Raw genomic sequence first — 127396 nt, 5'->3', positions numbered from 1 at the left:
AATGATTTGGTTTAATGAATTACCTGTTATAAGCATTTAAAATAAAATCATTTTCGTGCTTGGCATCTTCACTTTTACTGTACGCGCATTTTCACACTTTCGAATTTATTTGTACGCTAATAGATTTGATATCTGATATCTGAAGAGACCAAATCAAGATTATCGATTATCATAGTGTGATAAGATTATCCTTAATTAAAAACAAATGTCATATTCTATAAATATTATGCTGTAATGTCCTTAAGTTTTCTCTCACACCCATTTTAAAAAAAGTTATTTCAATCTCATGTATACATTTATTTAAACAACATCAAACAAAATTCTATTCGGGAATTCAAGTCAATTTGCTAAAACTAGGTGAATTGTCTTACTTTTGGTTTAATTTTACATAACAAGGATTTTTCTGATATCATTAAGTTTTTTTCATTGAGCTATTTATTCTTTATTCTTCTCATGATCTTATGCGCTGTTGTAGTCAGCAGAAAAGCAAAACAATCTGACTGATGAAAAAAGCAAATCCCTTCAATTTCTGTTTTTATACTTATTCTTAATAGTATATAGAATGATATCATAATGATGAGGTATGGAATTAAGTATCCAAATTAACTTTAACACCTGATTTTTGTTGCCACCTTTGAAATTGTTTTGATATATCCGCAGCGTCATAACCGACAACGTTTCTCGTATTTTATATATTTCCTTGGTCAAAAAAACAAAACATTTTTCACAATGAGTTGTACTAAATAGAAGTTAACTTTAGTGGTAGTGTGTTAGAGTTGGTGGTGAGGGAAAACGTTGTTTCTTTCACAATATTTTTCCTATTTTTTTTAATTATTATTTGTAGTATTTCCCCGTTTAGTTATAATTTAAGAAAGTTTTGTCCTCCACTGTTTTGAAATTTTGAGTTCAATTTGCACTTTAAATGGAAACGACGATGTCGGAAGACAATTCTAGCCTGCCTCAGGTTCGTTTTGTTTTGTCTTGTCTAATCAAACATATGTTTTTTTTTTCATTCCATTGAATCTATTTGATATAAAATTAGATTGTAATTATTGATTGATACTTGTAAGAATACAAAATGTATGAATTGGTAAAACGTGTTTTGACAATATGAACAATGACAACTAAAGTTGTATGCCTTTCTTATTGTAAACATAAACCTGTGTTGAATTATATCGTCGTATGTCTTTGTAAATGCTGTAAAAACTTGCTATTATATCATTTAGAGACACTATATATATTGTTATGCATTCTTATAATTTTTCAGACAAGAATTTGGTTAGTGCTTCAGTAGTAGTTCTTTGAAACAAGTGAGGCAAATATGTCTTATTGAGTTTTCTAGTAACCATTTGAAGTTCTAATTTTGGATGAATCTTTTACCTTTAAATAAAATCGGTTTGTTCCCTTCAGAAATATATTTATATAGGCTACCATATGTCATATATTTAATAAAGGTAATCAATTAAATGATACCAATAAGAATTGCAAGTAGATGACAGATATTTTCGATCAGAAATAGTTGTTCTGACAAATTTTCAGTGAGAGATTTCGTCCTGTAATTATATTTTGCAGATTTTAAAATGTGTAATTTTTATCACTCCTGCAATTTCGATTAATGAATTTCCTTTTGCAATATTTTAGAGTTGTAAAAATTTGATTTTTTTTCTTTTTTCTTTTTAACACCTTGTATTAGAAATATAATAAAAAAATGAATTGTTTTAATTTAAAATGACTCTATTAAAAACAATTTCTTCTTTATTTTTTTAATTAATAGCTCATTTGTTGTTTATTATTGTACATATGTATATATGAACTATATGGGAGAATCGAGTACATTGCAATGAATGGCACCAAGTTGTAACTTTTTTAAGATAAGTTGCTAAATGAGTTAATCTTTTTTTATTTTTAATTTATTAGTTTTGTGAATTTTGATAGGTTTGGCCTGATTTTTTTCCTCCTTGGCAAGAAACCTAGTACCTGATTCTCCGATTTTACACGTATATGCACCAAAAGCTGCCAAAAGTTTTGTTATGAATTTTTTTTTTTTTTTTTTACAAAAATGGTTTAAGAATTCATTGCCTTAAATGTCACAAAATAATGATTCAGCATAATTTGCACTAATCTTGCTTTATACTATTGAAATTGGTAGAAAAATATGCTTATTTGGCACCTATGTTGTAATGTATTTTTATATTTGAAATGAAATGTTTACAACCTTTTAAATCTGAATATATGTATACTAATTGCTTTTGACGATTAGTTTGTTTGCTGAAGATATTGGCTTTATTTAATCTTGTTTAAATCGTTTAGATATAACCTCATGTCCATAATTGTGTTAAATAATAAAACTGTTATTTTAATTATCTTGCAATTGTTCTGTACATTGTGTACATGAAAATTTCCAATGGAGACCATTCCCTTGAATAGTAGGACCATTTAACATGTAAATATACTGTTCATCTATCTTCTAAATTTCATGGTATTGAATTTCACTGTATTTGTTTTGTAAATTATACAGATATTAAATAGTCATTCTTCTTTAGCTTTCACTGATGAAAGAAAATTATTCAATTAAATATTTGATAAAACAATAAAAGGAGTTTAAATTTCAGGGGCTATAATGTGATCTATTGTTTGAAATTAAACAAAATATTTTTTAATAAATTGCCAAATTCAAGAAAGTTTATGCAACTACTGTATTTGTGGCATTAAAAAATTTTCTAAAAGCTATTTTTTTTTTAAACTTAAAATGGTATAAAATTCATTTTTGTTTTTTAATATTGTGGAAAATTTTTGTAAAATAATGCAAAAATTCAATTTTATTTTTAGTTAAAATTTCAAAAAATCACTCTAGGCACACATTCCTATCTTCCAAGATATTTATGTTCCAAATTTAGTAACTGTAGATCAAACTATCTGGCTTGTAGAATGCTGATTTAGATGCACACATGTTTATCTTTATTACCAGTAGAGATATATAGAGTGAAATTGATTTAATCTACCAAATGAAAAGGGTTGATAGAGAGATCTGTGTGGATCATAAATTATTATAATAAACTTGTCCTATCTCTTATTATTTACAAGTTGTTGAAACAAATGAATATGTTATTAATCAGGGAAAAAACCTAATATTAAACATTTCTGACATTCCAACACGTGAGATAAGCACATATTTTGAAAGAGTGTGGGTAGTTCCATAAGATAATGCCATTTTCATTAGATACTTGGATGTGAAGCCAAGCTACGAGCAGAAAATCTGAGTAATATGCAAAATCTTTAATATTGAATACTATTCTAGCTATAATTTATTAAATTTATCAAAAACTTGTTCATCTTCATTTGAATGACCCAACTTCAACAATAATATTTGAAATTATATTGTTCTGTTTCAGCAGAAATTTAACCTTTCATTAGTCATACATCACTGAAATTGACATTCTTTAAAACATGCATTTGTTAAAAAGTTAGCAAATGAGAGAATGATGGATAAATTGAATGTATGCAAATCTGCTAAAATGAACTCCTTCCAATAAGAAAATGTCTGTTAGTTTGTTTCTATTATATCTATAACTTAATTAAAAAATGATTTTTCTTATTTGGCCTTAAAATTTTCCTTCTTGAACCTAACTAAAACAGCTGGCTTAAAGTAGATGGGAAATTAAAATCGTACGCGACAATGGTCCCACTTTAAGGATATGCGATCTCCCGTTTCTTCAGCTTAGGTTATCTGGTTAACGTAATGTTATTAACACGAATTTTTCATTCTTATAACAGGTTTTGAAAATTAAAACGGAACCAAGCTGTAATGGCTGCTCAACTGAACTTTTTGTGTTTATAATATGGTTATTTCACTAACTTTAGCAGAAATTGCTGGTTGGTTTACTTTGTTTCTCACTGCATAATATTGTCACTGCAAAATCAGAATATCGGATACCATTTCATACCCCCACCCCAACAGCTACATAATTAACCTATTTACAGAAATTGGGTGAAATTAACACTTTGACTGTATATTCTGCAGTTTTTCATTATATGTTTGTAACAGAGTTATGGCTACATAATAAACTTCCGAACGCTACAAAAAACGAATATATATATATATGTAATATTTTAAAATCTAATTTAAACTTAATTTCCTAATTCTTAGCTCGGTTCATCATATATTAACTTAATTCTAAAATATTCTCTTATTGCTTGATCCCATTCCACTTTTTCTATTTAATTCAACACAAGTTCTAAAATTGAGGAATCAGCTAAAAGCCGACTAGTTCCCGCACTCCGAGTGATGAATATTGCTGACTTTAACAAATTCTTCTAAAAGATCCTATGATTCCTTTGTCTGTGGTCGACCCATGTAGGAAATCCTTATTAAAATCTCGAACTATATATTCACAGGGATAAAATTTTCATTAGCTTTTCCTCATTTCGTGTTATGTCATTTTGTGTTGTGCTCATCGCTTTTGCTTGTTCATAAATCATACCTCCTGGGATGGAAATAAAACAAAGTTAAAAATTCAAAGTCTTCTTCTCTGTCTTCAACCACAACTGATTCAAAACTTATGTTTATATATATAGACTGAAAATTGCAAAAAAACGCTAAAAAGAAACCTTCTTCCAGATATTACGCTTATAGCACTGCTGATAGCGAAAGAATTTTTAGCATTGTTATAAAATACAAAATGGAATTTTTTTCCAGCACTGGAACATTAAAATAGCAATATAAAAACACTAGAATCGCTCATCATTACAAAAATGTATATAGGAGTTTATTATGATATTAAATTGAGTAATGATGACTTTTGAAAGCAAAAGTTCTTGCTGTTAGATGGGAAGAAAAAAATTGCAAGTGTCCAACAAGTAATTTGTTTGATCAACAAAATTGTGTTCTATGATTATTTTTTTTTAAAAAAATATCTACCTTATATATTTAGTCAATAAAAAGTGTCTGTTAAATAATTTTAATAATGTTTAAAAGTATTTAATTAAAATTCTTTGGAAATATTTATTCTTCAATAATTTGTTGGTGCTATATTAAATATATCTATAAGAAGTGCTACTAATAATTGGGAAACCAATGTTGAAGGGTATGCCAAAATACTGATGCAAAACACTCGTGTAGGTTAGCTATATCTGTTCTCATATTATTATATTTTATCATCAAATGCCTGTTCTAGTTGTTAGATTAAAATTTCATATCTTTAGCTTATAGTTTTCAACATTCATAATAATGATAAACATTTGTTTTATGGAATTAAGTTATGTGAGTTATTGTGACAACTTATCTTATTAACTGAAAGTGCTCAGAATTTAATCATATATTTTGTAATTCATGAATTTTTTTCTTATTTGGCAGTAAAGTCTCTTTTAAAAAACTTTTTTATATTAGAAATGCTAGATATTAAAGTGAAATTTTAAAAACGAATCGTTTGTCTATTGGCTTAAAGAATGAGCATGCTGATTTTACATACTGTACACAGATGAATTTCATTTCTAGTTAATCTAGAGAACTATTAAAAAGTATTGAATTATCATATCTTTCTGTTAAAAATTTTATTACAGAAAAATTAAAGAATGTTTTTAAAATCTCGTGTTAGTATGAATTTTTCAAAATTCCTTTTGGTAACTATACTAGTAAATAAGGTGTCTATAATTTTCAAGAGTACTGTTCATTTGTCGCAGATATTTAATGTCACCAATTTTCTATGTTTTAAAATAGCTTTACATTTTCAATTTATTAGGGAATAGTTAAATCTACTGTGAATTTCATGAAACTTAATATTTTTGATTACAAGATCTGAAACTAAATAACAATTAGTTATCTTCTATTTAAAATATGCTCTTTATTAACTTTTAAAAATGATCTCGGGATAATGAAATGAGGCAGATGACTTATTTTCTTCACAAGATTAACGAAAATCCCCTGCATTTTCAACTTTTAACATAAATAACTTCTTGTGAGATTATTTCATCTTGAAACATTGATTTCATATTTTTGGGAATTTGATAGTTTTTAACAAAATTTGTTTGCATTTAAACATTTATTCCATCTCTATTCCCTCTATCCCATCATAGACATTTTGTTTTGTTGTTCATCATATATATATATTGACCATAATCAATTTCCTTCTAAATATAAACTATAATTTTTTTTTGTGATAGTAATTAGATTAAGCAGTAATTTTTTTATTGTTGTTGTTAACTTGTATAGCAATTTAAAAAAGAATAATATGTTGTAAAGTTTATTTATTTTTTTGTAATCCTAAATAAAGTAAACTGCTGCTATATCAAAATATAAATATATATATAAAAGAAGTAATACCTTCACATTATTGCAGGGAATGGGAGTGAAGTGCAAAAATTCTGAAAACATTCAAAAGTTTTATATTAGTCAATTAGATAACTTTTGCCACTAATTGCTATTTGATAAGATAATTTTTAATTTTCTTCAATCCACTATAGTATACATGCCATAAGTTGGGAAATTCTAGATTAAATTAAGTAGTTCTAAGTGGGCCAATTGAAAGTACATAAAAGCATTATTGATAATAGAAGAAAAGCTGTACGTAAGTGTTTAAAATGGAAAGAAAAAATCTGAATCGGATTATTTCAAGTTTTTTTAAAACATTAAAAATCTTGTAGTTTTTCATGAACATAAAACTTGTGAAAAGAGCATTCTTGTTTTATGTATGTGAACAGGATGCAACTACAGACACAAGGTATTAACTAATAATCTTTACTTTTGAACTTCATTCTTATGAACTTCCAAGTCCCTGAAGCAAACTCAAAAATCACATTGAAAGTATATACCACTTGAATAGTTTAATGCAATGAATAATCATTTCCTTTCATCATAAGATAATATAAATTATCACAATGTTATTTCCATTTGTTTGAAACATTTGATATTATAAAAAAAGAATAAAATGCAAAATCAAAAATATATCCATCAAAGGTCAAAAATTAAAATCCTTTAGCTTAAATACACCTAAACCCTTAACATTAGTAAAAATTTGTGCTGGAGGTGGTCAGTGATGAGAGAGACAATAGATGGTACTCAAAAAAATAATTCAAAGAGTGTGGAGAGAGAGAATTGTTTCGACCCTTGAGATGCAATATTATCTGGAAATTACTTAAAAGAATTTATAAATTAATTGTTAGATGCATTTGCAATTTATTAAAATTTATTTCATCATTATGTATGTTTTGTTTACCAGTGTTTATTAAGATAGTTTTATTCATGATTTTCTACAATTTTGAAATTTTATCCTATGTATTAAAAAGTTTTCCATTCATTTTATATTTTCTATTTATTTGTAGGAACCATCAGAATATCAATCACCAATGACATATTTGTATGAAAATTGCCACAAAGCACGTGAGAAAAACCCAGATTTTATTAATGAATGTAATATATGTACAAAGTACTTCGAAAAATGGTCCGAACAAGATCAAATAGAGTTTGTAGAACAATTGTTATCCAAAATGACGCATTGTCAGCACAGTCATGTTAGTTCTTTTCTAAGGCCCATGCTACAAAGAGATTTTATATCTCTTCTTCCTAGTAAGCTTCATTTTTTTTTCATTTTATAAGTTTATTTCATAAATTTGGAAGTTGCAAATTTGTATTACAGCCCTTACTCTAATTTTATTACATGTTGAATCTTATTGTTCCATTTTGTATTTTTTATTGAGGCAATCTTTTTATATATTATTTATTTTAAAAATATTTTTACCTTTTTTTTATTATTAATCAAAGTTTGAACCAATATATGATACCCCTTTCTAATTAAATTTTTAATTATTCACTGCCCTGTCAATTATTGTGAATTATAGGATATGGTAAAGATTGTAAAGGGATGAGCCCTAAAATATTTTAATTGCTTAGCTTAATACTGCAATATTATTAATATTTTGATAATGAAAATAATGCTAATAGATCGATGGAACAAGATAACGAAAAATTGAATGTTGATTATTCTACTATGAAGGGAAACAAACATAAAGCATTGAATCACAATGTGAATATGTCATTCTACATATATTGATTTTTAAAATGTTGAACATTTTCTTGTGCAGAAATTAGAGTAGTTTTATAACTGCTTTGTGATTACCTTAGAGTTAGAGCTTTTAGTGCTAGAATTTTAATACAGGCAATAACATTTCTAAAGGCTACTATTACATTACATTCTAAATATTATGTTTTGTATTACATTATGATATTTTGAAAATTTACAATCTGAATGGTATACAAATTAAAGAAAATAACATGAATTTATTTTGAATTTCAAATAAAGCAAATTATTTAATTTTTAACTGTGTATTTAAAATATTTTATAATAGAGCTGTGGTCATTGCTTGATTAATTTGCTTTAATTTGATAACTTGTAATATTTCAGGAGATAAAAATTTAATTAAACCTCACATTTTCAAAAGGGAAAAATGCATTCCAACTATCGTTTAAAAAAAGTTAAAAACAAATCTGTATTTTAGGAATGTAGCAATTTTCATTAAATATCTTATAGTTTTGATACTTTTGGCATATTCTCAGTTTCATTGGTTGCAGTGAAGTGATGAGAATATTTGTGTGATTCACCGCATCACAAACAGCAATGTAAATTGATATGTGAAACGATGAATACATATTAATATAAATCTTGGTCTTTGGTAAAATTCTGATATAACAAATAAAAATCTTAATGCCTAGATTTCAGCTGTAATTTTGAGGTATGTTTTCTGTATATTTATGTTTTTTCTCTTAGAAATAAAGAAAATGGGAAATAAACTAGAGGTAGCATTAATACCTGGGAATATTAAGCAGCTAAATAGTGATTTTAATTGCTTAGCCTACATAATAAGAAGGCATAAGCTTGATTTTTTTTTAAGAAGTCACTCTTTGCTTTTTTATGTTTTAATTTATTTATTAAGTATTCAGGTCATATTTATTAAGTGATTGAAATTATTATATTGGTTTAACTATTAAGTTTTAAAGCATTAATTTAATTTTAAAAAAGCTAAATTGCAGTTTAATTTGGGAATTTTTATTCATCTGCTTCCTCCAAATCAAAATGTGAAAATATTTTCTTTGTGAAAAGTTCAAATTGAAAAGTATTTATTATAAGCCTTCATAACTGAGATTTTTCCTTTCATGGACTGAAAAATCAATTTTAAAAGTTTTTGGGGATTGTAAATTAATGTTTTATGAGAGTTATACCATATATTATATTACACATTCAACAATTTTGTATTTTCTTGGAGCATAGAATAAATACAGTGATCAAGCTTGAAAAAAAAATGTTGTTGTTAATTCATTTATTTAAAAAAAATTAAGATGTAACTTGCTAAAACACTATATCTAGGATAAATACATTATTAGGATTTTTTTTATGCCATTGCATATAATAAAATTCATATATTGTTGTATATATTTCGGATTTTATTATGAAATGTTGTATTATAAGAAAAGTTAAAATTCTGCTTCTCTGTTTAAAATTCTGTTTTGAAATGAATGTTTTTAAATCAAATAATTTTTTATGTTGAAGAGTGTGCAGGCTTTGTATATTTTACAAACCATTTAAAGATTGTATTATTTATTAGTAAATCAATGCAAATTTAATCTATAAATTCTTTTCATTGTTGGAAAATATATAGTAGTTTTTCTATGTCTTTATCTTCATTACTCTTCTATGGTTTATTTATTTATTTATTTTTATAGAAAAAGGCCTAGATCATGTTGCTGAAAGCATTTTGTCTTATCTTGATGCCAAGTCCCTAAGTGGATCAGAGCTTGTTTGTAAAGAATGGTACCGAGTGATTTCAGAAGGGATGTTGTGGAAAAAACTAATTGAGAGACGTGTCCTCACTGATTCTCTGTGGAAAGGTTTGGCTGACAGAAGAGGATGGTTAGCATTTCATCATTTGCAATCGTTTTGCTTCTAAAAATGAATCCCTCCCCCATTTTAATATAGAATTAATTATTCTATATTAAAATGGTAGAGGGATTGCCTTGATAAATTATTTGTTTGTTAATTAAAGAAAATATTACAATTAATATTTAGAAAGAAATGCCCCTCTCTCTCCCTCCCTCCCCCTCTCACATACAAGAAATGAATTCAGTTTAAGAATTAACGAACTTTATTTCTAATCTTCAGCTTTTTGACTTCCAAAGTTGTTTTTAATAAAATTATTGTTATATTTGCTGTATTCCTTTACTATTGTGCTAGGTTTACATTCATTTTTAAATGTGAGGTTAAAATTGGCATTATCACTATAGTTTTCTTTGTCTATAAAGATTAGAATAATGTTCCTTTGTATTAATTTGAGAGAACTGTATCCATAACATCCCAAGCAAGAAATCTACTAGGATTTTTTTTTTCTGTTCTGTATTTTTACTACATATTTCCATTGCAGACACAACAATTTCAGTTAAATTCATAATAAAATGCATTTTACTAATAGTCTTGTGTCAAATTAACAGAAATGTTATTTATATAGCTTGTTTCATAAATGTCAATTTTGAGAAAATTAGTACAGATATTTTTGAATATTTAGATATGGAGTATTCTGTTCTAAATCTGCAGTTTGATATTCTAGCATTGCCATGTTGTAGGATAGACCCTTATGCATGCCAAAAGTGGTCCCCCAATGTCTTGTGCTTGGGACAGAAAATAAATCCTTGCCAAATTTATTTTCAGTTTTACTGCATGCCTTTGAACAGTGATGATAAATTCCTGATGAGTGCAAGCGAGCCTGTTTCTGGGAGAACAAAATCAATTTCTCACTAGACAAAAGTTGTGCACACAGAAAGTATTAAGTTGGCTTTGAGCTAGGCCATTGTAAGATTTTATGTGCCTTATTAAAACTTGGGATTCATTTTTGTAATTACCTTGAAATTAAACAGAGGAATCCCACTAAGGGTGACAATGGAAAAAACATTAATTTAAGTTTGATATTTATATGGGAGAATCTTTCTTTACCACCATATGGTTTGCTGATAATGTCCTATAAAATCATCAGCTGCAGACTTTAGAGAGATTAGTTAAAATAAACTCCTGCACAAGTGAAACTGCAATCTCATCATAGTTAATTATGTTTACAGATATTCAAGAAGTATCCGCAAAAAATTTGTCGATAAAAAATTTTCATAATATAAAAGGTTAGCATTAATGAATGCTTGGATATTAAGCATTTATATTTTCAAAATTATTATGCAAAATATATTCAGTAGAGCATGAAAATAAACTGAAACTTCTTTCATCAGTTACAAATGTTAGATGTGTAAACTTTTAGTAACATGACAAACATCTAATCTGTTGACAAATTCGTTCCTTGCATCTTGGAAGTTTTACACTGTCAGTGGTATTGATGCATTCTCTTAGTTCCTTGACTGCTTTCAAGTGCAAGTACCTAATGCAAGATTTTTGATGTAGCATCATAAAAAGAAAATGCATTAGGTAAGATCCTGGAATTTTAATGATCATGTGACGAATGACAAATCAGTTTTATCTGCTTGTCCAATCTGAATTTTCTGAAAGCTGCAAACATGCCGACCCTGATGGGTTGAAGCCCCAACTTTGTTGAAAGATAAAATTCATACTAACCTTATGTAATTATCAAAATGCTCGTACTCTCAATTTGTCCAAATAATTGCCAGTTATTCAGTAATGCTAATAAAAAAATGTTGTTTTTCTTTATTTTTAAGTGTCACTAGTTACTAGTTTTGCTATGTGTAATAGTTGTGCAAATATGATTTTTTAAAATGTAGTCATTAATTTATGCTGACCCTGTATTTCATTATAACTTTTACTTAATTTTCATAATCACAAAATAAATTTTTTTGAAATATTATTTTAGCTGGCACTTGGAAAAATTTCCTCAGACATTTGACCAAACACAAATAAAATTGCTGCTCAACCTTCTTTTATGATGAATACAATAATGGTTATAATGAACTTAATGCTGATTTATTTAATCAGAATTGTCAAATAATGAAGACAATTGAATAATTTTATTTAATGCATGTATGTAAGCTTAATTTTGTTGTATAACTTTCAGTGAATGTTGCTTTATATTTCGTTTGTTTACCTTTCTTTTAATAAAGTTAATGCATTTGTCAAAAATAGGATAAAATACCTGTTCAAACCAGCTCCTGGAGAACAACATCCTGATCATACGTTTTATCGGCGATTGTTTCCTAAAATTATCCAAGATATTGAAGTAAGTTTCCTCATTTTTCTTGATTTTATTTATAACTTTTTTATTTAATTATATTCCTCCATGTTTCGAATCTCTCTTTCATATAAAAATTGTTATTAGTGATGTATAATGTATGAAAACAGTACCCTTTAAGCTAAATAAAATGAAATTAAATGCAAGCGTCAATAATATTAATTTATAAGTAAGACTTAAGTACTTTTACAATTGATTTGTACCATCTAATATGGTGTAAAATGAATAGAATTCGACATACGTAGTTATTCGAATATATAATTATGATATAGTATAATTAGTTTTTTTATTTGGCAGATGAGTCTTAAAGCTTTTTATATACTTTCAAGTTTTTATTCTAATCCTCATCGTTTTATTTCCATGCATCTTGAAAATTTTATATTTTTTATATCAGAAAAATTATTTTTGTATTAATGTATTTAATATAGCATTTCTAACTGTAAATTATAATTTTTATAAAATGAAGCATACTACTGTTATAATATTAAAATATTAATATATGTTGCATAAAATTTTTTGTTTGCCTTGAAATACCAATAAAATTTTAATCTAATCTATATTGTCTGTTTCAGAGCATAGAAACTAATTGGAGATGTGGACGGCATAACCTACAAAGAATTAATTGCCGCAGTGAGAATAGCAAAGGTGTATATTGTTTGCAATTTGACGATCAGAAAATTGTCAGTGGTCTTCGTGATAACACCATTAAAGTTTGGGATCGCAATTCTTTGCAATGTGTGCAGGTAAATACATTAATAAATCGTCATGCTAAAATAGGATTTTCTAGTTTTGACAAAAAAAGTTTTCTAATTATTAGAAAGTAAGATTCTGTATTATTACCACAAATGTTAGAACAGCAAATGAAACTAGGGAGGAGGGGAGTATGCATATATAATAATTTCAAATATGAATACCTGTTTTCAAAACATCTCTAATACAAATAGCTACCGATTTCAGTATTTATTTTATGTAAATTGAGAACAATTTCCAAGATATTTTCATTTTAAATATTATCTATGATTATAAGTTCATTTAATTCGTTTTTTCATTGGTAAACCTATGAACCTCAGGTTTGCAATTGATTTATGTGCTTCGTAATAACTCTTGGAAAAAATGTAGATTTTTGTTCGTTCTGTGATATATTTTAAACTTAACGAAGGAATGAAGAGACTTCTTTTGCTGGTAGAAGGCAAAGATCACTTTTGATCATGGATAGTTTTCTGTTTTATGATCGATTTTTCTTGAAGTTTTAAGAACTAAAATGAAGTCTGCAGACTTCCAATGCATTTTTAAAATTAATTTAGTGATTTTGATTGATCCAGATCACACAACCCCTAAGTTTTAAAGTGACCGGTGCAACAGAAGATATTTTAAGATTTGAGATGCATACTTCAAACTTTTTTTTTTTTAATATTAATTTCTTGTATTCTGTGTTTAGATATTAGAGTTGCCTCGACACCAGAAAAATTCAGAGTATTTAAAAATCATTATAAATTGGGAAATTACAGAAAATTATTTTTTTTTTCCCATCTAAATAATGCCAATCTCTTTCGAAATTGCTAGAATAAAAGATCTTCGCCATAGATTTAAAATCTAAACTACATCATTCACAGATTCTCATCCCTTTGCTTTTCACTTCATTTTTTCTTACACATAGATCAGTCCAATTTCTAAGACAGAGAGAAAATACCGATATTGGAATTGTGAATACAAACTATTTAAAATGCTAGTGGAGCTATTGAAACTGAACAAAGACACTTTTTAGCAGTGTTTTATATTTTTGAAGAATACTACAATAAAATACTTTAATGCATGTTCAGAATTTTGTTATTTTAAAAGCTGCATCTTGTTTAAATCCATGTTAATTGAAAGCAATGCAGCATTATGTGAACAGCAAATGGACAGCCTAAAAAAATATTTTTCTAAATTTTTCTTTCAAAATAATGATTATCTGAATTTTTTGCAAGAGATTGATAACAATATGTTAGAATAACAAAAACAAAATAACATATTAAAGTTCATGAAATGATATCTTCAAGCAGGGTAATGAAAAATAAGTAAATCAAGAATGATGATTTAATAATCGGATGCTAATCTGAAAGAGTGAAATAATGTTTAAACTATAAAATTTTATGCAACTGTATCTGATTTCCTTTCTTCTAGGTGTTGACTGGTCACACTGGCTCGGTATTGTGCCTTCAATATGATGATAAAGTCATTATTAGCGGTTCTAGCGACTCAACTGTCCGGTATATATTTCATTTTTGTTTGATGCATTTCTTCCCATTCCTTTAAAAATTGGTCTTTGTTATTTTCTTATTGATGATGTTTACTTCTTGCTTATTTTATAGTGTCTGGGATGTATCAACAGGACTGATTTTAAATACATTAATTCATCATTGTGAAGCTGTGCTCCATTTAAGGTTCAATAATGGTTTAATGGTAACCTGTTCAAAAGTAGGTGAACCTTACTTATTTTGACTACAAATGCAGTTTAATGCTGATTAATTTGAGTGTTTTATTCCTTTAAATGTAATAGTGAGTGAATGAGTATGTGTTTCTTTCATGTGTAAAAAGGAGTCATAAGTATTTCTTGGATGCTATTGTTAGTTATAACGAAAAAATAAATTTTAAATATGCTTCATCGGTTATTTGTCATTTATTAAAATTATCAGAGGTACGAAATTATGAGTCAGTGTAGTGAGTGATTTAAAAATTTCATCCAAATAAGAAAGGAAACTGGGCTGTTCATCTTCGTGAATACCCCATATTTATTCGTAACATATGCCAACCAAATGCCCTAGTTTCTAGTTATTTTTTTTATATTCATTGTGGCTGAAAAAAGACATAAAATTCCTATCTGGAAATCGAGCCGACACTGCAGCATTATTCGAAAATTACTATACCAAATTGTCGGTCGTCATATCTACATAATATGTAAACAGTCATAAGATGAAAGATGATGAAATGTACTTCCTAATGATATTCTAAACTTCCAAGAATAAATATTCTGATTCGCACATAATCTAAATGGTTACTATTCTACATTAGCATTAATAATTTTCATTTTCCAGGGATCAAAATTTTAATTCTTATTTTCTCATGATTTTCTTAATTTTTTATCAAAATTATGGATGTTAAAATAAAACCATTAAATCCTATGATTCTGTTAGAAACATTTTAAGTAAACTGGAATTTAATCACATTTATTGTATATATTAACTTTTAATGAATATCCAGAATTTCTTGCTTGTGTTTTCATTGTATGTTAATTTATCTGTAATATTGTGAGATTTTCAATAAAAAATTTTATTTCCTACTTTTTACTACAGTAATAAAAATGTGGTTAAGAAATTTTTATAATTTCAAGTTTTTAGGCTAACTTATTTCATCATTCATAATTATAAATATTATCGGATTTTTTAAAAAAATTATATTGTATTGTGATTGTAGATAAGACCACCTCGGTGAAATCAATTTTTAGTTAAATGTTAACTGATATTTAAGAGCTGTGATTTTATTAAAATATTCCATTGTTCCAAGGAAACAGAAACTACCCAATTTCAAACTACAGTACATGAAGAAGTAAATTTAAGCTCCATGCAAAATTCCGGCTTTACAAACATGAAACATACGAGGTTATATGAAAGTATTTAAAAATGAAACTTATACATTTATAATCAATCATTTGCTTGTCTTAATGATGAGGGGCTCTCTGCATGGGTTCCAATTTGGGAGTCAAAATTTGAAAACGATTTTGAATATTTAGTACCCTTTTTCTCTTTTGACATTTTAGTTCATTTATATGCTTTAAAATGTAAATTATATATGTTACGGCCAAAGCTCGAAGTTCGGCCAATTCGCGTTTTGGCCAAGAGGTTTGGCCGAAGTCCGAAGTACTTATAATTAATACTGTATATTCTACTTTGGCTGGCCATTTCGCGAAGTGGCTGAGAAGCCTTGGCCAAAGCCCAAAGTCATGATGGTAGATGGACCATATTTGTTTTAATTAGTCCTTATATTTGCTATTTGCCTTTCAAACAATTTCATATATTTTGAAGCGATATTTCGGGAGACAATGGGATCTTTAACATTAGGTCTTTGGAGCAGAAAAAGACTATGGATCACCCTTAAAGGTAGTTGACAAATTGAATACTCAATTTGCCTTTGTATTCATTCACTATACGCAACGCATTTGCTCAAGATATAATTCGTCTTTTTGAAGGGCGTAAATCTAATCTTCACGCTAATACATTGTTACAGTATATACGTTCACTGAATAATTTCTATTATGGCTTTAATATGAGAATAGAATAATACATTTGAACTCGTTTCTGAAACAATTGTACTTATAAAAAAAATAGTACACAGAAGTACTCATTTTTAAATACTTCATTTTTAACAGTGTGTAAAACAATCTGCTCTTGATTTCTTTTTTTCTACTTTGGCGGCTCGTGCCTAGCTACTTCGCGAATTGGCCGGCCAAAGCCCGAAATCAAGAAAAGATCTGACATTGGCCGGTAAGTTTACAGCAACGTTGACCAAAACTCGAACTGGCCGATTTCGGGCTTTGGTCGTAACATATATATTCTAAATATTGTTTTATTAAAAGAATTCATTTCTAGTGTTTTCGGTGTATCTGCAAAATTTCAAATACTTTTATGAGTATTTCACGATGCATAAAATTCCCTTAATGTTTAGCCTTTGTTCAAGTGCAATTAAGGTTGTTCAGTAAATGAAATTTCAACATATGACTATAGCCATTAATTAATCAATATGCATTCCACTGTGCTATTGATGTATTCATGCATGGCAGCTGATTGTTTGAAAAAATGTTCTCTTTCAAGTTTTACACACTGTCCTAGTAACTCTATTTTTAAAAATGACTAACAGCATATTATGCTTCACCGCAATAAAGTTTTGATTTGTGATTTTTATATCGCTCTTTAATTTTTTTAGTATACTATTTTTAATTCTGTATAATATTACTTTTAGGATAGATCAATTGCAGTGTGGGATATGGTATCTCCATCTGAAATAAATCTTAGACGTGTTTTAGTGGGTCACCGAGCAGCTGTTAATGTTGTAGATTTTGATGAAAAATACATTGTGTCTGCATCAGGAGATCGTACTATTAAAGTATGGAGTACATGTACTTGCGAGTTTGTTCGGACATTAAATGGACATAAACGTGGAATAGCTTGTTTGCAATACAGAGATCGCTTGGTTGTGAGTGGTAGCTCAGACAACACTATCAGGTAAAAAAATTTTATGTTCTTGACACATTTACTTTATTTAAGTCCATAAAAATTTTCTTATTCATGTTTAATTGATGTTATGTGTTATATAATTTTTCATTTCTGGTTTTCAGCATTTGGTTATTTTATAAAAATCTGTGTTTTTAAAATCTAAACTTAATTTTGAGGTAATACTCAAAATCCAGGGTAAAATTTTGTGGAAGTGTTTTTCTTTTTTCACTATTTTTATGGTTTTTCTGTTCCTTAGTATTTTTATTATTTATCCTAAATTTTTAAACTAATGTGTCCAAGGTGTTTAGAAATAGTTTTTGGAAGGCTTTCTGAATTCAGTGAAAAAAAAAATTAGTTTCACTTTCATTCATGAATCCTTACTTCATATTTTTCTGCCTCTAAGCAAAGTAGATCCCTTCGTCAGAAGTATCTTAATGATAATATATATGATTTTCGATTTTGAAAAAGATGCTGAAATTTGAATATGAAGTAGAATAAAAATACTATTTCTTAGAGAAAAAGTTTGAACTTTTTAATAAATTACTAAAATTTAACTTTTAAAAAAGTTGTTCAAAACTATTCATTGCTGATTATGTTTTGAAGCATTTTATTTGAGTATGCTCAATTCCTTTTGTCTCCCCCCCCCCTTTTTTTTTTCAATTTTAAAGTTTTTGTGAAAATGATTCGATTATTTTGGAAAACTGTTGTTACCCGTTTTATTTGAATTTTTCTGCTTTTTAATTTTTAAATAATTTGTGAAAGAAAATTGTCTGTCTAAACATTTATATCAGTCAGACATTTTTACCTAATTCTAACCTTTATTTAATATAATAGTAAATCTTATTATATAACATAAAAACTAAGTTGAGTCATTAATTCATCTGTTCATATGGACCGTGGTGGCCTGGTGGTAAGGTCTCGGCTTTGGAACCGGAGGGTTTCAGGCTCGAGATCCGATTCCACCGAAGAACCGTCGTGCACGCGGGGCTGGTGGACGCTCTATCCGTTGGGGTCAAACGTCCACCCGAAGTTTAGAGAGGGGGTGCCAGCTCAGGTGTCGTCCTCGTTATCTGACTGCGTTTCAAAATCACGTGGTCCGTTCCAAAATAGGCCTAATGTTGCTTTAAAACCGAACGTCAATATAACTAAACCAAATTAAACTCATCTGTTCATATAATAATGTATTTGGTGGAAGTTACTGAAGTAATAAAGTTAAAACAAATTGTCAAAATGAAATGTCATTGCATGAAATGAAATTCCATTGAATGAAACTGCATATAATTAAATGCAAAAAATGAAAATTATACTGTTGTTCATATTGAAGTGTATGTATTGTGTTGAATAAAATTTTTGAATGACATTCATACAGGAATTATCAGATCATTAAATACTTCTCACTTTCAAGTATTTTTGTAAAAAATAGAGATATTAGAGCATTTTTTATAAAAGTTTTAACCCTTCAATAAAATTATACTTTCAATTATCCAAATTGAATTCAATTTTGAATATATGTTTGTAACTCATTATCCTCTTAAAGCATTATCCTCTTTGTGCTTAAAGCATTATCCTCTTTGTACTCATTATCCTCTTAAGAAAGGGGGGTTTGAAATCATTTCCATATTATCCTTTAGAAACAATTGAAATGAAAAAATAGTTGAAATACGAAAGTTTCTTTTCCATATGTAGGAAAAGTTGATATATAAACTGAATACAGTAATTTTTATTCATTCAGTGTTTGGGGAAAACTTCTTGATACAATTTTATATTATTGGCTGTTAAAATATTTTATTTTTTAAATATACTTTATAATTGTTTTATTTCTAATTCAATGTCATTACAAAAATATCAAATTTTGATTAGTCACAGTATTTTTAGCAACATTTTAATAATTAAAAATATTATTTTTAAATTTTAGATTATGGGATATAGAATGTGGAGCATGTTTGCGGACCCTTGAAGGTCACGAGGAATTAGTCAGATGTATACGTTTTGACAATAAGCGGATTGTGAGCGGTGCTTATGATGGGTAAGAGATTGTTGCAGAATTTTGTAATTTGATGAATTCGTAGCGTTCCTGGGTCAGATTTCTATTGCTTTTCATGAAATTTACCTTTTAATGTCTTCCATTAAGTTAAATCAGTATTTTTACATTTGCAGGAAGATAAAGGTTTGGGATTTAGCTGCTGCTTTAGATCCAAGGGCACCAGCAGGAACTTTATGTTTGCGAACTTTAGTGGTAAGCCCATATTATGTCATTCGTTTTCTTATTAATATTTATTTAAAAATTAAATTTATTTGCAATTAATCTAGGCTAGAAAAAATTAGTGAGAAATTGAATGTATATTTATTAAAAGAAAAGAAAAAGATGGAAATGAGGTTTTTAAAAGTCATCAAAGCTCTAATGATCCTGCTTATATTGATAAATTCATTTGTTTTATCTTATGTGTTGTATCATATTGACTTATTTTAAAAATTGTCTTATTTCAAAAAGACAACTTTCGCTTAACCTTAAACTAAATTTATATATAAATATCTCTTTCATTGCCATAAAGGATAGCACTAATGAATTCGTAAGTAATTATTACAGTATTTATTATTTAGTCTGAAAGCTCATTATTGATTTTGTATTTTTATTCAACTCTTCAAACTTTGTACAAGTTGCATTCATAATGTTTTAAATGCATTTTGTGTTATTTACTTTTGGTTGAATTCATTCTTAAACGTTTTCTTATTTTATAGGAACATTCGGGTCGTGTCTTTAGACTTCAGTTTGATGAATTCCAAATTGTAAGCAGTTCTCATGATGATACTATACTAATTTGGGATTTTTTGAACTACAGTTCCTCTGACACACCAGCAACTTCTGTCAGATCTCCATCTCGTACTTACACATATGTCTCAAAGTGATTGGAATGTAGAAAATTAATTTATATTTACATTGAATTCAGAAAGTGTCAGGATTATCTGATTCAAAACCTGCCTTTTTATGCTGCTGGCGGTGTTAATGGAAAAGCCTTCTTGCTGAACATTTTACACTAGACATAGTGTTCAGAACTCACAATCATTTTGAAGTTGGACTGCTCATCTCATCAGTTGTGATTTATGTCATTCCTGTGACAATGTCCATTTTCATCTCATTGGCGCTTTGCAGTTGTATATAATTATCCACTGTCAAGGATCAGCTTGTTAGACTTACATTTTTATCTCATTCATTGATTGTGATTTTGCTCTCATGGGAAATTTTTCATTGTTCACTCCAGAAAACGAAATACTTTTAGCATTCCTGAATTTCAACTTTATGTAATTGTTGGCGTCATAGTTATTTTCTTGTTTGAATCTTATTTTTTCCATATATATATTGACTATTTAAAAAAGTTATTTGAAAAGTTAGAAACCTGTCTACTAAAAAATACATTTTCCATAAATTATCTGTTTTCTTGCAACGAATTAAAACGAACTTAGAAAAGACTAATTGCTCTTTTTCTGTCAAATATCTTCGACATTATTGTAATTGCCTTTAAGAAATTGCCTTATCTGTAGTATTGTGTTCATAAGGAACTGGCATATTTCAATAGAATTCACAAGTTTTGGCTTCGTGACTTCTTTTGGTCATGCTCCTGCGATAGCAATCATTTATGCTCAAATGCAGAGTTCTCTATTGCTCTCCAATTTTATTTTGCTTTAAAAGTATGATTGTGCAATTTCAAAAGATATATTCCATTTATAAAGCTGAAATCATTGTTATTTTATAAAAAATACCCCCCCCCCCCCTAATATATATTAAAATTTTCTTCTGAAACCTAAAAGTTTTAATGCCTGATGTCATTGACATCATTACCATTTTTCTCGGTTACTGTAGTTTTTATGATTCAGCGTTTTCTATTCTTGCATATATTTTTATTTTCTTATTTTCAGAATAAATTTACTTTAAATATTTTTGAATAGTAAATCTGTGGTTCTACTAACAATTGATAATTTTTAATGCAAATTTCAAGTTAGTGCAATTTACTTTTTCTCAGTCTCTTCATATTAAAATTCATCTTGTAAGTTTTTGTATGGTCTAATTGGCCCTGTATTATTTGTTACAGTATTTAAATATCCCTTGTTTCTTTCTGTATTCGTTAAATAAAAATCTTTTATTGCACCTGTCATGTGTGATGTTTTGGTTTTAAATGCTTTTAGGATTTTAAATTATGTAAAATTTTATTAATATCTGCAATGGAAATCTTTTACTGACTACTTGCAGTTGCTATATACTATAGAATTGCTTTGCTGATAAGATTACCATTTCGAATATCATCGAATAGTAATTTTTGTCTACATCAAATTTTAAGATTCTGATAAATTAGTTACAGATAGATAAATTTAAAATATTTTGTATTTTTACTAGCCACATATTGTTTATTTGCTACTATATATATATATATACACATACAGGGTGTTTCATAAATGATGGGAGTAACTTTAAGGGGTGATAGTACACATCAAGACGAGTAATAGTAAATAGGAAACCAAGTGTCCCAAACGTCTTCCGAAGGAGATAGGCGCCATCAAAGTTTAGGGCCCTAAATTTCAAATGATGATAAAACACGAAAAAATCGATCGATTCATTTGCGGTTTTCGCTAAAATCATTCTTTAAATTAGTATTTTCTTAAAAAAAAATTTTAAAGACAAAGTTTAAAAAATGCCGATAGAGGGCGCTCTAGTCTTTGGAGTACCGAACAACTAATTACCAGTATTTTTTTTAATTATTATTTTGTTAAATGTTTACTAAAGCTTAGACTTTAACTTAAATTTTGAGCGCAAAATTGAAACCATCGGGAGCGGTTAAGTGGCGCAAATTTAACCGCGTTCAGGGGGTTAAATTTTAAACGCTTGTATCTAATGAGCAAAATAATAAATGATGAAGCAAACTTTAATAGGTGATAGTAAGATACCAAAAACAAACAACATTCATCAAAGAAATCATAATCGTAATTTTAACCCGAAGATGATAGAGGGCGCTGAAAGAGATTGCGTTTTAAGAGACAAAAAAAGAAATCAAAAAACATTTACATTATAAAAAAAGTTTAATTATAAATGATTACAATAGCTCTTCGAAACACTGACCATTAGAGGCGATGCATGCGGTACAACGGCGAAGAAGGGATTCACGAACCCTCTTGAAACACGCCAGGAGTATCGCGCACCTCCCCTGCAGCGGCCGAAAGTCTGGCGACGAGTTCTTCTGCAGATTCGATAGGAGTCTCAGACACAAGACTCTTCAGGTGCCCCCACAAAAAGAAATCCAGGCATGAAAGATCGCGCTGGCCAAGGGACAGGACCACCTCGCCCAATCCATTGATTTGGAAAGGTTGCGTTTAGATAATTTTGCACCTCTGGCGCATAATGAGCTGGTGCTCCATCCTGCTGTAACCACATTACTCGCCGGATACGAGGGGGAACATCTGTCATCATTTCTGGCAGCAACTGTTGCAGAAAGGTAAGATTTTTTTCCATCCAGGCGTTCTGGCAGAAGATAAGGTCCAAGTAGATGGTCACCAATTATTCCTGCCCAAACATTTATGGAAAATCGTCGCTGATATGCATGTGGATTTACATCTGCCCATTGGTGGGAATTGTGGGGGTTAAATGTACCCTCACTTGTAAATGTACATTCATCTGTAAAAAGCACAGTTGCACCAAAATCGGGATTTAAGGTGTTCTGCAGATACCAGCGAGCAAAATCCATTCGACGAGGAAAATCCTTTTGAGTCAGTTCCTGGACTTGTTGGACATGAAAAGGATGCATACTTTCATCCTTTAGTACTCGCCATGTCGTGGAGGGTGATACTTCAATTTGACTAGCCACTGCTCGCGTGCTTGTATTTGGATGATCAGCCACCATATCCAGAATTTTTTCTTCCACAGCAACCGTTCTGTTAGACTTCGCACAGCTTGCATTTGAACGTGCACCAAAAAAGGATCTTGTCTCACTCAACTGTCTGTGCAAGTGCACAAATGTTTTATCATTGGGCAACCGCCTGTTGGGAAACTTTTCTCCGTACAATCGTCGCGCCTCTGCACTATTCCCATTTGCAGTTCCGTAGATGAAGTGCATATCAGCCTTTTCTTGATTAGTGAAGGGCAACATCTTTCGTTACGTTTCTACCGTGATTTATACTTGCACACTCGGGTCAGTGACTTTTATCTTAATAACAATTTGCATATGCGTTCTTCTTCTTCCCCATATCACAATTTCATGTTCTTCTTCCAGAAACTTGCAGCTATAACGCTTGCATGGATAAAATTTGAAGATGTTCTAACACGTTTGCGTTTGAATTCAAATCATGCATTTTCTAATAAAAGTTGATTGTTTTGGTGTTTTACTATCACCTATTAAAGTTTGCTTCATCATTTATTATTTTGCTCATTAGATACAAGCGTTTAAAATTTAACCCCCTGAGCGCGGTTAAATTTGCGCCACTTAACCGCTCCCGATGGTTTCAATTTTGCGCTCAAAATTTAAGTTAAAGTCTAAGCTTTAGTAAACATTTAACAAAATTTTAAAAAATACTGGTAAAAAGTAGTTCGGTACTCCAAAGTCTAGAGCGCCCTCTATCTGCATTTTTTAAACTTTGTCTTAAAAAAATTTTTTTTTTAAGAAAATACTAATTTAAAGAATGGTTTTAGAGAAAACCGCAAATGAATCGATCGATTTTTCCGGTTTTTATCATCATTTGAAATTTAGGGCCCTAAACTTTGATGGCACCTATCTCCTTCGGAAGACGTTTGGGACACTTGGTTTCCTATTTACTATTACTCGTCTTGATGTGTACTATCACCCCTTAAAGTTACTCCCATCATTTATGAAACACCCTGTATATATATATAGAGAGAGATATATAAGTAAGAAATATTTTGAAAACGAAACGAAATAGTTTCGGAATCGCAACTAGAAATTATTTCTTATTCACACTAAAACCAAAAATGGAACAGGAAAAACATCATAGTATTTAGAGAGCGCAAATGCAGCTACATCTAAAACACAGATGAATTGAGACAAAAGTAATAAAAGATCAAGTTAATAGGAAATTCAAATTAAACCAAATAAAAAAAGAATCAGGCCTGAAGACTTTTTCAAGGGTCACCCTCAGGCAGGGATTCAAAAAAAGGGATTTTTTCTGTGAAGGAATGCAGACTAAAAAGTCAAATAATGATTCCTCTTGACCCGAAAATCCCCTGAAATTAGGCCCAAGAGATATACCATTTTAACAGAAAGGAAAATACAAAACAATAAGAAGAATACATCCACTAATAAGCAAAAATATAATAACAATAAAACAAAAATGCAATATAATTACACGTAAACGAGTAATGGAAACAAAAGGGAAAGAACATACCAGCTGCAGACAAAGAAAATTTAAGCTATCGATTGTGATTCCCGCTTTTTTAACACCTCCAAGCATTAAAGGTAAAAAATAATTGCAGTGTCCCAGCGCCATCTATTGAGTGATCTAATATGCAAGGAAAGTTCTATTTTTATTTTAGGTAAAGGATTAATCCCAAATCATATTTTGGTTAACCAAAAAGTTGATATTACAGTAGTTTCTTGGAAATTATTAATTAAATTTTTAATGAGGTTATTTGATGCTTCAATATAGGAATTTTTATTATTGTAAATCCTTTTGATCCTGTTAAATTGTGAGAAAATTAGATTTTTGAAAATTTTAGAGTTTAGATTGGAATGGTAATTACAAAGTTTTGTTATTTTAAAGTTGAATTCATCCCTTTTATCGTAGATACCAACTATTGTTTTATCATTATCAATTTCGATTTTTAAATCCAGAAAGGTAGCCTCAAGTTGATTTTTATTTGTTTCTGTTAGAATTAAATCTTTTGGATAGCAATTAATAACAATATTAGTATTGTCTAAGTTTATCAAAAGTAGGTCATCAATATACCTCCACCCGTTTATTAAATTATACTTAATTATTTTTTTCTCATAGTAATGTAGGAAAATATTAGCTAAAGCACTTGAGAAAGCTGTTCCCATTGGAATGCCCTTTACTTCTTTATAAAAATTAATTCCATTAAAAACGTAATTTTCAGTAATATTAAAATTACATAACTCTAGCCAGTTATTTTTAGGAATAACATCTTCATTTAAATATTCTTCATATAAAAAAGTACAGACCTTTATTAATTTTTCATGAGGTAGATTGGTGTATAAATTTTCGAAATCATAAGTATTAATTTTATTAAGTTGTTATCTTTAAGAAAATTCAGTACTTCTTTGTTACTAAAAATTATAAAGTTGTCTTCATCTTTGATTTTGTCCAGGATAATTTTTAAGTATTTAAAGAAATGTTTTCCCGCATAGTAATTATAACTGCCAGTGCTACAAGTCACGAATCTGAATTTTAATGATTTTTATGAAATTTAACTGTTGGGAATAAATAAGGATAGTTTGGAGAGCAAGTCTTAATTTTGGCTTTTTTTTTTTTTTTTTTTTTTTGCCAAATCTAGCATTTTTTTATCGAATTCCTTTTTCCCGGTGTTCTTTAAAATATAAGTTGCGTTAGAATTATATTCATTAATTAAAAGTTCTTTATAATAATATTTACAAATTAAACAGAAATTATTTGCTGATTTGTCTATTACTGTAATAACAAATTTTTCTTTAAAATTTTTTATTTCGTTTTTTAATGTTTTGCTAAAATAAATCCCACGTTCTTTAGATCTGTCAATATCAGTATTCATTTTTATTTTAATTTCCTCTTAAATTCTCATTTTCCATTTCCTGAAATCTTCCGCAGGCCAATGGTATTTTCTAGATAATTTAGCAATAAAAATATCCAAATCTTTAAAAATAGAAATTAAAATTTTACTATGGTTTATTTTTTCTCTTAATCTAAATTTAGTTCCTCTTTCCATTAATTCTCTTAAAGAGTTGGATTCAATAATTTTTAATATATAAAGTTGTTAAAAATATTAGAAGAGATGAAATTCTATATTTATGGGTGAGTGGACCAGAGTAATGCATTTCCAAATTTCCATCTGTCTTCTATTATTGGTTTTTGTTTTATTGTTTTTGTTCTACTGGGTTTATTGTGGAAAGTAACTATTTTTTTACTATGCTAAATTGAAAGTAGACACCAATCTTTTCACCTGCCAGTATTTTGAAGAAATTGCATATATAACATATATTTTTGCATATATAACATATATATTTGAAATTTCTCGAACATTGTATTTGTAAGAAAAAATTGTTGTAGGTGATGACCTTTTTCTATAAAAGTTTTCTTGTCACTAACAAAAGAATTAGCATTTGTTTAAATAAAATCAAAATGTCTAGAAATGTTTAACTTCGTATAATATCTAGAAGATTTATACTTGGTGAATATGTGGTTTTATGGCGCAAAAACCATTTTTGATTATGCTGCGCCAAGCACATTGTCTAGATCAGACATATGATATGGTATACATAAATGTCAAATTAAAACATGTAAAAGCAAACGTAAAGGCATTTATAAGAAATTTTTCAATGTGATATGATTCTAAAACTGTAACTGTAAAATAGATTTAAAACTTCAAGTATCTAAAATGCATGGTATAATTATTTTAAACAACAGCGTAAAAATTTTGAAAAGATAGAAATAAACTTCTTTTACAATATAAACATTACTAAGCAAGAGTTCATCTTAAAATTGAACTAAATGTCAGTACTTTATTATTATTATTATTTATTTTTTGTCCTTGCATTCTGGTTTCATAGACTTCAATTTAAGAGCGGAATAAAATGCTAAATTAATGATTGTGCGACTTCTTCATGTCTGCAGATTAAAGTCATTAATTACGTTTTAGTTTAATGAATATATGGGATCATAAAAAAATTGATTTTGCCGTACCTGTAAAGTCAGGAAATAAATTATTTGTCAAGATGGATTCTGACAATGGGTTAATTGTTGCCGGCAATTGTACCATTTTTCAAAAAAATACGATTTGAAACTTTAAAATATGTATGACAGTTTGTATTCTGGGGTTTGTTATATTTCAATGAAAATAAATACTGGTATTCTGTCCGACTTTTTACTGTTTAGGAGGTCTTGTTACTTTGTAAATTTATTATCATTTAGAGTTTAAACAGATATTTTAGATGATATGTAGAACTAATCAGTAATATTTGTATCACTTTTGTACATTTTTTAAAAATTGTATTAGAAGGTTTGCTTCAATGAATTATGTTTGCAAAAGATAGAAGAGATACTGTCAGGCAGAATTTACGTGCTTTAGAGTAGGAAATGATTTTAGTGCTTTCAGTTTCTGCATTTCTTGTTGCCAGTCGAACAGGGTTTTAAATTAAATTCATGCGGCAGAGCGATAACTTTTGAACCATTGGCGCGATTCTGATAAAGCAGTGCATTTAAATCCAGAGAATGTTGGGATTTTTTGTTAAAGAAAATGTGAGCAATTATTTTTCATTTTTCATTGAAAATGTCGAAATACAGCATTTCTGAGTGTATACCGATCGTCAAAGCCTGCTATTCGAGCAATTACAACCCAACTGCGTTTCAACGGAAATTTGCGACCTAGCACAAGCTGAAGACAAAAGGTCCGTAATAAAAATAAAAAATGTGATTGAAAAGTTCGAGGAAAGGGTAGTGTCTGTGATGACAATGTTGGCAATGTCAGTTGTGGAGGAGGTATGAAACCCCCTGAGAATATCGCGAAAACTCGAATTGTGTTTCAAAATAGTCTAAAGGCATCGATCAAGCGAGCTGCACAACAGGTCGGAATCGACCGGAGGATTGTAATAAATTATTGCTCAAGGTCTGCACTTTCAGAAGCTGAAATATATTTAGTTATATTAACAACACATTTTTAAAGGAACACAAAAGGCCATTGTGGGACGAAACTCATAGATTTGAATTCTGGTCTGAATAGGGTTTAAGTACATGTCAAGTTTTCATTGGTTGCAAGGGTGTAAGTACATGTCAAGTTTCCATTGGTTGCATTTACAAATATACTATACAAATTTATATTATACCTACTGAGGTGACAAAAGTCATTGGATATCTCCTAATAACGCGCAGGACTACCTTTTGCCCGGTGAAGAGCAACAACTCGACATGGCATGTGCTCGACAAGTCGTTGGAAATCCCTTTCAGAAATATTGAGTCAAGCTGCAAGACTATAGACGTCCATAATTGCAAAAGTGTTGCCATTGAAGGATTTTGTGCTTGAACTGACCTCTCGATTATGTTCCATAAATGTTCAATAGGGTTCATGTCGGGCGATCTAGGTGGCCAAATCATTCGCTGGAATTGTCCAGAATGTTCTTCAAACCAATCGCGATCAGTTGTGACCCTATGATATATAGCATATTGTCATCCATAAAAATTCCATTGTTGTTTGGGTACATAAAGTCCATGAATGGTTGCAAGTGGACTCCAAGTGCTTGAACATAACCATTACCAATCAATGATCGATTCAGTTGGACCAGAGGACCCAGCTCATTCCTTGCAAAACCAGTTCATACCATTATGGAGCCATCACCAGCTACAACAGCGCCTTTTTCACAGCTTGGGTCCATTGTTTCGTAGGTCTGCGCCAACCCTGCCGTCAGCTCTTACCAAGTGAAATCGTGACTCATCTGACCAAGCCACGGTTTTCCAGTTGTCTTAAGATCCAACCTATATGGTCACGAGCCCAGGAGAGGTACTTCAGGTGATGTCACACTGTTAATAAAGGCACTCGAGTCGGTTTTCTTCTGCCATAGTCCATTAAAACCGAATTTCTTCGCACTGTCCTGACACGTTCGTCGTACGTCCCATATTGATTCCTGCGGTTATTTCACGCAGTATTGCTTGTCTGTTAACACTGACAATCCTATAACCCGTCACTGGTCTCGGTCATTAGGTGTAGGTGGTCGGCCACTACGTTGTCCATGGTGGGAAATTATGCCTGAAATTAGGCATTCTCGGCACACTTTTGCCACTGTGGATTTCGGAATATTTAATTCCCTAACGAGTTTCGAAATTGAATGTCCCATGCATCTAGCTCTAACTACCCTTCCGTGTTTAAAGTCTGTTAATTTCCCTCATGCGGCCGTAATAACGTCAGAAACCTTTTCACATGAATCACTTGGAACACAAATGAAAACAGTGCATAGCACTACGAATCTGTATAGTTGCATGCTGCAATCTCATGACTTTTGTCACTGCAGTGTATGTGAACAAATGTACTATACGTATTTCTTTCAATGTAATTGTATACAGCAGTAAATGTAAAGCAGTGAAGGTATTCTCGATTTGCCTTTATTGTATACTCCCACAATATGATGTGTTTTGTGATAAGATTCGTAACTTTGTGAAGAAAATCGAGTACGCATTTTAAATGTCATTCCGATGACCGAATGTCCAAAATTTGATATAGCTCTACCATTTTGGTACCAAAACTACATAACAAATTTCAGCTTCTTATGCTTTAGTTATATAAAATTAAAAAGCACACGAATTGTCAGACCGACAAGTAGTAAAACTGTTCATTGGTGAACCTACTATGAGTATATCCATACATCCATTTATAGAATTTTTAATTTTGAAAGCTGTGTCTCATTTGTTTTGCAGATATTAACATAGAAAGATGTCTAACTTTAAATATCTCGGGTACCAACGGTTAAGGTTTTACATCCACAAAATAAAAGTTTGGAACCACAAAAAATAGAAGAAATAATGTATCCTCAAAAAATAGTATTAATGGAAATTTGATCGCTAAGTAGTTCAAATCACAACGCTTTTATGTTTTATAATTTCATTCATTTATGTATGTTTATCGAAGTGCTGGGATCATTTCACTGCCGATTATTTAATAAACAATAATATAATTAGTAAATTGAATATCCATAAAAATGAAAAAGCCGTTTTTTATAAATTCACTTCGTTACTAACGATTGAAATCATCACTTTTCTGTGTGAACAATGTCGGTGGTTATAGTAGATAGGTTCCCATTTATTTGTATTTTTGAAATATGTACATTTTGTTGAATTTACATTTATTTGTAAATTTTCTTAGGTTTCTGTCAAAGTGTAGGCAATAATAGTGGTTAGGTCTACATTTATTGTTACTGATTTTCAATAGCTATTATAAATGATGCTACTTTGAATACAAGCTAACAATAAGTGTATCTTCGTAAATACTTTAAGCAGTATACCATTATGTATGCGTAAGTTCCTGCAGTTAAAAATTATTTAAAATTTTCTTTTCCCCATTATAGTGTGCTCTTTAAAAATCTGCTTTAAAAAACAAAATTTTCGTTTTTGCTTTCATTTTACATCAGTAAATGATCCTAAAAAATCAGATTGAAATAATGTAATTATGCTCGTTTTGCTCACTTTCTTTGAATAAAACGAAGTAACGTTTACTTGCTCACGTCAGTAAGTCATAAAATCAAATTACTTCCACACGTGCACGTGTTGAACGGATTTCACTCAACTACCCTTTTAAGATTCATAGCATCTAAAGACATTGAGTTTTAATTTTACTGCGGCTTTTTAAATTTATTATGTGCAAGAAAGTAGTCATTTGAAGTTCCTAAAATAAAAAAGTAATGGTGTAGTGACGGAGGATGGAAAGGGTATAAGAACTTTTGGAAGGAGAGGCACGTAAATAAAATATTAGAGAGCATTTTTCTCTTTTTAATGCAAAATAGATTGAGGAGAGAAAAAATACAGTACCCTGGGCACTATTTACCTTTGCTTTATGATTAATGATTATTAAGGTTCATGAATGAATGAAAGGATGAAAAAAATGATATTATGCCCCGGGTAGCAGCACTTCATTCTCACACCGCCATTATAAAAATGTCAGAATTTTCAAGTAAATTTTTATTCTGGATTGAATCGTTCCTTCCTCATTTTGCAATATGTCAGATGACTCGCAAGCAGGAGCATCAGTTATAGTGTTGAAAACTTTGAACGATATTAAAGGGGTTTAATGCTCTTTGATATATCCCCGAAAGAAATAATCCAGTTGAAAGAGATTCGATGAGAGCCATTTTAAGCAGTCGCCATAGCCAATAATTTGTGACTTGAATTTTTCAAATTAGGTACCTTTTCATGTTTACTGGATGGTGTGGAGAGACGCTGTTATTTTAAAAGCAAACCTTTTGTATTTGAAGCAATGACAGATTTTTAAAAAACCAAGTAATGTTGAAGATATATAGTTATCAATCTCCAGCTACCGTAGCCTATAACTAAAACATAAAAAAATGTTATCCTAATCACTGTGCTAAGTACTTACCGAAAGCAAAAGTTAATAGGAAATCTTTTCTGGTTCGCTTTTTGATATAATAGTATTGAAAACTGGGGCCAAACAAATATTGTATATTCTTAGCATTTATTCGCATAATTTTTTTTTTTTCCATATCTAATGTACAACTTCAAACAACCTTTTTTTTTTTTTTTTTTTTTCCATTACTGTACAACTTCAAACTTGACTATATTCTAGTATCTTGAATAGTTTCCGAAATTTACGCAGTAATACCTGAGTTTTGAACTAAAAGTCACTGTAAGCGGTTTCATGGAATAAGCCGTTTGCCATCTTGGCATATTTGTAATATTATAGTTGCTATTTTTATGGCTAACTATCGGCATTCAAAAGTCAAAATTGTGAAAGGACTTCACTAGACAAGGTGCGTAGTGAGAAATTACTGCAAAAATTAAGTACTTTTAAGCACCTTAGCCAAAAAAAAAAAAAAAAAAAAAAAAAAAAAAAAAAAAAGCACCTTTGTACATGTATGCATGCATAAACCTGCGTATTTTCTAAGCATGGGATATTTTCAGTTTCACAACAATGCAGTTTTTATTTTTTTTTAAATTTAATTGGTTATAAATGTACATTCATTAAATTTTAATATTTATTTCTGTATTTGCACAACGTTTTCTATTGCAAAATAAATAATACCTTTTTAGTTTTGATAAAAACAAAAAAAGGTCATAAAAATGATTAAAATTTTAATACTAAAAAATTAAGACAATTTTTATAAAATTAACAATGAAGAAATATGATCTTTTTTCGTTATTTCTTAAAATAACAATCAGTTTATTTAGATAGATACACCATTTCTGAAAATGTCATTGATGTAGAAGCATAGCGTGACCAACAGTTTATATTTGATTTTTATACATGCAACAAATGCATTTGATTTTTATACATGGATCTGCACACAGTAGCTTCTATTATGAGCGCTCCATGCACAGACCACTTTTTAAAAACGTACGCACCGTCATCAGCGATGGCATCGTTAAACAACCAAAATTACCACTATCTTTCCTCTAGGACATGAGAACCTGCATATTGAATCAGACAGCTTCTCATCCATGTACTCTTGATGCTTTCTCGTAGAGTATCCCAACGAAAATTGCATCGAAAAGGCAAAGTCTAGTAAATCGGGGAAGAAATTCTATATTCATATTCTGTATTCATATAGAATGCGGGAATGAAAATAAAATTGACATCTTAATTCTGATGATGCATTGAACCGAGTTTTTCGTTTTAATATAAATCATAACCCGTACTGATCGGATGAATCCATATTCATCCGAATTTAAACAACTGTCATATCCATTTGGCTATTTCTTTGGGTCCCAAATTTAAATTAATTCATCTCTTGTAGACAAAATATCGGATTCTTTTATCATTTTATTGCCGATTATGTCTGTTTATTAATTTCTTTAAGTGAATGATTTAAAAATCAAAAGCATCTGACTCGGATTTAAACTGAAAACCAGTGGGATTGGTCTAACCAAAACTTTTTGGCTTGATCTCTAATAAAGGTGTTATCCCCCCCCCCACCCGATTTAAAATTTTGTACCATGAGTAAGGCCGCGAATACCTTAAAATGTATTTGCGAACAATAGTTGTAAAATTTCGATCTTTGGCTTGAATTCAGCATTTTTACTGAATCCGTCATGTGATCTTTGGCAAATAATCTCTAGCATACAGTTGATACGCAAATATTCGAAAATCGAAGATATATTTCGGTAGCTTCTTTACTCTGGCTGATTGAAAACCAAAATTTGAAATGGAACTACAACTGCAGTCACATTATCAATTACCAAATTTAATTTTTTTTTAAGTAAGTGCTTTACCTGCATGCGAAAGACGATCGACAAACGACCAAATTTTTGACAATTTTTTTTCAAAATTGAATAAAAATTTACATTTTAAATACCAAACTTATGTACCAAATTTTATCTAACTCTTTAGGTTATGTAGTTATCGTGTTGACATATATTCGAACAGCCGGACAGACAGAATTTTGTTTAAAATTTGATAGAAATCTACAAATGTGGTGTAAAATCAATATAACAAATTTTATTCGTCAAACCCAAAGAATTTTTAAGTTATCGTGTTCAAAGGCAGACATAGTTCTAAAAATGTGCTTTTCGATTCAGGGAGGTCTGAATCGAAGAGGTTCGTCAAAATCTCGAGGTTAAGTTCGATTTTTTTTTCTTTTATATATATATAATTACGATTATGCTTGTATATTTCGTATATGAGAAAGTATAAAGTTCAAAGCTTAAGTTTATACATCACCAGAAAGAAGAAACGAAAGCGATTTTTGAGCCATTCTGTAAAAAGAAGTACAATGTTAATTTCAGATAACATTCAAAAATACAGAAATTAAAAAATATATATTCAGGTTAAAGTTTTCAAAGAAATTGCAAGCGAAAACAGTAAAAACTGCTTTAAATATTCATCAAAGTCTTCAAATACAATACTGAAATTTTGAAAATTTGAGTTGATAGAGCATAAAAGGGTTATAGATGCCCACAGCGCCAATTTTAGGGATAACGTTAGGGACAAAACTTTAATACGTTTTGCCAATTTTTAAAACTAGATACGACAAAGGGGCGGAAATATATCATGCTAAGGACGTCGTTTACCCTTGGTGGTAGAAGTTAAAAAAATGATATTATGGCCTGGGCGTAGATCTTTCCCTACACTGATATACGGCGAAACTTATCGCAATAATTCCATAATCAGCTACAAAATGAATTAACGCAACATTTCGCAATCTAATTTTATTTTTTTTTAAACGTACATACCAGGATTTTCGCAACGATGAAGTCAAGAGTAAAAACAAAGAAAATTTTGTCTCAGTTTATCTTTAGACTCAAGAACATTTTATCAAACGGATTAATTCGATTGTCGCGTGTGTGTAACCTGTGTGAAAGTTAATGACATTGTTTGATTTATTTGATAATAATTGTAAAAAAATAAATGAAGACAAATTAAAAGAAAAGAATGTCTTTCCATGGGATAGTATTAAAATCGAATGATTAAAGAAATAATAAGACAAAGAAATATATACCAGAAACGAGGGGGGAGAAAGAGAAAGATTTTCAGTTGGCTGAATAGTCGCGTGCATCGAGAGACGTAAACACAATTAAAACTTTTTTTATTTAACTTGTCTTGTTTTATAACGTATTATGCGTACATGCTGAATTTGCGTGCCGTCCACGATAATTACTTTTGTGGTCCATGAATCAAATAATGTAAAAGTAATAAAACCAAAATAGTGTTTAAAAAAATCTTTCTAAAAATTCCAGTTTTTAATTGTGGCATAATTATGAAATATTCTTCATAAAATAGTAATGTATTAAATATTCGCAGAAGGAATGTTATACTTTGAAACTGAAATGCAGAAATTAATATTAAATCTTAAATTTTCATAGATTTTTCTGGATGAATACCCAATAGGTACTTTATTATAAATAAAGGCAAATCGAAGGCCATAATTTCCATATAAGGATTAAATTCAGTGGAATTGCTGGGTCCAAATTTTATAATTTTTTCTATATTACATTTAAAAGGACGAAAAAATCTTGCTTAGAAAATTATTTCCAGAGATGGAAGATAAAATCATTAAAAAAACTGTTTGTTATGAAACCATGTTATGAAATTAAATAAATCTATAAGCAAGATTTAAAAAATTTCAACATTCAAAATGAGTCAGTTTTAAAAATAATCACTTCGAACAAGATTTCCTCTAAAGAAAGATTATGGTAAACATTAATTAACTGTCAGGTTTCAGGCTGAAAACATTAATTTTTTTATAGAAGAGTGAATAAAAAATTTCTTGCGTTCTTGTTTACAAATTGTTACTTAGAATTAGTGGCGTTGATTTGCACTGGTGTCTAAAAGCTAAGCATAATCGGTAATTATGTGAATAAAAGCGGAAGTCAAAATGGTGGGAAATGCGATGTGTGAATGTCGCTTTTTTTATCCAAAGAAATGGTTTGAAAGAAAACTGAGCTTAAGACTTGTTCACACTTTAATGAAAAACAAAAGAAATAAAAAAATGACACTGCAGTTTAATAAAGTCTGCGATCACCTCTGACAGCCAGGCACACTGCATAATGATTCTCCAAGCTTGCTATGACGTTCTAGATAATCTGTTGGCTTACAGAGTTCCAAACCTCTTTTCAGTTCTAAAACAAACTTGGAGGCTCCGGAATCGATTGGATTCAGATCAGACGAACGAGCAGACCACGGTATGCGTAAGATATTTTTCGTTTCAAAAAGACGTTGATCAGGCTCGACTCTGGCGCGTGGAGCCTGATCGATGATAACATCCTCGGTGACAAGGCGCGTTATCATCCATAAATATGAAGTCAAGATCAAACCTTGAAATAGGCGAATTTAATACTCAAGAACATCTCTACAGTTTTTAGCAGTCATTGATCCCGTTTCAAAGATATGAAGATCTGTTTGGCTGTCCAGCATGATGCCTACCTACACCATGATTCCTCTTAACAGAAAACGACGGCTTTTCGAGATGTTTCCCAGGTAAAGACGAGTTTAATGTTCTTGCCATTTCGTTAGACGATAAAACTCAGCATTCGGATTAAAGCGAAATTCTTCACTGAATATCACATTAGCCCAAACTCCAGTATTCAAGTTCCAAACTTCAGTTTAAGTTAGCGCGTTTATGCATAAATGTAAAGAGAATACAAACTGCGAGTTCGTCAACATGACTAAGTCTCTTGTAAATAGTTGGGCAGGAAACTCATACTTATGTGACGACAGTCAGTGCTGAATACGGTTCTCTGACATTAAGCAATTATTACCAGACATCGATCTTGCCGAACGATTGTGACTCTTAACCTGGTACTGGACAGTTAATATTTCCAGCACTTTGAAATCTTTGCCGGTCTTGAGATCACACACTGAGAAACATTCAGAATTCGAGCGATTTCGGTTTGTGATTCGTCCGGATTCAAGCATTCGAAAGAATCTTCCTTTCCCAAACATGTTCAGTTGTCGTCCTTGTGTCATCATTCGTTCTGTTCAATCATTAACAACCTTCCTCCAAACATGAATTGTAGAAGACGTGTCTGAACTTCTTATTCCGTGTAAATCGGTTTATCCGCGTTCCGACATACCCAGATGTTTTGCTCATGAAGACGTCCTCTGAAATATTTTCACCTTCAACAGATGATTCTCAGCAAGTTATTTAAAAAAATTCACCAATATTTACTCACATTTTTTGGCATATTTACAAATTATGTTTAACTTTTGAACACAAACGTAATTGAAGGTCAGGGCTTCTCATCCGATGGACTAGCTGGGCTGCAGCCCAAAGATGCAATTGATTAAAGGACGTCATAAAATATACTATACTGATTTTATTTTAATTCTGAATCAAAAAAAATTATTTGATTATAATAATAAATTATTTAACAATAAAAATGTGATTAGGGCTTGTAACTAGATAGCCATCTATTTTGTAATGTTGCATAAATATATATATCAGTTCAAAAGTGGACTTGCAAAACTCCGTTTTGTAAAAGAACCAATTTAAAAAATTGTAAGGCATCAATCAGCGAATACGTGAGTTTTCATTTTTCCTCTATTATTTTATTAGGTAGGTATTTTCTTTAGATCACAAGCCGTGCATTTTCTAATTACAATTTTGGTGGGGTAACAAATTACGCTAGCTCAGGACGTTAAATTTGTAGAGATCCTTATTAAAAAAACAGTTCATTCAAAATGGACCTTCATTTCAAAAGTCATCAATCAAAAGCCATGGATCAAAGTCAAATTTTGATTAAATCCAAGGATATTTTATTGATTTCGGAATCGTAATTTAAAATTAAAAATTCCTTCCAATGTAGACATGGCAAATATAGCTTGCTATAACGGAATGTAGCAAATGAAACACTCTATAATGGAAATGCTAAATTTTCTTCACATATATTTTACAAACTACAGAGCTATGTAATAACAGTTCAAGAAATGCGACTGGCAAAATTATTCTTCTAAAAAAGAACGAAGAGTACTTCGGGAAAATAAAATGTCAATCCACTATTCCTTTTATAACTTCGGGAAATACATAACCAGAAGAAAAAAATATTTACAGCAAGCAACTAAGTTAATATTCCAGATTAAAAACAAAATAAAGAATTAAATTTTCCTGCTGCAACTACATTTCATTTTCTGTTTATAATAAATTTTCAATGATACAATGACGGGGGGGGGGGGAGTTCAGGAATTTCAAAAAAAATTACTTTAGATTTTTAATATTTAGACGCTTTCCTTTCAGAAACCGTTTTTATTTGGGTTTTTTCAATATGTTTTAGGGAAATGCAGCCTTTTCTTTCTTTTTCCTTTTATGTTTGTATGATTAGCGATTTAAACGGGAAATCATGTCTCAGCGGCCGGAACTTGGATCAAGTTTCGTTTTCACGTGTTTTATTTGACGTATTCAACCACAAACGTAGCGTAGCGCCTTTTTTCATTTTATGAGTTGGTTAATATTTTCGTTTCCTCTTGAAATTTTATTTCGTACCGGAATAGAAACATAGCGGTTTCTTTTCGAATCACGTTCGCTTTCATACAAGAGTAAAGTGCATTTGCTAATTCGTTTTATTTTGAAATATTTTGCGTTTAAATTAATAGGTTTGCTTATTAATCAATTTTTACATCCCTAATTTGTATTGCGACAGCAAATTCAAAAAAAGGCAGATCTAAAAAAACGTTTCATAGAAATAGATATAATAAATCTGTATTCATGTCCAGTGGTATGAAAACGAAAGGCATTAAAATTATTTTTAAAAAAATACCTTTGTGAAAGCCAAATCAGTATTAGCCTTCCAAAAGATTTTAAATCTGCTAGAAATAGAAACAGAAATCGCACTGTTGTAATAATGCATACATGGGGAAAACGCTTTGGAATTTCATAACTCAGAAAGAGACATTTAAAATGTTCGGTCATGTCATTCGGTTCAAAAGAGAATTAAATTAATTTTGGATGACTTAAATATAAGATCAATACATTAAATGTACAATAATTTCGACTAAAGAAGAATTGTCGCATGAAAGAGGGTGCCATTGCAAAGAAAAATAATAGTAAATAAAATTTATAAGGAGAAAAATTAGTCTTGAAGGATATAGACGAACGCACGGAAACGAACCAGTATTTTTAGAACGATGGAATTAAGAAAAATGATAATATAAAAAATGCTAAGCCTTTAAATTTTTAAATGCATTTTTCCAGCTCTCATTTCCGTTAATATTTTACCATGAAACTTTTAAGAATGAAAATGTAATGCATAATTTTTTTAATGAAATTCGGTATCAAGATTTTTAAAATCGCGTTTTGAATGGCTTAGACTCCCAAATTTGCTTTCAGTCTAATGAAATAAAATTTATAGGGATTTCGATGCTGCAAAATTAAAAAATAAATTCATTTTATTTATAAATAAATCCAATATTTGAAAACTAAATACGGTTAAGTATTATTTATTAGTTAAAATCCAAGTTAATAAGTTATTAGTTTTATTTATGAACTCTTAAGCGCTTATATCAATCTGGAAATGATTTGCTTTATACGATTTTCTAGACATAAATAAACTATTTTGTCCGATATTTTTTTAATGTCTTTCTACAAATATATTTACAAAAATAAATAACACTTGACCTCACACTATAAAAAGCATTTTGTCTTTTTAGTGTGTGTGTGTAATATAATTTTGGCAGATGCGTGGCATCTGATTCTCGAAAAAGTAGAAAAAAAATGAAGAACTGCAAATGATTAAAAAATTAAACTAATTATTCACATGTATGAGATCCAACCCAAATGCTATACACCTGAATTTTAAAAAGGGAATATAATCTTCAAAATGAAGTTAAATAATTTCAAACCTCTAAGGAATTTTTTGAACACCTAAGAATTAAATTTTGAAGGGAAAGAAAAAATAATAATAATAAAAAATCTTAACCGAGTTTTGTTAAGCTGGAAAATCCCCATAAATAAACACTATTTATTTATGAGAATGGAAATGAAAGGTATCTATTTTGAAGATAATTTTATGCCCAAAATAAAATTGCAGAACATTATAAACAATTATACAAGATAAAATAACGGGGTTTTTCTCCCCTTGCTAAAAACCATATATAGTGGAGGTGTTTCCTTAAAGTTGCCATCTCAGGTTCGTTCTTATCATCTGATCACAACATAAGATCAGACCAAAAATAGTATTTGTGTAATTTCAAAACGGGACGCCAACTTACCATCGAACATGACAACTTTTCTTTCTTCCTGAGGATATTAATATCATTCTGCATGTTTTTGTGTATATGAAAGAGGAAATTGCTTTTTAAAAAAATTATTATGAGGTTTGTGTGATGCCTTTCTGCTTTTGGTGCTCATTCCCACCCCAGGCAGGATTATTAAATATCCAAAGTAGGGAATTGCATATTGACCCCGAGAATTTTTTGTGTTGTTTTCAGGGAAACCTAATTTTGTGCTTTCATTTCATTTATAAGATTTATGTACTTCAACTTATTTTGAATAAGTTGCATCGTTTAAATTTTAGACCATTATTCTTAGAATTTCTTTCTTCATGTTTTCACAAGTCGAAACAGCTCTGACAAACATTATATTATAGTGTTTATATCCTGTTAAAAAGTCTTGCAATTGTTTTAATGTTACGTTTAAAATACCTTTTAAATTGAATTTCTTTTTAGTTACGAAACATTGAACCTAACTCTCTTGAAGCTAGTCTGCAATTAAATGTTTTATTATTTAAGTTTGTCATAATATCCGATATTTAAGAACTACTTATATAGAGAGATCAAGTTTAAATCTATAAAGATAATGAAATAATAGAAGTTCTGAAGGAGAAAGAGAATCCCCAAATCTTGCACCACTGCGTAAAGACAATTCCAAACTTTTTCAGCCACTCAGTTTGGCAAATTCTTTTTTTTTTTCTTCTTTTTTTTTTTTTTTTATTAGAGATTTGCATTTTGAAATCGTTCTCCGTAATTCTCTTTCGGCTTTTGCATAAAAAAAAGTTACAAAATATACATGTAAATGCGTTTTTTCTACTCATGCCGGTTATTTGAATTAACAGAATAGAATAATGAGAATAGAATAATGAATTAAATAATGAGATTTCCAAGTGAAACGCTAATAAATTTTTTCATGGTTTGAAAGAAAATAGGATACATTTCTGTTGTCTAAAGAATGCACTAATGAAGTAAACTGTGCCACAGTTCTGTTTCACCTACAAAAGATACCATGGATTTTATGGCTTGACCAGTAAAGTACCCAATTGTTAGAAGCCTCATTTCCTTTATTTAAGAGACAAGAATGATGCAGCATTCATTCCATACAGTTTGGAGTTCTGTGATACTTTTACAGCTTTCCTTCTGAGGAAAAACTTCAAAAGGAAAGGACATTAAATGGAAATTATCTGGAATTTATTAACACCACTCATTTCCGAATTGAAGCGCACGTTGAAGATTAAAATGAATGATTTAGTTTAATCATGTGCCTTAATTTAATTTATTGTATTGATTTAAATTCATGTTGCAAAAATGTTAATTTAACATGCTAGTTATCTTGAGTTTTATGGCACAAGAGCCAGATCTGGCTATGCTGCGCAAACAAACGTATTAAAAAGTTATCTAAATACAAAAATTTATATCATTCATTAAGTCCTTCAGGCACGATTTAGTCATGAAATATTGTTTATGAAATAACCATTTAATTTTTATTTAAAAACTATATTTCATTTTGTAATTCATAACCCCTGATAATTAAAAATATATTATTGACTTGAACAGAATTGAAATTCATTGTGAAATATAAAAAACAGCACTTTTTAATTTTCTTCTGTTCTGAAATGCAAGATTCTGGTTCTTCATAATCGTTCTTGAATTCATCTTGAATTTCAGAATTCATTCGGTTAAGTTTTGTTTATGCAATTTGTGTTTTAATTACATTACTAATAAAAACATTAAAAAAAGTAATAATAGTTATTTTAAATAGAAGAGGTAAGAAGAGCAATAACAAATATTGTTATATACTTTTTAGCATTATATAACAGAGCATTACAATATATCTAAAGCAAATTTTAGCCCGTGTTTAAAATATAGAAATTGATTTAACTGTATATGAATTATTTTAAAACACTCCCTTCAATTATTTCCCAGTTATCCCTTTATTTAAAAAAAAAATCCCAGAAAGAATACATCATGCAGAATGATTCATTGTTTCAATTTTCCTAACTACAAAAAAAAAACTTAATATTCATAAATAACTTATATTAATTAAAAAATTTCATGAATTTGCTTGCTACTAATTATATGTGCAATTTTATAAAAATTAGCATGTATTCTACGAAAGCTTCTAGTTTATTAAACCGTTAATTTGAAAATATTTTATACGGAAACCATTCAAATTGAAAAATGTTAAAGCTGCCACAATTCCCGAACTTTTTTTAAATTATTGTTGTTATTATTATTGCAATTTTGGCTACAAAACAAAGTTTAACGGAGAAGAGATGCCTTCTTCCTTTTCGGAAAATTCAAAAACAGGAAAGAGATAAAAACTACTGTTTTATGATAACCAATTTCGAAGAGCTTTCAGCATTTTTTGATTAATGACTCTTCGATTAATAACTTTTCGTAGATCCTTTCTTCAGATATATCTGTGAATGAAACGATAAAATCAATGCAATATTAGTAGAAATTGTAGTTAAAGACAGTATAGTGATAATTGTCGATTTATTTTTGATTATATAAATTTAATGGGTGCAAGATGTTGGCTTAAAAATTTTGATTGTGCATACGAGATTAGGCTCCTTGTACACCAATAGCGCCAAATTAAGGCTTAACAGCAGTACAATATGAGAATCCAAGTGTCAGATTGTTTTCTGCAAATGAGATATTAGTTTGATTTTTCATGTACTGGACTTCTTTGTTATCTTGGGTAAAACTTCGAAAATGCGGAAAAGGGACGATCTTCTTTGTCACAGACAAATGAATACTTGACATAAGTATTCATGTGCCGGTGAAAAAGTATGTATTCTGAGTGCCTTTTAAGTCCGCACTCAGAATACTTGACATAATTTGGGAAGACAGTAAGATTCTTTAGAAGGACCAAATTGAGCCATTTAGATTAAATTTCAATTAGAAAGATCCAATGAGAAAGACAATAATATCAATTAGAAAGACCAGATCATATATTTTAACTTAGTTTTATGACCATATGCATTTTTGAGCGTTCTGAAGGAAAATGAAATAATTCACAAATAAAATCGATAAAATTTTCGTGAGAGAACAAGAAAAATGGAGCTTCTCACAACAGTCTCTTTCCCTAGGAATTAAAAGCCTGTTAAAAGCACCGACGAGTGTAATAAATATTTCCTCAGTCTTTTTAACAATGAAATGAGTGGTATAGTCAAGATAGGAATCGAGTGATGTAAATGTTCCATTGTGTAAAAAAGAAAATATTAAATGAATGGCAAATGTCGATGTAACAAATATCCTAGGAATTCAAACAAAAACCCAATTTCCTCTTGCGAACTATGTAACAAATATTTATATAAAACAGATTCACTAATTATATAGCATATTTGGAATAAAAGCTTCACTTTGAAAGGGGGCTATTATTGGTATTGAAATCCCTACAGATAAAAAAAAATAATGGATATAATGTTTTATGTGCTATTTACCATTTTCTGCAAACAGGTGAAAGAATATCAATCAAAATATCATATATGTGTGTTAATCATGTATGCTGTACCCAGGATTAGAGAATTAGGGTTTATGAGTCTCCAAAATACATAACTGCAAAATATACGGGGAAAAAAATCCTAATGTAGTGTATTCACTCAAAGTCAATGGTCAAAGTCAATCAAGTTTCATATCCGAGCCACTTCAAAAGTAGTTTGAGGTAAAGCTCATAGTATGAACCATAATTACTACCCATGTTAAGAAGATTCATTTTATGCAATCTCCAATAACATGGCATTTTAAGCAACTTTTATGAGCAATAAGATTTCATCTGATATTGGTACATATATGAAATTATTACTTAAGGAACATTTTACAGATCATAAAATTATTATTGGACACTTTTGCATTTTGTTGCCATCAAACCTATCGCAAAAGCACCATTTATCAGTGACGGACTGGCCAGGTTCTTCGGCCGCAATTTCCCCCTTACAATATAAGACAATATGGGCCCTCAGTATGGTGTGAGAAAGAAAGAATGTGAAAGGGAAGAACATACTTTAGCAGAAAACTGCGAGATTTTCCTTTTCCTTTAGAAAATAAGCAAGCAAACTAGCAAGAAATTACCTTTTGCCACAAAACACATAACCTCTTCTGTGCAAGGCTTGGTCACAATGAACTCTTAGATTTTTTATGATTGTCGGTGTCTTGCAGCGAGACGGAAGAGATGCTACTTCTCTTTGCTTTAAAGGTATGAAACTAAACGATATGCTTTTTTTTTTTTTTAAATTTTAAGCCGCATTTTATTATCATAAAACTGATACTCAATCTAACTAGCATTCCTAAAGTTAAAAAAAAAAAAAAAAAGGCTTCCTTGGATCACTAAAATTCTAACAAAAGAGCAGAAGAAATATAATTTGATAGTCAAAGTAACATTTGGGGAAACGAACTACACACATCTTTCTTAGATTTATGTATTTGCTCTTGGTTATTGTGTTTTCTAGTGAAAAAGGGCCTTAATTTTATTGAGCAGATTTCTAAATATTCTTGCTTGGCAAACACAGTTGGAGGAAAATGTGGTATTCCTCTTTTTAATGAGCAGAGAACAAGATACTTATCTTGCAAGAAAATTTTTTTTTGAAGAGATGAGCTAAATTTCTGTTCCTCTACTTTTACTTTGTTTCTGTTGTATTAAACACTAGCCATCTTCAGCAGTCAGCTGAGTCGCACATCTTATTATTTGTATTAATTTAATCATATCAATTAACTTTAAATCGATAACTTAGTGTAACTAAGTTCAAAGAATTATTACAAAAGACCAAGAAATAAATTAGCTAAACACATGCAATGAAAAAAGCTTACAAAAAGGCATTGGTGTGGTATTTGAACTAAATTTTTTACGCAGAAAAAAACGTGTTAAAAATAATGATATTCAAAGACGATTTTTTTTTCTTTTGATGATATATAAAGAGAATTTAAATTTCCATTATATAACTTATTCAAAAAAGTTAATATTATCTCAAATACCAATAAAGATTAACCGTTTTACATGACATACCTTTATACCACAGATTCTCAATCACGTCCCCTTTGGTCGAAGGAACTTTCCATAGGGGCAGCAGTGGGTTCAGAGGCAAAAATATTTTAATATTTTGTATATGATTAAACATTATGGACGAGAAGGCATTTAAATGCTTTTCTTGGAAAGGGAAATTGTTTCAGAAAAGAATAGGAACATCTGCGTTCCACCTAGAACTACCAAATTTGGTAGAAACGGAAAGTGAAAATGTGCACCTTAGAATTATTTTTGAAATTTTAATTAAATAATAAATTAAATGAAATTTACATTTTCCCCTCATAACTGTCTAATATATTGCACAAAAATAAATTTTACATCATCTTAAGATTTGAAAAAATATTTTTTTTTCAATCAAATCATTTTAATCGATGTACAATTTTTTTTTGTCATTTTTAATCAATTTAAAAAACATTTTTAATTTATTTTACAACAATATAAATTCCATCCGGGATTTTTTTTTACCATTTCTATGATGATGGTGTGAAAATTTGTCTCATTTTCCTATAATGAGTAAGGTTTCAGTTTAAGAAAGTTTTTAAAAACTTTATTGAAACTTTCTTATACTAACAATTAAGTTAAACTTTAAAAGTATGCAATGACGGAAAATTTTTACAGTGCACCCATTTTTAAATAGTTTCTACAAAGAAGTTTTTGTATTACAGTTTAATCATTTTCTTTTGAAATTAAAGCTGAAATTTTAGGGAAGGAAGATAGAAAATTAGGATAACATATAGCACAATAAACAAAACTATGTAAATCTTCTGAAACAGTACACGTTACATGTCTATGAAAATTTGTAGTTTTAAAATAATTTGCTGAGGAAATCATTATGAGAAAGTACATAAGAAAATTTAAGCAATCATCAATCCCGGCCAACAGCTGGCAGTCAAATGAAGCTAGTAATAAACGAATAACTAAAAAAGATTATCTTGATGCTAGGGGAAAGGCAAATTAAAAGCATGATTATAAACTTGATCTATCGAAATAACATAACTAACCTACGTAAAAAAGTCAATTTATTTCAAAAAACGGAGGGAAAAAAAATCGGATTAAAAAATTCTAGAGAATCGATGAAAATGAACTGCATTTTATTACAACAAAAGGTTTTATATCATAAGAATATATCATAAAAAATTAATTTGATTTTCATCACGATATTGCATTGCATTCTTATAAATTAAACTTAAATATTTTTTAAAGATTGTCAAAATTAAAAACAAAACAGTATCGCAACAAAGCTGGTACCATTTGCAATATGAGAACTTAATAAATCCTAGTTACGTTAGCGGTAAAAGTTTAGTTTAGTGTACCCCTTGCTCCAATATGCAAGGATGCCAAGTCGCCAATAAAGATGGCAGACAAAATAAACACTTCTGCGAAATAGTTACGGTTACCACTTTCTGCATTAAAATTATGATCTTTACTGCTAAGTACTAAAATTTTTATTTGAGATTTATTTAATCTGTATCTGAGATTTTTATTTTAATTTTTTGATAACCTTTGGGATCAGTATCGCTGCTTATCTTAACAATTTTGAAATAAAGAAGTTTTTCAAACCGGCTGCGCCTGTCTGTTGTGTAAAGAGCAAAATTTAGAGCATGCGATGCCTTTCGGCATCTCAAGAAGGAACCAGGCAGAATTTTTTAACTTGGGGAAAAAAAAAAAAAAAAAAAAAAAAAAACATCCTACGGCTTAGCTAGCAGCGAGAACTTAGTAGCTTCGCTAGCTCTTTGAACATAAGGATTGTGTGGATAAGAGAAAAAGTACATACAAACATCCTTTCCTAACTTCATCAACTCTTTATATATTCCACAAACCCTTCATCCATTCTGCAGGTTCAAAGTACTTCCTGCCCTCCCATTCATCAGACATCCATTCTTGTACAATTACTGATATAACAAATTATCAAGGGAACCATCAGAGCACAAAAAGTATTACGAGAACTGCAAGGAATTCCATTGCAGACGTTTTCTTAAAAGTAAGAATTCAGACGATTTTTTAAAGCGCATACCGACAGTTATAAATTGCAAAAGAATAAATATTTTTTGTTCGTATTCACCTTAAAAATAAAATTGCAGAGTCTTATTAGTAGTAAAGAATCTTAATTATAATACAGAAGAGAATTAAAAAATTTTTATTATTATTTTTAATTTAACATTTTTCATAAAACAGTTGCAGTTCATGTACAACTCAACCATTGCAAAAAGTAATAAACAAAAGAGCATTAAGGTTGCTAGCAGATCGCTTCGTTGGGTTGCCACATTGCCGACAAACTCGGGGGGCAAACTAAACTACACTTCAATCACATTAGCTGTAAACATCATAGCGCTTGCACAGAGTATTAAAGATTTTAGCATCAAACAGGCTTCATAATAAAGCATATGACAACCTTTATGAATTTCATAAAGTCATCTGTACACTAATAGTCACTCACGTACACAATAAAAGACGAAAGATCATTATTTGATGAAAATTTGTAATCGTATATGGTGTTTTCAACTGAAAAAAAAATTAAATGATTTGGATGCAGAAATTATTAATTTAATTGTACTATTATCAAAAATAGCACATAATATATTTCTGAATTTTTGGATTATTAGTCTTAGATAGCAAGAAGTATTCTTTAAAAACATCGAAACTGGTAGATAGTCAGCACTTTAACAATTTGAATCTGTGTTACGCACATTAGCATGACAGCAAAAGTTCTCAGTCAAGTAGAATTTGATGCGAGTAAAACAAACTTGTGTTTAGTTTATATCTCCTTGTTTTAACATATTGCTCAGCACATGAATCACCTGCGATTCATACATACTATCTAATTAGATATTTTCTTTTCTTATACAATTAGAAGAGGACAAATAAGTAAGCATCTTATTAGATAGTGGTCTGCATCACAAGCATCAATCATGACAGCAAACTTGTTAAGTTTGGTTAAAAAAAAAAATCTCAAAATAATACAATTCAAAAATATTAGCATGCTATATACCCACCAAAAATTTTTGAATTCAATCAAATTTGTAATGATATTAGATATTTCTTACTTTAATAAATATGTTTACTGTTATCTATACTTATAATAAAGCTCAATGTGTGTGTGTGTGTTGGCGCTCTACAGGCCAGACCGTTTGACATACAGCTACCAAATTTGGTACATGTATACCTTGGAGGTTGGGAATGTGCACCTGGGGTTCCTTTTTTCGAATTTTTAATTAGAATTTTAATTAATTAAAAACTAACTTTCCCGCCAAAAAAATCTTCCATTTTCCCCACCGCCAACTTTTCCGCCAAAAAAATCTTCCATTTTCCCCACCGCCAATTTTCCCCACCGCCAAACGAGAAATGCTTCAGCATTTTTTTTGTCCCAACAGTCATGAGGCTAGGGTTAAAAATTTTCGGCGGATTATTTCAATCGATTCTGTTTATTTTCTTAATGTTTGATGCATTTAAAATGAAACATTGTTAATGAATCGATCTTTCAGATTCATTCTGAAGTACTTTTGAATTAAAATAAAACAGAATAAAGGAAATTAAAAATTTCTAATCCGCATAGCGTTACCCCAACTGGCGTAGAAAAAATCACGTATTTGCGTTACGTAACCGGCGAAGAAAATTCACGCATGCGCATTCTGTTCTGATTGTTGCCATGACAACCGTTATCAATGGATGATTTAAATTACTTTTGGGTTAGTTGCATGCTTTTGTAAGTAAATTGTATTTATGTTAGTTATATATATTTTTGTATATGCTTATAGTTTTAAGTACATCGTTTTTTAAGTAGTTTTTTTAAAACCTGTTTTCAACCGTTTATTTTAAACGATTCGTTTTATTTTCTTAGTGTTTGATGCATTTAAATTTAAACATTGTTAATTAATCTAAGAAAATTTTGTTGACCAACTCTTGAGATATTACATAAATTAAAAAAGATATTCTTTAGTGCCCATAAAGTTTAAACGCTGAGTGACTCTATTTTCAGTAATCAGATTATAAAAAAAATGCTTTGTTTCCGTAAAAAATATTATTATATTAATTGAAGATTAATTCTTTCCACTTTAATTTAAAGCATAAATTCTACGGGTGCTAACAGAAAATGAGAGAGATACATATTACGTTATGACTGAAGGCCTTTATAATATTATGAATGAATTATATGATAATCAAAATTTAAAGTTTTAAAATATTTTGATAAAGAAGCTATTAAAGTAAAAATTGCATAAAATATTTAATTATTAAAATTTTAACGAACATTAAGATTGGCGAACCGGCTGGTCGCCAAAGGCGGCTAGTTAATAATATATCTAATGTAATTTTTAATTTCAGAATAAATTATACTACTTCATCATTTTTTAATTATATATGTCATTTTACATTAATGCCTGGCAACACAATTTTCAGACCCAATGCATCACAGCTATTTATCATAAGAAATTTATCAAGAGTTGATTGGCTTCCTTCTATCTATATTAGTAACAGTCCTGGAGGCATGATTTGAGCATTTGTACAGAGTGCAATATTGTGGATTTACCTTGTTGCAGAGAGCACTGATAATATATATAATAATTAGTAAAATCCCATATCTCATAAAATATTTAGAAGTTAGGCCATTATTTATCCATTAAGAAAATTACTATTTTTCTTCATGGCATTTTGGGAATGATAATGACTATTTCAAAATTTTGGATAACTATGAGGAAAGTAACAATTTTAAGCAGCTAAGGATATAAATATAACATATGCATGTATATAAATATTTTCAAATAATTAAATTAGTAAATAAAAAAACATTAAAAATTAACCAAATCTATTTATGCAGGATATAATTCATATTGTTATCAGTTGGAAATTGAGTATTAACACCAAGACACTCTGATACAGACAATTTATTTTTGCTTTACCCTTTAAATATCAAAGGTGAAAATGTAGATTAGCAAGAGAGATGAATGGCTTTAAAGCTACTGAAATTATATCTAATAGTACTTTATGAAATTTTTTTTCCCAAATAATAGCTTCACAAATATTTACTTGCTTAAAGAAAATGTATTTCATAAGCTGCAAATCATAGTTAACACTGAAATATATTTTATATTTCCTCTGAAATTAATTTCGATTAAAATAAATATAATACACAAATCTAGATTTAAAAAACAAAAATTTACACTCCCAGATCACAAACACTAGTATTCACTCAAATAGTCATTTTATACAAGTTTCAGAGCATGGTTTTAATTATGATCATGAATGTAATCCAAATACTTTGAAAAAGAAACTAATGAATTTATAAAATAAATCAAAAGTAACAAACTAATTGTGCATATATTGAGTAAATAGAGATATTTCCAACCCATAAAAAAAATACTCCATGCAATTTTCATCCAGGTAACAATTAAAAAAAATCAGTATCAAAAATCTATAATTCTTTACACAAGTCAGATAAGTCAAAGAATAAAACTTGTTGAATCCAATGTAAATAAGACTAGCATTAAATGAGATTTATTAATCTGGAAAAGATTTAGATAACAGCTATCAAATGATTGAAAAGAATCTGAATTTTATTTTCAGTATCAATAAGCTTATAAAAAAATTCCTTCGTAACTTTTTAGATTTATTATATCTAAGCTAGAATATTAACATTTCCTTATCAGCTTACACTTGACAATGTAGGCTACCATGTTAACACATGATATCTAACATTTTATTACAAGAAACACAAACGATTAATAGAAAGAAACCCCCCAAAAATGAAATAAGGACATATATTAAGTACTGATTTTATATTTCATGATTTCTATAAGAATACAAGTCAAGCAGTCATGTTTAAGATGTTTTATCATAAAATTGTTTTGTGCACTTAATAGAAAGATTTAAGAAATTTAAATCCGATATTTTCAAAAGCAAGTCTAGTAATGATTATTTTATCATGGAGAAAGGGGGAGTTTCCCCAATATTAAAATTAATCTTATTTTTTTTTAACATATAAAATTCAATATCACATCCCTTTATTGGTAACACATAAGATGACGATATATGCAAACATTGTAGAATACCATTAAAGGTAATAGTTTTATAAGCATTTAAAAAATGAAATATTTTCTTAAATTTTTAATAGTCTTTTAATGTTATTTAAAATAAAACTTTAAACAACATCTATTAAGAAAACAGTGACTCAAAGATCAGTTATAAATAACTTTTATTAAATTAGAACTGCACAAACATCAAAATATTGGATTAAAAATATGCTAATCATTAAAAATATTTCACTTAAGATTGTTCCAGAACAATCTGAATCACTAACAAGTAATAATTTAATCATTACCCTTGAAGATTTACTTTGCTATTGATAAGATATCAAAAGCAGAAAGAATATTGTTCATATGGGAGGCATATGCAACTGATAACATAACAAAGTGCACTTTATCAAAGGTGAAGAAATTACCTCTTAGGCAATGAACAATTTTAAAAAATTCAATACTGAAAAATTTTTATGCAACATGAAAAATAGTTGGTTGTAAATACTGTTGACTCTTTATCAACTATTTAATACTATGTATAAAAAGTTAGAAAATCTGAAGTTAAACAAAAAAGTTTTCAAATCGGTAAAGGCACTTGCAGTGTAGAACTGCCTAAAAGCTATCAATGTTTCATTACTTTATATTTATACTGATTTAAATTATCAAACAAATTATATAAACAGTTAAATTATTAACAACAATATTAAATTCAGATTTTCTAGAAAGAATTTCCAGAAGTAGAAAAAGGCAGTTAATTTTATATTAGCGATATTAAGCATGTCTAAAACAAAACTATTTTGATAAACAACAAAACTCCATTTTTTTGTACATAAACTAAAAATTATATATTAAATATTTTAATATAAATTTTATTCAAAATATTAAGAATAAAAAATAAAACTTATGCTTAAAATCAATATTTTAGTAATGAAACATTGTTTAACTTTTAAATATAAAAACATTTCATATGATCATTAGATTAATTTCAGTATAAAAAGTTTTAATAAAGAAATTATCTTCAAAAAATTAAATATATAAAGCAACAACTCTTAAAATTTAAAGTTCATCAAAACTACAAAGCTTTTAAAGAAATATCCAGGTTCAAATACTCAATTACAAAAGTATCCTTTGACATAAAAGCAACATTTATATAATAATTTGAAGCATTTTTGTAATAACAGTTGACCAAAACATAAGTTTCATTTTCTACTCATCCTATACATTAAGCTCTTAAAAAATACACAATGCTTCAAAATTATTAGATAATTCTTGAAAAATTAAGACGACAGGCATTCTAATGTTTCTAACAATAAAACTTGCTTTTAGTGTAATACTTTTTAAAAAACAACAATCTGATAACTTCAAGTAAGTTGCAAAAAGTTCACTTTATAACAAATATAAAACTATTAAATATGTATTGCAAGCAGTATCTAAAAAACTTGTATTAAGGCAAAATGGCATTCTTGTAATGATAAAGATTTTAACTTCAAGCATATCAATGACAAACTTAATTTTATTTTCTCCTCACAAAGCTAATATTAACTTTTTAAGACTATACGGAGCAATGGTACAATAAATCAGTTTATATGAAAAAAACAAAGAGCAAATCCATCAAGCCTAAAAATAATACTTATAGTTCAACAAATAAAAAGTGAACATGTAAACTACAAAAACTTGAAAGATTACCAAATGTCAATCATCAGCATGCAATAACTTAACAGTATTCTTAATGTTATGAATAAAAAACAAAGTGGAAATTGTTCAGAATTGACATTGAAACTTGTGATAAATATATAATAATGAACAAAACACTTGGATTAAGAACTTAAAATTCAAGCAAGTTCTATTCAACAATATGTAAATAGTTCTATTAAAACTTCAAACATTACAAAAATTTTATTGTATGAATATAGACAAAATACTGAAGTTTATCATTACCAGCAACTTAGACATCATAACATTATGTATAAAAGCTTTTAACACCTAAAATTGAAAAACATAACATAAACCCACACATTTTCAGATCAGTAAGGCACTTATGGTACACATAAATTAAAGATTGTCAATCAAATGTATTAATGAGAACTTCATGACATATTATTTAATCTCACTGATTACATTATGATATACTTAACTCTTAATCACATGAAGTGGATCCCGCATCACATGTAGAGGAATCCCCACCAGAACATCCAGTATCAGTGGGAGCATCAGTACCACCAGAGCATGCATTATCATTACTTGAAGGAGTATTAGATGTATCGCAAGTAGCTGGGCTTGTACTGTCGGACGGAGGCTCAGCCGAATCATTATAAAAAGTAGGCTTCTCATCTATGGATAAATTATCTAAGCCTTTGATAGGATCATCATTCTTTCCACCATCATCAATGTCATCCTCAGAATCATCTTCTCCTGATGAATCTTGATTGACAGATTTATTTGCAGGCTTGACAGGCAAGTCACCTTGATTAGCACGAGCTTTAGTAAGAGTATCATAGCAGCTAAGACATACACGCAAGGGTTTAGAAGACTGAGCAGGAAGCAAAAACTTTTTATTGGAGCATGGATTGCAAACTACTGCACCACACTTTCTGCAGTGATGTCGGCGGTTCAGAACAGTGAACTGTGTCTTCCGGCAATGCATACAAATAGAGGCCTCTGCATCTGGTATCCAAACTGCAGCATGCTCTAAAGATGGTTTTTTACCAGTTTTTTTTAACAAATCTTCCACGCACTTATTGATGTGAGCCATCCATTCTGTTTTTTCTGTGGCGGTAGCAGCATATACAGCAAATGATTTTGTCGGGGTTCTAATCAGCCACCCATTTTTAAGTATTCCATCATCTTCCAAATTTTCAAGTTTGACTTCTTCTAAAGGAATAATATGTTGCTTGTTGTACTTTTTTTTGTCCATAACAATGTTACCGTACACTAAAATGTCATTGAACAAAAAGAACTGGCGAGTCTTCGGTTTTTTGCGACACATTTTTGTGACAACGCCCTCACCAACCAAAACACGTCCTGGAATGGCTAGGGGCTGACCATTTGCTCCAAAACAGCTCTCAACAGTTGCAATTCTGCGGGCATTCGCCTCACTGTTTACAAGTCGGTCGACCATTTTGGGGGCGTTCTGTTTCTAAGATTCTTGCAAATTAAATTCCACAGCCCCGAATTTTCATAAAAATAAAAAAAGAAACATAATCGGGAAGATTACACACCGCACGTCCAATATCAAGAGTAAAAAAAATTTACTCGGCGAAGCGACGGTCAAGTGTACGCATATATGACAAAAGACAGTCACCCAGGACGCAAAACAATCGAAAAAGAAAGCGTTACACCATCAATACCATGCAAATCTACAAGTAACAACTTTGAGAAAAATAGTGATGCCAGATCTTCCCAAAGAAATAAAACTGATAAGAACAAAGCACGCGCATCCATCCATCGCCTCGATGGCTAAGCAATGAAAATACGTAGGAATAAGAACTGCATCAGCACTATTTATCTGTTGACGGCAAGGCAACTTATTAAAAAATAGGACCATATAAAAGAAAAACCAGATAAATCCTTATATATTATTGCATACGATTCGAATTTAAAACTACGAAAAAATTTGTGAAAATAGCATAATAACTTCGTTTAAATACTGATGGGAAAAAAATCCATATAATATAATTAAAAAATCACTGTGAGTTAAATAGCCTGAATTTAATTTTGATTTTAAGAATACTGAAAGGAAAGAGCTTTGCTCAAATGACTATTTGAGTAAACTGTTTTTTATTTTTTTATTTATTTACACAAATCTGAATGATATTAGATACGATACTATATCGATGATTTCTCTTAATTCATCGATTTAAATGCAAATTATTTCATAATCATAATAAACATTTTAGGCGGTGGCTTTAAGATGGCGGCTCGTCGTTTTACACATGCAATTGTTTGTAGAATACCTGATTCTTTTAAAACAAACGCTGCTGAACTTTGTGGTGAAATTGATCTTCCATTAGCACGAAAACAACATGAAGAGTTTCGCAAAGTTTTACGAGATCTAGGTGTTGATGTGATAGAACTGCCACCTGATGAGTCTCAACCTGATAGCGTATTTGTTGAAGATACTGCAATTGTTTGTAATGGTACAGCTCTTATTTGCAGACCCGGTCTTCCAACTCGACAAAAAGAGGTGAGTTTGATTTCCAATTCTGGATTTCTGGAAGATTAATTATTGGATCAAATTTATGCCATTAAAACTGTTGAATAATTCAGTTTGAAATTTGTATCCGCTGCTTGAGAAACAAAATATGAGTCCAAAACTAACGTGGACACTTTCGATTTCGTTCATAAGAACTATATTGCAAGTCTGTTCTCTTTATTTGATTTTTATGGAGTATCTGTCTCAAGTTTTTTTAATATTCTGTTTTTACAGTTAGTAATTTAGAATAATTATTAATAATTTCAGCAGTAATATTAGTAATTTTATTTCAATAAAAAGTTGTAATCTGTAATTTGAATCCCATTATTTTTATCAAGGTAAAGTAAATAATACTGTTGTTTCTTTTGAAAATCATGGGGACATGCAGATATATATATATATATAAAGCACCTATTCTTTTGCTTCTGCAGTTTTTAACCACTATAAATAGCAATCTGGAATTGTGTGTGAAATGAATTCACATCATAGAACCATTTTTTAAACATTTGATGGCAAATAATAACAATCATTTATGGTTAGAGTATATTTTGAAAATGTATGTTAAATTGCATAAAAGATTAAAGGTAAAAGTGAATTTTAGTGTGCCCGTTGCTACACCAACAATGCCAAGTCGCCAATAAAGATGGTGGACAAAATAAACAAATACTTCCACGGAACAGTTATGGTTACCATTTCCTGCAATATAATTAAGACTTTTTACTGATAAGTATTGTTTGTTTTTTTCCAGACTGCCTGGTGCCTTCGGCATCTGTTGCAGGTACCGGGCAGAATTTTTTAACTTAAAAAAAACATCCTACGGCTTTGCTGGGAGCGGGAACCTAGTAGCTTCGCTAACACATTGAACTTAAGGACAGTGTGGATAATAGGAACAGTACATAACCAAGAAAAAAGAAAGAACGGAAAAAGAAGCAATCGAAACATTCTCCATATAAAATTTCAAACAAACATCCTTTTCCCAACTTCATCAACTCGTAAAAAAAAAAAAAAAAAATATCCACCTTGCCCATCATCCATCCTGCTGGTTCGATATCAAACCATTCTCCATACAAAATTTCAAACAAGCATCCTTTTCTAACTTCATCAACTTGTAAAAAATATATATATATACATATTTCACTCGCCCTTCATCTATTTTGCAGGTTCGAAATACTGTCTTCCATCCCATTTACCCGACATCCATTCTTGCACAATTGTTGACATAACAAATTATAAAGGGAACCAACCTTTAGAACACCAAAAGAATTACGAGAATGTCGAGCAATTCATTGCAGCTGATTTTTAATGCGTATACCAATAAATATTTTCTGTTTGTATCCACATTTTTTAAAAAAAAGGAAGAAGAAAATAACTTTTAATTATAAGATTACTTTCTTTATTTAATAAATTTTTAATTATAATAAAGAACAAAATTAAAATCTTTAATCGATATTTTTTAAATATTTTTAATTTAACATTTTTCATAATAAAGTTGTAGTTCATGTACAACTCAACCAACCATTGCAAAAAGTAGTAAACAAAACAGCATTAGGGTTGCTAGAAGAGCATTCCGATTGGCAACAAACTGGGGGGCACACTATTCTTCACTTCATCCAGATTAAATATTCAATTTGAGATTTATAAATCAAATTTGTAAATAATATAAATATAATTATATTGATTAGTTTCGCACTGCAGGCATGGCTCAATTTTTCATTATTTTAGGTTCTTTTTGATGTATTAATATGTTGATGTTGCTAAACATATCTGTGACCATCAAAGACAAATTCAGAAAACATTTCACTCTTGCTAATTATCTAATCAGTGTATTATGTATACATATATATAATGCATTCTTGTGAAAAGGAATAATTTTTGCTTTTAATTTTATATACTTCTTGTTTTGAAAATATTATGTTAAAAACATTTTATGGATAAAATTTTGGATACTGTTACATATGGATTTCTATTTAATGTTGCTGTATAAGTTATTTCCATGAGTAAATAAAAAGTTGCAGTTTCATTTTTTCTCCCCCCCCCAATTTGTACAATCTATGATTGATTTTTTTTCCCCAGCTTTGCTGAAAAATTATTTGTCCTTTATTATTATGAACTACTCTTCAAACAGTATTTGTAAAAGCAATTATTAAAATCCAATTTAGCTTAAAAATTGATGGATTCTACATTTACAGTGTGGTGTTTTTATTTTTTAAAAATAAGATAACAAGAAATGGATTTAATTTCTTTTTTAGTTGTTTGTCTGCTTAATGTTTCGCAGAAAATTTGTTTTATTGTAACAATTTTTTTCATGTGTTGGGAAAAATGTTTTATGATTTATATTATACAAAGTTGATTCATAAATTACTGAGAAAAAAGGTATGCAGTTTCAATCTTTCCTATTTTTCTGTTGTCTATCCAGTTTTATATGTTTTTATTTATTTTTTGATTAAGGAATTTATTTTTAAATCCTCTATGTGTTTTAGTATTTTGATATAGATTTCAAGTCAGAAAAGTTAGCTTTTTATTTGATTACATTGAACTTTTTTACATGTAATCATATTTGTATGTGTTGCACAGAGTGTTAAAATGACTGGTTAGAAAATGAAATCTTACTTTCAAATAGGCATGGAGTTCTTTAAAATATTTTATTTTTCTTGATATTATGGAAGGAGCTGAATTTTTATCTGTTGTATAGAATTCTTTGTAAAAGTCATGACCAAACAGTGGCATAAAATGAAAAGGAAGCCAGAAAGTAGGGAAAAAGAGGCTTTGAACTTTCATAGGTTTAGAATAGAATTGTGCAAAGAAAACATTTTAATACATGGGGTATGATTGTGTAAAAGCACGAGTTTTTGCAGTTCAGAAGTTAAAGTGAAGCCTGAGTTTGAGTGATTTGAAAATAATTATTTTTAAAATGTGGATAAAATGAAATTGTTACCGACACATACATAAATACATAACTTATTTTGGTGCTGTCAGACAGATAAGAAGAAGATCCACTTAGAAAAACTAACATTTATTTTTCCATGTGAGGGCATGGTTTGTACAAAAGGATGACTGGTGAAATGTGTCAATTTTCTTATAGGGATTTCTTTTACATATGTCGATTCAGGAAAGAGAATCTTGGATATCTTTGGAAGGAATGATGTGGGCATTAGGAATTTTTATCCCTGATTTTGAATCATGAGAGCTGTATTAATCTTCCACTTTTGTGAGCATACTTTGGAAATAATTAAATAAAAAATGTGGGATTTGGATGAGGAAATAAGAGAATTTTAGAAAAAAGTAATATGGTCTCATTTAAGATAAAAAAAAATTAAATTAATTAAGATTTAAAATAGATTACGAAATACCATTAACGTATGTATATATATTCTTAAATTAAAAATTGATTTGTATGTTCCAATACTGAAAGAGGTTATTTATAATTTAGGAGTTTAAAAATTGAGTTAGCTTATATATTTGTTTAGTTTCGTGATATTTTTATATTATTTGAACTGTGTTTTAATTCTAAATAGACAAGTTGAATAAAATCAAACTTGTTCCATACTTCCTAAAAAAATGTGTAATCATTCTTTTTTTGTCAAATTGTTTGTTATATCATATTAATTTAATTATATTCAGTAAGTTAATAAGCATTCTAATTAATTTGAAATAAATTTTAAAAATTATCCTATTTCTGGCCTATAATTTTTGAAATATAAGAATATATTAGAGAATATTGGAGTTCCTAATGTGTTTGTCCATTGTATAATAAAATGATCTAATGAATTATAAAATGTGAGAATATTGATATATTCTTTATATGTTTTCAGAGAGAATATGCAAAGTAATATTTTTTTGCTTATTTGTTATTTAGTTCTGGTTATTTCATGTCGGGTATATAATTATAGGTAGATATTGTGAGATCTATTTTGAAAAAAGACATGGAGCTACCAATAGTTGATATTGCCAATCCTGAAGCTATGGTGGATGGTGGAGACATTTTATTTACAGGTATTTTTCAGTTATTGACAGGAATATAAGTATTCTTTCCTTATTTAATTATATTTCTGAAATTTTAGAAGTTAGATTCTAGATATTTTCTGTTTCAAAATTTAAACTGTCTGTCTGTTTTATCAGCTGAAATTTATTATTTCGGAATAAATGGGTTTTTCTTTTTCTAGGATTTATTCCTTTATTGTATTGTTATGAAATTATTTTTATTATTTATTAAGAATATATATTTACCATCTGGATTCTTTATGAAGAATTAGATTATCATGATTAAAAATAGTATTCGTCATCATTTTAGGAAATTTCAGCCAAATTGTTGGGTGGGGAAGAGGGAAAAAAAAAAAAAATTATTGTAGCTGTAAAATCAAGTTTTAGTGTAGTTTTAAAATGGGATTGTTTTTTTATTTCATATTTCCCTGCTCCTTAAAACTTATAATTTTTTGAATTTTTATTGTTATTAAAGACTTTCCTAATGTAGTTGATAGATGCATTTAAACTTAAATGCTCTGATAGAATGATCTTGAAATGTGGCATTGTGCCAGAGGCTGCAGTTGCTGAGTTTAATTCTTAACCTTAATTTTTGAATTATTTTCTCTACTCTCTTATTAAGTTAATATAGCAAGTTGGGCGTGTTTATGAACCCATCATTTTAACCTACTTTTCTTTCTTTTTTTTTTTTTTTTTTTTTTTTTTTTTTCTTCCTTGTTTAGCTTTTTAAGTCATAGGAATTAAAGAATTTGAAAATGAATGAGATGTTTGTGACCTTCAGTCATAGAAGTCCGCAATTCTTGTACTGCTGTTATTTAATCAAATTTTTTTCCTACTGGAAAAAGTGTCTTGTTCTGTCATGCAAGTCACAGAGCTCCTACGCCTTTATTTCATATAGAGAAGGAATTTTGTTGTACTAAATAAATACTTTTTTATTGGAATTCTGTATTTCTGCTTTTTAGCTTTCCCATTTCCTTCAAATGTACTTTTTGTGGTTTCTTACATTTTTTTTTTTTTTTTTTTTAACATTATTGGTTAGGTTGCTTTATCTTACTGCTCTTTCTTTTAATGATAGGTTTGCATTTTGTGGTATAGAAGCAAATAGTAACTAACCAACCAATAAATTAAAATAGATATAAAATTTTCTGTAACAAAAGTAACAAGCGAACTTGGTTGCTGAATTTCAATTAATAGATTGCCTTTTTTTTTAACATGTATGACATTATCGGAAGCGATCTGATTTTTCTGTTTGCTATCTTTTTACATCAAGAATGAAAACATACAGAAGACTCAAATTTTCAATGCACTTTTTTGTTTAATGGAGACAAAGTACTTTTTAATAATTAATTTTTGTGTTGAGAAATTTTAAAATTCAAAAATTCTAATTAATGGACCAGCTTTTAAGTTATGCAGATTGCTTTAATAATCATTCGAAACTTTGATACATAACTGGACAGCTTCTTTTCCTCTTCTTTCTTAGGGAAATGTTTTTTTCTTCCCTTTCAGATGAACTTTAATGAATGAGCTAGAATGAATTTGATATTGCAGCTGAATGTGTTTATTTTAGAATAGTGAAGTGTATATAAAAATTCAAATTATATTTCAAGTTCTTAATTTTCAGGCATGCAATTCTTTTATATCTAATAAATTTTCTATTTACTATTTTTCCTTCTATTTAGTATTTGCATATCATTTTAATAAGCTATTAATTAGTGTTTGAAAGTATTTGTATGTAATTGTATCCATATTGTTTTGTTGCACTTGGAAGTACTATGTTGCTCTACATTTACTTCCAAAAATAAATGCTACATTACTTAAGTTGTATTCAGAAGAGTGAAAATGTGTTTTTAATAATCAGCCTTCTTCAATTTCATCCTTTTTCCTGATATTGTTCCTGTTTGTTTGTTTTTTATCTGAAATTTTGAGATGACAAGATCATTTCTTGCTTTTGTTTTATTGGAACTTAATTGTTAATGGGAGAAATCACTTTGATCAGAAAATGGATTCACGATAAAACAGTCTTTCTGATTTAGAACATTCAAAAAGATAGTTTGCAAATTCAGTCTTGAAGGCTGTGATTTATTATTGATGTAGATAAATTTCAAATTTATATATACAAATGTACTTTTTCCCAAATTTCTCATTTTAAAGTACTTTTTGCTCTCTGTTGAAAAGTATATTTAATAATATATATATATATTAAACCCTTCAGCTGAATAATAGATGATGATTTTGCAAAATTTTGAGGGAAATTAGACGTACCTTCTAAAAAAATCCTTCAGTAGCATTTTATAATAAGCTGTAGAAAATAAAAATAATAATAATAAATTAGCTTGCTTGTTGATAAAAATTTGAACAAAAGGTAAAAAGACAAAATCACATTTTTTTTTCAAGCAATCTCAAATTTGGATTAACTTGCATTAGACAAAATACTTTAAATTTATCCCTTGCATTGAAATTATGCTTCTTATTTTTAAAAGGTTGCTATTGAATTTGAATGCTCCTTTTATGCTTGATTTATGCAATTATGTAAAATTCACTAAAGGATTTTGCATGAGTAACTTTATACAAATTAGGAGCATAATTCTTATTTAAAAAAAGTGTGAATTCATGAAAATGAACTTTGCTAATAAAAATTTTGGTGATCTATAGAAATATATATATTCCAGTGAGGAAAACTATTATATAATATAAACTAAAATATTTCTGAAACCTAGTCATTTTATAGTTGTTACCAAGAGGATATGTGTGTTTATCTGAAATCGCCAACACTCCATAACTAAATTATTACAAGTGTATAAATATAGGATTAATAGAATAATTATACTTAGAACAGAGTTAATATACTTTTTAATACTGATTTATTTGTAGGAATGAAGGGAATAATATATGCAATTCAACATTTATTGCACTAATGGATATACCTTTATTTTTAATTTGATTTTATAATAGTATCTTTTCTTGGATCTTACTAATTTTTCTTACATAACTAATTTTAGGAAAAGAATTTTTTGTTGGTCTATCAAAACGAACTAATGATGCTGGTGCAAGAGCTGTTGCTGATGCATTTCCTGAATATCCTGTTACACCTGTGAAAGTTCCGGGGAAGCATCATCTTAAATCTTTGCTATCTATTGCTGGTCCTGATATTATTTGTGTATCTGCATCTGATGAGGCGCAAAGTGTTTTAAAGGTATTCATTAAATGTATTTTTCTTTCTGCTAATGTGATTTATATTTTATGTGTGTAATTTATATTAAAATGTAGACATGCAATTTATAATTTTTCTTGCAGAGTAGTTCATGGCTCAGATTTTAGGTTATTTTGTTTAACTAAAAGACTAACTTGTTTTTTTTTGTTTTTTTTCCTGCAAATACTTTTAGAATTTAATAGAGGGATTAACTTTTTTTAACACTGTTTTCTTGCTGTTTGGCTGATGCATGTTGTTTTGTTGTCTTTCAACAATGGCCATTAAAGGTCTTTGAAGTTACTTTGATGAATATTTGCATGAAAATATTTTATTTAAGATTCTATAAAAACAAGCTAATTAGATCTGAAATAAATAACTGAAGGTCAAAAATAAAACTAAAAAGAATTGGGGCCCCATTCATGCACAGGAGCAATGGATTTCTATAGTATGTTATTTACATTTCGGTAGTAACATTTAAAAAAAATTTCAACTTTTTATGTGCATTAACTATTGACTTGGAAAATAAAAAGTAAAAGGAAAGCTTCACTTCCAAGGGTTTTCTAAATATTCCTGTGGGTCTCTTTTTTAAGTAAATTAGATTTAAATGTAATTGGTGAATTGGAAAAATAGTTTTGTCTTGCATTGTCTTTTGAAATGTGCTATTTAGAAATCTTTCTGGAAAATTAGAGAGAGAAATTTCAAGTCTCTTTTCACCTTTGATATAAGATTCTTTCCCCTGCCTTTTCAGTTTTTGTTTGCAGATGAAAGGCATTTTAGACAATTGTATGTTCAACTCAATATTGCAGAAATTTCAATCTTCCCTTCTTGAAATTTTAGACGAGCATTTTGTTCAGACTTAATGTGATTGATGCCTTATATTTTTTTCTTAAGATTAAAACAATTTCTGTGCTTTTATTTATTTAAAATGAGAAAAATGTCTTATTTTTTCTATTTATTATTTATAAGTTATTTGTTTTAAGCTAAATATTCTTATTGTGATCAAGTCATGTTTCCTCCTATATCGAGTATGGACAAATATTTGTAGTAGCAGGCCAAAAGAGAAAATTTTGTTGTGCTAATATAATTATAAAACTCAATAAGGTGTAAAAAAAATAAATGTATAACATTTTTTTAATCTTTATGTGATCAATGAAGCTGTGATTGCATTTCTAAAAACTTCATTTTGGGATTAATTATAGTTAAATTATTAATAATTTAAGGGGTTAATCACAATATTAATAGTTAAAATTCTGCACTATTGTTTTAAATGAATAGGATATTTAGAACTGTAATTAGGCTGTAGTTTTCTTATCACTGTCCTAAATATATATTTCTTTACAATCTATTTTTATTGTTATATTTATTGTTTTATATTTCTATATTGTTTTAGATAAAGAAATAAGACATTTTCTCTTGTAATTGCTTGTCTTTTGAGTGTTGGTTTAATTTATGAGTGATTGGCTGTTAAGGAATGTTGTATTTGTGTGCTTGTTTTATTACAGTTTATAGAATAAATTCTGTATCATTGAGTGGATAGTGCATAATTTCTGAAATGTATATAAGCTTTGACTATATATTTAAATCCTTTTCTTGAATTTAAGTATTTAAAAAATTTTAATTATTAATTAAGCTGATTATCTTTTTTTCTCTTGCTTTATAGAATTCTTGAATTGCTTCAAATTATTGAATTGGAAGGGTTTTTTTTTTTTTTTTTCATTGTATTTTATCCACTTTTAATTTTGTTGGTGAAATGAATGTCAACTTTTTATGTGGTAGAGTTTCAGCTGTACATATTTTATTTCCAAGTATGTGATTTGTATATAATTTTCTTTCTATTATTTATAGCGTATGGCCCAGGAAGCTACATATAGATATCAGACAGTAACTGTACCAGATCCTGAAGCTGCTAATTGTTTGTTTGTTAATGGAACTCTTATACATAGATCTGAATTCCCAAATAGTACAAAGGTATTTTAAGATTTCAAAATTCAACTTTTTCATTTTGTTAATTCAGGTTCTCCATTTTTTTAAACTGGAGAATTGGATTCAAAGGTTTTAAAACTAAATAATGGATAATAGTTAATTTAATGGATTTAGAAAGTTTTATAATATTTTTATTCTATGAATTTGTTATTCTTCTGTTCAGGTTACTTCTATGAAGTATAAGAAATAAAATTTATATTTTAAAGTTCAGTTGAGTATGTTTTGTTTTTAAAAAAAATTTCTCTTATTCTCGTATGATAAGGGAGACGAAAACATAATCGCATGAATAACATTAGTGAATAATAGAGCTTGGGGAAATTATCAGGTCAGTGCAAAAGTTTTTATTCAATTTTTATAGAAGGTGTGAGAGAGTGCTTTATAGGGAAATGCCACTGCTTTGTTTGGCTGTATTCTTTGCACTTAAAAAATACATGCCCTTTGTCTTTGCAGTTTTAAATATTTTTAAAATACGTCGTTTAAAAGAAACCTATTGTATTTTAACCTATTGATAAAATAGGTATGACATTTTTTTTTAAAATGAGCAATATAAAACTTCGTTTTTCATATGCAATATTTTATGAATTTCAGGAAGGTATGAGTGCTACAAAGATAATATAAAAAACTGTAAAAATAAAAAAAGCATTCTGTCTATTTATTAATATTGTGCTTCTGTTCCAATATTGTGCTCCTTGCACATTATTGTTTTGTAGATTTGGAAATGGGGATTTTGTATTGGAAGATTAACCAAGGCTGGGTTGTGAATTCTTCATTGAAAAGAAAACCTAATGTAACAATTGAGGATTTTTTAGAGGAGCTAAACATTGATGATTCAATCATGTTTCACCATTTAAAAATGCATAGATATATTTCCAAGGTAAATACCTACAAACTTTATCTCTTTCTGCGTCATCCATTTATCTCCTTGCACATTATAATTCTTTTTAAAAAAACTTTTTTGATCATGTGGTAACAAGTGATGAGAAGTCTATTTAATATAATAATGATCAGCACAGATAAAGATGGGAAAAAATAGGTGAAATTGCAGAATCTGTCTCAAAAACTGGGCTGCATTCTTTAAAATTATTGTTGTGTGTTTGGTGGGACTCCATTGGAACTATTCATTTCTTGCTCCATCTGACTTTCATCTGTTTAGTTTTTAGAGTAATTTGTGAGGAAGATGCTCAAAAACACGATCTGTTTTTGGTAAACAAAGATCATTTGTTAATGGAATTGGCAAACTTTTGAATGGATGGAAATATGTCAAACAGAATAATGGAGGTTATATTCTTGATTAATTAAGTTATATTGGTTTTTTTTGTTTTTTTTTTTTTTTTTGGTTGAAGGCTATCTGTAGATTAGGAATGAACTTATGCAATCTTCTGAAATAATTTGGAAGTTTGCTTCAAAATTTTAGTGCATTATATGTCTTGTTTGCCAACATCAGGTGAAATAGGATATATATTGATTAAAAAGTGTGCCTTTTGTCTCTGAATTAATCATTTTTTTTTTGTTTTTTTTAATTGAAAAGTAAATTGTTTTGTTGTAGGAACTGCATTTTATATATATTGAAAGGATCCCCTCCCCCTTGACTGTTTAAAGTATTCAAGATTAAAGTTTCAATTCAACCTTCTTAAGAGAATGCTGTCATCGTGTATCTTAATATTTGGATATTAAAATTGTTGACATCCTACTCTGATATTAGAAGGCATAGTTAGCTTTTGAAAGATCTACTTTCTCTTACTTTGTGGGGGTAAGATGCCAATTATACACTTTGTGCTTAATATGATAGAAGGATCAAAAATATTCTTTATGTGCACAACAGTCTAGAACAGCATATTTACAACTTTGCAACTCCCAAGAAAAGAATTTTGAATTATTTTATTTTAATTGGTTTTGCTTCCAAATACCACAATATTGTCAGAAGTAAAACAAATTAAATAAAATTTTAATTTTGTTTTAAATTTACTTTTGACTATATGTATTTCATACCTTAGTGTGTCTAACATTTCAACATTTCATGACACTTTTTTAATATTTTGGTATTGTAATATTGTATAACGATAATATTTTTGAAATTGGCGATTAGCACATTTTCATAATGGGGCCTGCTAACTCCTAGCAATTATTATTATTATTCAATTTCCTTGTTGACTGACACAAATTCCATGACTATTTTTCTCCCTTTTTAGAACATTTTTTTATTCTTTATTCAAGTTCTTTTTTTTTTTTTTTTTTTGTAACATTCTTTGAAGTCAATGAAAAAGGGTTTATTGGCTATGTAATGGAGTTGCAAGATTCAACTCATGAATTACTGAGGCAATTTTTTCTCCTTATAACTTAAATTTTAAAAAATGCAGAAATTTATTTTTTGATTGAGCCGACTGGTAGCATTTTAGTATTTTGAAAAGAATTCTTTTCAAAATACTAGATTATTAAATACTTTTTATTTCATTAATAATTGTTGAATTAAGTAAATTTACTGAAAACTCTAAACTATGTGGAAATGAAAGGCAGAATTTTAATTTGAATAATTTCCTGTGAATGAATTTTAAATATTTTTTAATGAAATGGTAATTCTAAGAGAAATGCCTCTTGCTAATTTCAGAGATATATGGAAAAATAAACTGTAGCATATTTTTCATCTGAACTTTAAATTTGAGTTTAAGAGAAACTTGATATGCATTATTGGGTGGGAAACAAGTTCTTATCAGAAATTTATACCTCTTATTTCAAACAAGAACTTCGTTCTCCGCCTAATCTTATTCAATTTAATTCTCAAAAGGTATTTTTTGAACTGAAACATAATTTTTTAAAGTGATTATTTGATTAAACCTTCTATTTTAATTTTAAATTCTTGATCTAAATATATTGTTTTATAATCGGATTATCATCTGAAAATTCTTTCAACTATTTGATATAGGATGATAATGAATTCTAATTTTGAACTATTAAGAATGCTATATAAAAAACAATTGTGAATGTTGAAATTTGAGAAGATATAGAATTTAAATTTAAGAATTAGCTAACAAAGCATATCCAAAAAATGGCTTCCTTAGTCCAAAACTGGATGAAAAACTTTCTAAAGCAAGAGTGCAAAATGGTAGTTAAGGATGGATAAACAGCTGAAGATATATATATACATTTGTAGTGTTTAATCATGCTGTTATTTCGATGGAAATTTCTCTAATTTCAGGTCTTTGAAGATAAGATTGATTTCAATAAGGTGGCTATTCCACTGTCAGAAATTTCCAAAGCTCATGGGGATTTGAGTAGCTGTTGCATTCTCATAAGAAAATCAAAATATATCAAGAAATTGTAAGATGGATGTTACTATAAAACATTGTTACTGCCTTAACAGTCATCCAATTCTTGTTGGTCATCAGTTTTCTGCTTTATCAGTGGTTATATTTGTGCCTATGTTTTGTATTTGCTATATTTCCGAAGAGCAGTGAATATATATACATATATATATAATTTATCTTGTTATCTATAAACACACACCCTTTCCAATGTTTGAAAACTGTATTTTTGGACATTCTGTGAAGCATTTGTGTTTTCCTGTAAGTATACAGGGTATGTTTGATATTATTTAGTTTTATCTGATTTATTAGTATACAGTTTAAGGAAATATCTAGCATGTTTTTTAATATAAATTCATTAGCAGCTTTATATTTTTTTCTTAGAAGTCATATATTCAGTTCATGTTTTGCTGTTTTGTATAAATAATTTTCATTTATTTTCCCCTCAAACTAAATGGTGCATTGTTAGTGTTCATAAATGTGAGCTGTTTGTGCAAATTTGCAGTTATTAAAGGTTGTTAATATATGTGAACCTGTATATCAACAAACAATCGTTAATGTTTTAAATATTATAAGGAGATTGTTTTAATTATATTTTTTTAAGTGAATGTTTGTAATGTTTTGTGAGAAGTAAATGTTTGATGTATAAATTTATGGAAAATGTATTTTCCTTTGGTGATATTTGTGTAAATTAAGCAGCTGAACCACATTCCCTTGAAATTTGTCATTCAGTTTTGTCGCATAAAGAGTGTGGTGCATGATAAAGTTTCCATTACCTGGAGGTGTTTCATTTTTTAAATGAAATATTATATTAAATACTTTTTTTACATATAAGTGAAGCTTTATAAATGATTTTGAATTTATTGTAATCAATTAAAGATGCAATAAGTCTCAATATAAGGTAATCTTTGACTTGCCTCCCCACTTATTTATTGCCTTGCTGTTTATGACAATCCTGATATTTGATAACTATTTTTACTTCATTGTTATGTAAAGGAAGATATTTGCTTATCATAAATTGTGTAACATTAAAGGTTGCAAACTATAAAAAAATGGCCTTAAATCAAATTTATATTAAGATCTCTGCTTTTGCTGAAAAAGAAAAAGTAGATTCTTTGCTCAGTGCATTTATACATAAATGGGAAAATGTAATTCGGGTTTTTTTATTAGTTTGACTGTTCTAAATTTTGTATTTGCTGTAAATAGACATTTAAGATTTAATATTGATTTATTTTATCCGTGCCATTTTTGTCTAAATTTTTGCCTTTAGATTCAATGAATTACTGATGTTTCTGGAGATGCTGCAACTGGCAATCTCTGTTATATATGTGATTTACCAGGACCTTTTTGTTTTTTTTTTCCCTTAGAAGTTGGTTAGATGAATGTAAATAATATTGACAGATAGTTTAATTTTGATAAATTTAATTATATATAGTTCTATATATATATATATATATACATAGATTTGAGAAACATGTCAAAGTTTTAAAAAATTTTAGTTCATGTTAAAGTTTCTTACTGAACTCTTAGTTTTTTTTATACATATGTGTGTTCAAGAACTTTATTTCATTTAAAAAAATATGTATTTTTCATAAAAGGTAAATCAAATCTTTACTTATTGTGTCTAAGAATTTATTATTTGTTTAAATAATTGAGAATTGACTTGAAATATATATAGAAAAACATGAGAAATTCCAAAACACTCCATTACAGAAATTTTCCTTTAAACAATATTATTTTTAAATTGTAATTTTTGAATAAAATGACTAAGAAATAAAACAGAAATATTGGAAATTGCAAGCCTGAATTGATTATTTTATTTGAATAAAGATGCTGGTAACTTATGAGGATAGAAAATTTTTAGTTATTTAAAATGTACAATTGAACATTTTGCGTTTTAGAACTGTTTTATACAACAAATAAGTTTTTTTCTTCTATTTCTTTAACATTCAATTCATTATATTTTATAGTTTTCCAGACTGAAATATAAACTTTCTGTTCTGAGATTGTTCTTGGATGGAACTCTTATTAATATTTCTGTTATTGGCAACTATAGTAAATATCTGTGCTATCATGATGCAAAATGGCATTTATCATTTTTAATGTAATTTTTGTCCTGAGATTTGTGTTTAATTTATAATAATTAGTGTAACCTTAAAGCACTTAAAATCAGCTTTATTCTGTGGCGTTATCACAAAATTTGAAATAAACAAGTAAAATGGGTGTAAATAGAGTGGAGTATGAGTGGTCTGTTTTAAAATTACATTTTTGATATGGAATAAAATGCCAATATTTTATGTGAAACTTTAAATATCTTTTGCTTGCTGGTTGTATAAAAAATTATCTGTGTCTCATAAATGTATTCCTTGCATTGTGGGAATTGTTCCTAACAGAGGTTGAAGCTAGCCTATCATATATTGTATGTATTTCTTGTATATATTAATGTTCATCAATATCTCAACAATCTGATTCGTTTCTAACAACAAAATCGCGTCTCCTTTTCATTGTTCAATTACTTATGTTATAATGATTTCATCCTGATTGGCGAAACTTAATTACTATCGGCGTGATTTTAATTTAATAAATAAAAATTGTCCTAGGCAAATTGACAAGAAAACCAATCTGATGTTGAATTACTTGATTTGAAACTATTTCTAATTCTGTGCTTTGGAATTTCTTTTTTAATATGTGTTGTGCTTTGAAATTAAGGAACATTGAATGTTCCTTGATTTCAAAGATTGACTTTGTGTTTTGAGATTTGACATTTTGTGTTTTAATTTTTTTTCTTTCTGTCACACTTATTTTCTATTACTTGATTATAAGTTCATTTAACAGTAATTTTGATGTTATTATTTTATTTTCAATTTTTTTAATGTCTTAAATCTTAAGTGTACTGAATATGGTTATATATATATTTTTTATCTACTGAGAATTTTTTTACTTGTATCTTTCTTCAGAAACTGATAGGGAGTATATTTTTGATTTGAAGTCATTATTATTCCTCAGGAATATTTTTAAAAAAATCATTACACATTTAAGAATTTATGGGTTCATTGACATTTATTAGTTTTCAAAATTAAATGCTTAGAAATAAAATAATGTGATGATTACATTGATTTCATTTTGTTACAAGTAATGTTTGTTAACTTGAAACAATTAACAAGGTAGTCAGAAGTTCTGGGCTTTCTTCACACTGGGAGAAATAAATGCTTTCGTTTTTATTTTAATATTATTTTGTTTTGGGCATTTAAAAAAATGAATTTTTGCTGAATGAAGGTGAAATATGAAGGTTTTTACATTACAGGTGAATATTCGTATGGGTACGTTTTACGAATTTTCTAAATTTATTACATCAATAATTTTCTATTCTTCTAAATGTAGATACGGTTTAAGTGAAATGAAAAAAAAAATATGTAATGATGCCGTAATTTTTTATTTATTTTATAAAGATATTAGTCATTTTTTTTCTCTACTACACAAAATATATTTATAAAAGTTTGCATTTCAGTTCATTATGCACTAAAATATGTGTATAATACACCATTTTATGGATAGATTTGTTTTACATATTTCAGTGTACCTAGTTGAAAATTTATTATTTATAAAGAGTTTTCTTTGGATTCTTATTTTGTGTCTATTTTGTAGATTTGTTTATATGTAAGAGTAAAATTAATAATTTAGTAATTTTAATTCAGTTTTTTTATATTAAACATACATGAATTCATGTAATTAAATATATATAAATTTGAAATATTTACGAATTCTTTTTTCTATCTGTATCTTAAAGGATAGACATATTCTAAAATATTACATGATTATTGATCTTTTTGTGGAAAAAAAAATGTTTCTGGTTACTAATCAAATGTAATAATACCGTGTTAAATTTTTCAGGGTTTTTTTTTTCTCTCCCCCCCCTTTTGCAATTTGTATTCGAAAACAAAGTTTTCCACACTCATGGAAAAAGTTTTCGTCATATATTTATTTTTACTTAAGTATCTCTTTTCTTCCTTTTTAAATTAAAAGTATCTGATTTTTTTTAGTGCAATCTGACAAATTTTCTCATTTATGCAATACTTCTTCAGCAGTATTTGAATCTTCTAACAAATGTGAAATTTTATTGTCAGTGGTAGATACTTATCATTAATAAATAATGGAAGCCTTAATATTTTTTACAAAAATTGGTGATCAAATTCGGTTTTTGGTAGAGCTTAAAATTTACTATTAGACTTTGATTTTTATTTAAATTAGTCAGAGCAAATTGACATATTCACATCATCCATATAATTTTTCTCTCTCTGTAAATGTTAATTCTTGGTATTCTTAAATGCCTGATTTGAGATTTCTTTACAAAAATTATTAAAAAAAAACTATTTTGAAATTTTTAATTTCAGTGTTTAATAAAGATTTCTTATCTGTGCTTCATTTAAGAGAATTAATAAATTTTCATCCAATATATCCATTATATATGCAATTTTAGACTGATTTTAATCTTAGTGAGAAAAGGTTTTAGTTGAATGACAAATGTTTGCATTTCAAATATGTTAAATATTTTGCTACAAGAAAAGATTTCTAGTCAGTTCATTTCCCTCCCTTTTTAACAAGAAAACAATTTAAAAAAACAAAACATTTTTTTTGTGTGTGTGTGTGTGTTTCTATAATTCAATCATTTTAATATTTATTTTCGCTTTTATATATAGTCCCCCCTTTTTTTTTATAAATCTTATTGCCCATTATTTTTTGTAGGCAGCTAATGTCAAGTTATGTTTTTTACTTATATGAGAATGTTTTCTATATTTGTTATTTTAACCATTAATTGTCAAACAAAAGCATGGAGCATATAAATCAAATTTTGAATTTGATAAAGCTAGCTTGTGTCTTGCTTTTATGCTATTTGAATTTGCTTTATGTAAATAAAAATTTTAAAATAATGTTTTTATATTTTTGCTTATCTCTTTATATATATATATATAGCAAACACTTAAAACGCTGGTTATCACAGCAAAAATAATATTATACAGTCTCAAAATTTGTATTTAATGAATTATAAAATATTTTATTGGTGAATGGAAATTGTTCATTTTCAAAATTTTTGAGTGAGTGTTTGGCATTTTAACCACTTCATTAGATTTTTAAAGTCTGCTTGTCTGCAAAGTTTTTTTTTTTTTTTTTTTTTGAAGAAATAAATAAAAATTTCTATCTGACAAAAGAATACATAAGAGGATAAATAAATAAATCAAATATATATATTAATACAGTCAACATTTTGTGAACTAGTTTTACAAGTCGACAGGTTATTGAAATAGGAAATCAAAACTTTGAACATTCTTTCTGCAATAAAGAAAAATGCATGTTGCAACGTATATTTTACTAAAAATAATTGTTATTGTGATGCAAAAACGCTAAAATTATCAACAACACACAGATAATTCACGATCAAATTATTTTTGAATCAACCTTCCTATTTAGTTACACTTAAAGAAATTAAACAAAAAAGTTGAAACAAATCTCGCTGACTCGCGTATTTCTCTCGGAATCTCATAACACAAACTTTATTTTTTTCTAAAATTGAATAATTTACCTGACTGCGGTTTTTTTTTTTTTTTTTTTTTGGTTCTGTCGTATATGGAATATATTTATACTTTACTTAAACGACCATTATGTAAAAAGCTCCCTTTTAAAATAAAACTGTTTCTTAGATTGCGTTTCATTTTTGCAATTATTTAAGCATTTCTCAACAATTAAGAAATTTGCTGAGTTATGGAAATTTTTAAAAAGTAACATTGATTTTCATCTAAGTTAGTTTTGGTTTAATATTTTAAAATATCTTCTGCAATGCTATTGCTGAATTAAAATAATAGTGTTTATTATTACATGAAGTATAAATTGAAGTCACTTTTAAATCAATGAAGCAAATGCTTACATAAAACAGAAAACAAACTTTCACAAGTATATTTTATATATTAAAGTGATTACTTATTCTAAAAATAAGTAATTCGGTTACTCACATTAATTAGAATATGATAAATTTTGAATGTAATTTTACATTTTTATAAAGTGTGTTCTTGCACATCAGAATTTTAATTTTATCTTTGAAAATGTTAATTTTGAATTGATTTTAAGATTCACACTTGAAATTTCTTCTAGTGAGCCACATCCAATGACGTCGCATATCTGGCGGAGTATGACCGTGACTGCTTAAAAGGTTCCTGAAGTTGCAAGGTTGTAAATCTCTCGGCGTATTAAACATTGCTGGAAGGTTAATCCTTTGTATGTTTACTTTTTCTGCCACAAATCCTGTTATATAGACATCTTCCAGATGAAATAATTTCATTTTTATGCTTGCATTGTAAAGCAGGTTAATGGTGTCCCCATTGAGTAGATAGGATGGACCAAAAACAAAGTTGGGATAAATATTAAAGGGATATTCATTGTAAGAAGTGAACCATTTATTTTTAGTACTTCTTACTGGGTGCCATTCATGAGCTAATTCACCTAAGATAGCTTTTGAATGATTTTTCACTTCTGTAATGTTCAAAAAATTTTCTACATTTATAAACACGTCGTCATCAACCTTCAGCACATATTTTACTAAAGAACACGCTTCTGAAACCCATTTTAAGACTGAAATGGTTTTGAGAGTCAAATTGGCGTAGGTATCCAAGAAGCTTGCTTGTATGATGTCATGGAATTTTGTATTTTCATCCCATATTCTTGTTCGGTATTTGGGATTTTTGGGTAAACCGAGGAAAAAGACAACTTTAGCTCCTTTTTCTCTAGCGTACCCTCCCCATGTTTCTCTAATAGCAGCTCTGGATTCCATATGTGTAGCTGATGATGTGACAGCAATGAGAATAGATAGTGTCTGTCCGTGGTCCTCACACACGTTCTCATGATTCAATGTGAAACTAATATTAAAAGGCATTTCTGTGTTTGAACGAGATTCAAGCCACGCTAAAAACAGTTTATGAAAAGTTTCTGTATCATTAAAAAAGAAAAATGTCTTGTTAGAGTTTTTTTTAGATTCATCAAGAAATCTATGATATTCATCATGCTCTGATAAGAATTTCACTGAATCTTTTTTAGTTTTATTTTTATATTTTCCAGAAATGCCTAGATTTTCTTCGATTTCTATTATCTTGTTTCTGATTGCTAGAACAAGTCTATTTGTGCTAAATGATTGTGTTTTATACTGATGAGAGCTGAATACTTGCACAGAATGTTGTACTATGTATAGTTCACTGCAAATTATGAATAAGAAAATAGAGCAAATCAATATCACAAAAGCAAAACGTAGTTTCTCATGGCTTTTAGATGCTATTGCCGAATTTCTCAACCTGGAAGGAAAAATAAGGCTGTTAAATAAAATTAAACAAGCCATTTGTCATAAAGTTAAAAAAATAAGAGAGAGAGAACATATTATATATTTTTATTCATATGTTTGAAGGCAAAATTACGCAAATGAATACGCATTCTGATATTATTGCTTATTATATTACTCTACTATCATGTATACCTGAACAAAGTGTTTACTTTAATTTGATATGTCGTTTTATGTTAGTTGAATATTTTCTTCTTGGAAACAGAATTCAGGGGAACGATTAGAGGAAACGTTGTTTCATAAAATTTTCTTCTTTCACATAAAGACTAAATAAAGAGCAGTTTTAGTTTCGAAATATAGGATAAACAAGCATTATAAAGAAATTGTAACCGTATCAGCCATCCATAAAATAGCTTTTCGCTCGTTTTAATGGCGTTTAGAAGAATGGAATGGTTATAAACCATTGAACATATTTCAGTAATGAATAAAGGATGAACTAAGTGAAATACTTACATATTTAATGTCATTTGTATAAGAGCATTCCAAATACCTTAGTTTAATAAGTATTTGAATTTATATAAACGTGAACTTCAGCACGTAAAATATCTTGTCGGTATTCTATCTCGCATCAAGTATCGAATAGCATTTCAACCTAGTTCCTCTATTGAACTCATCGATTCTTCTTTTTATGTGATTAATAGCGCTAACTTCTGTTGCATGCACTCCGTCTTTATCAAAGCCCCAATGAAAAAAGCAAAATAATTTGAGGGAGTATAGCCGATGGGTGGCAATCGTTCATCCTCGACCAATCCACGTTCTAGAAATTTTTCCATCAGGTAATCTCGGATAATGAAACTCTAAGCAATAAGCTGTTAGACTTATATCTCATTTAAAATAAAAATATATATCCAAATTATTACGTTCATTTTTTATTCAACTTTACGACCATCCGGGACATTTAGATATGATATGTTATGCTGCAGAACTATAAAATTCCAAATTAGTAATCTTTAAAAATACGGTCTCCAAATGTTTTTATCATGAAGAAGGCCTTTAATGCACATTAAATAGTTAGTAAAAGTAATAAAATCCGACTGTTTAAGATAGCGATGACATTTGCCAGAATATTTATAAAATCAGTATTAATTCAAATATCTAAAAAATAATATTTGATTAATACACGCTTATCAGAATCAGATTCTTTAAGGTGAAGCTGAATATTTGTCATCTGATGAATCATAATATCATCACCTTGGACTGAGTGGGAGGAGTTTATTAGGGTACAGGAAGGAAGGAATGGGTTACATTCCACATTAAATAGTTTGTAAAAGTGATAAAATCCAACTGTTTAAGATAGCGATGACATTTGCCAGAATCTTTATAAAATCAGTATTAATTCAAATATCTAGAAAATAATATTTGATTAGTAAACGCTTATCAGAATCAGATTCTTTAAGGTGAAGCTGAATATTTTTCATCTGATGAATCATAATATCATCACCTTGAACTGGGCGAGAGGAGTTTATTAGGTTACAGAAAGGAAGGAATGGGTCTTCGGAATGTCGAGGAATAGTAATTTTTAAATCCACTGAATATCTTTCAGGTTTTCTTTATTCGTTATGAAAAAGGTATATTACAAAGTTGCCTATATATAGCTATTTTCAGTATTAGGTTGAATCAATGATACACTTTAGTTTTACTTTATAAAGTGACAGAACTTAATGTATGCTAATAATTTATTGAAGCTTAGTTATTAATCAATATTTTGAGTGCCAAAGAAATGGATAAGTATGTGTATTTCTTAAGTCATATCGTTTAGAAAAGGTTGAAAGAAGCTGTTCATAAAGGTAAATTTTTTTTTTTAATTTCAAAAAAGGATATTTCGTTTCTTAGATAAATACAAAAGAGAAGCTAAAACATAATTAATCATATATGGACATTTTGTTGATTTTCGGAATTATAGAAAATTTGAATTTGTCTCTAAAAGACTATGCTTTATTGAAACAACTTTAAACTATTCCATTTGAAAAGGTTTAAAATGTTTTCTTATGTCAGAAAAAAATTAGATTAATGTGACTAGTTTCCAATGGCAAGCAAAAGGTGATGGAGTAAAGGAATTGAAAGCTTTGAAACCCTTAAACTCTGATTATATAGAAAGAATGAAAGGACAGAAAAGCTTCGGAATTCGATAGATAATTATTGGATTTAATTTGCTCTTTTACTGAGTATGGCGTTTATTTTTCCCAACAAGAACAAGGGTACACAAGAATTTAAACAAGATGTAAAAATTTAGAGGGTTACTAAGAAAAATGCAGATAAATCATATATTCATGTAATCATACGGTATTAATTTGGCTCTGGTGGACTTTAAAAAGATTATAGCTCTAAGAGATCAATAAATTCACAAATGCACACCGGTTATACTTAGCTATATGAAGTTTGGTAATAGAAAAAAAAAAATGACTTTTAGATTTTTTTTTTTTTTTTTTTTTTTCATTTTTTTGTGAAACAAGATGTTTACATTTGGTTATTTTGATTTTTGGCAGAAAAATTTAGGTATTATTCAAATTTATTATTTTTATAACTTGTCAAAAGCAAAATAATTTCCAAGCAAAATGTCACGATTTTTAAAATTTGCTTAGAAAAAGTAAGGAGACAACAAAAAGAGATTTTTTTTTCACTTTTACGCATTCAATGATCTAAAAAAAAAAAAAGGAGAAGAATTTTCCCACAGTCTTTATACTTATTTTTTGCATCGAAATCCTTTCGAATTATAATGCAGAAAAAAGTTTTTATTCTAAAATATTAATGGCCGTGTATTGTCTGGTCAAATCCTTCCTTTTTCCTTAATATTTAATAAAAAATATATATTAAATTCTTTAATAAAATCTTTCAGTAACTGTTCCTTTCTTAATTGCATACTTTAAATTAACTTCAAGAATAAATGATTTACTAAACACTTTAAAATATGCGAAATATAAGTCATGGGAAAGTAGAGAGTAACATTTTCTGATTGACTGTTCCAAAGTCGAGAAGTTAAAAATAGTTAAGGAATAACTGGATGCATAGCACATCATATTATTTATTTGTAAATCAATTTTTAAAAAATTATAGTTTTTTATAATTATTTACTGCACAATTTTTCACATGGTTTGAGTTAGTTACGTTATGCATTCAATAATCTTTGGTAATTGACTGACTATCAATAATTCCACAATTAGTCTTTAATCTTTGTCGTAAGAAGCAAACAATATTTCAAAAACGAATACTATCCTTTGGTTATAGCAATCGACAGACTTCTTCAGTTCTTAATATGCTATTATATAAAGAATTCCTTTATTAAAGGACTCAGTGAAAGCAAAAACATTATTACATATTATTATATTATACAAAACCAAAAATTATAATTGACATTACAACATAAAAAGGAATATCTAGAAGATATAAATAAACGAAATACCCCATAAATCTGATGGTTTATTTAGCAAATATAAGTTCACCAAGAATTTCTTGGAGTTTTCTTTTGATGTGCAATTTGCAATTCTGGTTTACTTATAACTAGTTCGATTACGATAATCAAATGAAAAAAGCCTTAATTTTATGTTAAGCTTCGTTGCTTAGTGAAAAAAAGCATGTATATAGATAATCGCTGACGGATTTTCTCCAAAACATTTATGTCAATCTTAATTTTAGCGTAAAGACAAAGATTAAATTTTTTGTCTATCTTATTTTCATTTTGATTTATAATTTTTTTTTTATGTATTTAGTTAGTGTATTTTTGCAGGGAAATCTAAAGCGCAGTTATTTGTCAAAGCCTTGAAGTTGAATTTTTTGACGGTTGCAGTATTTTCTATACTTCATATCTAAAAAAAAAAAAATAAGAAAGAACTTAATGATCATTCAGTACTTAATTTAACTAGCTTAAACTAATGTCATGTAAATAAAAATATGATTCAAAATTCATGAGGGTTATTTGCGAATACATTTTTATATAAATAAGTTTCGTAAAAATCCCAAATTTTTATTCAAGTGAAACCAAATTTGAGCAAACTGTTTATTGAATGAGTTAAGAATTTCGAACTTGCATGAAAGAACAAGAAATTTTTACGATTTCGCCTCTTAAATTTTTGATCAATAATAAGTAATCACAAAAAACCAAATCATCTAAATTCATAAGTGAATAGATATTGAATAGAATTTCTTTCATTTACCTTTAATAAATGTTTCGTTATCTTATTTTATTTCTCTGCGTCTACGGTCCACAGTGGCATGGAATCATGAACAGGGAGACAGCAGGTTCTAGACTGGATTCCATCTGAGATTCACCGTGTATGCGTGATACTAAATCCTTTTTGCACAAACGCTTTATTGCTGGTGTTGTGTGAAAATGAGTAAAAGCGGATGTCTGCTCGGGTGTTACCGTGTCATCTGACAGCAGTTAAGAATTATGAAATTCTGTCACAAAATGGTCCTCATTTTAGCTACAAAAGGCAGTGTTAATCTACTGAAATCCGATTATCCCCAGTCGATGTGGAGGTTACAAAACATATGCGATCCAAAAGAGATTGCATACAAAAAAGCTTAAAATTTGATATAATGAAATATAATAGCAATGATTTGAAATAAACTGATTCGCTGAAATACATTTAAAAGTTTAAAATGAGTCGATAACGCTATAGGTAAAATAATTTGATGTAGTGAAACTTTTTTATATAACGCATACATACCATTGTATGTTTTGTTTCTCACGTATCTGGATAATTTTCTTCATCATGCAAAAATCTTGATAGAATTTGCCTCAAATATTGTTTGAATTTCGTAATAACATAGTTTGCCGCAAAGATTATTGCGATACGGTTTTCGACTATTAATTTTGTGAAAACTTATTCTACTTATGCCTTCACTACGATAATGATACTATGCCTTTACAGAAATTTCATTTAAATATAATCTTTCATTACGAGTTTCCATGCAGTAAATACTCTAACTTTCATTATCTAAAATTTATTATTAAATAATTGTAATTATTTAATATTTTGTGTCTAAAATTCCCTTTTCGGTTATCTTAAATTTTTTAGTTAAATTATAAATTCTGTCACGTTATAAAACATTACCTAAAATTTAACTTTTTGTTCTTAAAATAATGGTAATAAGAATCTTCAAGCATTTATCGGATTGTATTTTTAAAACGGAACTTAGAATTTGGCGACACAATTCAATGAAATAACTTTTGAACGCATTTGTATTGTTTTACTTTCTCTCATAACATTAGAGCATTTTGGAGGTTACAGTAGTAATGGAGTGAAACCTAGCATAAAAATAATATAATAAAATTATTGCATTAATACATGTATTCAGTTAGTTAAATCAGAACTATCATTGGGATGAGTTAGTTGAATTTGAATTTTATTTCAATCATTTATTTTGGCTTGTCTCGGTACCTGATCTTCAGTTCTTTCCAATGCAAAAGAAAATTGTTATCGGCAAAATTTATCAATCATTCCTCTTTTTCTGCTACGCTCATCAACGCTTTTCCCCCCAGTTTTCACAGAAAAAAATGAGCATACAGGTAGCACGCATTTCCGCTAATCATACGAGATCAGTTGGTGGAGATGATACTAATAATGGAAATAAAAATTTACAATATTATTTAGAATATAATAAACTGGCCATACCGGTATTTTCTCATTGGTCATCATATACACTTAATGATCTTTGGACTAAGAACTTGAGCTTGATCTTCGATAAAGAAACTGAGATTCACCACAAAACTGTAAGAATAGGTAAACCAACCAAGATAGAGGCGTATTCAAAATATTAGGGAGGTGTCTCCTTAGTGTTTTCAAAAAATAAAAAACCTCTTTTTTTTATTTAAATCGAAAACTTTCTTTATTAAAATTAGACAGATTGACAAATGTGAAAGTTTCATGTTAACTTTTTATACCTTGTACTGCTACTGAATTCATTATAACAGAATGAGCACAAGTCTAACAATCCTCTAGGAATTTATTCCTTAGATTTTAAAATTGTGTTCAATAATTTCTAAAATATGAGAAATAAAACGATTAATTGAAAATGTATTGGGATAATAATTTGAAGCAGTGTTTTCTTTCAGATATTTACTTGCCTACTGGATGACACTGGAATTTTCAGGAATATTGGCGATAGGACCAACAAGAGGCGAATTATGTTGATTTTTCGCGAATATTTTGTGCTCTGCTTCGGAGGCTATAAAAAGCCAGCAGTTGAAATCGAATTCAGTCATATAGTTAGTTAGAGTTGAGTCAGTGACGAATGAGTTGGATCAGTTCAACGAAGCGTCAAGTGGCGCTCAAGCAATTAGTGAATTGAGGATTGATCCGTGAGCCGAGTCTTGGAGGCAAGTATTGAAGCAGCATCAAATCGTGTGTTGAGTAGCTAGTCGTATAGTTGTGAATCGGCAGTTGAGTACAGCTAAAGCGAGGAGACAGTAGAGAATATCAGGCTGTAACGTTTCCCCTTTTCCCTCACATGGTTAATGGCATCTGGACCAAATGTAACATCTCTTGCTTTCCCACACATCGTTAAGTGCATGCAGATCTCCAGATGTGTATCCTTTTCACTAGGAGAGTCATTGTGTCTGGTCAATTGTTACTATACCCAGGTATGAGAAAACAGATGTGTATCCCGTCGTTTCAAATAGAGCTATCATGTTTTCAAGGGAGAGGAACTTCGAAACATCTAGATGCTAACCTTTTTTCCTTTATGAAGATTCCTCAAGTCATCAAGAACATATTAATTACCAGCAACCATTGTCATTAAGTGTGAAACCCAAGTGCACTTCAGCCGGCGTTAGCTGAAAATTGATTGTAATTGACATGTGCTCCAGAGACGGTTAGCCAGAAAGATGGTTCCTTAACAGGCACTTCTTCGGTCGGGTTTAGATCATTGAGGAAGCGCTGCTGAGTAACTATCGGATGATAGGGAACTCAAGTTTACCAATGGGAAAACCGGAAGCGGTCATCTGATGAAAATAAAATGCGTTTTTAAATCTTTTTTTAATTTATAAAAATCATTGAACTTTAACGTGAAATTACCAGAGCCACATCAGCCATCTGATTCTTTAAAAATCAGAGTTCCCCAAGAAGCACCACGAGGAGGTGTGGTTGGACTTTGCCTCTTACAAAAAAATTTTTTATCCTTCAAGAATTTAAATTCTATTATTAATATTAATACTTTGTTTCCATAAATACAACTAAGATGCACTGATAATATCCAGGGTTTTTTTGTTTTTTTTTGCTTTTACTTAACTTTGCATTACTATTTTTGAGCTTGGAATAATTATTTAAAAATGTATTAATAAAAATAGATATAAATTTTTAATTGTGCTCTTCTTTCGTTCGTTTTCATGTACAGCATATGCCTGCAGCATTTAAATCTGGAATTTTACTTAATATTATTTTTAATTATTTTAATTATTATTTTTTATTATTTTCTTCTAATTTCTCATAGCCTTTTCGAGGGCTTTTTCTATTCAATCGTTCCATCGTAAGCAGAATCATTCAATCTCTTTAAAACTTTTGCATTTATTAAATCAAATATTTTTAAACATAAGCCAACATTTTGCCTCTCAATATTACTTGGATACAAGGATTTAAAAGTTAATTTGGAAGCATATTTTATAACGGATTTTGACTCTTTTCTGTATATTTCTCTTAGATGACCTAAAGATGCATGCATAATTTTACCAAATATATTAAAAGAGGGAAACTGAAAGGTATTATTTGTTGTTTGCTGGTTTAGCCAGTTATTTCAAATGCACTTGATAATATGCACTGAATTAAATAAAAAATATTCTTTCTGAACCTTAGAAACTATCCATTTGTTTACAATTATTTTAAAAAGTAAAATATTTCCTGAGAAAAAAAAGTTTTAAAAAAAGTGAATTCAAAAAATTAGGGAAACAAAAAAAAAAAAAAATGGCTTTCTGTGAAGTCAAAAAAATATTTTATTAGCAAACAAATAACTCTGCTATTAGTATTACCCAAATTGAATTATATGAATCGTTAAACCACTCGTGTTTACGCTCTGCAATGAATAAAGAAAGTCTAATGCTAAGAGACAAGAAATGATTTTAGGCTTAAAGTATACTTCACATTAAAACTCGAAAAAAAAAACCCTGCTATTAAAGAAAAATAAATAATCTTAATTACTCACATGATAATCAAGCGTGATACGGTACTTCGTTTTAGTAACCCACAGACGATGTTATAGAATTTTAATGCAAAAAATGCTCAAAAATCTTTCAATCACAAACGAACGGACACTAGGGACGATGGACATCAACTGGCCAAAGCTGAAAACAATCCATCGTTTAGTTAAAACTGGTAATGGCCGAAACAGTCACTATTCCAAGCCCATAAAACTTTATTACTCTCTTCGTTCTCAGAGGCGCCGGTTCTGTCTTGCCACTTTGTGTGATATTGTGGTTGTTTACTACCGATTACTATTTGCGGGTTGATGTTTGTTCTAAGTGCTGCTGTGCATTGCTTGTGTACGATGTGTCTGTGTATTCGTGTTAATAAACGCCGTTAATTTTATTGAGGCCTTCTGATGTGACACCCATTACAAGGAACCTGTAGACTTTACGGATTTTGTGGAGGAAGCTCCGTGACAAGAATTTTTCTCAAATATTTTTCTCAAAATAGAATGCTCCAGACAGACAGACAGAACAGTGCAATCATATAAATCAGACATCGTGATACTGAAAAGTCAGTTAAAAAATCAATTATTAAAATATGTTTTAGTTCAGAGTTGCAAGTTTTTACCAACTTTACCAATATAATACCAACAGAGTTGAAAAGATCAAATTTTATGAGTCAGAGAATTCCCATCACAATACCTATGTATATAATAGCAGTCTGACTCAGGTAATAAACTACAGAATTTTTGGTATTTTAATCCGGAATTAATTCAATAACAATTAATATATGAAAAAAATTACTCGTACAAGTTAAAGAATCTCAGACTTCATTTACTTGCTTATATGGATTGAAACAGTAATAAATATCCCACATAATATGAATCGTCTGATTAGAAAATTGAAGAAATTCGTATGCCAAGATATTGATAAGGCTGAAGGAGAGTATCAGCCCGTTACACTGTTACAAAACTAGTGTAATGAAACCAATTCACATGACGTTACAGTTCACATGATAAACGTGGTTGAACCATTCATTTAATATTACTCGGCTCTGACGATGTCTGACCTTCGGACAGATGAATGCATTTGCTGTGAGAAAGGAAATATTAAGCGGATAGAAACCCATGGTGAAATAGTAGTGTTGTAATAAACACGACTGCATTAACGTTCCCTAACTTTTCAAAATAAACTCATCTGATATCTCATGATGTTTAACCTCTCAGCCCCCTTCTTATCAAAGCAATATAATATCTAACTGCTCTCTGTTTTGGCTTTCATTCTACAAAATGTATATTGTATCTTAAAATGAAATTGGCCTTGCGTATTTTGTGTGAATCATATGAGCATGAATGAACTGAATTACGCTCTAGGCTTTCGTAAATTCTATTACTGTATATAAAAGCTGAGATGCATATCCATGTTTTTGTCCAATCTGAATTTAGGGGATTCTGTGATATAAAAACAATTGCACAAATCAGTTAGGGTTATCTTACTTCCAGCCCCCGTTTTCACAGATTTTTGCAATCCGAAGGCATCATCAAATTACCCGATTCCAACTCTCAAATGTTTCCAGGGTAGAATTTTTTGCAATTAAAAGAATTTATCAGTTTTTTTATAAAATAAAAAAAAAAAATCACTAATGGCAGAAAGCTTTACTAAAAAGTTGGAAAAGGAAGCAACGGCGTAGCAAGGACAAATGATACCGGGTGCATATTATGAATATTTCGAGCACAGTAGTCATTAGTAATTCCGCAAAGATAAATTGAGCCCTGGGTATGCTATCATTTTTTCGCACCATATTATTTTTAACTTAATATGGAACACAAACGCTCAGATGTTTCTTCTGTATTTCTAGCTCCCGGGGCATTTATATATTCCTTGCCCTCTGGTCGCTACGCCATTGGAAGAAAAAATTGATTCTTGTTGTACTTAATGTTGCACTCATTTTAAATAAGTATAACAGAGAAAAGTTAAAAAATGCAGTTTTTGAATGTTCTTCGATTGGTGGCAATAAATTTTGACAACCGCACAATTCAAACACATTCATTCTAATAGCTTAAATGAAACTCCTTCACACTGAGTTAATATTTTTACGCTGTTATATAAAAATAATAGCACATTCATTTTTACATAAAATTAATACAATTTTCATAAAAACATTTTTTCAAAGAATGATTAATAATGAAAGTTAATATAAATTTTATATGAATGTGAGGATAAAGAATATGAATTTTATTCAAAAATCTTTCGTATCTCTTGAAATTTCTTAAATGCGCATTTTGATGAGTTTCGTTTTTGAAAAATTTAAGTAAATATGTTTTCATTGTTCTTAAGGGAAACAATTTTAGAAACAAATTTCTTACAAACAATTCTTCAAATTCTTCTTCAATTCTTCAAACAATTTTCTTAGATTTAAAAATATAAAATGCATATGCAAAATAAGCCGATGATAAACGTTATATTTAAAACTGTTATTTCGTTTCTTATTACCAATTAGTTCTGTTAAATTATTGTAATTTTTTAAAAAAATTCTGATGTAAAAAAGCCCGCAGTATTGATGATCTTTTTAAAAATCATCTGTAAGAAAAGATAATAAAACCCTATGCCAGCTGAAGATAATTTTATTCATAATTAACAATAAAACCACGCTTGTGTACATTTATAATTTATACGAGTTTCAGTAACCGGATGCCTTCAGAAATCTAATATAAAAATTGTCATTATCTTGCAAGCATCAACAGCAGTAATGCTTTAGAAACTCGTTGCGACATTTTGGCGATAGTGGTACTACTTTATATATCGTATTTTAGTAATTCACAGTTAAAAGGTTTTAAAATCTATCACTTACCCGCTCTCTCAATTATCATTTTCAACTTTGATCTCCAGAGATCTGTGGTCATTCATTTCTCCCCTTACATCCACCCTCTTACGCCACATTTACTTCACCGAAAGCCTTGTGGGGGGTTAGAAAGTTCCTTTATCTAGCTTGCTGCCTTGGAAATCATATTATAATGCAAATGAATGGGTGGCATACCCAAACCTGTTTACAAAGAGGATCACACCTTTGTCGTAGGGCTGGAGAATGAATGACAATGTCACGCCCTTTTCTCCTATTTCATTCTTGTAAGACAATCAACCAATAAAACAGCTGTACAAAAAGAATAATGATAATAAAATAAAATAAACTTTGGTCTACAAGCGAACTTAAAAACATTCAGGACCTAATGTTCTAAAATTAAAAGGTTTCTCAATTTTAATCTAGATCATTAATTGTGAGAACGATTTTTTTATGATACTCTGGCTCGGATTCCTACCGAGAACATTTGATCCAATCAGTTAAAGATCGATTTTGTTTCTTTTCAATTAAAGTATTATTTCATGATCACAATTCAATCTTTGTGCATAAATGCCGTTTGTGCATAAATACATATATAAAATGTAACGAATGTAATATAAAATGAAGCATACATGATCCTGAAGTAACTTTTACAATAAAGTGAGCACAAACTGATAAAATTCATATTTTTATTTGAAAAAAAAATTATGCATGATTATAAAAGTTGCAGGTATTAAAAATTGAATTGCAACAGAACTGTTAAAGTCATTAACAATAAAATGAAAAAATGTAAGTAAACCATAAATAATACAAAGAGATTTCGCCAGTAATAAGTAATAATAGTAATTTTATTGCTATTATAAAGTAGATACACCACTAAAAACATTTTAAATACGTCTCTCTAAAATTTGGGATTTTTTATACTAAATTGTAATTCTTTATTTTACTTACTGGGTATATCAAGTGCATCGAAATAGAGTTTCAATTTAACGAATATATTGCTCAAATTGGCTAATACGATTTAATACATGTAAATACAATCATGATATTAAAGAACTAGAAGAGACAGAGGAATCATTATTCCATCAAAATTGAGGTGAAAAATAATTTTTCATTTTTGTGAAGAAAGTATCTAATAGTACAACTGTCCGTTGTTTCATATTCCCTGATAGTACTATTTCTTTACAGGGGAAAAAAAAGCTAATGAGTTCAAGCTACATTTAGTAGCTGAAAATTTTTATATGTGAAGATCTAAGAGTTTATTTTTCAGCTTCCGCCAACCGTTTCCAAAAGCTCAATTTTTGATATGATATTGTCGGAAATGATTGAATCAATCGATATGTATAGAAGGTCTACTTTTCAAGTTATATTCAGTACGAATTCAAGCTCTAAAACGTAGAGAGAGCTATGGCAGACCGCATCGTACGGCGATGGACGTAATAAGTGTTTTTACACATATTAATTCTGTAGAAACAGTTCTGTAAAATATAACAACTATCATTTAAAATATGGAGTTTTATTACACAGAGTATTGATAGTTGTTTTTAAAACTAAATTCTTTTCAAGTGCAGAGTAATTCAGAACAATTGTATCAATTACAAATGACCTTAAATTTCTTTTAAACAACGAATAGGAGGAAAAAAATTCAACACAATGTTGATGGAAGTGTAAAATTGTGTTTATGTACATAATAATTGCTCTAAATGATCTCTGTTGGTCACACGCGCAATATTCACATGATAGTCCATTTCGCGATAGACACTGTGAAGAACTTTTGTATCCATTGATGCATCACACTCGATAATAAAATATATGTTCTACGCAGGGCCATCTAAATCTTCTGATATTACTTTCTGTGTTTTCCTTTCATTAGGGATAATTTATAGGTTCTATTATAACCCTCTTTACCAGTATCAGTGAATGAAGTGAAGGCATGCATAAAGAAGATTTCCTGTAACTGCGGAATGGTTGAATGTAATCTATGGAGACCAAAGATAGTCACCATGAGCAATTAATATATAGATAAAGAAAACTTTAAGCTGCCATTTGTATTGCGTTTGAATCTTTTTTTTTTTTTCCTTCTGCAGTTGTTTGCAAGGAAATTGTAGCCATTTATAATCGATATGATTCTTTTGAATTGCCTGATTCTTAGTCTTAAATATTCAAGATTATTTATTAGGCCCTAATGTTATATCAAGCAGCTTTTCGTGCTGTCGGCTTGAGTTCTTACTGACAGTAGAATACTTTGTTAGCTTCGAAATGCTTAATCAGTACATGTCCATGAATAGGCATTATTATTTTTGGGGGGGAAATCACTGTAACTATTACCGCTTACAGTAGAATTTCAGTTACCCGATATTGACATGAATTTCTAACGTCACACTGAAAAGAGAAATCAGCTAGTAAATTTTGTCATCGCTGCTTTATAAAAATGTCATGTATCAAAAACTTCACACAGCAAAACATACGAAACTGAGATGTAACAGCTGGAATCTTTAACGGTATATGACATTTTGTGATAACGACATGCAATAATCATATATGATATACAACAGTTTGTGAGAATATGTAGCTAACCTACATAAGTGCTTTGGTAAATTTGACTAATTATATATTGATATAACAGAAATGTCATGTTTAATAGAATACTAAAGAAAACTCCATTCGCTCAAAGTTAATTTCGAAAATGGTAAATTTTTATCCATTAGATAAAGGTGAAGATAATATTTATGGCTAAAGATCAAAAAACATTTTAATAATCTTAGAAAACAGTATCCTAATTTGCATATGTCCAATAGATTATATACGCTGAAAAATTGCCTTTGCAAGTGAGCTAGTTAATACGTCACTCAAGCGCTTACTTGAGCGATGCGGCTCCGCTTCGTTTCTTTTCACCACATTCAACTTGGAACATAGAAATAAATGCTTAATGAACATCTGTTTCAAGGTCTATTAATAAAACACACCCCTCGATAAGGGCCTCGTTAGTTTAAAAGTAGTTTCTAGATTAGACTATTTTTTGTGAGGTTCACTAATTTTATATTTATTTTCTGAATAATTAAAGGGTTAATAGCATTGGTCGGATTTTGGGTGCAGCCACAAAGGTAAAAATAGCTCAGTAAAAATAAAACTTAATTATCGGGGTCTAAGACTAGAGACTAATTGCAGTCTCTTTATCAACTCATGCAATTAGTTAGCGATAGAAGAATCGAAGCGTTTAAAGGTGTACTGTTACAGGATTATGAAAGATATAAAAGGTACTCATTAAATTAAGCTGACGATAAATCCATTTTATTGTTTAAAAAATTTTTTGAATAAACCGAAAAGAAATTTATTACTGCAAGGCGAAATATAGGAATTAATTTTCAGCAGTGGTTTTTTATTACATATATTTTATACTCGTACTTATGGGTGCATGTTTTGTATAATACGAGAAAAGAAATTTAGAGCTGAAAAAGCTTTTATAAATCTTACAAAAAAAATTTCTCTTAAATGAAAACGTGTTAAAAATCTGAAGCTTTATTGTTGTTATTAAATAAAAAATATAATTTAACATACCAAAAGTTATATTACATATAAAACATAGTAGATGTTAGTATTATATAAAAATGATGGCTTAACATTGAGGAAGTTATTATTATATGGAAAACAAACTTTAATGAAGGAGAATTTATTATTTTATGAAAAACATGGAACATTATCATTACATGAAAGCATTTCATACAATAACATAGTTGCAATTATTATAAATATAAAAAATATAATTAAAAATAGTAGAACATGCTTTTGGTTATACGCTAACTATGTCGCGCTAATTAATTTTATCATTGAGGAGAGGGAGTGAAATCAGCACAGTATGAAATTTTCGGCAGTTGTGTAGATGATTAAACATCTACACAACTTTGCTGTACAACTTTGATTCAATATGTGTTAAATCAATCCACTATGTTGAAAATTTTGAAATTTTTCATATAAAAATAGCTTTAAACAAAACTGTAGTTAAATCGAGAAAGAACTTTCAAAATATTTCAAGAAAAAAAGTTCATAAACACAGTAGAGTGAGCACAGTAAGGAAGCTGTATCTTTCAGAATTGCAATTTCTATAACAAAAACAAAGAAACAAAAACCCAATGACATTTCGTTTATGTTTATTGTCATCTATCTAAAGGGACTATTTTATCAGCAAAAATTCACCAAGCGTATTTTAAAGTTATATATATTTTTTAATATTAAATATAAAAGTGTTATTTCAAATATGACTATAAACGGTAATTTAACCTAAATGTTGTACAGTAACCCTATTCATAAACGGGGATATATTTCTAGAACACAAATGTATTATTTCACAAGATATAAAATTGCGAATGTATTGTATTTCTTTAAACATTTTGTTTATATTATATTATAAATGAAATTTAAAGACATTTTTTTACTTTTTCGAAAGAATAAGGGATTTAGTGACTTATTGATATTGTAATGCATTCTTTTCTGAAACTTACTTGGAACCTAAAAAATTTGGCGATTAAGTACATTAAGATCATAAGCTTTGAGACGGGTTAAATATGCCGGAGGATGTATGTGTGTGATGAACTAACTATATTATGGATTGTAATTTCTATCGGACTGCTTTTCTCTATAAATAGTACACAGACTTCAAGCTTCTAAAACTTTTGAATGATTATTAAGAATATATGATTTTCCTGCGTGTCTTAAATCATTACAATCTAGCCTTATTAATCGATAAATAAATGATTAAAATTTCTTTAATGTCATGTTTTAAAAATATCTGAGAGAATATAAAGAGTCTATCTCATGAAACAATATTATCTCATCAATATTTCTTGCCATAAGTTGTTTCTTGTCAAGATGAGTTTTAATGTGCCGGCTTTTCAAAGGGAATAAAACATTCTGATCAGAAATTGGACTTTTTTCATGGTATTTTCAAGAATATCTACAACGGATATGGAAAGATAAGAACATTTTCTCTCTCTCTCCAATCAAACAATGCTTCAAACTCTTCCAAAACGGGATGTTATTTCAACTAAACTAAAACTTAAACTATTCTGAGCTGATCAAATATTGATATCAAATCATCATTCTTTGCTTTTCCGAAGTCTTTTTATGTCTTCCGAAAAATGATAAATGATGGTTTCTGAAAGGGAATAAAATATTCTGAGCTCAGTGAGTGAAAGCCTACATCTCAGTGAATGTTTAATAGGAGATCGATTGAATCAAGAGCAAAAGCAAATGTTTGCTTATAATTTTATCAAGATAAATCTATATATTGCAATTATTTTTTTATTTTTTTCTACAGCTTTTCAACCATTTAAATAATAATAAGGAATATAGAGAAAGTAATTAAAACTAATTTTAATTATTGATTTTTGATTAATTTAAAAAATTAATTAAATTAGACCATGGGATACAGTAGTCACATGACAAGCACGTGCCATCTAATATCAAAGTAAATGCTGTCTTAAGTCGAGCTTTGTTATCCCATCTCTTTATCTTCATACAAGATGAGCAATGGATGGCAGAAGTAAGTTGGCTTTGTGCATTTGAAATGCAATATGTGAATATTGCATAAGTTCAGGAAAAATTAAACTTTCTTAACTTAAAAAACTTTACTTAGAAACTTCTTAACTTAAAAAACTTTTTAACTTAGTTTTAAACAATTAAACTTATTTCATAAGCAATTAAAATTTCTTGATCAAAATCTTACTTTTTCATATAAAAAATGAACTAAATAATTAGCTTTATTAAACACTAGCCGCCTTTGACGACCAGCCGGTTCGCCAATCTTAATGATCGTTAAAATTTTAATAATTAAATATTTTATGCAATTCCTATTTTAATAGCTTCTTCATCAAAATATTTTAAAACTTCAGATTTTGATAGTCATATATTTCACTCATAATATTATAAAGGCCTTCAGTCATAACGTAATATGTATCTCTCTAATTTTCTGTTAGCTCCCGTAGAATTTATGCTTTAAATTAAAGTGGAAAGGATTAATCTGCAATTAATATAATAATATTTTTTACTGAAATAAAGCATTTTTTTATAATATGATTACTAAAAGCAGAGTCACTGAGCATATAAACTTTATGGGCATTAAAGAATAACTTTCTTACAGCTTTATCCCATCTTTAGCTGAATATCTTTCTTATGTAATATCTCAAGAATTTGTCAACAAAATTTTCTCTGATTCATCATGAGCAGATCGATTCATTAACAATGTTTAATTTTAAATACATCAAACACTAAGGAAATAAAAGGAATCGTTTAAAATAATCGGTCGAAAACAGGTTAAAAAAACTAATTAAAAAACGATGTATTTAAAACAATAAGCATACACAAAAAATATATAACCAACATAAATACAATTTAATTACAAAAGCATACAACTAACCTAAAAATAATTTAAATACAGTCCGCATCCGTTGATAATAGTTGTCAACAATCAGAACACAATGCGTATGCTTGAATTTTCAACGACAGTTACGTTAACGCAAATGCGTGAATTTTTCTACGCCAGTTGGGGTAACGCTATGCAAATTAGAAATTTTTAATTTCCTTTACTCTGTTTTATTTTAATTCAAAAGTACTTCAAAATAAATCTGAAAGATCGATTAATTAACAATATTTAATTTTAAATGCATCAAACATTAAGAAAATAAACAGAATCGTCTGAAATAATCTGCCGAAAAATGTTAGGCCTAGCCTCATTAGCGTGGGAAAAAAACTGAAGCCTTACTCATTTGGCGGGAAAATGAAGATTTTTTTGGCGGGAAAGTTAGTTTTTAATTAATAATTAAATTTCTAATTAAAAATTCAAAAAAAGGAAACTCAGGTGCACATTCCCGATCTCCAAGGTATGCATGCACCATATTTGGTAGCTGTAGGTCAAAGGTCTGGCCTGTAGAGCGCCAACACACACACACACACACACACACACACACACACACACACACACACACACACACACACACACACACACATTGAGCTTTATATAAGTATAGATAAAAATTTTCAAAATTAGGTTTTAAAAAGGCAAAAATATAAACAAAGAAATTAAGCATCACTTACATGCAAAATTGTACAACAGAATGTAAAGCTACAGTGCTTTATTAATAACTGGAATTTAGTATTCCTATCGATATACTACGATTTAATATAATTTTATGACAAAAATTCTTAATTGCCATAGCCATTAAGTATATACATTATAAGTTATTATTTCGAATATTTATTAAGCATGAAAATTTACTAAATTTGTACAGTTCTTTTTTCCTGGTGAAGAAAGTTCGTACAATTTTTTAATGAGGGCTAAATAACATACGTTTTTTAGATTAGTCTTTATTTATTTCGTCTAAGAGAACTTACCATTTCATGAACTATTGAAGTTACTAAATACGAACTTTAAGCACGATTATATTTTTTGAATGCATTTTATGCTCTATATTGTTATTTTTGTATTATGTACGTTTTCTCTTTCTCTGGCTTCCGATAAGATTAATTTAAAATCACTTATAGATCTAAAATTTCAATTATTTTTATCATCGATAGATAAATTTACTGAATTCATATATTACTTTAAAGTTTTAATCGCAATTGTATTTCTACATTGGAAAGAAATAAGAACTTAGTTTGCGAAATTGGACATCGTTTTATTAAAATAAAAAAAATAATAAATTTTTAATAAAAAATAATCTAAAGGTGAATCGAGATTTGAAATTTAAAAATATATTTACAGTAAAACCTTGCTTATACATCTTTTTAGAACCTGACATAAAAAGACGTATAAATGAAACGACGTATAATCGAAATTTTAAAAAATCTTGATTATTAAAAACTTAACACTACTAAATTTGCAAATTCATTTAAAGTAATAATTTTAAAGTTTTTTTTCATCGATTAATTGGCAAATGGGGAAAATTTGTTGTAAAATTGTTGGGGTTTGCACATACTAAACAAGTAGGATATGTAGGAAATAATTTATTTAACTCCCGAATTAAATGCATGACGAAATAAAAGAACAGTCAACAGTAGTTTGTAGCAAACTACTGCACTCCGCAGTGATTTGTATAAAATAAGATTGGTGTAACGCGAATACGGTTTGAATCTGCGCGGCTTAATTATAAAAGATATTTGCTTAGAATAAGTATCACTAAAAGAATCCGTGGACGCCATGGTTCAAGCCAGTGGGTTCGACACTCTTGTAGCATGGTCGTTAAAAACTCTAATAAATCGTGCCTTAAGTGCTGAAATTTTTTAAATCCAATATAAAATTGTAAATTTTTATTCCATTTTATCTGATTTCTGACTAGTTTATTTTTAAATTCACCTGAAATGAGACCATATTTCTTAGACTACAAATTGGAAACTTATTGAATCCATGCTCCAGTCGAAGGCTTTGCGCACAATGGCGAAAAAAGATTTCTAAATAGAAAAGAAATATGAGCCCAACTAGCAATAATGAGCGCCACTAAGTCTTCTAAAAAAGAACTCGCATCCACTAAATAGTCTCAGAAGAGGCATTTCTCTTTATAAATAGTGAGAGTAACAGAAAGCAGCAGATATAGGTAAGACTCATATATTTCTCGTGAACGGCATTACTCAGCGTAATGAGCTTCGTCTGCAATTATTCTCGGATTTTTCCTTTTGATGTGAATATCAATAATTTCAAGATCAAGAGCTCGGCAGCAAGAATGAAAAGAATTATTTCGCTGTCTGCTAACAAGGCATTTTACGTAAGAGAACTATTATAGTCTAAGTTTTGTTGTAAAAGGTTTAGAAGATATGTAATATAGAAGGGGAGAAAGATAGCAAATAATAAGAAATCTTTATTAAAACGCTAAAAATATATGGCGAAATGGAATAGAAGACGATAAAAGATTTGCCCTTATTAAAAAAAGGGGGGGGAGTGTACTTTGCTAAAGACTTTATACACTTTGTTCAAAAAGTAATTATTTTTACTTTATCTTTAAAAAGTAGCTGAGGTGATTTTTCAGTTTTGTTTTGATGACAGATTTCTGCAGTGAGTACGAATTATTTTTATTATTATTTATTGGCGATGCAATCATTATGATATAATAAATGCAATATCGCCAAGCAAGAAAGATAATAAATATTTTGACATCGTTATTAAAATGCTTAAAAGGTATGCTGAAATGGAACGTAAAATGAGAAATGATTTATGCTCATAAACTGAAGAAAATATGGACTTTGTTAAAGATTTTCTAAACTTTGTTCAAGAAGTAATTACTTTTACTTTATCTTTAAGAAATAGTTGGGATAATTTTTCAAGTACTTTTTGATGACTGATTTCTTACTTAGAGTGTACATTATTTTTTATTATTTTCTTTCTTCGAAGAATCTTTGGCAGTTTGCTTGACTTTTAATTTTCTTAAGCCTGGTTTAATTTTACTATACTGATATACTGATGCTATTTTTCTGTTATCTTTGCTTTATTCGACGAAAAAGCAAACATCAGTACGGAGCTTTTATTTTGAGTGTAATTTTGAGAAAGGCTGTTAGATGCTGATAACGAGTTAATTAGTATTTATGTTCAAACAAATGCCTTTTTTTTAAATAAAATTTTTCAAGTTATATAGGAAAAAGAATTATAGCTCTCATTTAAATAATATTTTTGTTTCAAAAACTGTATTTTTTCAATATAGATTAAAAGGATTATAACCAATTGATAGTCAATAGAATTTGTGCATTTTTCAACGTTCACTTGTTGAAAAAAATTAATAAAAATATGTAATGCCCTATAAGGATTAAGTAAACGTGTTAAATGTCCACATAATTAATATTTGCATTCAATAAACGTCTTTCACGTTTAACAAAATATTTCGACTTGATCATGCTATTGTCTACAAATAATGAGGGGGAAAAATTTAATTGTAGTTTTATTTTAGTTTAGTTATATTAACGTCCCATTTGAAAGTAACTCCGGGACTATTTTGGGATGGGCCTCGTCATGTGGAATGACGTTCAAATGATGGGGACGGCACCTGAGCTGGCACGTCCTTTTCAAAGCTTCCGCGCCTCACCTGTTGGTGGACATTTGACCCATGATGTCAGATTTAAAGTGCATCAGGCCCAGATGCACGGCCTGAAATTGGGTTTCGAGTCTGCAGTCTTTGGTCCCGAAGCTGAGCTCTGATCACTAGGCCTTATTTAACATTTACTCGAATTATGTGTTTCTAGTAATCTTAGCTTCGTCGGTTACCGGTAACTACTGTGGCTCTACGAATAAACTCTGCCGGTCACCGTGTATCCCCATAACATTCAGTGTGTGAATAGTTGCATTCACGTAATGATAATTCGTAATATTGAGTCAAATGAATGATTTTGTTTGATCGTTTTGAGATAATACACAATAATTATTCTTTTTTTCCCGCTGCAAGTAATTTTGTTTCGAATAATACATATTTGGGATATAATCGTGAATAATCACTCCACCCCATATTCTGACTCCGTATATAGCGCACTTGAATTACTGTACAATACCTAAATACGGGAGCTGTGAAGCATCTAAAATAAAATTCATTACAAGTTTCTCATGCTTCAAACCACCATAAGTGTGAGACGTTCCGCCATCGGCAAACAGCAACACCATTATCGTGCCGTTCAAGGACCAAAAATCTGCCTACTTAAGCAGTTCCTCATCTTATAATTTACAGATCACTTTCTAAATTGTATTATTCAGAGATGTAAAGCTCATTCATTATAATATAAATTTGAGAATGCTTTTTTTAATTTCAAAGATTTTATGCATTTTTTTTATTCTGCATAGCCACAACATTTTTTCTGCTAATTTTATCTATTTTGTGAATAAGTGAATGATTTTTTGGGGAGGAGGAGAGATTTGGTAGAAATGCAGACACAGTATCCTCATAAATACAAGTAGCTTATTGGAATTCCATAAGTTGTATGCATTTGGATACAAATACCACTTACTATGCTAACCATTGAATTTATCTTTTCCCGATATTTTTATCACCAAATTACAATAATAATAATTATGTTTTGTGTGCGCAAGGTATAGATCGGTATTTAAGAAAGTGTCTGAATGAATGAAAATGTTACAAGATTTTTAAACCTGCTTGCTCTTTTGGTTTCAATATCGTTTTTTAAACTATTTTTCCCAGTATATAAAGCATATCTAATGCCTTGTTATGATGCAAAGATATTCAAGCAAGTAATATTCATAGTATAAATATTTTGACTACATTTATTATTACAGTCTTATCCTTTCTAATATTTTATCTTATTTTATTAATTTTATCTTATCAACGAGTTAATTTTTCAAGTAATTTAATTTTTCATTTGTAAGTTCTTAGAAAGAAGAACTTACGTTCCCACATCAGTACATTTTATTTCAACTGCACTCAGTTATGTTTATTGAACGATGAAAAAAAACACGGAGTTATTATTTCAAAAATTTATTGACACAAATGCAGAATCCTTTATTTTGATAAACTCTCATCTGTTTTTATGTTTAAATTTTCAAACATTAATTTGATATCATATTTTTCATGCTCATAAAGATGAAATTTTGCATTAATTTTCATTCACATTTTTATCTACTGGTATTTTTAAATTTTGCTTGTTTAAATCTTGTGTGTTTTTCATGATAATCAAATATTTTATTATTTTCATAACATAATAATCAGTTAATTAATTCAACAAAATTTTTATTTCAATGGCGACAATTGATAATAGCTTGAGAAACATTGATTTCAAGACTAAAACTTAGAAAAAAATTAAAAAAATTTACTGCTAATGTATACTTATATATGTCTTTAAAGCTCTTTGATTATTACTTTTTCAGACAGCATCGTCTTTTCTTGTTCATTGCAAAAATCCATAACAAGCCAGCAAACGTGAGCAGATCTATCGTATCATTTTTATAAATGTTGAGTTAAACAATGCAAGGTGAAGTGTAATTTTAAGAAAGGGGTTGCCAACTTAGATGTAATCTTCATCATCAGGAACGGCATAAGAATACAATGTTCATCCCAAAATATTTCTCGTGCAGATTCAAAGCAGGATGTCATTTTAAATAAACTAAGCCAAATCATGTATGAAATGATGCAACCACAGTAGTGGCAGATTTAGACATTTTTTCAGTCCCAAGAAATGTACATGATGATGTCCCTCTTTTGAAGGCTGTGACGGCAACTCATTTTAATAACTAGTCAATTAAGTTTCACATTCGAAATTTTTAAAACTTGTTAATGATTTATTTTAGTTAAGTTTTTATTGTTACAAATCTTTTGAAAATATATATGTGTAAAACATAATTTGAAGAAGCAATTGCTGGAGTTCTTTAATGATTCTTGTTCTGCATACTTTCAAGCAAATAATCCAATTTTTAGTCTGTCAAAAAGACTGAGTCCAAGCTATGGCTAGAGCAACGTAACGAACTGAATAGGATGGCAGAAAGCAGAAAAAAGTTACCGTGAGAAAACATTATGTGCTTATATTTTTTTTAAAAAAGGAATTTGTCAATTCAGCATTTTGATTCCGTGGAAACATGAATAGCCAGCGCAACTTAGAAGTTAAAGTTACAGTGAAGTCGAAGTTCGAATGATTAGAAAATTATTTTTAAAAGGAGGCTCATTTGAAATTAGTAAGCATATATATTCATTTGTCTATATTTTTAAGAAATATTTATCTACGGAAAAGTGATTAAAGTTATAAAAAGTGCGAAAAATTAAACATAATTATCAGTTGATGATTTCCTTACTTGCAAATAAAAGTATTTAATCATTATAATAGATTATAAGGAAAAGCTTCAAACAAATATAACATTAAAAATATTATTTTACTGGGCCTATCAAATGGAATATAGCATATATTATTGTTTAACTGAATAATTAATTTCCACGATACAATAAAATTTCAATTAATCTTTAGCGTCCGGAACAGGGTTGCGTTGGATAACCGAATAGACAATTGCTGAAATTTCTTAATACATATATGATTTCACTCCGAGCTTGTAAAGCTTCGAAAATGAAAATTAAATCTTTTAAAAGACTATAATGCATACAAATTGTACTTAATTTTACAAAATCATCAATATCAACTTCAATATAAGAGTAGTGATATGAGGGAATAGAGTACTATAAATCTTTTTAGAAGACGACGAGTAGCAGAAACTGATAGTTAAAGGAGTGAAATTGACCAAAATGTCCTGAATTATAAGCAATTAATTACATTTTAATATTTATTAATGATTTCAATAATTCAATGTAAATACTGTAGTTTTAACACTTTATAGTTTATTGAGTTTGCATTTTTTTACAAATTTATTTATTTGAAAACTAGATTAATAACATTTTTTAATATTGCTGCCCTACGTAGGCTTTAGGCGGCTACGTAGTCTGCTTAGTAGGGAATCTGTCACTGAATCACAACACGATAATTTGAATCCCAGACTTAATAATATTTAGAAATTACATTTATTGAGTTTTACATCCTTCTAAGAGGAACAGAATGCCTGAACTATATTTCACAGAATAATGCAAAGAATTAGGAATAGAAATCTCGAAATAACATATTTGTGAGGGATACATTGTATACGAAAGTCAGAAATCACTAAATGAATACCTTTATTTAATATTAAAAGATCGGTTGAGATTGAAGACCAGTTTTTATGCGTGATATTCATTGTGGCCCTTCTTCATTGTGGCCCTTCTTCATTGTTAATCACTGTGGCCCCACCCACTTTGTCTGCTCTCCTGGAGTGTGGAAAAGCCTCTCCTAAATGTTAGCAAACTTTTTTTCGAACCAAATCACTTAAATATCAGGATGAAAACTGTATTTTATAAATAAATTAATGAAATTATTTGATATTAAAGAATTAGTAAACATTTAATACACACTTTGAAATTTATGTGTTTAATTAAGCATTTGGTAAAAAGCATTGAGCTTTTTCTTTACCAAATGCAAATGCTTAAGAAAGTAGTTTTGAAAGTCATTTTTTTTTTCCAAATGGAATTTGTGCAAGTCGAGAAGCAGAAAAGTGAGAGGCCATTTTACCTCTTTCGCAAGGACAAAAAGGATTAATTTAGATACCATTTAGGAGTCTTAATTCGAAAAGTCAATTTTTTTTTTACAGTTTTGTCACAATGATTCCAAATAGGTGATATATAAAAACAGTAAAAATATCTGAATAGTTAATTTATTCGAAGACGAAATATGAGAGAAATAGGTCTAAGCTAATTCGATAATGCCGGTTTTCTATTCCAGACTAATAGCACTAGAAACACATGAAACAAATGAAATCGACATTTGCCAACAAGAAAGGAAATACCTAAAAGAAAATTCTGGAACTGTTTATCGTAGATTCAAATTATACTGCAATTTTTCGCGTGTGTTAGGAGTAATAAATCTCTTTTCATAAGGAGAGAGAAAGGGAATATTTTCTCTCGGTGGATTCTTAATTGCTCCTTGAACGGCATCATGGCAGATAATCGATAAAAGATTTATAGGGTGAATAGGAAAGGAGCATGAGATCTGTGAGGGAATAGATTGCCTTATTCTTTAGTAGAATGGATCGAAGCCTTTAATTAACACAGAATACAAATTGTTAAAGAAATGCCAAAAGCAGTTTTTTCGGGAAGAAAAAGCAATTTATGTACGAAATAGACACAAGTCATAACTAAATACAACTTTTTGTATGCTGTTAGATTTCAGTAACTGTTTAAAGCAGTAAATTTTTGAAGTTGTGAAGAATTTTGGAATTTTAGAGATGACTTTCCTATTACTTTAGAATTCGCTTTGTTACTTCATTTCACTCTATATATGCCTTTTTTCTATGAATCACCTTTAGTAGAGTTTACACATAGTGAGAATTTCTTAGATCACTGCTGTTGAAAAGAAGGCAATTTTGATAAAGTACACAGATCAAATTAATTTCGAATTACCTGAAGATGCTTTGAGTGGTATCATGTGGATTGTGGTAACGCACAATGGTATTTCTTCAGATATATTAAAGAAAAATATATCATTGGTTAAAAGTGTGCATTGGCATTTATCTAAAATCTATAAATGGTATAAAAGCATAAATTATTTTGAATGCTTTCGGATATGCATAATATTATAATAGTCGAGGGAATGAAAGGGGAATAAGCCATTTAGTTATCTCAAAAACTTATGAAATAATTATTGCGTTGGAAACATTCATTTTTCTATATAGCTTAAAAAAAAGATAAATGGACCTAGTTATGTAATCAAGAACCAATTACCATATTGTGAAGTTCGGATTATCTATTTTAAACGATATATAACGTTGAATATTTGCTGAAAAAATCTGAATTAATTTCGTCCATGCAAAAGACTACACAAAATGCGATAACTGATTTTGGTACGATGCAAAATTAGAATTTTCCTGTAATCTTTCATGTAAATTGTTATGTATAAAAATTTCAAAACTGGAGTTGGTTCTTTATTGTTTAAATAAGTCTACACGTCGCTAATCATAATATATGAATCGTTATCTTCGAAAAGAAAGATGAGAAAAGGAATATGAAGGTAAAAATGCTTTTATGTATTGCTAATGAATATGAATTATATTTAAGAAACATATTTTTTTTTCTTTTGACCTTTTTTTTTCTAATAATTTTTTTCGACCATGTCAAAAATGAAATATTTACTAATATACTTACGGCTTGTTTCGGCACATTAAGTAAGTGAAAAAGAAATCCCATGGAAAAACTGATGAAACGCCTTTTATTTCTCTTTTTTTATCGACCATAGATGCTCGCGCCTTTCAGAAATAAAAGTCAGATGTAAGAAGATGTAATTCTCCGGATATCACTACAAGTAACGTTGTAATCATTTTCTATCGTTCTGAGTCTTAAATGTCTGCAAAAAGCATTGGGAAAAAAACAGATTAATGAACTTTTAATAATTTTAAAAGCATTCAATAAATTACTTTGAGACATTTTAGTGAAAAAATCTTGTATGTCTTTTATAACATTACATTGCTCTTTTTTAAATTTTATTTTCGCATACCTAATGTATAATACAAGACACGAATTTTACGAAATTTGGGTTTATGTTACGTCAAGTTAGATTAATATCTCGATTTTGAAGCTACACCAGCATTAGAAATTTATTAGAAATACCATGATTATGTCAAGCTAATCTATAATAAGCTAATTAAAAGAAAATCGGTTTTTAATTTACATATTATTACACTCTAATTGCTTTTTAAGTTTAAGTTTTCTGATTTATAAGTACGTGTTTTGAGATATCTTAAGCAATGTAAGGAATTTCCTACCAAAAAAAATTTTTTTTGTGACTTTAGAAGATGTATTTCTGAGGTGCACGTTACGTGTAAACATATTTCCTTGCATTAATTAACTAAAATTAAGAATAATATAGTTGTAGCAGAGTATTCTCGACGATTTTAGGAAATGTTCTCACTGTTTTTTAATCGTGTTGCTTCATAATCTTTAACAAATAGATATCAATTATATTATGAATGCCTGTTCTACTTGCCAAAACGTGATAAAAGCGATATTGTAAGTATTTTTATGCGTTACTAATCAATTTTAATTGATTAAAAATTTTTTTTAATAATTAATATTATTGTAGATTAATTTTTTTGAGCTTATGAAATCGTCATTTTCATGCTTTTTTTTTTCAACCTTATCGATAATGGAAAATTTTATTAAGGTATTTCAAGAATTTTCTTTTCTAGAAAAGATATCTATTTATCAAAGTAATGGAGAAACATAATTTTTTTAAAAAAGTCAAAATATTTGTTAAGATTACCAAGAAAAGTATTTGAAAACGCCTGACAATATTATTTAAAATTTCAGTTTGGAAGAAAGAGGAAAATATATTCCCAAGTAATTTAAAAAGCCATATTTTTTTTTTATTACTCTCTAATTTTGACAAAATTAGAAAAATTATATTTATTTTATTTTAAATTAATTAGGGACTTACTAAAGTTTCAGTTAAAAATTATTTTATAAAAAATAATACAGTTTTCTAAAAGATTTTGTTATAAGTTATCTTATTAATAAATTAAACATCTATAAATTTTATGTTACATTAATCAAATAAATGGATTTATTTTGAAAACATTTACATTAAGTTTTTTAACAAAATTTTTTAATTAAAATATTCCCATTGATCTATTTATATAACATTACAAATTTATTTTAAAAAAATATTTGAAATGTATCATTCTATCAAAAAATCCGACTTCTTAATTAAAATTATAATTAATTAGTATATTTTAACATATTCATCTATTCGAAGAAATTATGATAACCTTCAAATTTTGAATTAAAAACATTTCTAGCGACACAACCCAAGCTGCGATATACTATTGTATAGAAAAATAAATATTCAAAGAAGTACATTCTGTAACATTGGTGAGCTAAAAACGTTTTTCATTAATAAACATTACTCTCTAACTAATAATAACTTCTTATATAAACAACATGTGCATAATGTAAACAACAGTGCATGAAGTAGTTTTAAATGAGAGTAAAAAATTTGGTTTACCTGCCACGTGGACATTCTCCGTTGACACTGACTTTACCTCTTTCCCAACTAAACTAAATTCCTTCGTTGTATTCGCTGCACTTTTCAACGTCGTTGCTTGGCAACCATTTCTACCTATTAGACGTGAGGTATGTAATAAACTATCGCTTATAATACTAGCCGATAAGCTCCTGCTAGTATTTATATGACGCCCTGATAACATTGATTCTTACTTTTCGCGTCGATCATTTTCCTCATGGTTACCCAACGGTTTAGAATACTTTTTCCTTTCAAATGAATGTCGTGAATTTGCGTTTTTGAGGTTTTGGTTATATAAATAGATTAGATAGTTGAATAATAGCGGATATTACTAAAATTTGTTCGATTTTAAGCAATCCATGGATTGCTATGAGTAGATAGATTGAAGATTTGGTTGGGTGAATTATATTTCTCTTTTTAACCAACCATTTAATGCGTTTATTGGTTCATCAAATACAAGAACAAAAACATTTTTTGATTTCTTTTTCAAAAATTGAAGAAATGAGACACAGAAAAGTTGCATGTTTATCTGTCAGAACAATTTACACATGCGTACAGATTTATTTGCAAATTTTTGTCGAATTCTATATAGAATCCAAGAAAATTATGAATATATGAAAATTTTTGAGACCATTAGATGGATGCGTAAGTTTTGTTACTTTAACCATTCAGAATTATTAAGAAATTGATTATAGTACGTTGTAAAAAGTTTATGTTCTTATTCCCACATACATATCTTATAAAAAATAAATCAATAAAAAGTGTAATATTTTGTAAAGAAATAGTTTATATATATAGTAACATTATAATAATGTTTTTTGATGTGGTGTACTTGAAAACAATTTTTTAATTACAAAGATTAATAATAAAAGTTTCTATTAAAGCTCATACAAATAAATATTTTGGTATCTTATTACAGAACTTGTGGCGTAACAAATGTGGAGCAAGTGGGACAAGTGCATTGGGGACTCTTACCAGGGCACGAAAAACTGAACAATCAATTAGTTGCATTCCTAAAAAAAAAAAAAAAAAAAAAAAAAAAAGGCCAATGAAGGTAATTGGGCACACATTTTGCAGACCCCCTTTATTTGTTTCAGGTTAAAATAATAACATAAATGGAGAAGAGTAGTATATTTTTTGACAGTGCATAATCATGCTCTGTTGTGTTCAATAAATATGCATTCTTTTTCAAATTAAAAAATTGCCTTCCATAGTCTAACGTTTTAGAAATAAGACGCAGTTATATCAGTAACATTGCGTTGTTATATTTGCAGATTTTTACCCATTGCTATATAGAGCATCAAGGTCAATTAAGCTATCTCATTTATAAGAATGTTCATAAACACCCCAGAGCATTATGAACATTATAAATCATAACTAATATTTATTGTATTTATTAATAACTCTAAACTAAGAAAGGCCTTCTACTTGCTAGGTGAAATGCAAAGGAAATCCATTCCAAAGTCAAAAATATTTAGAACTTCTATGTATGAAAAAGAAATGCATATAATATCATCAATTATTCGTAAATATGAATTTTTTCAGTACAGTAAGTGATTAGTATCAATTTCAACTTAATTTTTTTAAGTACGGCATCAGTGGAATGAATATTGTTGTATATTTTTTAAAAATATTAATAGTTTCACTCAAAAAACTTTTCTAATTTTCATATTTAGACCATTTTTAATTCATAAAGTAACAATGCATCAAATTTGTTTACTTTTTCTTATAATAATGTATTAATAAGATTTAAAATAATATAATATAGAATTAAGAAGATTAATGTATTAAAGAAATTATGTATTAAATTTCTGAAAAAAAATTATAAAATTTCATTAAAAATTTATTCAAACAAATAAGTTCTATTTAAACCTTCAGAAAACTCAAAAATATAAATATCATCATCTCCTCCCCCCCCCCCCTCCAATAAATAAATAACTGGGAATAAAATGCACTGAGCTTATTTTTTAAAGTGTTATTTTTCTGGAAAAGAATATAAATATATTTACGAATAGATGAAGCTGATGCTTTTCTTATAATACAAAAAAAAAAAAAAAAAAAAAAAAATCCGTGTCCCAAAGTAATCGAAAAAGTTTAAAATGGGATTTTTAAAAATTAGTAAATTTTTATAAAAACTCCTGTAATTATTATTTGTTACTCACATAGCTAAGCGGAAATCCGAGCATAGCTTACAACTGCTTTATGTTCAGATCAGATCGAAGCAAACATTCATTTCGAGTTTTTAGAGTTTTCGTCGAATACAGAATTAGAATTTTTGTTTGTGAAGATAATTCTATGGAAAATTTTTTTAAAACCAGAAATTGTGATTAATGATACTATATGGGTTACGTAGTTTTGGGAATGTGAAAACCTTCACAACACGTTCTTTATTCGGATTCCTCACGACTTGTGACTAAAAATAGCTTACAAATCTAAGCAAAGCTAAGCTAAGACATGTCATTTAAATTTCCCTAATAATTTTTCAACACTGTGACTGATGACTTTTTGAAATGTTCATGATAACACTTGAGTAAATATATGCAGTTTTGTGTAAAGAATGCTTGGAATATAAATAACAATTTATTTTTTGTTTTATTTTTCATGAAATTAATTATTACTAAAGCATTATTGTTTAGTTAAATCTATTTGATAAAACCATGTTACTTCAAGTCAAATGCGTCGTAAGTAAATAATTTTATTAATCAGCTATTAAGTTATTTAAAATTAGTTAAACCTATACTAGGAATGGCTGCGATGAAATGGTGAATTGTTAAGTAGGGCAGCGTTAAATTGAATTTTCTTAAATCATCTGTTAATTATTATTTTATTTTCTCATTTATCTTCATATATACTGAAGTCGTGAAACATTTTTCTAATTCATAAGGATTTGAATAAGGATAAAAAAAAAGTTCAAAAGGCCTTGATTTAAGCTATTCATTAAGAATTAGGACATTACATTATTGAAAAGTTTTTACCCCCTTTTCAAATCTAATAATTTTTAATACTAAATTTAATACTAAATCAATTGCGAGACATTTTACAATTTTCTCAATATATAGTCTTCTTATACCTTTGACTACTTTTTCAAAGTAAATATCAAAAATAAATAAATTAAATAATCTGGGTTTTTGAAGGCCTTATTAAGAAAATTGTTTCCTTTAGATTCTTGCAAAAGTATATGAATTTTCAGGTTTATATCCCGTTTTGTTTCAAAAATCAGACAATTGAAGACTCCCATGCTTGGCAGAAGAAGCTCCGTTCTAAACCATCCTATATGTCTGCAAATAACTTTTATACATCTGAGCAATTTGAAATAAAAGCCATTTGCCTGAAATAAAAAATAATTGGAAAAGTGATATGTTCTCTAACTTAATCACAGAATTATTTATTTTGAGACAAAATTAAGCATAACATTCTAACAGTCAATGAGAGCAACTTGAAAATGCGTCATACTTGCAAAACGCTTTAAAGAGGGTAACAAATATTGAAGATGATTTTATTGAACTAAGTAAATTTTTTTAGGGCCTGTAACAAATATTTTGCCTGTAGCACTTTATTCATTAAATGAAATTTTATTAATCAATTACTTCTAGACGTTTAGAATGCTTAAAAAAGAGAAAAAATAAGATGACAGAACATAAAAGATCCAAACGATCGAATGACTGATGAATGGTGTATTACGGGTTTTTATGTGTCTTAAATCTGAGAAAGAGTTTCATGGTATTAAATAACATTCGTTTTAAGTATAGTCTTAGTATACAGAATATCAATTACTGATGTTCGAAACTAAGTTCTCTGCGAGCATATAAATTAGGATAATATTCAGGATTCTTTAAATGGTTGCAATGAAATAGTGTAGCTTTTCCCATATTATCAACTTAAATAATCATTGACCGCAGTCAAATTTATATTCCTTGAAAAAATCTTAGGCATTATTCAAAATCTTATTTACTAATTGTAAATGATAATTATTTAAATTAAATGGCTGAATAAAATTCTCACTAAAATAAAACAAAGAAGACTCCGTAAATTCAAATTGTTTTTATTTCGAAATAATTTATATTTCTAAAAGTTGTTGAAAAAATTTTAGAAAACATTTTTATAATCACAAATATTGTTTAAAGATATTAGAAATTCACAAAAAGTGAATAAATGTGAAGAAATAATTTTCTGTTTGCTTAAAAGGAGAGAAATTTTATTTTATTTCCTTTTTACTAATCTCAATAAGAAACTGGTTATAGATAGTGAAGACACATAAGTCTCAATATTGTAGCGCAAAAGAGTGTTTATATTGGTTGTCTTATCGAGTTGAAATATTTATACTCAGCATAAATAAATACACGGTGGTATGGACTACTTTAGTGATATGCGGATAAATACAGGTTCCAGATGGCCAGCACTAAAATGTGAGCTAAGTAAGATCCCCAACATCGAATCTAGTTTCGATCATAGATTCCCTGGTTCTCCAGTCAGCTGAGCTGCTACTCTTATATTGAGTACATTATTGAAAAATAGAAATAGAACTGAATACTAGTAAGGTTTCTTTAATGAATTAATAACGGCAAAATAGGGAATATTTAACTACTAAGAATATTTTTAAAGATTGAAGAGAAATTTCAGTTGTTTTTTATATTTTTATTTAACCTATCTTGTTTGTGAAGGTATAATTTTAATAAAAGGTTTTTCCCTCAGTCAAATTTATTAAGAATAAAAGAATAAATAATTTATTAAGAATAAAAGAATAAATAATTTATTAAGAATAAAAGAATAAATAATTTATTAAGAATAAAAGAATAAATAATTTATTAAGAATAAATAAATTAATAATGAAATCACAAGAAAGGAAGATCCACATTGAGTTCAGAAAAGGCGACGCTTTATCAAATATCTGAGACGATATGTCGAGATCTTTAAACATAGAAACACATCGGAATAGATAGGGTTAGGACAAAACGATGGACCAAAGAAATTTCACTGAACTAATTTTTTTAAATTAAGAATATTGTGGAACCAAATATGAAATTTGAACTTTCTGTGCAGATTCTTTCCTAACTTATCAATTTATTTTCTTTTTTACACGGAACAAAAGTATCGGTGTATATAAAAAAAGTAACTTTTAAAACCTAGGGATGCAATATCTAGAAACTAATAAAACAGGTGCACAACTGGAAAAAGATGGGAACACTGAAGATTCGATTTTCCTCGCGAACAACTCTTTGATGACATTGCAAAAGAATTGGTTCGTGATTCTGACGTCAAGGAAATAAACGACGGCCGAGGGACAGGGGTTCGGCCGCCGTCGAGAACAAAGACAGCGACGAGCCTGCAGAAATTCCTTGTCTTTGGGGAGGGGAGAGAAGCAATAAAAGTGAAAGATGATTGGGCAGTGAAAATGATGTTTGACTGCCGCGCAGAAATGATTCTTAGACCATATAAAATCAGAGTAAGTTTCGACGGCGAATGAAGTGTAGATAGCGCATAAATAAAAATAGATTTTTCCTCTGGTTAACTCGAGAACTGTTAAAAGAAGCAACACTAGTTAAAGATTTTAAGTGTATATTGTTATCAGAGGTATATATATAAATTCCTTATCAAACGAATGTATATAGGTGCAACTACAAATTTCCGAACTATCAAATGATAAAAATAAAAGAATTTTTAGAGTCAGCACGTATTTGAAAATAAAACTGAAAAAGTCGTAACTTTCCTCTTCATTTTTGATATAATTGATATTGGGATTATTTGCTTAGTGTTATTGAATAATTCATAGTGTTTACTTCATCTATATTCATGTTTACTTATGGGAAAGGTAAATATACATGATATACTGTATAACGACAATCCGCTGTTGCAATGAGGATAGTGCTATTTTTATATGTTGTCAAATGGCAATTTTTTTAATATATATTTTAACAAAATAAATATATACACATTATTATATCTATCTACATACACACACTCACACATAAGGCAAAATATAATGAAAGAAGTGTTTGTTTAAGAATTGTATAAATAGTGGTATAAAGTTGTATAAATGTTATAAAATAATTTTACTTTAAAAAATGATCATAACATTCTTTGTTTACTTTTCTTGATCGTTAGTTAATCACTAAATATACTCCTTAAGTAATTCTTCTTTGTGCTATAAAATAAATTTTTAAAGTGACTACTTGCTTTACTAACTAGAATGCTGAATAATAAAAGCAAATTCCTCTTTATTTCAATGATATTTTTATTTATTATTATCGATATTTTTTTTATCAATGATATTTTTCAAAACAATAGTATGTATAACCTACTTTCTTGTCATTTTTAATTCTGCATTTTCATTACAAAAAGAAAAGATTATTTTGGTGGCGTGCATTAGTAGTTTATCATTGTTACAATCAGGCTGGCTATTATTCTTTTTATTCAGAAAGTAGTTTCGATTAATAAACCTTCAATTACTAAATATAACATTATGCATACGGTTTTCGTTTCCAGTTGTATGTCTACATTATGTGCAAAAAGAAAAAGAAAGAAAAAAAACATCTGTTTTTATTTGAAACCTTTTTCGACATTTATGTTGTTACATATCAAGTAAATATATTTTTTTTTTAATTCTCCTTCCATATTCTGTTAAAAAATTATTATTGTTAACAACAATCTGCCTTAAAAATAACCATTCATAAATCTTATACATTTATAAATAAATTAAATAGCGTATAAATTTAAATTGCTATTCACAATATAAAAGTTAATTTTACCTAATGTGTACAGATTTATTGAAATAAACTAAATCCTATCTAGATAGCGAATATCTCGTCACTATCAAATTACAGAGTTAGATAACAAAGTGCCTAATTCCTCTCAAAGATTATCTAACAAGAATTTCGTTAAACGGCACAAATATTGGCACTAATTCTGCCTAAACTTTAAATATGTTGTGTAGTGAAGATATGCACTTATTCATAACATAGCAGGTCAAAACTGCAATTCACTGTATCGGCTTATAAAATACATAAATGCTTCGTTTGTCATTTATTCAGTCCTTAAAAGTATTTTCAAAACAATAAAGCAGTCATGAAGAGCTCATACATTTGTCTATTCTAACACAAATTTAACGCTTTTGCAAGGACTTTTCTTCTAAGTAATATCAAATGATTTTCTACTTCCTTTCGCAAGTTTTTAAAGAAGAAAAAAATATTTATGTTACTTTAAAGATATCACAACTAAAAAGAACTTTTTTTTTATTTTCAAAAGCAGTAAAGATTTCAACTTTTCGGAAAGGTATCAACAATTTTCGCTATCAATGATGTGTAAGATCTTCTATCCATTCTAAACTTTACTAGTTTTATTTCGGCGACAGTTGTTTTTTTAAAAAAAATAGAATTTTGAAAATTTTCTACAAAAATTGTTTTTTAGAAGTTTATTCCCGATTTGAATAAGAATAGGAAGAATATTATTAAGAATTTTAACATCATCTTTTTCTAATTTAATGAAGCATGTGCAAATTGCATTCTTAAAAATGAATAGAATTTATAGTAAATAAGGATTGCAAGTGAATTATTAAAAAGTGCTGTCAGTGTTGAAAAACCCTTCCTGGGAGATGTGCAGATGTTTCCATACTAATTCTACTGTTTTGTCTTCGCAATAGCTAACCGATTATTTATTGGAATCTCTGTTTTCTTTGAAACGACGAATTACATATAATTCCCCTACGCATTCGATATCTTCGTATTAATCGACATTTTGCATGCAGTAGCAAAGATAATTCGTATTTGTAAAGCAGATCATGTGTTATGAGCATATTGACAAAATTTTCTGATGACGAAGCGTACATGTCGTGAGATTTGAGCAGTATTTAACGTAGCAATTTTAATGGATACATACGTTTATAAAATTACTCTAGTTTTGCTTAAATAAATAGACATCAGGTAAATAACAAGAACAAAATTGTGGCAAGATGTACTTGTGATAATTTAGACAAAAAAAGTTTTAAATTAGTTGTTTAATTATTGACTTATATTTTGTTCTGGTTAAAAAAATTTCTTGGGTTCTGTGTGATGATACCTGAAATTCCTAGTGAAAGAAAAACTCGTGCTTCTCTTATCAAAATGTGCTCTCATATTCATATGCAAAGTCAAACATAGCACAGCCAAACGTAAGCAAATTTAATGTAAAAGAAATACTGATTTTTTTAAATGATAATTATTTAAATGTCACTATAAAGTTTAAAAGTTTTTCCGAAGAATTTTGTTGCTTGGCGTTTTAAAAATCAACTTTTCATTTACATACATTTTGAACCAAATAAAATGCATATCGTAATTTAAAATTTATTATGATAAATTAATTTTACTCTTGTAATAGCTGCAATTTCGGGTTAAAAATGATGTCATTGCTATATCAGCTAGTGTTTCTTGAGCCTACGGTCAATCGAGTGCATACTTTTTATCTATTTCAATCTTCAAAAACTCTTTTCTGAAATATCTACTGATAGTGACAATATTGCATACATATGTAGAATTATAAATGATTTGGAAAGCTAATTTTTTATATGCATTTATGTTGACACATAAACTGTATTTAGACGAAATAATAGAGTTAGGAAATTTATTTATTTTTATTAAATTAATTATGAGTTTCAAATTCACAACTGAAAACTCTCACAACCGAAAATGTGTATAGTTTGCATTTGAAATCTTTTGCACAGCAGACTAACAATGCCATAATTAAAGAAAAATACAGAAACGATATATTTCTGTATTGTTTTCAGAAACAGCTGCAGTATTATCTAGCTTCTGCGCTTTTCAAGAGGTCAGAGAAATAATAGTTTATAATAAAGTTTTCCCGTCGTTTGCAACATTCTTTATTGGTCCCCTCAGACAGAGTTTAAGTGATAAATAATGTAAGTGGTTTCCTGTGATTTACGTTTTCCTCCGACTTACACCACTGTTCCTTTGGTACCTTGAAAAGTGTAAAGCGGGGCAATACTATAATTACATTCAATTGCCGAAGCAATTTTAGAAATCTCTTTGACCATTTCTTACATTTTTTTTAAAATTTAAATCTACTCCACCGACTTGTCAATAAATTATTGGTATCTTTTTAACAGCAAATATTTTTGAAACCTTTCTTCAGAAGAATTTCTTTACTACACATAATTTCAATATCGATGCTAGTGATTAAAGAGTAAAAGGCAATCTGAAGTTTTGCTTAAAATCGCTTATAGATTCAGTCTCGGTTTTTTATATATATAAAAATTGACTTTTTTTAAAAAAAATATTCTTTTATATGAAACATAGAGAAAGCATTGCAATTGCTAAAAGATTGGACCTTGAGATTTTGATGAATTCCTCTCTGAAATCGGGGGAAACATTATTTTTATAAATATTTCTGTGTCCCTATAAATACGATATTTCAGAAATGGAACAAAGGACACAAATAAAATTTGGTATATGATGATCATAGTAAAATTGTAGATTTATATCAAGTGTGAGATGAAATCTATAGAAAAAAAAAGTCTATCTTTTTGTCTATACAAGTGTTGATGAACGCAGATACTCAAAAACGCAATGAACTGGAGAGATGGAATTTGGTTTTTATCACAGAATTATAGATCTTTGTCCAAATGTGGAGACATTGCTTCAAAGGTCCGGTTATCTTTTTGTTTTCTTTTATCTATGAAAATATTAAAATTATAACTCTGAACTTCAATAAGTCAAATTTATTTCAAAAAGCGATTTATGCCTCACAATTATAGAAGCAATAAATTCAAAGTTCGTGACATTTTTCAGATGTCCATTTACATACAGATCCCTTTACAGATTTCATTTCGATAAAAGATTATCTTGAGCTATATTTTCTAAATGCGTCATGAGTAATGGACAACTTAAATCCCAAATTTTCAGTTAAAGAGGGAAATTAGTTATATGCCTTTTCAAGTATTCAATTCAAAAGTAGATCCTAAAAAATGTATTCATAAATCATGTATTATATTGTAATATACAATTTCTGAACTATAATTAATACATTTTAGCGCGGAATTCAGCGAATATGAACTGTAAGGTAAATATTGCTCTTGTATTAATATTTGAAATTCGTTCTTGAAAGTATTTTATAATATAAAACGTTATCTCTTTCCACGTTGCTGGAATTGTCTTATTCTTAATCTCGTAGATTATGTACGAATAAATTGAACTTTTCTAAAAACTAATTATTTCATTCATTATATTTTCTTCAACAGTATCTGCATGTTTACGAATCCTAAATAAATTAAACTGGTTTGAAAATATTCATTCATTAATTATTGGAAATGAATTTTTTTAACTATTTTCAACTCTTTAGTCTTTAATTATTAATTATTTATTATAAATATTATGAAACTTCGAAATAAGTTTTTCTCAATTTCACTAACAGTAGGCATCACTTGTATGAAATGGAAATTAAATTAAGCTTCTTGTTTGGTTGCTAATTAAGTTATGAAAATATTTAAAAAGTGTATTGTCACAAAGGACTCATATAAAATTTCAAAACTCTGGTACATAAGAAAAAGAAGTGAAAAATCGATTGAAAGATTCCATCTTTATAAACATGAATCGAATTGTTAAATAAAAGTGTATAAAAAGTGTTCATCCACAGAAAATTTATTGTAAATGGTGACTGCAAGATGAATTACTATGCTCATTTCCTCCGTGTGAGCAAGCTGGGAAAAGCAATCTGCAATAGCAAAAAAAAAAAAAAAAAAAGAAGAAGAAGAAGAAAAAAAAAAGAAAGAAGGGGGAAAAAAAAGAAAGAAAAGAAAAGGAAGAAAGAAAGAAAGAAAAAGAAAGTATTTGACTACGGAAACAATATCCAAAATCTTTTTCTATACCGCATGAGAAATAATCAGTACTCCCATTTTGCACATGGTTCCGAGATAATTCCTCCTCTTCAAAAGCGGAAATCAATTTTGTTTGAGGGACAAGTACTCCAAACCGGACATTTGCCCGAGTTCCCGCACCGAGTTATGTTGAGTAGATCACATTAGCGGAAATGATCTCTATGAAGAAATGAAGGAATTCTATAGCATTTTCTATGTCGGTTTATGTGGTGAGTCTCCAAAACAATATCAAAGATTTAAATTTTAATGATATAATGGATAAATTTGCTAAAATTAAAGTAAGGATAATAAAAAATACTAATTTTGTTTTTTTTATATTAATATTAATGTATCATAAATTAAGCCTTGCTGTTTGGATAAGAACAAACGTTGTTCTTTTTCACATGGTAATGTATTTAGATTTGCATGCTTTCTTTAAATTCAGTGATACGAAAATGAGTCACAATGTTTTACTAGACAAGTTATAAGGCCTAGAGCTATCAAATTTGTCTATAGTTTTCTTGTTGGCTAATAGGGGTTCACTACAAAAGGGTTTTTCAAAATTTTGATTTTTTTTAATTAAACGTTAAAATTTCGATTAATTTTTATTTATATTCAGTATCATGCAATCCCACAAATATTTTTACACCAATTTGAATTTTTAAAAAAGAAGAAGAAAAAATGAAAAAAAAAAAATGCTTACAATAGATGCTGGTTTTATTTCCGCGCAATTTGTCCTTCTTTATAATAAATTTTTCAAATTGAATTTTAAGCATATTTTCGACAACGCTTTTTGTTTGTAATGAAATTAAAGCCAATTTATTTTTTTTATCAAATCTTTTACTTAGATCCTTTTGTAGATTGATTCTAAATCAGATTTTTCACTTTTGATTTTATTAACATGGTAATAACCTTAGGCTGAGATTTTTTTCTGTATATTGCGTGATAAAAGAGTCGATACGCATAGAATACAACGGCAGTTATAATAATTATAATTAAGGCAGCAGACGAAGAAAAGATAGATGAATTAAATTTAAAATATTATCATATTACGATATTTCGAACTATAGATTTAAATCTGCTTTCATTTCTCTTGTGTTAAAAATTAAAGGTTTTATTTATTTATTTAGGATTCCCACTCTATATTTGTACTCGGGTTCTCAAAAGCGGTGCTGAAATGCCTCATTATTCTGGCGCTTTTAGGCAGCTACTTAATGGCAAAACTATTTCAAGTTTACTTTGAAGACAACCAATAACTTAGACGCAGCAATAGACATAACAGATCATAGGGTAGAGGAAGAACAATGGGTTTTCACTTGTGAGTTTCACTATAGTATTCACTGTGGCATTTGCAGATGATTGTTAATATTGTACGTCTGTTTTCTTGTCTGGTTTTCCTATTGCAGGATAAACAATTTGATAAAACTCTGAGACATATTCTTATAATAAGATGAATGTACTTTATCATGTAAAATCATTTTTTTTCTTCTTTTAGTTGAATTTTTACGTTCCCTGAAATAAATGAGGAAGGACGCAATCGTCTAACCAGCGGGGGTGGTCTCTCTTAATCTTATTCGCATACTCTCCAATAAATATCTTATCCCTCTTTCCCCGCATAAAATTAGAAAACGTGGGTAAGGCCGCGAATACCTTGCTCGGTAGTAGTGAACGATAGTTACGAAATATAGAGTTTTGGCGTGAATCAGCATTTTTATTGAATCTTTCGCGAGATAATTTTGGTCATCTTTCTGCTGTCCGATTGAGCAAAAAGCTAGATTCGTAATCCCAAGATAACATACCGAATTTCATTGATTTAAAGCATTACGTTTATGAGTTAGAGCGTTTACATGCATGTGAAAGTACAGACGATCAGCCGTTGGACAAATCTGGTTCAGACTTATCTATATTTTAGATGCTTAATCTGTGTGCCAAATTGTATTTATCTAGCTCTTTCTGTTTTGTAATTATCGGGTTCACTTGTACTTGAACAGCCAGACTTTCTGTAAATGGACTTCGTTCAAAATTTGATAGAAATTTACAAATTTTGTTGTAATTCCATATACCCAATTTCAACCGTCTAGCTCAAAGTATTTTTGAGTTATCGGATTCATAGACAGACCGACTAATAGATTGATAGACACAATGCCAAAAATGCATTTTTTGGACTCAGGAAGATCTAAAACGTGGAGATTCGCCAAAATTTCGAGTTTGAAATTCCTCTATACTTCCTATAGAAGTAAAGTAATAAATGCTCTTCCCACACATCAAAACTAGCATTTTAATAATTATATTCATTTTAGGGTTTTAATTTTTTTTTTTTTTTTTTTTGTAAATGAATGGTGTATTTATCTATTAAATTGTAATATGCATTAGATTTTATAATTTAGTTTAAGAGAATTTGACAAAAATGGATTGTTTACTTGATACAACCAGAGGGAATATTTTTCCCTCGATGATCTCGTAGCATTGTGAGGAAAATCTAGTGTCCATTTTGAAGCTCCTTCCTTTCTTCGATCGATTAGATCGAACTTGTGACAAACATCAACAACATATTGAGTTTCATTTATATAGCTTGTTGAGTTTTTAGTTTCTCGTATATGAAACATAGAGAAAATATCACAATCGTAAAGAACATTCGAACTCGAGATTTTGATGAATCTCCACGTTTTTGTTCTCCGAGTTCGAAAAACATTTTTCACTTATGTCTGTCTGTCTGTCTGTCTGTGACAAAGATAACTCAAACTTGAGCAAGATGAATAAAATTTGGTGCATAGTCTTCGCACTAAATTTGTAGATTTCTATCAAATTTTTGAACGAAATCCAATTCAGAGGAAGTCACAAACGCAGTAATTTTAACCAATGAAATTCTGTATGTCATTTTGTGATTACAACTCTAGTTTCTTGGCAAGTTTTGGATCCATTTGCTCTGAAAAAAGGAGCCAAAATTACATTTGCGCATAGGAAGTTCGATTAAAATGCAGGGTTCATACCAAAGGCCTACACTTCTTAACTATTCTTTACCAGTGCTATTTAAGGTATTCATAGCTTCTCCAAAATCCACAGTTTTATGCTGGGCGAGGGCGATAACACTTTTATAAGAGGGTATACACAAAAGTTTTGGGAGGATCACATCACTCCCGCTGGTTTTAATTTTCGAATGAACTTTCGCTAAATAAACAGAAAGACATACAAACTATCCTTTGGTCAATTTGTTCCAAAATCAGACACAAACTTACGATTTTGCAGACGAACCATATGCAAAATTTCATTCATCTAGCTAGTTGCAGTTTCGAGTAATCGTGTTCGCGTTCATATGGATGAACAGATAAAGATGTAGATTTCTCGTAAGCGAATTTCGAACGAAATTTTTTAGACATCTGTAATTTTGATTTAACTATCGCACATTAAATTTAATTCGTACAGCTTGTTCAGCTTTTGAGTTAATAGGTTGACATACTGACATAATTCAAAAAATCGTTCTTTCGGACTCAGGAAGATAGAAAACGTGGAGATTCATCAAAATCTCGACGCCGAATTTTTCAACGATAATAATATTTTTACAAACTTCATATAAGAAAAGGTGTAGATGAGGTACGTTTATGAATATATTGTATATAATTTTTCTATCTCTTATGACATAAGTAGTTTTAAAACCCTTTTTACAACTTTTGATACTGGACTTTTAAGGAAAGGAAAAATTCCGACGAAAAAATTCTCCTTAATCCCAAAACTAAAATAAGAAAAGATGTATTCTCATAATAGAAAAAACAAATTTTAATCTTTAAAATAAGTAAATATAGTAAAATAACGTAAGATAAATTTTGATATGCTGTGGAATCGCGCTGAAAGAGCATAATTCTCTCCCGAATCTTACTCGTAATGCGAAACATTTGTCAAACGAAACATTTTCCCCATAGGAATCTATGTAAAATAGGAAAATAAGTTCCATTCCGAAAAATAATACACAAACAAATTTATAATTATCTAATTTACTATTTATAATGTCTGCTTTTTTTTTACAAGAAAGTTGTCTAAAGATGTTTGTCTTTATTACTCCACAAAATTTGGCAAAAATGACACGCAACACACTAAATAACAAAAATAAAACACAGCATTATCGTTTGTAGCACGCATAACTACTGCCTTTTTAGAATGATGCTTCTCATCTTATGATGCAATAATATTCTATGCTTTCATCATCTTCCTTATTTCATCAAAAGGTTTATGCTCTGTTGAATCTATTATTTCCGCTTATCTTGGCCAAATCTCCTCTGCAGTTTTTTGCTGTGATACAGAATGCAGCTTCACCAGCTCATTAGTAGTTCTGCTTACCTTCTTCCATCCGCTTTTCGATGTCGCTGCTACCTACCTCTAGCTCCGTAATCTTTGATATGAATGTCCATCTAATGATACGGACAATTAAGAATTGAAAACATGGGTAATGATAGGGACAATTAAGAATGGACAACATGGGTAATGATATGGACAATTAAGAATGAATAACTTGGGTAACAATATGAGCGCGAATATCCATGCGATTCTAAAACTGAAACTCTCCATGACAAAATAAATTGGAATATATTTTTATATGCCACTAGAAACAATTGAGGAAACACTTTCACTGAAGCAACGAAGCTGAAAGACGCTAGTTAATTTTTAATTCTGATTGTAGGTGTTCAAAATGTTAAGTTTTCGACACTTCATTGCAATGTTTCATTCACTATCCAACTAATTTCTTATAGGTTTTCAGCGTGCATCTATTTTTTGTAAAAATAAATAGTAAATAAATCATTTGAAATTTACACACTTATTTCAAAAAGTGAAGATAAAATAGATAAGATAGATAATTATTTTCTTCTGCTAATCAAATGCAATGATGAAACGAAATCGAATCAATCAAACGCAACAACCATTTGGAAATTCATTACTGTTTGATGTAAATAAAATTCAAATTAATTCATTGTTGTGAAAGAGTTAAATAGTTTTCTAGAACAAAAAAAAAAAAAACTAAATTTTTATAAGTGAGTCAAACTAACGTATGAAATTAAATTATGCATATGAGACTCCTCATTATACTGAAGTCGTTAATTTTGTTTAATTTAAAGTATTTAAAATTTTTCTCATTGAAAATATGTGTAAATCTGTAAAAGCGAAATTTCGCAATTGATTTTTCACTCATTTTCTGAAGAGATTGAAATTTGAAATTTGTCCCCTTGTGCGTTCTAGATGACTAAAATTATTTTAATATTTTCAAAAATTAATTATCAGTTCCTCATTAATGAAATTAGTTTCAATTCCTTGCCAATGGTGCCACCTAGTAATTAATCTAAAAAAAGAATATCTCTAGATTAAAGAATGGAAAATAAAGAAAAAAAAATGTTTCAGTCGCTTAATACTCTTATAAAAATGTTTTTAATTTCGGCTTATAGATCTAATTTGACACATAACACGAATTTATCTTTCTACAGAAAATATTTAAAATATCATATATGAATGGATCAGATATAAGGATTACTCTACTGCGCTTGGAATAAACTTATTCGCTGCACATGTACGAGGTGATTAAGAAATCAGGATATAATTTATGATAAATTAATGGCAAAGGAATAATAATAGGAAGATTCAGTTTGCTCAAAAAGGATAAAAAGGAAGCCAAATTTTTTAAAACCCAGAATCGAGAATTTATCGGTTGATCAATTAATAATTGTAATCGTTTGATTATTTTACAGTTGTCTGATTCATGAGTTCTTTAATATAAAACACTCAGTAGACATCACACACTTCACAGCATTAGGCATCACTTTTTAGAGTATAAACAACAGAACATGAATAATAAGCATGCTACTTATGTTCTTAATGCTGGGAGAAAACATGATTTCTTTTCAAAAAGCTGCGCTTATGAATGGAGGAAGATGCAATGAACACTTATAAGCCATTATTCTGTTCAGTGCCCTATCGCATATAGCACAAAACTCCGTCAACAACAGAACAATTTGGTGGATTAAATTGTAAATTGAGACATCAATAAGTTTTAGTTTCATGACAAAAAAAGGGGGGGGGGGGTCATTAATATCTTTTCTGTGCAAACTGCATCTATTTAGCTTCATTAAACTTAAAATATATTTTGGGTCGCAATTCATTTATCCTCTTCATAGCTTAGTGATGCAAAGGATGATACGATGGATTAAACTTTAAACTGAGGCAATAATAAATTTTGATTTAATGACAAAAAAAAATGCGGTTCCGTTTCAATCCTTTCTATGCAAATGGCATCTTCCTAACTTCATAGAACTTAAAATATTATTTTTTGGATCTCAAGTCGTTTACGGTCTTCGTAATTTGGTGATACAAAGGATATGAGATGATACGTGAGATAGTCCAGCATCTCAGCTGAAAAATAGCAGTCCCCCCCCCTTCAAGGGTTAAAAAAATCTTTTTTTTTTTTTTTTCGAATGAAGAATCAAGTGGAATACCACAAAATTAAAAGGCTATTTGCGTTTTAAACACAGCATTATTGGTAATAAGGAAAAAAAACTAATTTTTGCAAACTCATAAATCTATCACTATGATATTAAAAAAAAATGCTGTGATAAACTTACTTCTTGCTCTCTTTTCGCGATTTAGTTTTTAATTCAGATTCAAGATACGGCATGCGCCATCTCCTGTGCATGCTTCTCCTTAAAAATTAAATTTTAATTTCAATAATGGAAAATGTGTTTGTCTTGCTAATAAGGAACAGAGATTAAAGAGTTTTAAAAAGAAATCGATGCATGGTTTTCACTTCTTTATTTTATAGATGTAAAGATAATGGGAAAATATAAAAAAGGAAATAATTGAAAATTCTACATGTTTTTATTTAGAATTCAATCAGTACAGTTTTTGTATCATAAAATGCTCACTTAGAAATTAATAAGCATTTACATATTTACAAGGTGATTCTAAAATGATAGGAAGAACTTTAAAGATAGATCAGGCAATCGATAATAAACAATTTTGCAGCAACGCAAAGAGGATTCGCTATAGGTAGCAGCTCTTTGCTAATGAATAAATAAGAGAAAAAATAAACTAAAAAAAATGTGCAATAAGCCCTATGGCTAAAATAAGTAAGACTAAACTCATATTAATAATTTGAAAAATAAATGCTGGTTAAATATCAGTAAAAACATATGTTTTCAGTTATAAAATATTTAAAAAAACCACTGAAGTTCGTTCAAATCTAAAATATATTTTCTCATTTTATTCTAAGTAGAAAAACCTATCTAAAATACATTTTATTTGGTTCTGGCTCATTTACTGTCATATTTAAACATATCATCCCATATACCTGCAATCAGCATATAAATGCAACATTTATACGTGCTACATAAAAACGTTTAATTTTCAGATACCGTATTAGGAACTAAACTTTTATTCGCAAGTAAAGTACTAATAAATGAATGCGTATTTTTTTAAACGCATTGCAAGTGATGTCATGCTAATTTTTAATGTGCACAAAATCTATGTGCATTCAGACTAGATAATAGGGGAGACGAAAATTGGACCATCATATAGATTGGGCTTTTATCGTAACCTCAATTCCATTAAATATTTAGGCCATAAAATACGACTTATTTCACAGATATATAAGCGTGATTTCTAAAATCATTTTTTCGTTAAATGCTACGTGGTTACATTTAGGAACGAGTGTTTATACTCAGATAGCATTATTCATATGTCGTAACAAAGGAAAGATGATCAACAAGCTATTTGAAAGCAAGTAGGCAAATTTGTTATATTCTCAAAGAGGAAATTTCTTGTTTACGGTTTACTATAATAATGTTATTCAAATACTGTAAAGATAATTTTAAAGTGAATTTTTTTGGTGTATGTTTTGTTGAAAAGTTTCGAGAACCTCAAATCATTGGCTGAAAAGTATGGTCAAATCCATTGGACTATTACATCTTCCAGGTAGTAATTATAACAACTATCAGTCCTCATAAATTCAAATAGGTACAAGCAAAAGCAAAAAGACTCAATAAAGTGATATTAAAGATATCAAAATGTTGTTATAAAAGAATAAAAACTAATGTTGTATATTTTTGTATCGTATGTGAGGAACAAATGAAAAAAAAAGTAATACAATTCATAAAATGTCAAACTTGAGCTCAAACTTTATGTGCTAATATGAACTTGAAAATCAAAAAGTATTTTGCTTTACTGAGCTTAAGAAATTGAGGATACCATTTGAGGAATACTATTTTCTTTCATTGGACCGATGACACAATTTTAATAGGCTATTTTTTTATTCTACTGTAAAGTGAAAGTAAACTTCTCAGAAAGTTTATTCCATTTTTAAAGATTAATAAACTCTAAAAAAAATTCTACTGGTTTTACTGTATTAAAATTCATTTTCTGTCATTTTTTACTAAAAAAATTTTGAGTCATTCACATACGACAAATTTTCTTTATTTTTGCCGTTTTAAAGCAAGCAACAACAAATTATTTTTCATATTAAGTCACCTATAGAATTGTGAAGGAAACGAAGCTTTTTCGAATGATAATTTTATGGAATGCGCTAATCACTCTATTTACCGACCAATTAAGTTCGAATTTTGTTACTGTATATAGTTGTATCACTGAAACCAGGATTTACTCTCAAAACATACTCTCTGACATAATAAAAAAAAATTCAGTATTCTATCTAGCACATAGTCTTCAAATTTCATACGTGAAAATGTTCTCTATTCCTAAATATCTATTTCCTTTTTATTCTTTGTCATTTTTTTCATAAAATATGCATTAAGTATCAGAAATAATAAGACACTTCTCGGTATAGTAGCAGTAATGATTATTTGAGTAAAATCATAAAATTTTAAATATTTTTTTAAATATTCATTATAAAGGTGTTGAATAAAAACAGTATTATATTTTTTGTCTTTGTATTTTGCGCATTAATTGACTTTCTAAGCGCATTAATTAATGCATTGCATAAAAAGTGCAGAAGAATCTTAGAAATTTATTATTTAACTGTTAAAAACATTATAGCATTAATTATTTATAATTCTTCGTAAAGTAAAGAATTATATATTTAAAAAAATTATTATTATCATTATTTGCCTCTTAATGCTACTTATTTAAATTTCAAAATGTATGACATCTTACATAATTGATGTTCTAGATATTCAGTGTTGTTTTTATGTAACGAAAAAAATTTTGATTTTCAATAATGTAAAAGTATTATTTGGAAAGCCCTATTTTCGAATTCATCCACTTAGGCACTGTTTATTTAATTCAATTCCTTTTGCATTATCAGTCTGCTTTAATTTAATCTGACAGTTTTACTCCTGCTAAAATGATGTATTGGAAATTACTGATATTAGCATTTGTAATACCTTTATAATAATTGTTATAGGTATTACTCTAAAATCTGATAAATCTACAGATTTTAGTATTTACCTTTCAACGATTATTTCAAATTCTTTTTAACTGCATTTCACTCAGGAAAGGAATTAAATGATTTTAACAAGTTTTAGTATGAATTACAGCTTTTCACGATATAATATTCTGACAGATCCAGTAGTACTGAAGGAAAAATTATATATTCGTCATCAAAGCATTATATAAAAATTTTAAAGTGAACTATAATGTTAATGAAAATACATTGAAAAAAAGTCGAAGTAAAAGAGTATTTACTTTAAAAGGAAAATATAATTTTTTTATCTAATGATTAATTAAGAAAAGGTTAATGCATTTACAAATAAGGTAATTGAAACATTCAAATTAGAATTTCGTATTTAATATATTTTTGGAAATATTATATATTATATATCTAAATGCATATAAAAAGAAAATAATTTAATCATTTTTATTTACAAGAAATAATTTCCTATAAAAAAGAATGTTCATTTTAAACAGATATCCAGTAACCTACAGGAGAGTTGTATGTTATTTCTGTAGAGAGATACCCATCTTTTTCTTTGTTTATAAGTTTTTAATTGTTTATATAAATTCTCGTTTTGCATGAAATATGTGATTAATAATATTTGAACGATTAAATCAGATTTCCTTCTTGTACAGTCATACATTTAGAGGTGTAATTTAATCTAACAATAATTATTTTATTTTGATTGCCTTACATTTAGATACATAACAAAAGTTATTTTATTTTCAGTTGAAGATAATATTTTTTAAATTAAAAAATTGTTATACAATTATTCAATTTACATTACGGTTCTCTATATTGAAAGCATTTTCTGCAATCTAAATATTTATTGACTATCATAGGATAAACATTTTTAAAAACATGAACGTTGTTTCGATTTATAATTTGCAAAGATTCATGCCCCTCAAAATTTCATATCCACTTTGAAAAATGTAGAGACATTTTCTCTTGATATTTTTTTGGGACGAATTCATCAGTGTCACGAACTCTCCTTTTAATTTTTATTTCTTGGCGTCGATTTTGGCTTCATTCGTCTTACAAGAGTGAGAAATTTCGAAGAGATCACTGTTGTATTTTTTAAAAAAGTCTTTTGCACTTTTCAGATAATTCGTTAAAGCAGTGGCACGTAATTACATTCTTAGGGCTACTAAGATATCGTCGATATTGATATCCATCATACACATATGATGGTTTTCCTTTTGATGTTTCGAAAATTTCTATGCTATTATTCATATTTAAAATCAGATTAAAGCAATGGAGGGAAATAAAAAAAAACAAGAAGACATACCGAACACCAAATCAAGACATAAAATTTCGAAGATATTTCTCTCGTTTCTAAAGGTAATTATCAGTTTTGTATTGGGAAAAAGGTGATTATTCCATGAGAAAGAAGTTTCAGCCATCAATCATCTCTTATCAGAATGAGAAATATACATTCTCGATAGTCCCTTTAAATGCATGCCAGATTTTCCTGCCAAAGATTATTAAGCTCCAGTAAACTACAATGTGAGCGTAAATGTTGCTAGTTAATGAGTGAGCGCAAATACGACTAAGCACAACTGCTCCTTCCCATCTGTCAAGATATGTACGATTTGTAATGTTTTTAATTATGCAACTGAATCGGTGAAGTATTGTAAATTTATGTTCTATTAATTATGTGTTGTACAGTCTAATTGATGTATTTTTTTTTCTTTTTTAATTCATTGACAAAAAGCAGCTTGAAACGACCTATCATTATTGCACTTGAGACTCCACAGTTTATAGCAAAAAAAAAAAAAAAAAAAAAAAAAAACTGGCTTGTATCTGCATACTTCACCTACCATAAATACCATTACCTCATGATTTTAGATACAACCTGTAGAGGCATAAGTATCATTATGTAGAATCAAATAAGAGTTGCTGACTATTTTTATTTAATTCTTGAAAATCATAAATTTTGATATTACTAAAATATGTATAAACTAGATTTAGTATGTAGTCAGATTTGTCTAAACTTATGTACATTTCATTATAATTCGTAATAATGTGCAGGGAAATTGCTCTGAAATTAATACTTATTGACCAATGAGTGAGCGATAATTTAAAAGACACATCGTAACACAACAAAATTTCTCTCTTAAAAAAAATGTTGGAATCTTTTGTACGTTATGCTATTTAGTAAACAATGTTCTCCAGGTAAAAGTCATTCCCTGAAGTTAAATATTTATGGCATATAGAAGCGGAAGCGGATTCAGGCATTTTGCGGTTCTCGGCAGTGTATAATATGATGCCCCTCTTCTGATAAACTGACAAATTTAGTTTCACATTTAATACCTATTTAACTTATCATTATATTAATGATTTATCTTATATATTTTTTATTTTAGTAACTTTGTGTAAGTGCATATGTTTTTATTTATTTATATGATTTATAACTGCGCAATTTCCACATTTGCGCATAAAGTTATTTAGCAGACGCTTGGTGTTTCCAAATATTACTATATCTTAGTGAACATAATATATTGAAACATGACCAATTATACTTGGTTAAGTGTTAATGTTATCGTAATATTTTATAATTCAAGGAATTTGCATTTTGTTTCAAATTTATTTACTTGATCATTATTATAATAACATTTATTTAACCGGTCTGCTAGCGGCGACTTATCCTCTCAACCTAACGGCCCTAGGTAAGCTGCCTGGACAGAAATCCGCCACTGTATAGAATAATTTTATTGGATGAACACTGAGATTGCATAATTATCCTTACACTTACTTAAAGACTTAATTTATCATAATTAAATTCGAAGAAAGGATAATATATTTCATAAAATTAAAATGGTATGAAAAATTATTGAAGTGAAATCTTTTCTTGCAGATAATAATAATCTTAGCATCAGTATTCAAAGAAACTCACAGAAGCCTTGATGTCTTGTTCACTCAGTCAGCATTGTGTTTGAGATAGAAAAAGTTGTGTTTAACCTGAAAATGTAAGTAATAATTTCAGTTCCTTTGATGCTAAATAATTCTGCAAAATGCAATTTATTCATGATAGACGACAACTGATGTCGATAAGAAAATAAATACTTCCTAACATGCTATACGATAATACAAGCAAAGTCACGAAATGGTGTCGTTTTTACAACAACATCCAAATTATGTTTTTCCCCCGTGTAGCAATAAACATATTGATTTGATAATGAGATACTAATTCATTGATGATTAATGTTTTCAGTGCATCAAACGATCATTTTGTGATAGATATAGGAAAAATGACCTTGAAGCATGCATATAAAATGACAGTAGAGCAAATAATGAGCAACATAATATGTATTATGTATTGATCATCATGAAATAGAAATGCTGAACATAATATGTATTACGTATGGATCATCATGAAATAGAAATGCTGAACATAATATGTATTACCTATTGATCGTCAAGGAACAGAAATGGTTTCTTTCGCCCGATAAGATTTAAACAAATGGAAATCAATAACAGCTTAACAAAAATTCGATATTTTTTATTACGATGGGGATTAATT

General features: G+C 28.8%; 4 protein-coding genes across 7 annotated transcripts; 2 read left to right on the top strand and 2 right to left on the bottom strand.

The window, feature by feature from the left end:
- Positions 1–713: 713 nt before the first annotated feature.
- Positions 714–21517, top strand: LOC129960339 (F-box/WD repeat-containing protein 1A-like). 2 transcript variants are annotated; one of them, XM_056073714.1, is made up of 11 exons: positions 714–964; positions 7318–7375; positions 9713–9899; positions 12120–12213; positions 12798–12968; positions 14389–14474; positions 14577–14682; positions 17221–17483; positions 19390–19500; positions 19632–19710; positions 20214–21517. In XM_056073714.1, exons 1-11 carry the CDS (start codon positions 923–925, stop codon positions 20379–20381), a joined length of 1365 nt encoding a protein of 454 aa, XP_055929689.1. In that variant the 5' UTR covers positions 714–922; the 3' UTR covers positions 20382–21517. The 2 variants fall into 2 exon arrangements, with proteins under 2 accessions (XP_055929689.1, XP_055929688.1); XM_056073713.1 differs by having other exon boundaries at positions 7318–7561; positions 20214–21514.
- Positions 21518–51234: 29717 nt separating this feature from the next.
- LOC129960755 (pleckstrin homology domain-containing family F member 2-like) lies at positions 51235–54442 on the bottom strand. Its single transcript, XM_056074366.1, has one exon. The coding sequence runs from the start codon at positions 54188–54190 to the stop codon at positions 53210–53212; it is 981 nt and encodes a 326-aa protein (XP_055930341.1). The 5' UTR covers positions 54191–54442; the 3' UTR covers positions 51235–53209.
- Positions 54443–54971: 529 nt separating this feature from the next.
- Positions 54972–72590, top strand: LOC129960560 (N(G),N(G)-dimethylarginine dimethylaminohydrolase 1-like). Its single transcript, XM_056074048.1, has 5 exons — positions 54972–55255; positions 59155–59257; positions 62245–62438; positions 64281–64403; positions 67612–72590. The coding sequence occupies exons 1-5, from the start codon at positions 54983–54985 to the stop codon at positions 67735–67737; spliced, it is 819 nt and encodes a 272-aa protein (XP_055930023.1). The 5' UTR covers positions 54972–54982; the 3' UTR covers positions 67738–72590.
- Positions 72591–73723: 1133 nt separating this feature from the next.
- Positions 73724–103658, bottom strand: LOC129960635 (beta-1,3-galactosyltransferase 1-like). 3 transcript variants are annotated; one of them, XM_056074181.1, is made up of 3 exons: positions 103595–103658; positions 101740–101938; positions 73724–75051 (listed from the first exon to the last, which is right to left on the bottom strand). In XM_056074181.1, the coding sequence occupies exons 2-3, from the start codon at positions 101826–101828 to the stop codon at positions 73833–73835; spliced, it is 1308 nt and encodes a 435-aa protein (XP_055930156.1). In that variant the 5' UTR covers positions 101829–101938; positions 103595–103658; the 3' UTR covers positions 73724–73832. The 3 variants fall into 3 exon arrangements, with proteins under 3 accessions (XP_055930156.1, XP_055930158.1, XP_055930157.1); XM_056074183.1 differs by lacking the exons at positions 101740–101938; positions 103595–103658 and adding an exon at positions 83917–83953; XM_056074182.1 differs by lacking the exons at positions 101740–101938; positions 103595–103658 and adding an exon at positions 83232–83375.
- Between the last annotated feature and the right edge of the window lie 23738 nt (positions 103659–127396).

The sequence above is a fragment of the Argiope bruennichi genome, chromosome X2 (genome assembly GCF_947563725.1).
Source record: "Argiope bruennichi chromosome X2, qqArgBrue1.1, whole genome shotgun sequence".
NCBI classification, from domain to species: domain Eukaryota; kingdom Metazoa; phylum Arthropoda; class Arachnida; order Araneae; family Araneidae; genus Argiope; species Argiope bruennichi.
The sequence above is the reverse complement of the archived record's forward strand: the minus strand, read 5'-3'. Positions and strand labels throughout refer to the sequence as shown.

What these genes read in the sequence shown, in the direction of transcription:
- LOC129960755 (XM_056074366.1), bottom strand. Translation starts at nt 54,190, where the DNA reads ATGGTCGACCGACTTGTAAACAGTGAGGCGAATGCCCGCAGAATTGCA.
- LOC129960635 (XM_056074181.1), bottom strand. Translation starts at nt 101,828, where the DNA reads ATGGTCGATAAAAAAAGAGAAATAAAAGGCGTTTCATCAGTTTTTCCA. An exon ending in TTAATGTGCCGAAACAAGCC is followed by an intron (nt 75,052 to 101,739) that starts GTAAGTATATTA and finishes TTTTCCTTCCAG; the next exon opens with GTTGAGAAATTCGGCAATAG.
- LOC129960339 (XM_056073713.1), top strand. Translation starts at nt 923, where the DNA reads ATGGAAACGACGATGTCGGAAGACAATTCTAGCCTGCCTCAG. An exon ending in TTTTATATCTCTTCTTCCTA is followed by an intron (nt 7,562 to 9,712) that starts GTAAGCTTCATT and finishes TTATTTTTATAG; the next exon opens with AAAAAGGCCTAGATCATGTT. An exon ending in TTGGCTGACAGAAGAGGATG is followed by an intron (nt 9,900 to 12,119) that starts GTTAGCATTTCA and finishes TGTCAAAAATAG; the next exon opens with GATAAAATACCTGTTCAAAC.
- LOC129960560 (XM_056074048.1), top strand. Translation starts at nt 54,983, where the DNA reads ATGGCGGCTCGTCGTTTTACACATGCAATTGTTTGTAGAATACCTGAT. An exon ending in TGGAGACATTTTATTTACAG is followed by an intron (nt 59,258 to 62,244) that starts GTATTTTTCAGT and finishes AACTAATTTTAG; the next exon opens with GAAAAGAATTTTTTGTTGGT. An exon ending in AGGCGCAAAGTGTTTTAAAG is followed by an intron (nt 62,439 to 64,280) that starts GTATTCATTAAA and finishes TATTATTTATAG; the next exon opens with CGTATGGCCCAGGAAGCTAC.